The sequence below is a fragment of the Pseudonaja textilis genome, chromosome 2 (genome assembly GCF_049901715.1).
Source record: "Pseudonaja textilis isolate UNSWEBS1 chromosome 2, rPseTex1.2, whole genome shotgun sequence".
Taxonomy (NCBI): Eukaryota; Metazoa; Chordata; class Lepidosauria; order Squamata; family Elapidae; genus Pseudonaja; species Pseudonaja textilis.
The window spans coordinates 13,745,487-13,861,775 of NC_141991.1; the positions used below are offsets into that span (position 1 = coordinate 13,745,487).

Here is a 116,289-nt window from a genome sequence, read left to right on the forward strand (position 1 = left end):
TTAGTGGGGTGGGAAGGGAATGGGGATTTTGCAGTATCCTTTCCCTGCCTTGCCCACCAAGCCACGCCCACCAAACCACACTACACCCGCCAAGCCCCACCACGCTCACCAAGCCATGCCCACAGAACCAGTAAGTAATTTTTTTTTTACTACCACCGCTGGTCATAAGCCACATATTTCAAGGACATTGTAACTTTGAACGGACACTAAGCAAAGTGCTATAAGTCGAGGACTACCTCTGCTGGCATCACAATTCCTCTTGTGGTCTATCCTGCCTAGAGGGTCACCATTGGGAGAAGCCAATCTGCAAGTCAGCAGATGTCCCTTCGAGCTAAAAGCAACACTTCAACTTTGGTGGCAGAGATATTCCCAAAACAGACCAAATCTGCTTGGAAATGTCTTCCACCACCAATTCCAAAGTCATGGGATGAACCGCTTTGATGTTCCAACATGAGTGGGTGGGGAGAAGGTTTCAGGCAACAGAGAACAGCTTCACAAACCACATTTAGGCCCACAAACCAGAATCTGCCCGTCTCTTCCCTAGAATGTTGCTTGCCAAGAAAAACAACTTCATATTTGAGGAGTGGGGGGAAAATGCAGGTCTGGAAAGATATGATCCTTCATGATTCGTACAGGGTGTTGTTGTTTTTTAACACAGTTTAACATTCCTGCAAAAAGAAACAAAACTGAGACGTAAAACTCTTTGTGGCTGGCCAAATAAACATGAGTTACAGCTATACCATAAACACTGCTGCAATAAACTTGCTGCAAAACATTAGTTTAAAAAATGCAAATGAGAAAAAAAAATGTGTCTCTGAGAACGTACCTGTGCTTTTTTAACATGAATATATTATCACTCTCATTGATGTTTTCATAAAGATAGAATAGAATAACAGAGTTGGAAGGGACCTTGGAGGTCTTCTAGTCCAACCCCCTGCTTAGGCAGGAAACCCTATACCATTTCAGACAAACGGTTATGCAATTTCTTCTTAAAAACTTCCAGTATTGGAGCATTCACAACTTCTGGAGGCAAGTTGTTCCACTGATTAATTGTTCTCACTGTCAGGAAATTCCACCTTAGTTCTAGGTTGCTTCTCTCCTTGGTTAGTTTCCACCCATTGCTTCTTGTCCTGCCCTCAGGTGCTTTGGAGAATAGTTTGATTCCCTCTTCTTTGTGGCAGCCCCTGAGATATTGGAACATGGCTATCATGTCCTTCTTTTCATTAAACTAGCCATGCCCAGTTCCTGCAACCGTTCTTCATATGTTTTAGCCTCCAGTCCCCTAATCATCTTGGTTGCTCTTCTCTGCACTCTCGAAAGGAGGCTAAAACATATGAAGAACGGTTGCAGGAACTGGGGATGTCGAGTCTCAAAATCTTTTTTATACCATGGCGACCAAAACTGAATACAGTATCCCAAGTGTGGCCTTACCAAGGCATTATAAGTTTTCCTCCAAGGAAAGATTCCCCCCGCCCCCAAAGGAACAGGAATTTTGGCTGTAAGTTGTTGCAGTTACAAATCAAGGCAACTCCATTCTCCTGAATGGGGTTTGGCCCAAAACAGAACAAATAGCCACAAATTTTGGTCACGTGACGGGATGCAACAACTGGTCATAAATGCAAATAAATTGCCAAGCATCCGAAATACAATCATGTGACCATCATAATGCACCCTTTCCAGGACCATAGTAACTTCAAACGGCCATTAAACAATTGGCTGTAAGTCAAGGATTACCTGTGCTGTGCATTCATCCTATGCCTCTCTATTACATCTCATCCAAATTAGCGCACATGATCGATTCAACAATAATCCTGACCATTTTAAAAATCAGGGAAACTTACAGCTCCTATATGGCCCCCAGCAACCCACGTGCACCCCAAAATCACACTGACAATTTTGGCTGAATTCAGATGGCGCAATAATGCTGTTTTTCAAAGGTCCCAATTAAAGAGCAAAATGGGAATAATTATCCCTCAAAAGCATCCTTCCTCCATTTCTTTTCTTTAAAGAAGGAGGGGCTGAAAACTTGAGGCCTGACCACTTATCCAAGGATGTTAGATGACTGCCAATTCTCCAGATTGACAACAGACCAATAACAAAGAATATTTGTCACTTGGCGTTGAAATGAGTGGTCCTTGGTGCTCCCTGAGTGTGCTTGTTTTCCTGCAGACGTTTCATTATCCAAATTAAGTAACATCATCAGTGCTAGTAAGGACTGGGGGTTGCCTTCAGTTTATATAAATGCTAGAGAATTTCTAGAAGCCTGGTACTCTGACAAATTAGCCATCAACAGATACATAGACGTAAACAATATCTACCTACTGTGCAAAAGGGACAATCGACAAGCCAAAAAGGGAATAACAAGACCAAAATACCTCCTCACCAGCAATCAGCACCCAGGTGAGCGTAAATTGCTTCCAAGGTTAACACCTGACCAATAATCAAGAAGTAAACAATACCCCAGTCAAGGAATTGCCAAACAAACTAACAATAAACAGGCCAATCTAAGAACCTCCAAGACCACTCCCATCAACACTGACAGGACAATCCACCAGAACAGACCCGTCAAACTCAAGGCCCCCAGGCCAAATCCAGCTCACGATATGGTTAAATCTGGCCTGCGGAGCCATCCTGGAAATAGCAAAGGATCGGCCTGTGGTGCCTCGGCCCAGCCCAGCCCAGCCCAGCCCAGCCCAGCTGGGTGCTGATCTACAACTTGGTGTTGGCTATCCAAGCCAGAACGCGGTCAACTTAGATCTTTGGGGCTTCCCTGGAGCGAGCAAAGGGCTGCCTCTACTCCATCCTCTGGGAGTGTCCCCAGGAGGCAGTGAGCGTGTGGGGCCTGGCATCCCTGGGGACCATCTTGCCCTGCAGGCCGACCGTGTTCTGAGGGCTTCCCTTTCACCCAGGATGCCCGCACTCTCCACCTCAGCGGGGCAGTCTCTCGTTGGCTCCAGGGCAGCTGCACAGGTCGGATCTAAGGCAGAGGTGGTATATTCAGCAGGTTCTGACCAGTTCTGGAGAACCAGTAGCGGAAATTTTGAGTAGTTCGGAGAACCGGCAAATCCCACCTCTGACTGGAAGTTTTACAGTATCCTTCCCTTGCCACACCCACCAAGCCACCCCCACAGAACCGGTAGTAAAAAAAATTGAACCCCACCACTGATCTAAGACCACACCAAGTTATACAGGGGTGGGCTGCTGGGGGTTCGCAGGGGTTCAGGAGAGCCCCTAGCTAAGAACCCCCAAATCCCACTCCTGGCTGGCCCTGCCCACCCCTCCCCTCCCAGGAGTCCCCACATGGCCTGTTTTGGAGGCAGGTAAGTTCAAGGTGTGCACGGAGTCTCGGGGAGGGCAAAAAACGGCCCTCACGGAAGTTCAGGGATGCCGGAAATGGGCCCATTTCTGGCTTCCAGAGAGCCTCCAGAGCACGGGGAGGCTGTTGCCGTGGTGCAGGAGGCCGACTAGACCACATCCAACGTGGCCATGCCCACCCAGCAACCGGGCAGAGAACCCATTGCTAAAATTTTTGAAGCCCACCCCTGAAGTTGTAGAATAAAACAGCACCACACTTGCACCAGAATCTCCATGCCCTCATCACCGGCTTGGCCTCATAGCATGCGAGGCAGTGACGGGATTCAAAATGTTTTATTACTGGTTCCATGGGTGTGGCTTGGTGGGCATGGCAAGGAAAGGTTACTGCAAAATCCCCATTCCCTCCCCACCCCACTAACCTGCTTTCCAGCTCCGTTCTCCTGTGCAGGGCAACAAAAGAAGACCCAGCCAATCAGCTGGGACTCAATGGGAGGCGGAGAATAGATGGGGGGTGGAGCCAGTCAGAGGTGGTATTTGCTGGTTCTCTGAAGTACTCAAAATGTCCGCTACCTGGTTCCCCAGAACTGGTCAGAACCTGCTGAATACCACCTCTGATGCAAGGCTTCCTTTTCGCCAGAACCAACCCATCCCCGCCCCTGCGTGGTAATGGAATGGGACCTTTGGGCCAATCGGGTGGCAGGCAGAAGCCATATAAACTGAGAGAAAAGCCCCATTCCCCTCTAGCACTGATACTGTTATCTAGTTTGGGTAGTGCAACATCTGCAAGAAAGCAACCAAGCTCAGCCCAGGAACCTTCATTGAGAAGAGAATTGACGGTCCAACTTCTCCAACATCCACCCATTCAGTTTTAAGCTATTTTTATATCCATATTTAAAAAAAAACAAAAACGGATTACTTTAAGCTAAAAGGAGCTTTCATTTATCCAGACATTATTCTGCAATTATTTTCATTACTTCTGCCCCTGTTACAGAGCACTTGCAGGTAAACATCAGGTTTAATATCTATGCCACATTGGCAGCTGAGAAGAAACAGGGCCGGTTGGGTTAATCAGTTTCAAAAACGATCATTATCATGCTCTATCAGTCACTCAGTTGAGGGCTGCAGCACATACACAGACACAAAAAAAAACCATTTCCCAGTATTTTCAGAATGTAGCCAAATACAAATTTTGGAACTAATTAAAAGATGTTGGCTTAAGAACACGGAGGAAAGAGTCCTTCTCTTCCAGAAAGATAATAGTCTGATGATAGGGTTGCTTGCCAATGTTACTGCAGACATGTTGAAACCACGTCTCTAGTAAAACGACAGAGGCGTATTCCTAAAGTAATTACGCTAATCCATTCTGCTTTTTTTTAAAAAAAAAAATATGGATTTTCTACAGAAAAACAAGGTAAAAGACATAGGAGAAGAACCTATTGCAGATATCTAAAAGATTAACTCGTGTCAACTGGATCAAAATTTGTTAATCTGAGGGGTTTCGTTGCTCATCCAAGCAACTTCATCGGTCAAAATTTAAAAATTATTTAGGCAGAGAATTTAGAGAGTTGCTGGAATGTACCAACTCTTGCCACACCAACTGCACCAACCCCAAAATGTATTGCAATATGTCAGTGAAGACCCAATAATCTAGGCCAAAAGTATTTAAAAGGTTAAATGATGGCAGCTGGACCAAAATTTGTTAATCCGAGACGTTTTGTTGCTCATCCAAGCAACCTCATCTGTCAAAAATAAATAAATACCGTTATAGATCATCTCACTCTAGATGATGATGGAAAGAATGTGTGGAAAGAAAAATACTTGTAAAAAAGTATTATTGAGGCTGGTGCTTGTAGAAAAAAACAAAGATACCCCTTAGGAAAAAGCCTAACTCAAGTCTATTGACAGATAAGCTTAGCTGAGCCGGTGAAAGTTAGCAGAGAAAGGGGATTGAATCAAAGGAGAAAGTAAGTACTGAACACCCAGGATTTTCAATCTAACCAAGAGAACACCTACAAAAAACACCAAATCAGTCTTTGAGACAAAGAAGCTAAAAGCGTAGAATCCCTCCACTGCCTGGGTCTTTATCTGTTGCTCCTAGGGGTTTATTGTCACTCACTTGGATCCCTGCTAATCTTTTCTGCATCCTTCCAATTTTAATATGTGTGCTGATGAGCAAGCACAGTCAATAGGCTTATAGGTGCAGAAAGCTGGTGTGGGGAAAGATGAAGGTTGAGGAGGAGGAGGAGGAGGAGGAGGAGGTGGAGGAGGAGGGAGGAGGAGGAAGAGGAAGGGGAGGAAGGAAGGAAGGAATGAAAAAAAGAGAAAGAAGAAAGAAAGAAAAGAAAGAAAGAAAGAAAGAAAGAAGAAAGAAAGAAAGAAAGAAAGAAAGAAAGAAAGAAAGAGAAAGGAAGGAAGGAAGGAAGGAAGGAAGGAAGAAAGGAAGGAGGAACCCAAGTTAAGGGTTGGGACCAGGGGTGCAGTGCACAACTGGTTCGATGATCGCGCACTTTGCGCGCGTGTGAACAGCAGTGCAAAAATCCTTACCTGCTATGTTACTTTGAGGAAGTAACACAGCTGAGGAGCAGCAATCCACTCTTCCACACTGATCAGCTGGGATGATAAAGATCAGTACAGTGCAGGGATGGGTGGGCGGGCCCACACGATTGTCATAGTGAACCAGTACACTCCCAGTTGATCTTCGGAGCTAGAGGTTTGCCCGAACTGGTCCGAACCGGCAGAATCCCACTCCTGGTTGGGACCAAGAAGCACTCTGAAGGCCGCTATTGCAGGTTTCTCCTCAAATGGCTGCTACATGCTATCCGAAAGCATTCTAGTGCCTTCCTGTGCTTCACAGCATTTGTTTAAGACCAGCGGAGATCCTAGTCTACCACAAGGTACTCATGATACAAGGTTGTGATGTCTGTCTAGGAAGCTTGTCTCTGAAGAAGAGGATGGAGGGACGAGCATCAGGGTTCAACCCTTGAACATCTAAACGCTATGGTGCCTTCAGAGAATGGGCGCCATTTTGAACAGCTCAGAGTGAGAATTGAAAGGGCCCAGAGCCTGGGAGAAGAAGACATCCTCTCCCATAGTGTTGGAGAAATGTCGTTTAGATGAGTGAGACTGAGTCGTATACCTGACTTTAGGAGACGCTAAGGAGAAAACCTTTTGCTGCAATGTAAATGTCCAACTTCCAATGTCACATTGTTTCTTGTGAAGAAAAGCTTTTCGCAGAAGAAACAGCCCAACCCCCCCCCCCACGCTGTCTTTTCCTTTTTTTAATCTCTCTTTGCCTTCCCCTCCCCCTTTCAGCTGAAACCCACTAAAAGCTGCTTTGTGCAATCTGGCTTTACCACAGTCATCTCTTGTGGGAAGAGAAATAGTTCCAAACAAGCTCTGGAAAATACAGCAACGAAGAGAGACGCCATCACTGGGCGAAGAATAGAGGATTCCTCCTCGATACGGCTTAGATAAAAACAATTTTGCTTCCTCCTCCAAACCGCTTTTGCCTTTCACCCTCTTCTGTCTTTCTCCCCGTGGATCCCCGGGCTACCAGCTCCATCACCAATTGTTTTCTTGGCTGCAATGTTCATAAGCTTTTTCGAAACCTAGATTGTGCCCCAAACTCTCAATGTGGTCAGGAGAGACTTCCAAAAAGGGGGGAGGGGGAGGCATGATCTTTTGATAGCTATGTACAGCCCAGTGGTGGGATTCAAAAATTGGTGGGCGTGGCATGGCTTGGTGGGCATGGCAGGGGAAGGATACTGCAAAATCCCATTCCCTCCCGACCCCACTAACCTGCTTTCCAGCTCCATTCTCCTGTGCAGGGCAACCGAAGAAGACCCAGCTGATCAGCTGGGACTCAGGAGGCAGAGAATAGATGGGGGCGGGGCCAGTCAGAGTTGGTATTTGTTGGTTCTCCGAACTACTCACAATTTCCACTACCGGTTCTCCAGAACTGGTCAGAACCTGCTGAATACCATTTCTGGTACAGCCTCTATCTGCAAAGTATACTTGATAGGTAGGTAGCTAGAAAGACACAGAGAATAATAGAACAGAACAGAACTCAATTCTTTATTGGCCATGTGTGATTGGACACACAAAGAATTTCTCTTGGTGCATATGCTCTCAGTATACATAAAAGAAAAGATACATTCATCAAGAGTCAAGAATCATAAGATACAATACTTAATGATAGTCATAGGGTACAATAAGCAATCAAATCATACTAGGAAACAGTCAATATAAATCGTACGGATACAAGCGACAAAGTTAAAATCATACAGTCACAAGTGGGAGGGGAGAGGTGATAAGGAGTGATGAGAAGATCAATAGTAATAGTAGTGCAGACTTTGTAAATAGTTGAACAGTGTTGAGGGAATTATTTGTTTAGCAGAGTGATGGCATTCGGGAAAAAAACTGTTCTTGTGTCTAGTTGTTCTGGTGTGCAGTGCTCTATAGTGTCATTTTGAGGGAAGGAGTTGAAACAGTTTATGTTTCAACAGGGATGTGAGGGGTTGTTAAGGTAATTTCCTGTTAGGAGAATAAGTGCACACAGGGAGACGTAATGAGAGTGGTGAGGAATAACACACAACCAGCACACAGATACACTGTATAGTAAAATGTAGGTTTTTACTTCCAGTAAACGGTGAAGCAAAGTCCATCAATGAAACTACACCATCACTTTCCTTTTTAAATAAACAATCTCCATTTCTAAGAATTGAAAAACGAAGCCAAAAGAACCCTTCCCTTCTTGTGCATCTTCTTTGTACTTTTTAAGTTCCATTTTCAATTCATCCAGAAGTGGTGCCATTGTATAAACTTTTAAACAACCACCTGACTGATTTTAGTCATTCAAATATAATAACCAAGAATCCAAAGATTACCAAATAATCCAAATACACGCAAGCTGTTTCTTTTTTGCTCTTTTTTTTCACTTTCTCTTACTGCGGTTACTATTTAGTTGCAAAGTTTCAGTTAAAATGTATCTTTTAGAAGTCTTGTTGAAGTTTTACTGTAGATTCTTTTTAATTCCAGGCAGTCTCCTCCCTCTTCCAGATCCTGCCCTTATTCTTTTTCTCTCCCTTCCTGCTTATGAAAAAGAAAATTTTTAATGTCCAGAAATCTTTATTATCCCTTTGGCATTTTGTTTTATTTTCAGCTTAATTGCCTATTGATGTCAAAGCGGATTTTTCCGATTTCTTATTTAAGTCTCTTAGTTGTCAGTATAGGGAAGGAGAGAAGAAAAAAAAAGAGCCAAACCTTTCCCTTTTCACTTTCCTTCGCTGCTTCCGACTCTTCTTTGGGAGCGATGTTATTTTTTGTAAGTTTAAATTCCAGGGTACCTTAGTTGTTGCTTTTACCAAAACAAGTCTGCTAAAACTTTCACTTCTTATCTTCCTCCTGCACATTCTTTTCCGGTCGAGTTCTCCTTTGTGGTGGCCATTTCTGACCACCGCTGCATCTGCCTTCGGGAAAGGGAGTAATGGCCAGCTGAGGAGGAGAGATGCGGCTCTCCTCAACCCTGCTGGTGGTCTCCCCCCTCTTCACCACCTCTATGGGGTGGCTCAGCCCCAAAACCAGCCAGCTCGGGGCGCTCCAGCAGCGAGCCCAGACAGAAACCGCGCACGATCGCGGATTTCTGTCTGTCGCTGAAGCCCTTCAAACCCTTCTTTTCCAATAGTGAAATTATCTCAGTAGCTTCTTGTTCAGTTTTGGTGATTAATGCTATATCATCAGTAAACAATAGCAACAATGAAATCATACCATTACTTTCTCTTTTAAACAAACATGGATCAGCCATGCCAGCTACAAAACCTATCTTAGTTAATTCTTTAACTATACATTGGTTCCACTCATATCCTGATTGCTTCAAACCATAAAGACTCTTTTTCAATCTCCAGCAATCCGTTGTATTATCATTTTTGAGACCTAAAGGTTTCTTTAAATAAATAGTGTGTTGCAACAGTGCATGCAGATATGCTGTCTCAACATCCAAATGATTTACAATGTATTTCTGCCCACACTAATGCTGCTCGTAATGTAGTAGCCTTCAGATTAGGAGCAAGCCCCTCATCGTAGTCTTTCGCTGTCTGATTGAACCCTTGTGCTACTAACCTGGCTTTATGAATAACAGTCCCATCCACATCTATGGCATGTTTACCTGGTGGTAACCTGACATTTTCATATATCTCCAGTCTTTTTAAAGATTTCAGTTCCTTATCCATAGCTTCCTGCCAAGCAGCCTGATCCTTAGCAGAATACAGTTTCAGTTCATTAGAGTTACCAGGAACTGTATTCACTTGACATACAACACTAGCCTGATATCTATTGGGTGGTCGTGTTACTCGGGTTGGACTCACCTGTGCCACCTGCTCCTGTTCTTCTACCTCATCCTGTGCCTGTTCTTCCTCTTTAGTGGCTATTGATGGTTTAACTATTTCATCTTTAGGGACTACTTGGGTGTCAATTACAACATCATTGTTGTATTCCTGTTCCAGTTTATTCCACCCAACGTGCTCAAGAAATTTAGCACTAGCACTACAATAAACATGAGCTGTGCCTGGATCCCAAAATCAAAACGATCTATGGTTGGCCTTGTAACCTACAAAAAATAATTTCCTAGCTCTATGTTGCCCTTTCAATCTTACTTGTGAGGGAATATGCACCCATGCTGGAGCTCCAAATGTGTGTAAATAACTTAAATTTGGTTTTCTGCCATGCCAACAAGTGAATGGCAATTCTCCAGTTGCTGTGTTAACCACATTGTTTAACACATGGTTGCTACACATTATGGCTTCACCCCACAGTGTTTCAGGCAAACCTGAATCAGATAACATAGTGAGAGCCATGGCTTGTAATGTTTGCCCTCTTCATTCTACAAATGAGTTATGTTGTGGCCAGTAAGGTGCAGAATGCTTATGCTCGACACCAGCCAATTTTAACATACAGTAGTTTGGAATCTATTGTTAATAAATTCAGTCCCATTATTAGTAACTAATTACTCTATGTTTCATTTTTCTCTCTGCAAATCTTAGCCAATTAAAGAAATGTTGGAATGTTTCTGTTTTGTTTTTCATGAGATAGCAGAAACCGTACCATGAGTAATGGTCCATTATACTCAAAACATAGCAGGCACCTCCCAAACTGGGTTTCTTAGGACCAATTATGTCAGCAAACACAACCTCTAAAGGTTCTTTGGTCTTAAACCCATTCAGTCTGTTTGCTGGAGTAACCTTGCTTTTCTTCTGGTTACAGGCATTAAGGTTTTAATTTTACTCCCTCTGACAATTCAACAGTTTGTTTGAGCATTTTGAAATTAATGTGCACCAGACATCTATGTAGTAAATGTATAAATTCGTCATGTGGCTTAACATTGTTATAAATTGAGTTAGCCATCTGCAACTGGTCATCATGTATCACATATAAATCATTCTCTAAAGTAGCAGTAACACTTTTACCCTCTTTCTCTATTATACATACTACATAACTTATATTAACTAAAGCCCTTATTGATAACAAATTAAATTTCAGTTTAGGTACATATAACATAGTTAGATGCTCATTTATACATGAACAATATGCAGTACCTTCACCAGACGCTTTCATCTTCCATCCTTTTGCCAATGATACATGTTGCTTACTCGTAGACATCTCTACAAACCTCTCTCTATTTCTAGTAATGCACTGTAATGCTCCACTATCAACAATCCACAAATCATGGTTTACAGTTGAATTGCTAGACATGGCTAAATTAACATTCTTCTTAGCCTTCTGGTGATTACCAGCATTCTGTCATTTTCCCTTCTTACACAATTTAGCTATATGTCCCCTCGCCCCACAAGAAAAACATTTCCTAACAGTATAGGCAATTGAAGACAAATCCTCTTCTTGTGGTTGGTCCTTTCTCAGTTGGTCCCTATCTAGCTGTCTTCTTGCCTCTTCTAACAACCTTCCGGCTATGTCAGTCAATGTCAGTTTATCTCTGGGCAGGGCTTCCAGTGAAGATACGTAATCATCATAACTTTCATCCAGTGAGGAAAGAATGATGTAAACTTGATGCAGCTCTGAAAATATCAGTTCCTTTTCGTGTAGCTCTTGAAAAGTTATTTTCATAAAGTTCAAATGAGCTACCATATCTCCACCTTTCAGAAGACGTGCTCTAAACAGTCTATGTGTAAGATATATGTGTGCACCTACACTGTCATGAATGTAAATCCTCTTCAAATTCTCCCAACACCTAGCAGCAGACTCTTCTTCACGAATATGGATTAGCTGCTGGTCACTCAGTGTTAGTCCAATTATACAAAGAGCTCCATTTAAAGTCAGCAAGCTTATTGGCATCATCCTCATCATCTGTATCCCAAGCATTTACATCCGGTGGATTTTGAACTGCATTCCATAACCCTTCTCTATGCAGAAGTAGACTGTACTTCATAGACCAGGAAACATAGTTTGTTCCATCCAACCAGGTTAGCAGTGATAGACTTGTTAAAGTGTCTTGTGCTATCTTTACCAGGACAGTAAACCACAATTAAACAGTAAACAGCTGTCTGTATACAGTACTGTGCTTTCACACCAACTCTCAGTTATCTGAGCCTGGTATGGCCTGGGCCCATAACCAGTGTTGAGGTAATTCCCCGTTAGGAGAATGAGCGCATACAGGGAGACGTATTGAGAGTGGTGAAGCGAAGTCCAACAAGCAGTCCAAGTCATACACGGTTAAAGCAGTCAGTTTTTCAGTCCAGGGATAATCCAAATAACGAAGTCCAGTATCATAAACAGTTCAGTAAATAGACTCCCATCAAATCCAAGAAGAAGAACGACGATCAACAACAGTCAACAGGGAAAATGCAGGAACCAAAACCAGCAAACATCAGAACATCTAACAACCAGCAATTAACAACAGAACAGAATGAACAACCCAGATTTCTGGCTCCATCTTATGGCCGTTTGAGGAACCACACCCAGTTACAATTTTAGCATTCCCTTAAAGAAATAGTATTAAATGTCTATCTTGGTTTATATATTTCCAACCCAACTGTTAGGTGACTTACATTCCTAACAGGGATCTGTAAATATTTTCACAGCCCTCTTTTTGACTCATGCAGTATCCAGGTCCTTGATGGAAGGAAGGTTCAAATCTGTTGTTCAAGAAGATATCTCCTTCCAATGTTGTTCGTTTGGTTTTCTTTTGTTTGTTCAGCTCTATCCAAGAAATGTTATCTTCTCCATAAAAGAAAGCAGAAGAACTCAAAATATAAGTAGGCCCTGACTTACAACCATTCATTTAATGACTATTTCAAAGTTGCAACAGCACTTTTACAACAGCATCCCCATGGATCCTCACTCATCAAAATTTGGACTCTTGACTACTGACTCCTATTTATGACGGTTGCAGTGTCCCAGGGTCATGTGATTACCCTTTGTGACCTTCTGAGAAGCAAATTCAATGGGGAAGCCAGGTTCACTCAACAACCATGTCACTAACTTAACAACTGCAGTGAATCACTTAACAACGGTGGCAAGACAGGTTATAAAATGAGACAAAGCTCCCTAAACAACTGTCTCGTGTCAGGATTCCAGCAATCGCCCTAATGAAATCATGATTCTCAAGCCAAACTTCAAAAAACTTCAAAGGATTCATTAGAGGCGACATATTGACACTGCCCTGTATGAAGCCAAACCTGGCATACGTAATTTACAGTCCCCTGTGACCCTGTTTCCCCCCCCCCCACTCCCCTCTGGGTGTCTCAGAAATCAGATTCTCCAATTGAGCACCATAACAGGCTAGGTGTCATCATTCACATTCTCCAATTAAATATATTCCTGGGCAAAAACTCTGGTATTTTAGTTTAGTTTTTTTTAAGATAAGCATTGGAATGTACTTTCGATTTCAAACTGCTGCACTGCTCTTCCAGATTTCCTTCCTCCCCCCTTTCTTTCTTTTTATGGCAACTATTAAAACAGGCATAGGAATGTTTTATGAGTTGACATCTTGCTTAGCAACAGAAATGTTTGGACTCAGTTGTGATATTGTAAGTTGAAGACTACCTACCTGTATGCAGGTTCCTACCTGTTTGTGTCCTTCAGCCCAGTGTTTTGGTTTTCAGCGTTTAAATTCCCACTTTAAGTCCACTTGCCTTATGATTTTTAGCTCTGATTTACAGGATATTTTTAAAATCCTTCTGCAGTTTTCATTGTTAATAACACCACTTCCATATAAGAAGCAACGGGTTGAACAAGCATGTTAGCTTTCAACACATTCACACCATCATCTGGGATACAAAACATAGCAGAAGTCTCCAGACAAGCTCTCCAGCTGTATTCGTCTGATCTGCTTCTAATCCTACCCTTTTATCTAGTAGGATTTTATTTCAATCTTGAATATCTTCCCTCTCTGTTGCAATTTATAGATGGTTTAAATCTTCTTGAAAATTGAAACTGCACAAGCATATTATACCCTATATTTATCTTGTCCATTTTGAACCCAGGTGATAGATTTGGGTATTACATGGCAGAGTCAACTTGCTGGAGCAGTTCATAAACTCTGCAAATCCATCAATGTCAGTCTGTAATCTCCAAAATCTCTTCTCTGAGGCAACTGTCCCATTTTGTTTTATATTAGGATTTGCCTAACATGGTGGAGCTACTTGGCCAAGTATATGACCAGCCAAGACTGTACTCCACATCATTGCTTCATTTGTCTTCATTTGTCTATTAGCAACAGCAATAGCACTTGGGCTTAGATACCACTTCACAACGTTTAACATCCCTCTCTAAGCGATTTACAGAGTATTGCACCCAATAATCTTGGTCCTCGTTTTACCAACCTCAGAAGGATGGAAGGCTGAGTCAACCAATCTCAGCCTGGTGAGATTCGAACTGCTGACAGAATTAGCCTGCAACATTGCATTCTAACCGCTGCACCACCACGGTTCTTAATTGACCTTGTATGGGCTTTGATTCCCAGCGTTTCCCAGTTACAGTGGATTTGGGGAGCCAAAATTCATTCTTAAAGAAGATCATTTGGAGAAGGTGGCTATATCACACCCACTCGTTTCCCTACAGAGAAAAAATATTCCTTTTTCACAGTAGCTGGCGGAGGAATTCTGGGAGTTGAAGTCTACACATCTTAAAGTTAGTACGTTTGAAGAACAGTGATATAAGGGATGAGAGATCCTAACAGATTTTTATGATCTGGAACAGTGTTTCTTATCTTTGGTAACATTAAGATATGTGGACTTCAACTCCCAGAATTCCCCAGCCAGCATGCTAATTAGAGAATTCTAGGAATTCGAAGCCAACACATCTTTACAGTTGCTAAGTTTGAAATGCGCTGCACTGCACTAAAGGGATTTCGCTGGCTTGGGAACTCTGGGAGTTGACGTCCACACCAGTGGTGGGATTCCAATTTTTTTCCCTACCAGTTCTATAAGAGCACATGCGTGCAGCAATCAGAAACCTCCCTCTGTCAGTACTGGTGAGGTGAGCTGTTTTTTTTTTAGCTCAGCTGAGGCGTGGCAATCAGATAAGCTAAAAAACAACCAGGGACGGGATCCTATCGGTTCGGTCCGGTTCTATAGAACCAGTAGCTCCAAAGAGCAGCTGACACCGAACTGGCTTGCCGGGATGACGTTTTGGTCTGCTGTTTGGCCCACCCGCTTGCCAGGACTCTAGGCTGTCCTTCTGTGGCTGCATTTTCCTCCTCAGCTGTTTTGGGAAGCACAGATGAGAGCCGCTCACCAGCTGGAGAAGGTAAATGCATGCACCTGCAGCGCACATTTGACACGCATATGTACGCTCCCCGAAATGGTGGTTATGCCAGTCAGATCCCGCCCCTGAAAACAAGGGAATATAGGACAGGATAAGGTGGGGTGGGTGTGGGTGGGGCCAGCCAGAGGTGGTGTTTGCCGGTTCTCTGAACTACTCAAAATTTCCGCTACCAGTACATCAGAACCGTCCCGAACCAGCTCAATACCACCTCCAATCCACACATTTTAAGGTTGCCAAGGTTAAGAAACATTATTCTAAAACTATTGGATTATAACTCCAGTCTCATATGACCATTGCCCATTCTGGTTTGGGGCTTATGACTGTGGTAGCCTAATACCTGGAAGGCCACCTCAGGCTTCTCTCCTGTTCTTCAGAACTGAGATGAGCAACTTTTTCTAGACTCTCCAGAGTTATAGCTGGTGTCATGCCCCTGTTGGAATCTGATTCGGAGGAGGAGGCCGAACAGCTGACAGGGAGTGGGAGTGTGGCTCCGTTGGCTGTGGAAGAAACTGGGGAAGGGCAAAGTCCAGCTGGGCAGAGAGGTACAGCAAGGGAGAGGGAATTCAGAGGAAGACCCAGGCCCACCCTCTCTTCATCCTAGGGCACGCAGGGAGGAGAAAGAGAAGGGAGCAACGTGAGTTGCGTGGCTTACGGGGAGGAAAGGGCCCTGATTCCCTTCATTAGCTGCAGCTGGGAACACAGTATTTAAAAAGGGAAGCTGTGTGCAGCAAGCTGTTGGGAGCAAATTGCGAATTTATCTGGTCTTGTCATGGCTTATCTGTGTTCCTGGTGTCTTCCCAGCTATGTGAGTTTTGCCGTACTTTCAAGTCTGAAAGTCCTTCTCTTGCCCTGTCAAGTTAATTACCGCAACTTGGTTTGTTTGGATTTTTAGTTACAGTCAGTATGTACCTTGTTTTGGACTGAATTTTCTCCAGTTAAAGGCTGTTCCTGGGAGAGTTTTTCCGCAGCTGAAGGTAACCTGGACATTGGGGGCAAAGTTGGAGATAATAAAGGGATTCTTCTTGCTTATTTGACTGTGTTGCCTTTGTGCCACACCCCGGGTCATCACAGCTGGAGCTACAGCAGACTCACAGTTGACTCATCACAAGACCCTCACTTGACACAGCCACACCTGAAGCCTTTATAAACAGAAGAACACTGACACTGACATCCCCTAAATTGTGATGATGATGTTACCTAGCCTGGTAATGTGGGAAGTACACCCCCAAAAGACAGTGTCAGAAACCTCACAGCACCAGAAACCTCAGAAAACAAGAGACTCAAGACAGCCCTTCCCCTTTAAGAAAATTAAGAAGCACCAGTTGAAAGGAAAACTCAGAACAGCCTGGGCTGTTACAAAAGTAACAAAAGCTGATCACAGAAATACTTAACTAGAGCTATTAAGTTAAGGGGAATCAGGCTAAAAATAAATTCTGGAAGGTAAATGGAAACTCCCTTTTTCCTGCCTTTGACAGGATTAAATCCCAAGGATAGGAAAAACAAAAGACCCGGGACGAAGATTAACCCAGTAAAACAAAACCCAGGGCAATCAGAAACACATCAAAACCCACCAAGCTGCAAGAGCTTCAAAGCATAAAAAGGCTCAGATTCACACTTCCAAGCTGTTTGCAAGCCAGGAATGCTAGAGTTGTGTCACTTTTTGCTTCTTCCCTTCCTACATTAAAATAATTCCACTTTCTGGCAGCTGGCTTCTGCATCCATTTCTTCCCAGCATCTGTGGTATGCCCCAGGTGGGAACGAACTCAGGAAATTTCTTCCAACAATTACAAAAAGTATGGAAACCAACCCGCAAGCTTGAAGAAAGAATCTTTACCGTCATACTACATTTCTTAATTGGTCTACATTTAAATGGACTTCGAACTAAATATTGCTGACAAAATTACACCTTATCATGCTACTAAGAAATATCCCCTCCTGGGAGTATCTGGGGCTTTCCAGGGCCACGATTTTGCAACTTAATTTAGTGCTTAATCAGTGCTTTTCAAACTTGGTGGGGGAATTGAACGGAAAAACACTGATTTAGCTGGTCTCTATTGTTTCCTAAGAGCATAACACCATTCAGCTTTTGATATTTCATATAATTTCAGACAAGGAATTAGCTCTTCGTTCTGACCCATCTCCAGTTCCTTGATAATGTCAAAACATTTCCTCAGCAGATATCACAAAACACATTAAACCTTAATGGCAATAATGTGGTTTTGCCCTCACATGTTGTTCAAACCCAGCCAAGTGCATTTTATTCAATAATCTGTGATTATGGAAACAAAGACTTAGTTCAAAGCCCTGAACCAACCATGGCAGAGATGGTTGGGGTTCTGACCAGTTCTGGAGAACCGGTAGTGGAAATTTGAGTAGTTTGGAGAACCGACAAATACCACCTCTGACTGGCCCCATCCCCATCTATTTTCTGCCTCCCATTGAGTCCCAGCTGATCGGCTGGGTCTTCTTTTGTTGCTCTGCACAGGAGAACGGAGCTGGAAAGCAGGTTAGTGGGGTGGGGAGGGAATAGGGATTTTGCAGTATCTTTCCCCTGCCATGCCCACCAAGCCACACCCACAAGCCATGCCATGCCCACCAAGCCACTCCCACAGAACTGGTAGTAAAAAAATTTGAATCCCACCACTGAACCATGGGGAATGTTTGTAAACATGCTGTGACCTCAAAACAACTTTTTGTACCTATATTGGTCAGGTCTTCTCAATACCTTGCATCAAAACATGTTTGTCTGTGACTTGTCCTGATGAGCTAAATCATTCATCATGATTTCTAAGGTCTGGATTATGTCTCTGGGTAAAAACACCACTTTTATTTTATTCAATAAACCACGGTCTAACAGACAATGGCTTAAAACAATGCTTCAAAGCAGATTTGTATTTGTTGTCTCAAAGCAGCATTTATATTATAAAAACAGTTGTTAATTGTAGTTCCTAACAGCCAGGTGGTTTTCATCTTACTTTTCCTGCAAATAATTCGATTAGTTTTTCCTTGCAAACTTATCAGATCAATGAAGCTGTCAAGAAACAGCTAGTAGCATTCAGTAGGCCTGCAATCTTCCGGATCTTTTTTTTTAAAGGCATACATTTCAAAAGGTGTCATAATTCTCAGGAGATGGAATGGATCCTACCATCTTGGAAAGGAAGCAGGGTATACCATCTTAATTTTCCCTTAGTAAAACATTCCTATCCTCAGGCAGAATGGGGAAATCCAGCCAGTTGCCATTTTTTCTAACATTTTTTTTTCCTTATTTCCTATAAACTCCCTTTCACAAATACAACCCCTCCTCCACCTGTGCTCTGAAATATTCTACTCACTTCTGGATTTCTGTCACATAAATCCTTGCTGAATTTGTTTTCGAACCCGCAGGGGAAATGATTACAGTATTTTACGAGTCCTCTTAAAAAAAATACGACCCCCGATTGCAGTGACATTTGATCCTCTGTTTGCTCCCAATTTTGCTGCAGGAGAAAATATATATCTAGTAGGAACTGAGAGGCTATATAGCATTCTGGAACAGCTTCTGTTCCAGTGTTTCTCAACCTTGGCAACTTTAAGATACGTGGACTTCAGCTCCCAGAATTCCTCTGCCAGCCAGGCCAGTTGAAGAATTCTGGGAATTGAAGTCCACATATGTTAAGTTGAGAGGAGATGGGGGACAGAGAGAAGGAGAGAGGGGAGAGGGGGGAGGGAGAGAGAGGGAGAGGGAGAGAGGGGGAGGGAGGGAGGAGAGAGAGGGGAGAGAGGGGCAAACAGAGAGAGGGAGGGGGAGATAGAGAGGGGGAGAAAGAGGGACGAGAGAGAGAGGGAGGGGAGAGACAGAGAAAGGAAGATGGAGAGGGCGGAGAGAGAGAGGGAGAGAGGGGGATAGAGAGGGGGCAGACAGAGAGAGGAAGGGGAGAGAGGGAGGAGGGGAGGGAGGGAGAGAGGGGAGAGAGGGGGCAAACAGAGAGAGGGAGGGGAGATAGAGAGGGGAGAAAGAGGGACGAGAGAGAGGGAGGGGGAGAGAGACAGAGAAAGGAAGATGGAGAGGACGGAGAGAGAGAGGAGAGAGGGGATAGAGAGGGGGCAGACAGAGAGAGGGAGGGGGAGAGAGAGAGGGAAAGAGAGAGACAGAGAGAGGGGGAGAGAGAGAGGGAGGGGGAGAGAGAGATGGGGAAGGAGAGAGGGAGGGGAGAGAGAGGGAGAGAGGGGGAAGAGGGAGGGGGGTGGGGGAGAGAGAGAGGGAGGGGGGAGAGCGGAAGAGAGAGGGGGAGGGAGGAAGAGAGAGCAGGGGTGGGATTCTACCAGTTTGCACCTATTCGCTAGAACTGGTTGTTAATATTCTAAGCACTTTGGAGAACTGGTTGTTAGAAGAAATTACTGGCCTAATCCTGTAAGAAAGGCAGGAAGGAAACATTCTGGTGTTGCTTACAGAAACTGCCTCTCCGTTAACCCTTATTACATTCTTGGCAGGACTAGACTTCCTGTCTCAGGAACCTCTCTGGAGTTTTTTTCCCCTCCTTTGCTGGTACTTTGCTTGTGCGGAGTGACCATTCAAAGTTACAATGGCACTGAAAAAAGTGGCTTATGACCGTTTTTCACACTTACGAATGTTGCAGCATCCCCACAGTCATGAGAGGCCAGGTGAGGAGATGCGTGCCTCCATGTGAGTGATATTGAGTTGGCCACACCCAGCCAATAACATGATCACCAAGCCATATCCACTCAGTCACATGACCACCAAGCCATGTCCACTACTAAGCCACGCCCACAGAACTGGTTGTTAAAAATTTTGAATCCCATCCCTGAGAGAGGGGGAGAGAGAGAGACAGAGAGAGGGGGAAGGGAGGGAGAGAGGGGGAGAGAGAGGGGAGGGAGGGAGAGGGGGAGAGAGGGGAGTGAGAGAGAGAGAGGGAGAAGGAGAAAATTTGGTGTATAGCTAGTCCTCAACTTACGATCACAATTGAGCCCAAAATTCATGTTGCTAAGCAAGACATTTTAGTGCCTTTTGCCTCATTGTATAACCTTTCTTGCCACAGTTATTAAAGGAATCACTGCAGTTGTTAAATTAGTAACGTGTTTGTTTAGTGAACCTTTTTGGTCTTTGCTTGTCAGGAGGTCGCAAAAGGTAATCACATGACCCCAGAACACGGCAGTCATCATAAGTACGAGTCAGTTGCCAGCGGTCTGAATTTTGATCACCTGACATGACCATGGGGAATGCTGCAACGGTTGTAAGTGTGAACAATAGTCATAGGTCACTTTTTTCTAATTTTGAACAGTTACTAAATGAACTGTTGCAAGTCGAAGACTGCCTGTACATGTTAAAGGCACCAGGAGATGGTGAGTTTTAATCCCACCTTAGGCACAAAGCCTCTTTCTCGGCCTGAGAAAGAAAACAGCCAGGGCAAAGCATTTCTGGATCAACCAGGGACTTTGCGATATCCCCGAGATCAATACAGGATGTGCTCCTTTCAACTCACTGTTTCTCCAGGATGGTTCGGGCCCACTGGGACCACCCAGAGCTCTGAGAAAAAGCGCCTTTCCACTGCTGCTCAAGCCCCGCCCTCCTCGGCAAACAGCAAGCGTAATGATGAATGGAGAATTGACAGAAAACTTTTAACATTTAAAAAGGAACCAGGCAAGGATTGTCCCCATTATTGTTTGTATTGACTTTGGAAATTTTGAATAGAAACAATAGGAAAAATGAAGAAATAAAGGGAATGAAAATAAAGAAGGAAGAATATATACATATATATTATTTAATTAATTAATTATTTTATTTATTTGATTTGTTAATCACTTACAAGGTAATAGATATAAGTATAAACATGAGTAAGAATACAGGAAATAGATACGAATAAATGTGGACAACAGGACAGGGACAGTAGCAGAGGTGGTATATTCAGCAGGTTCTGACCAGATCTGGAGAACCGGTAACGGAAATTCTTAGTAGTTCGGAGAACCAGTGGTAACTTTCCCCCAGGACTGGGGAGGGAAAGGAGATTTTACAGTATCCTTCCCCTGCCACGTCCACCAAGCCACACCCACCAAGCCATGCCACGCCCATAGAACCGGAAGTAAAAAAAAAAATTTGAATCCCACCACTGGACAGTAGGCACGATGGTGCACTTATGCACGCCCCTTACAGACCTCTTAGGAATGGGGAGAGGTCAATAGTGGTTAGTTTGAGGTTAAAGGTGTAAAATACGATTTGGTTTTTATATTGGAGGAACTATTGGAAACAGGCCCTAAGTTGATTAGAGAAATGGGGGAGTTTGGCGAAGTAGCAGGATTGAAAATAAACAAAGAAAAAACAAAGATCTTGGCGAAAAACATGACAGAAAAACAAAATGAAAAAAAGTTAATGGACAAATTAAATATTCAAATTACAAAAAAGGGGCAAAACATTTCGGAAAATCTTGCCAAGAAAATTGCAAGTCCAGGAGTTAAAACAGGGAATGAATGAATGAATGAATGAATGAATGAATTCTTTATTGGCCAAGTGTGATTAGACACACAAGGAAACACACAACACAACATACACACACACACACACAAAGCTTTTTGCTATCTTCCTTAGGGATATTGGAAGAATCAATTTCACGCTATGGGTTTGTGCATGTATGTTAGTGGTTCAGCAGTTTTAAGAAAAGGCCTAAAAAAGCGCACCTCCTACAGCACCTTTTTGGAACTGAATCCAAAGTGCATACAACCCATTTCATTACAACAATGCTAATTTAATAACAGAATAACAGAGTTGGAAGGGACCTTGGAGGTCTTCTAGTCCAACCCCCAGCTAAAGCAGGAAGCCCTATATACCATTTCAGACAAACGGTTGCCCAATCTCTTCTTAAAAACATCCAGTGTTGGAGCATCCACAATTTCTGGAGGCAAAGCCATTGCACCAATGAATTTTACATTTCAGTGTTCAAACCCTGCTCATCACACTTCAGGTGTGAAAACTTCTTTATAAAGTGCATTACATAATTGGAAAGTGACAGTGCCACATCTCTCTGTTTTTGGAGGAAATGGGTTTTATGTGGTTTAAAAACAAAACAGGAAGTAAGAAAAGGGAGTAAATTGCAATTGTGTTAGCACAGAGTGTTTGGGGCCGAGCTTAAGCAAATGTGAACAATTATAAATACAATTCTAAAATCTTTATTGTGTTATATTTTTTAAAGCATTTAAAGAGTTTATTATATAATAACAGGTAGTCCTCAACTTACAACAGATCATTTAGTGTCCGTTCAAAGTTGCAACAGCATTGAAAAAAGTGATTTAAGACCTTTTTCACACTTATGACCGTTGCAGCATCCCCATGGTCACATGATCTAAATTCAGATGCTTACAAACTGACTCATATTTATGACCGTTGCAATGTCTTGGGGTCAAGTGATATCAAATATTATACAAACGGGAATCTGTAAAGATTCTCAGCCATCCAGGTCATGTTTTTCCCAAAGGTGCTTTTTCAGGAGGCAGCTGGACTTTCTTGTTTGTTTTTTGAAGACATTTTGCTTCTCATCCAAGAAGCTTCTTCAGCTCTGACAGGATAGCCGGGAAATGAAGGTTTTATATTCCTTGCAGGCAGCTGGTCATTTGCATCCTTTTAGAGCAGTGATGGCAAACCTTTTTGTTGTGGTGTGATGAAAGCTCACCCACATGCGTGCCGGCACCCACAATACAATGTGCCTTGTCCCCCACTTAGCATGTGTGTGCAATACCCCCGTCCTGCCCTCTTACCTGCATTGAGCATGCGTGCGCCTCCCAGATGATTTTCGGCCCGTTTGAGGCTGTTTTCGCCCTCCCGGAGACTCGAGGGAAGCTTTTGCGGCCTTGGAAGGCCGAAAAACAGGCCTTCTGGAAATACCGGAACTGCCCGTTTTCAGCCTACGGAGGGCTGCTGGAGTCCGGGGGAGGCTGTTTTTGCCCTTCCAGGAGCTCCAGGGAAGCCTCTGCAGCCTCGGGAGGCTGAAAATGGGCCCGTTTTGGCACTTCTGGTATTTCCAGAAGGCCGGTTTTTCAGCCTCCCGAGGCTGCAGAGGCTTCCCTTGAGCCTCCAGGAGGGCAAAAACAGCCTCAAATGGGCCAAAAATCAGCTGGGAGGTGCATGCATGCGCAGTGCAGGTAAGTTTGGTTGGGCCTCGTGGGCCCGCACAAATAGCTCTGCATGCCACCTGTGGCACACATGTCATAGGTTCGCCATCACAGTTTTAGAGGGTCATTGAAGCACTTGGAGGTTTATCTGTGTTTATCTGGAGCTGAAGAAGCTTCTTGGAGGAGAAGTGAAAGGTCTTCAAAGAAAAAACAAGAAAGTCCGGTTGCCTCCTGAAAAAAGCACCTCTGGGATGTACAAACAGGACTCTCGGATTGTTAACTAACTTCTTTGCTCCTGCTGGGATCCTAATGGAGATCTGATACTTTCTTCCAATTTTCCGGAGCATCTTCTCACATCTGGATCCCGTTTTTTCCAAACCATGTTCATAATTTGGACCCGATCAACCATCAAGGGGAAGGCTTTGGGTTTAGGAATAGGTGGGAGATCAAAATAATCAAGACAGCCGCTGGCATTTTTTACTTTTGAGCAGAAAGCAAGGCAACCATCCGCAACAACAACTGTAGGTTTATCAATGTCCTCAACAGAAGGACTCACCAGATTCTGAAGTAATTATGTTTCTGCCAAAAATATGGCAGTAACATAATGACTGCTACAAAGAAACAGCTTTCTGATCTGAATTGTGGCTTCGATTTAAACTCCACTGCTGAAAAAGTTACATTTTCTTCATCCTGTCCCTCAACTTGTCACTTTTCCAATAAGTAGAGATGGGTATAGTGGCTGTGGACATTATCAATGGCTAACAAATGTGTGCTAATTCATACTAAGTAATATGGAAGGGCAGCTATTGTCCTGTCTCAAATCTGCTTTTCTAAACCAGGGGTGTCAAATTCAATGGATCCAGCCCACGGGGTGCTTAGATTCGGCCCATGGGGCCACTCTGGAAACAGTGAAGGACTGGCCCACAGTGCCACTGCCCTTGAAAATGGAGCACAGGCGACCCTGACAGTAATGTCGAGCTGGCCACGCCCCCACCTCCCTGAGTTAAAATACAACCCTGATGCAGCCTTCAATGAAATCGAGTTTGACATCCCTGATCTAAACTAATACACCAGAGGTGGTATTCAACAGCTTCTGACCAGTTCCGGAGAACCGGTAGCAGAAATTTTGAGTAGTTCAGAGAATCGGCAAACACCACCCCTGACTGCCCCCTCCCCCATCTATTCTCTGCCTCCTGAGTCCCAGCTGATCGGCTGGGTCTTCTTTGGTTGCCGTGCACAGGAAAACGGAGCTGGAAAGCAGGTTAGTGGGGTGGGGAGGGAATGGGGATTTTGCAGTATTCTTCCCCTGCCATGCCCACCAAGCCAGGCCCACAGAAACAGTAGTAAAAAAAAATTGAATCTCACCACTGTAACCCACCCACTGGCTATCTACAGTTTATTGCATGAACTCAATCACAGCTTTTGAAGACAACCAAGTAGAACAGTCTTTTTTAACCACTTCCTCCACCTAGGCCCTTAAACTACAACTCCCATCGCCACAGGCCAGGATGGCAATTCTTTCTTTCTTTCTTTCTTTCTTTCTTTCTTTCTTTCTTTCTTTCTTTCTTTCTTTCTTTCTTTCTTTCTTTTCTTTCCTTCTTCCTCCCTCCCTCCCTTCTTTCTTTCTTTCTTTCTTTCCCCAAAGAAGCAGGGTGATGATTGGCAAGCAAAAAAGGTTTGGCCTGCAAGGCCTCATCATGCCCAAATGGGACAGATTCCAGTCCACATAGAGGCTGGCCCACCCACAGAATCAGCTTACATTTTGAAAGGTTTTGGTGCTGCATAAATATGCAGCAACAGGAGGAGGAGCCACACAGTGGAACAAATAGAAAAGCCAATGGAAATAAGTATCTTGGGAAAGAGATTAAATTGTCTGTAATTTATGAAAGAAAGAAAGAAAGAAAGAAAGAAAGAAAGAAAGAAAGAAGGAAGAAGGAAGGAAGGAAGGAAGGAAGGAAGGAAGGAAGGAAGGAAGGAAGGAAGGAAGGAAGGAAGGAAGGAAAGAAAGAAAGAAAGAAAGAAAGAAAGAGAAAGAAGAGAAAGAAAGAAAAAAGAAAAAAGGAAAAGAAAAAGAAAAAAAAAAGGAAAAAGAAAACAGAGAAAGACTGACTGACTGAATGACTGAATTTTGGCAATAGTACTTACTGTATTCTTCTTCGCTTTTAACTTCAATTAAATTGCCTGGGTGTTCATCTCCTCTTTGAACTTGTGGTTTTCTACCAAAAAGGCTGTAGGCCAGTATTTCTCAAACTTGGCAACTTTAAGATTTTTAACTCCCAGAATTCCCCAGCCAGCATGTGGAGTTGAAGTTCACACATCTTAAAGTTGTAAGCCTGAGAAACATTGCTCTAGGCAAAACCAGCAAGTTTGCAGGTGATTCAGAAACACAGAGAGGGGTGGGTGGGAAATACAACTATGTTGCACAAAAAGAGATAAAGACCAGAGTTATGGCAGCTTTAATTTCTGCCTTGGATGGGAACAAAATAACAGAGTTAGAAGGGACCTTGGAGGTCTTCTAGTCCAACCCCTTGCTCAAGCAGGAAATCCTATATACCACAGGTGTCAAACTCACTGCATTGCGTTGCTGTCATGTGATGTATCATGAGGTTTTTCCATTTGCGGAGCTGGGGTGGGTGTGGCCTGTGCATGATGCATCTGGCCCACCGGCTGCCAGTTTGACACCCCTGCTATATACCGTTCCAGCAAGTTGCTGTCCAGTCTCTTCTTAAAAGCCTCCAATAGATGGAGCATCACAACTTCTGGAGGCAAGTTGTTCCACTGGTTAACTGTCAGGAAATTTCTTCTTAGTTCTAGGTTGCTTCTCTCCTTGATTAGTTTCCACCCACTGCTTCTTGTCCTGCCTTCAGGTGCTTTGGAGAATAGCTTGACTCCCTCTTCTCAAATACTGGATCACTGCTATCATGTCACCCCAGTCAGGGGTGGGATTCAATTTTTTTAACAACTGGTTCTGTGGGTGTGGCTTAGTTGGTGGGGATGGCTTGGTGATCATGTGGCTGGGTGGACGTGGCTTGGTCATGTTATTGGCTGGGCGTGGCCAACTCAATTTCACTCACATCGAGGCACGCATCTCCTCACCTGGCCTCTCATTACTGTGGGGATGCTGCAACAGTCATAAGTGTGAAGAATGGTCATGTCACTTTTTTCAGTGCCATTGTAACTTTGAATGGTCACTCCACACAAGCAAAGTACCAGCAAAGGAGCGGAAAAAAAACTCCAGAGAAATTCCTGAGACAGGAAGTCTAGTCCTGCCAAGAATGTAATAAGGGTTAACGGAGAGGCAGTTTCTGTAAGCAACACCAGAATGTTTCCTTCCTGCCTTCCTTACAGGATTAGGCCAGTAATTTCTTCTAACAACGGGTTCTCCAAACTGCTTAGAATGTTAACAACCGGTTCTAGCAAATAGGTGCGAACTGGTAGAATCCGACCCCTGACCCCAATCCTTTTTACTAATCTGGACATACCCAATTTCTCGTTATATGTTTTAGGCAGAGGTAGCATTCAGCAGGTTCTGACCAGTTCTGGAAAACTGGTCGAGGAAATTTTGAGTAGTTTGGAATACCACCTCTGATTGGCCCCACCCCCATCTACTCTCTGCCTCCCATTGAGTTCCAGCTGATCGGCTGGGTCCTTTTTTGTTGCTCTGCGCAGGAGAACAGAGCTGGAAAGCAGGTTAGTGTGGTGGGGAGAGAATGGGGTTTTACAGTATCCTTTCCCTGCCATGCCCACCAAGCCACACCCACAGAACCGGTAGTACATTTTTTTGAATCCCACCACTGGTTTTAGTGTACAAACTACCCTTTGTTGCTCTTGCCTGCACAGTTTCTAGAGTCTCAACAACTTTTCTCTAATATAGTGCCCAGGTACTCCTTGACTGACGGCCACCATTGAGCCCCAAATTTCTGTTGTGGAGTTTTGCACCATTATACGACTTTTCTTGCCACCGTCGTTAATTGAATTGCTGCAGTTGAAAAATCAGTAACCTGGTTGTTAAGTGAATCTGGCTTCCCCTTGACTTTGCTTGTCACAAGGTCGCAAAAGTGGATCACAGTGGCACAGCAGTTAAGAGTGCAGTACTAACTGCTGTGCCACTGTGCAGTCCTGCAGGCCAGTGGCCCCCAACCTTTTTTGTGCCACGGCCTGGTACCGGCATCACAAAATGATCTGCGGCCCGGTACCGGCATCAGCACGCATGACAAGGCAAGGCGAGCCGAGCGACCGGCCAGCCAGCCGTCCCCCGCTTCTCTCCGCCACCTTCAACTCCTCCTTGGTACCTTTGTCGATGGGTTTCGCTTCGGGACGGTCGCTCGGCTCGCTTTGCCTTGGGTGCTGAAAGAATCCTTGTGCCTTAGTTTCGTTCGAAGCCTCCCCCACCCTTTGATGAAACTAAGGCGCGAGGATTCCTTCAGGACCCAAATGCCGCTTTCCAACCGGAAAAGCTCACCCGGAAGCACTTTCTCATCAAACAAGATGGTGGCGCCCAGCAAACCGGCGGCCCGGTAGGAAATGTTCCACGGACCGGTACCGGTCCACCACCCGGTGGTTGGGGACCCCTGCTGCAGGCTACTTCTGCTGACTGCCTTCAATTTGGCAGTTCAAATCGCACTAGGCTCAAGGCTGGCTCAGCCTTCCATCCTTCCAAGGTGGGTAAAATGAGGACCCAGATTGTTGGGGAGCAATAGGCTGGCTCTGTAAAACCGCTTAGAGAGGCCTGTAAAGCACTGTGAAGCGGTATGCAAGTCTAAGTGTTATTTCTATCACATGACCCCGGGACATAGCAAAGATCATAAATATGAACCCTCTGCCAAGTGTCTGAAGTTTGATCACATGACCATGGGGATGCTGCAATAATGGTCATAAGTCACAATTTTCAGTGCCATTGTGGCTTTGGATCAGAAGTTTCCAAAAGCTGGCAACTTTAAGACTTGTGGACTTCAACTCCCAGAATTCTCCAGCTAGCTAGAGAATTCTGGGAATTGAAGTCCACAAGTCTTGCAGTTGCCAAGTTCGGGGATCCCTGCTTTGGATGATCACTAAGTGAACTATTGTAAGTCGAGAGTTACCTGTATTTTAAATGTAGTCTTACTAAGGCTTTATTTAAAAAAAAAAAGGTATTAGTACTTCACCTGCTCTTGATTCTATCCCGTACATTAAACAGGGGCCTGGAGCACATCTTACTAAGGCTTCATAAAGAGGTACTACTAGTACTTTTACATGATCTTGATTCTATCCGGTACATTAAACACGGGGCTGAAGCACATTCGGCAGCCTGGAGGGGCCCCTCCCTGCCTAGCTAGAAGTCTATCCGGCCCCCTGCTTTGCTGTTCCCTTCTCTGCCCCAGAGCTGGGGGAGGAGTTTGCTTTGCGAACCGCAGGTGTCACTAGCGCTCCTCCTCCGTTCCTCTTGGAGGCACCTGCGAGCATAGAGTTAGGAAAACTCAAGAAGGGTGTGCGCGGCTTTCGCGGGCCCGTTACGTTAGGTTTTAAAAGGGGAGGAAATAGGAAAAAACGCAGCACGTTTGCAAGCGTTGGAGGGTGGATGCCGGCTAGTTTTTTTTTCCCTCTCTCTCAGCGTTTCCCGTTAAACTCGACGATTCCCCACGTGCCAGCGATCCCGCGAACGTTTAATAACTTCGACTGAAATACTAAAGGGGAGCAGTAGCCCACCCCCCCATAAACGCCCAGCCAAGCGGGCCTGAAGGATATATGGCATCTAATGCCAAAAGTGCAATTCCCTTGACGGATAAAGGATACTGAAGTGACACCGAAAGCAAATTTTAAGACTTGATAACCGAGAGGGAAGGCGGCATCTTCCTCCGGCATTTTGATTTGGGAGGGAATAAATAGCTCTTTTAGCCACTTAGCGGCATGAAACTGGCTGGAGAAGAAGAGGATTGAACTCAAAGAGGTCTCCAAACTTGGCAACTTTTAAGACTTGTTGGACTTCAACAAGCCTTAAAGTTGCCAAGTTTTTTGTGGGGGGGGAGGCTCTGATTTAACTTAAAACGTGAAGTTCCCCCCAGATGAGGAGCCACCGTGCACACTTGCGATCTATTTCCCCCGCAGAATCCACAGGCCGAGGTGACTTTTTTTAAAACCCCGTTGTCCTTTCCCACCCTTAATTTGGAATTAGGGGCGGGGGGGAGAAAAACTTTCTTGAAGAATTCTTGAGACTCCAAAACGTTGCCATTATTAGGACAAGGGCTCCCGAGACGCCTTTTTAAAAAAAAAAAAAAAGTCGCCAATTTTTATTTTTTCCAGCGTTCCCGCAACTCGATCCCAAACTTTTCCTTCCTTCCCGCCGGCTAATTGCATCAAATTTCCCCGGGTTCGAAGCTTCCCCGAGGCGGGGAAGCCCTCCAGATGTGTGGCACTGCAACACTGCAACTCCCCCCGGCGGGGCAGATAGATGGGGAAGAGTTAGCATCGCAACCGGAGGACGAATATGCTGAGAGAAAGACAGAGAGGAGCATCCCAATTCTTTTTGGCCATTAAAAAAGAGAGAGAGAGAGAGAGAGAGAGAGATGCCCCCCACCCACCATAGAAAATAATACAATAAAACAAAACGCGGGGCGGGGGGCGGCGTTGCTTAGGGAACGTAAATTCGCGCCTTCCCGTTCGACCCCGAGGTCTTTAGGGAGCTGTAGTTTTTTTGGTTTTGTTTTTTTTCTTCTCCCTGACCCAGAAAAACTACACTTCCCGCTCCCCTGCGTGCCCCATTCATCGCCTGGCCAATCAGCGAGGCGCCTCTCCTCGGCTCCTATTGGCTCGCGCCGAGCGTGGGGGGGGCGTGGGGGAGGAGCAGGAAGAAGAGAGTCCTCAACCTTCTCGCGAGTTGCACTTTGAGGCCTTTGCTCCCTTGTGCCGCGAGCGGGAGACCCGGCGGCGGCGGCAGCGGCGGCGGAGGACTTGGCGGGCGAAGGGCGGTGGCGGCGGCGGCGGCGGCGGGGAGAGCCGTGGTTCGGGCTCCGGCCCCGGCTGGATTAGGAGGAGGAAAGAGGGGGTGTCCGAGGCGGCAGCTTCCCGACCAAGGGAGGAGACGGGCAGGCGCTGAGACCAGCCTCCCCCCGCCACCCCCCCCGCCCGGAGCAGCTCTGGATTCCGTAGCCGCCACCGGCTTTTCCCCCGTCGACGCTTCGTAAGGGTGTTTTTCTTTGTCCAGCTTTCTCCAACCCTCCCGGAAGGGCCGGACTCCATCTCCCATGGTTCCCGCCGGGGGCGAGAGGAGGAGAGGAACACCAGCTCCGGCTGGGCATGATGGGACCTGGAGTCCAATGATTAGACTCCCGTCTCTCCTCTCTTCCTCCAACCCCCCGCTTTGGCTCACCCCCCCTTGCAAGCCCGGCGTTGCTTTTTTTTTTTTTTTTAAGGGGGTGGATGGGAATCCCAGCTCTGCTTTTGGTGTGTCTTTGCTCCGGAGTTGCATGCAGACGATCGTCGGAACCCGCGTCCTGCTCCGCCAGGAGTCGGAGGGTGGATGGGAAGAGAGAGATCCTCCTTGGAGTAAATCGGCGGTCCCCCAACTTTCTTCTTGGAAGAGAAACTTTTTTTTCCGGGGTGGTGTGTGGTGGGGTTGCAGAGGGAAGACAGAGGAAGGTCGCCTCCTTTGTCGTCTCTCTTTCTCGCTCTCGGCTGGGCCACCCACCCCCGGCTGCTCCTAGCTAGCCCGAGGGTGGCGATACACTGAATGCGTGCTTGGATGACATAAATAATTTAAAAACAGAAAAGAAAAAAAAAACAAAAGCTGCCGTGAGTGAGGATCGGTAGTCGGGGAACCCGTGTCGGGGGGAGGCTTTTTTGCAAACGTGTTGGGGTGGTGGAAAAAAGCTACTTTTTGTCCCCCCCTCTCTGAGACATCTGGTTGGCTACATGGGCAAACAGGATGCTGCATAAGGTAGGCCTTTGATTGATCCGGAAGAGGTCTTTTGCTTTTTTTATTTATTTATTGGGTTGGGTGTCTTACCTTGACTTTTAGCAGCATGGAAGCATGCTTTAAAAAAATAAAAAAAGCCACTCCACAGCTGATAATTTGACTAGTCCTTTAAAAAAAAAAAAAAATTGCACCAGCAGCCATCTCTCCTCCACCTCCTTCAATGGGAATGAGTCTCTTTGCAAGGAAAAGAAAAAAATCCCGGGACTTCATTTAGGGTGGAAATGCGCCTAATAGTGTGTTGTATGTTTGTCAGCCTGTTCCAACAACAGCTACCTAAAAGTCCCTGTTCTCCTGTCTTTAAGATAATCTCTGGACCCAGCAGGTTCAATTTCACTATTGCTCTGCCCTCTGGCTAACTTGACCCTGTACCGATTATTCATTTTTCCTGGAATGGTGCAATTTGTGATTATTGGAAGGGTACCTAGTCTAGGTAACTGGCACAGACATGCTTTTAAACCAAAAAAAAAAAAAAAGTTCAAAGGCAACTTTTTCCTGCATGGGGTGGATATCATCAAGAGGGATGGATTTTAGCAGGGAGTAACAATATTCTCTCAGAGCTGTTAGGATTTCTGTCTAAAGTCAAAGCCCTCCCATTGAATTCAATGGTCTTTAGCTGGCTGCAATCTGTTTTAAAAGCAAGCAATACTGAGCGGAGTAGGGTTTCATTAATGCTATGGTTTTCCAGCCAGTGCTGTTTTGTTTTTGTTCAACACAGAACGGTAGCTCTTTCATAAACAATGTAGGGCACTAGTTCAAAAGGCGTGTGTGTGCTGAGGTCATAGATAATAATTGTGTGTAAAGAAAGATGGATGTGTGGTAGAAAAGCCACACGTGGGGATAACCCCGGTTTCGACACACTACTATGTGTGACACCAGTGACGATGTCACTGAGCGGGGGTGATGCCCCCAAAATATGTCAGGGCATCACATTTTGACTGTGCTCTTGCTTGTAACTATAAACTGGATTGCAGATAGTCCTGGGCTTAAGACCACAATTGAGCCCTTCTGTTGAGCTTTGCCACGTTTTACAACTTTTCTTGCCACAGTGGTTAAATGCATCTCTGCAGATAACAGATAATCAGAATTGGAAGTGACCTTGTAGGTCATCTAGTCCAACCCCCTGCCCAAGCGGGAGACCCTACACCATTTCTGACAAATGGCAGTCCAATCTCTTCTTGAAAGCCTCCAGTGATGAAGCACCCAAGAAAAGCTGTTCCATTGGTTGATTGTTCTCACTGTCAGAAAGTTTCTCCTTATTTCCTGGTTGAATCTCTCCTTGTTCAGTTTCCATCCATTATTCCTTGTCTGGCCTTCGGGTGCTTTAGAAAATAGCTTGGCCCCTTCCTCCCTGTGGCAGCCCCTCAAATATTGGAAGACCGCTATCATGTCTCCCCTGGTCCTTCTCTTCACTAGACTAGCCATGCCCAGTTCCTGTAACCATTATTCACATGCCTTAGCCTCCAGTCCCCTAATCATCCTGATTGCTCTTCTCTGTACTATTTCTAGAGTCTCAACATCTTTTTTATAACGTGGTGACCAAAACTGGATGCAGTACTCTAGGTGTGATCTTACTAAGGCTTCATCGATTGGTATTAGTACCTCAGTTGTTCAATGAGAAACAAGGTGGTTAAGCACATCTGGCTTCCCCATGGACTTCGCTTGTCAGAAGGTCACAAAAGGGGATCATGTGATCTTGAGAACCGTCATAAATATGACCTAATGGCCAAGTGCCTGGATTTTGATCACATGACCATGGGGGGGGGAGAATGCTGTCACGGTCGTAACTGTGAAAAACGATCCTAAGTCACTGTTTTACTGTTGTAACTTGGAATGATCACTAAAGGAATGACTGCAAGTTGAAGATTACCGGTATTTCTTACGATGTTTTAAAAAAAAGCCTTCCCCAACTTCACTTGTTCCAAACACAATGGAACTATAACTCCCAGCCTCCCTTTCCTTATAGTTGATTCTATGAGGGGTTCCCAATCCGCAAGCCATGGAACAGGGCCAGGCCGGCAAGCGAAACCAAAGCTATCCCTTCCTCCTCCTGTCGGGGATAAAATAGTCTTCTACAAACCCGGGATGGGGACCACTGGATTAGATGATTCACACTCAGAGGATAAACCCATCTATTTTTGTCAGAGATGGTGCTGAGGCTGGGGAAGACTGGGAAAAGATACCGTTCAAGTACATTTTTCCACAGCTGCCTCTTGCTATAGGGGGAAGCCCATTTAGAAAGGCTAAAGCCCACTGCTATGATTCCCCTACTCAGATCCAACTACACCAATAGTAACAGGCCTACTAGCCCTGCTTAGTTCTGAGCCCAGACAAGGTCAGCTGGGTGTAATCGGTTAAATAAATTGCTTTCTATGTTTACAGGGTGACTTATAATTACCAATACACTTAGGAACTATTAAGAGTACATAACCACCCACATTAAATTGCAGCAGTGATCCTTAACAGTGTTTTCCAGCGTCACCAATCCTGTGATTCTAAGAAAGGCTTGAGGGATTCTTCTAATCCCTCATAGGGATCTTAGCACATCACCCTGGGTGTGAAATTTCCAAAGTCATGGCGTGCTAGCATAAGAGATACCCTTTCTTTGGGTATTCACTGATTTGTGTAGTAGTCACAGCCATTCCTTTGTAAGGGAAATGGCTGGTTAATAGCCCTAGATCAGGGGGTCTTCAAACTTGACAGTTTGAAGACTGGTGGACTTCAACTCCCAGAATTCCTCCTCCAGTCATGTTAGCTCAGGAATTCTGGGAGTTGAAGTCCACCAGTCTTAAACTCAGGAATTCTGGGAGTTGAAGTCCACAAGTCTTAAACTCAGGAATTCTGGGAGTTGAAGTCCACAAGTCTTAAACTCAGGAATTCTGGGAGTTGAAGTCCACAAGTCTTAAACTCGCCAAGTTTGGAGACCCTTGCCCTAGATGCTTAGGGGATGTTTCCTCTAGGAGCCGCAAAAGGCAGAAGACTTTCTTCTGTTTCTGAATGAAGCCCCCCACCCACCCCTTCAAAGCCCAGAGAAAGTAACCCTGCTCTAAATAAGGGGAGGGGGAGCCTAGAGAGACAGCAAGGAGGGTGGGGGAGTCTGGAGTTTTCCAATAGGAAACCCCAGAAGATTGAAATTGCTATTTTTTTCTTAGAGATCTGAGTTGTCGAAACCGCAGCCTTTGTGAATGCATGTTGATTTCTACTTATGTCCTGCTTGTGTTAGCTGGTGGAAAAAGCTTGCGTGTGGAGTCCTTAAGTGCTCTCTGATCGGTATGTTTGCTTGCAGATGTTTCATCACCCATGTAGGTAATGTCAGCTGTGCTAGTGAGTGCGGGATTTCCTCCCCTATCTACAGTAGTTTGCCCTGCCTGTGTTGGAGGGGCTGTGGTGTTTTTTTATCATCTTCTTCTTGGTAGTTAGTGTTCTCTGCTTGAAACAGAAAACTGGAGCAGAATTTTTTTTAAAAAAGAATATCCTAATCAAGGAACTGCCAAGGAGAACACCACACCTCCATCAATATAGAAAGTTTTCAACTTGTAACCAATTGCTTAGTGGCCATTTGAAGTTATGACGGAGCTCTCAGAGATATCTGTAGTCTGGTTCTGAAGTTCTAACGTCCATTCCCCACAAGGGTAGTGACCACATTTCAGGTGCTTAGCAACAGGCCTGCATTTGCGACTGTTTGCAGCATCCTATGGCTATGGGAATAGCATTTTATGAGGGTTTGGGGCACAAAACTGGCCCAAAGCCGGCCATTAATTGGCTCAGCAACTGCCACAAAAAAGGTCATAAAATTACGTGGGTCATGTCGGTGTGCTACCATTATAACCTGGGGCCATGATGGGTAGATTCCATTATGGTTGTAAGTCGAGGCCTGCTTGTATCGGCAGAGCAAGCTAGGTAGGCTACAGGTAGTCTTAGACTTACAACAATTCATTTAATGACCGTTGAAAGTTACAGCGGCACTGATAAAAAGTGATTTTATGACCCTTTTTCACACTTTACAACCATTTTAGTTTTAGTAATCCCTATGGTCACATGATCAAAATTCAGGCACTTGGCAACTGACTCATATTTTATGATGGTTATAATGTCCTGGGGTCATGTAATATTCTTTTTGTGATCCTTTGACAAGCCAAGTCCATGGGGAAGTCCGATTCGCTTAACAACCGGGCTACTAACTTATCAACACCAATGCCTCACTTAGCAACTGTGGCAAGAAAAGCCGTAAAGTGGAGTAAAACTCGCTTAACAAATGCCTCACTTAGTAACAGAAATTTTGGGCTCAATTGTGGTTGTAAGTCAAGGACTACCTGTGTAAATGGGGAGTGAACCCCACACTAGTGGAGTGATGAAATGCCTGAAATAAACAACCACGTTCAACACCGCTGTCTCCGCCGTTCAGCCCTGTGCTACAGAGATTGTTTTGTACTGAAATAACTGTGTGTAGTTTAATTGACAAAAATATATTGTATAGGATTTTGAGAAGTGTCTTAGCAGGTCTATTTGGTTTACCTGAAATGCTTAGCTCAGTATAGTTTGCCTCATGGCTGCTATGCAAAGGACAGACTAGGCCTATGTATTGATGACTCTATGATGGGTGGACTTCAACTCCCAGAGTTCCTCTGCCAGTATTCTGGGCATTGAAGTTGATGTATTTTAAGCTCTCCAAAGTATAGAAACATTGAAATTGATTCTCTTGTCGGCTTATCAAATTAAATTTTGGAGATGGTATATGAAAGTGACTCACAGGTCAAGCGGGGTGATATACCTTTTAGGTCTGTTTCTAAAAAACCTCTGAATATTGCAAGCTATGATTCCAAAGGATTGGTTGAAAAGGATAAATATGGATTATCATCCCCTGCCTGGACAGTTTCTTTTCTTTAAAACAGCTCTCCTCCAACATAGTGTTCTTCATATGTATTGGACCGCAGCTCCCATCAGCCACAGCTATCCCTTGCTTTTTTTCCAGATTTTTCCCACATCTTGGGGAAAAGAAACAGAAAGCCAGAAATCTGGTAAGGGGTTTGCATCTAGAAATGGAAGGGGAGAGTGATATTTGGAAGAGAAGACTCTTAGACACTATTCTACCCTTTTAAGCTCTAGTTTGTCAAACAGGCCATGGTGGACTGGTTGACATGGAATGCGAAGCCATGGATCACAGTTTACAGAGAACCATGGGTGACTTCACACATTGCATTGTGTGAAGCTGAGAAAGTCACAATATGGCTTGGCTTGCTATGGAAACTCGGTCCCCATCTGAAGAAACTACTTAGGCCAAGAGCCTATTGACTGGAGTTCCAGTGTTCCTCGTGCAAGATTTTACATTTTTAACTAGGCTGTGGGTGACTTCTTTTTTTCTGACACTCGATTAGTTTTTACTTGGGACAGAAATGAACAGAGCATTGTGTACTCCTTTGCCTGCTTGCAAACTCTTGTTGATTTTAATCAAACTTGAGCCGGTAGATCAACGGCTACATTTTCTTTGTCTGTTGACACTCGAGAGAAATTGGAGCTATTCCATTTATTTCTACAGAATGCAAACAAAAAAGAAATCCAAACATGAATAATAAATATTTGTGGTCTAGATTTCTAGGGATGGCCGAATGATCAGAGAGCCAGTTTGATCTAGTATTTAAAGCACCAACTGGGAGACTGGAAGTTCCAGTCCTGCCTTAGACTTGCCTTAGGCCATGGGTGTCAAACTTGCAGTGTCACGTTGTGGTCACGTGACTTATCACAACGTTTTCCCCCTTTCGTGGAGCAGGGGTGGGCATGGCCTATACGTGGTGCATCTGGCCAGTGGGCTGCCAGTTTGACATCTCTGCCTTAGACAAACCTAGCTAGGTGACTTTAGGCCAATCACCAGGAGATGGTGAGTTCTAGTCCCACCTTAGGCATGAAAGCTGGCTGGGTGACTTCGGGGCAGTCCCATTCCCCTCCAGCCAATCCACCTCACAGGATTGTTGTTGAGGGGAAAATAAGAGGGGAAGTCGTGTTAGGCATATCCGGCCCCTTGAGTTACTTATAAAGTAATAAAGGTGAGATTACAAAATTGAAGTAAATCAGAGACGGGCATGGTAGGAGAAGTAGAGTGTTGAAAAGCAGAGGTGTGGAGAAAAGGAAACCAAGGGACTATATCCCAAAAGTGCTTTTTCAAGAGGCAACTGGACTTTCTTTATTTTTCCTTGAAGACATTTCCTCCGAGAAGCTTCTTCAGTTCAGGACGGAAGCAAAACATCTTCAAGGAAAAACAAAGAAAGTCCAGTTGTCTCTTGAAAAAGCACTTTTGGGACAACCGTAACCTTGATGACTGAGAATCTCCATAGACAGAGGGACTATGGTTTGCTAAGGGCGAAGGTGAAAGGAAATTAGAATAGAGGGGGTTTTATATGCTGGGAAAAACAAGGATCTTTTTGCGTGCAGAATTCTAGTGAGTTCAGATAAACAAATCTAACTTTTTGTTCGCTTCTTTTAATTTTAGGGATATCAGCGGACTTACGGGATCGGCGCAGCCTGTTCCTGAAGGCGTCTCCTTGGACCTAAACCCTGGTGTGGGCCTGCTTCCATATCGGCACCTCAACCCCTATGTCCCTCAAAAGGGCAGATTTCTAAGTAAGCTTGCATTAAAAGAACACTTGGTGTGGCTTGATTGCTTTAAAGCAGAGGCCTCCAAACTCGGCAACTTTGAAGACTTGTGGACTTCAACTCCCAGAAGTCCACAAGTCTTAAAGTTGCCACGGTTGGGGACCCCTGGCTTAAGCTTTGCTGGTTTTGAGCAGAGAGTTGTTTATTTTATGAAACAGTGATGTCATAAACCCCCCAGGCCATTGGATTACCTTTATCTGTAGTGACCCTCACGTCTTCCCACCATAAGAGGGTCCAATGGGGTTGTCTTCCCTCTCCCCTATTTATGCAAACGTGAGAACCTTGAGGGATAGAATGGGTCACATGGCGTTGAAGACACCTATTTCATCCCTTAAAACTCCTGGGCTACCATTGTAAACCAGATGGTTGCCTGCTGTGGGATATCCTGTAAAACCTAATTCATTGATCAGATTGACTGGATGTTCCTAGGATCAAATCCCCGCTGTTTTTATGGAAACGTTGCACCTTCCATTGTTTCTTCTGTTCCTGTATTAATGAGGTAAAATGGAGGGGGGAGGGAATTTATCTCTGCAATGAATCTGTTGAGTGGGCTAAAGCCAGTTCATTTCCCCACCTCTTTTCTAAGACATAAATCCGTACTCTGCTGGATTGATGTTTGAATGTTATCCAAATGTAACTTTTGGGTGTGCAGTGGGTTATTACTTAATCCCAGCGACCAGAAGATATGTGGACTTCGACTCCGAGAATTCCCCTAGCCAGCATGGGCTGTTTGGGGGATTCTGGGAGTTGAAGTCCACACATCTTAACATTACCAAGCTAAGGAATACTGTTATAGATGGTATATAGCCAAAGCTCTTAGCACATTCTTTCTGTTGATAGCAAAAAAAGCCTTCATGCTCACAGCAGAAGCTATTGCTTTGTGGCATTTCCTGGAATGTCCATATGACCACACAATGGTAAAAGGTCACATGGCCGCAGGGATTTTTTAAAGGAGAAATGCTCTTGAAGAACCCTGTGAGAAGTCCTGACCTACTGTGATGAGTTGGATGGTGTTTCACACTTTTGGAAAAAAAGATAGGATATCAACTTGACTTTGCTTCTCTTAGTGTTTATCCTACCGTAGTTTTCTGGAAGTGAGAAACATTTAATGGTTGGTTGGTTGGTTGGTGGCGTGATTCACGGGTCAAATCTTTTACAGCCCAATTTCACATTTCATATTATATGCACCTTTAATTTGGTCACCACACTATAAAAAGATATTGAGACTCTAGAAAAAGTACAGACAAGAGCAACTAGGATGATTAGGGGACTGGAGACTAAAACATATGAAGAACGGTTACAGGAACTGGGCATGGCTAGTCTAGTGAAGAGAAGGACCAGGGAGACATGATAGCACTCTTACAATATTTGAGGGGCTGCCACAGGGAGGAAGGGGTCAAGCTATTTTCTAAAGCACCCGAAAGCCAGACAAAGAATAATGGAAATTGAACAAGGAGAGTTTCAACCTAGAAATAAGGAGAAACTTTCGGACAGTGAGAACAATCAACCAATGAAACAGCTTGCCTTCAGAAGTTGTGGGAGAACCATCACTTGAGACTTTCAAGAAGAGATTGGACTCCCATCTGTCAGAAATGGTGTAAGGTCTCCTGCTTGGGAAGGGGGTTGGACTAGATGACCTACAAGGTCCCTTCCAACTCTGATTATCTGTTATTATTATCTGTTGTATGGCCAATTTTAAAACTGATACTCCCAGATAAATAAATGTCAGCTGATCAATTCATTAGTGAAAATAGAATCTTTCAGCTCATACCTCTTAAATAATGAAGGCTGGGAGTTCAAAAATGGCTTTGTTTGTTCTTCCAGTTGATTGTTTTGGAACAGCGTTGTGTGGACTTGGGTTCAAAGGCCTTGGGGTTGTGTGTGACTCACAGAGAATTCCCAATGTCATTACACCAGAGTGACATTTTTTTTAAAAAAAAATCTAACGTCAGAGGAAAATGAGTAAGATAGGACTAAGAAGCAATTACACTAATAATACGTTTTCTGTACGAGCTAGACGGGCAGTTCCTAAATACGGTAGATAAATAAATAAAAGATGGAATAGAAATAACCTCGATGGTGGTTCCAACCATCATCCCATCTTGCACTGATCTAGATCTTGAATTGTTCTTATTCCCTCCTCCTTCCTCCCTTCCTCCCCGCCCCCTTTTATCCTGCTCCTACTTTCTAGGGCTTTGTGTCATCCCATGATGCGGTCATATGTTTCTCAGAAGCAAAGTGAACTTTGTTGAACGGGCGCAAAGACCCCTCTCAAAAGAAGCCATGCAGGAGAGCTATCAGAATGTCATGGCACTGGGTAAGAATCCGTCGTCACCTCCCATCCAAGGACCTTTCTCGCTTGTCTCTTCCTGGCGTGAGAAATTGCCCTGTTGCTGCCAACCCTGCTATTTTTATACAGATAGTCCTCGACTTACGACTGCAAGGGAGCCCCAGATTTCTGTCCTATAGCGAGGGATGGGTTTTAGGTGAGTTTTACCACCTGCCTTTGCCCTGGTGGTGAAGTGAACCGCTGCAGTTGATAAAAGTTAGTAACTCGGTGGTTAAGGGAATCTGGCTTCCCTCCCGTGGACTTGTCTTGTGAGAAGGTCACATAAGTATGAATCCGTGGCCTGAAATTTGGATCACACTGTGGGGGGGAGCTGCAAAGATTGTAAATGTGAAAAATGGCGAAAAGTCACAAATTTTCAGTGCCGTTGTAACTTTGAACAGTCACTAAATGAACTGTTGTAAGTCGAGAGCTACCTGTACATCCCTATCTGCATGAATAATCTTAGGGCCGTGATGGCGAACCTATGGCACGCGTGCCACAGGTGGCACACACAGCTGTTTGTGTGGGCGCGCGAGACCCAGCCAAAGTTACCTGCACTGTGCATGTGTGTGCCTCCCAGCTGATTTTTGGCCCGTTTGAGGCCTTTTTCGGCCTCCCAGAGGCTCAAGGGAAGCCTCTGCAGTCTCTGGAGGCCGAAAAATGGGCCTTCCAGAAATACCGGAAGGGCCCATTTTCAGCCTCTGGAGCCCAGGGGAAGCCATTTTCACCCTCCCAGGGGCTCGAGGAAAGCCTCTGCAGGCTTTGGAGGCCGAAAAATGGGCCTGTTTCGTCCCTTCCAGTATTTCCGGAAGAGATATGGGGTTGTACTCCTAGGAGTACAAATAGGGCACTATTAAGATAAGATTAACTCCTCCTCATAGTGCTGTGTTTCTCAACCATGGCAATATTGAGTCCTCTGCAGATTTTACTCTGTTAGTCGTTGCCGACAATAAGGGCTTAGTACTTATCTCCATTTCAAGGCCATTGAGCTAATGCGGTCTGAATATGTTTCCACGGTCATGTGACCAGCGTGACATCACAGAGCTCTGCTACTTTCCCACCGAAGTGGTACCTGTTTGTCTACTCACATTTGCATGGTTTCAAACTGCTGGGTTGGCAGGAGCTAGGGTGAAAATCAGAGCTTACCCTATCACGTGGCGCTCGGGGTCTTGAACACTGGACTGCTGGCTTTCCAGCTGACAAAGCCCAGAGTCTTAATTACTGAGCCACAACCCTGCTCCAATATCACGATGGTTGGACTTCAACTCCCAGAATTCTTCAGCCCAGCACATTGGCTGGAGAATGCTGGGAGTTGAAGTCCATCCATGTTAAAGTTGCCGAGGTTGAGAAACTGTCTTAGAACATTCTGGTTTCTTCCAGAATGCTTATTAAGGAATGATGAGAACAGAACCTCCACATTCTGGAGGACCATGGCTTCTTTTAAGTCTGGATCAGAATCCCTTACACACAAACTGCATTTAAGTCTTTCCCCCAAAGGATGACTTATCTGCAGGGTCTATTTTCTTCATTTTTTTTGGCCTTCTCTCTTTCCACACAAGCCTTCCCAAGCTTTAGAGGTGAGAGTATGAGACTTTGCCCCAGATTCCTCTACTGGTGTTAGAAGACAGGAACTTCTGTGATTATTTAATGGCATTGTGGTATTTTGTAATTTATATGTTGTGTTTAATTTGAATGATTGGTTGAACCAGTTTTGGAATTGGCTTCTGAATCTTGACAGGCCTCAATTATGAATTGATGTGACTTTTTCTATTATGTTGGCTTAATCTGAGCTTGAAATGTCCTTCAGGTCATGTCCAAGTTTTGTGGCAACTCCCTAGGCTTGTTTCCTCTTGTCTGGTTTCCTCAGAACTGTCTCCTCACTCCCCATTTTCTAGACTAGCCTAGCTCTGGATTTTTTTTGCAGGTCTTCCATCCATATACTAACCAGGTCAGATCCTGCTCAGCTTCTGAGTTCAGATCAGGCCAGCCTAGTGCTGTCCTCTGTTGAGAGTTGTCAGAAGAAACACAATACTTCATGGGAAAAGTTCCACCTGTAGGCAATTTTCAGAACTTCTAATTTTGCTCATCAGTAGAGTTTCTTTCCAGGGTTTTTGATCCTCATTCATCCCTCAGTTTCCTGGGAAACAATTAGAAAAATGTCTCACAGTGTATAGCAATGTTTCTCAATTTTAGCCAATGTTAAGATGTGTGGACTTCAACTCTCACAATTCCCTAGGTAGCTTGCTGGCTGTGGAATTCTGGGAATTGAAGTCCACACATCTTAATAGGGCTAAAATTGAGAAAGGGTGATGTATGGACTTTTGGGGGAATAGAATATTGGTGTTCTGGATGTTACCTTGAGGGTCTTGGAGGAAAGGTAGCTTTTTAGATGTGATACAAAAAAGAAAAATCAACCTTGCCCTAGACCAAGGGTCTTCAAACTTGGCAAGTTTAAGACTTATGGACTTCAACTCCCAGAATTCCTGAGCTAACATGACTGGAGGAGGAATTCTGGGAGTTGAAGTCCACAAGTCTTAAAACTGTCAAGTTTTAAGACAATTTATCCCAAATGAGACAGTATTCCACATACAACAAAATATTGATTTAACAGATACTGGGGGGTGCTGTTCATTAAATCCAAATGTCCGTTAACTCCAAATGTATGTCATTTACATCGTTTATAAATCTCACCATTTGTAATATGAAAAAAAATCTCATTGTAACAAAAGAGCTTTTGTTTAAATGCGAGTTGGCATCCAAACTTTAAAAAAAAAGGGGGGGGGGTTGAGTGCATTCAGAGTCCACTTAATGCTTCTGAAACTTTACGATAATAATAGTAATAACAACAACAAAACCGTCTGCATTTGTGTTCCTGTGGCAGGCCGGACGCCCCTGTTGCCGAATTACCCTGCTGTTGCAAAAGATACTCAGGAGTCCCAGCGACAAAGAGCCAAATTTTGGAGCAAAGAAGAGATCGGCCTTTTTGTCGACCTCTGGATTAGCCCGGAAGTCCAGAACGAACTCCAGAACACTTATCACAACGAGGTGGTTTTCAACTGGCTCTCCAACGAAATGGGCTTGCGGGGTTTCAACCGCTCTGCTCGCCAGTGCCGCGAGAAGATGAACGCCCTGAAGAAGAAGTTTAAAGAGGTCACCACTCACAACAAATGCCCCGGTGCTGGCGAAGTGCGAACCATGCCGTTCTACGACAAGCTAGCCACCATCCTCCTCAGCCGGAGGGATGCCAAGCACTCTTCGAACAGCGGCGAGAAGGGCCAGTGGTCCAGGCAAGCTTCCTCGCCAGCTCCGGGAACATCCGGGCAGGCGTCTTTACTTGGGAGGCCCTCTTTAATTAGTCCGCCGGGGCTGAGGTCCTCTGGGACAGCCAGCCAAAGCAAATCCCACCTGCAGCAGCCACCTCAAAAGCAACCTCGCCTTCTCCAGGCTGGGACGGTGTCTCCCACTCACTGCCACCGGCCTCTTTTGCAACCCAACCGGAGCCTGTCTATGCAAAAGCACCGGGGACATTCCTCTCCTTGGCCTACCACCAACCAACTGGCCGTGGTCACTCCAAAAATCGAGGAACAGTCGCCGGAGGGAGAAGACCCGCCCAACTCGATGTGCTCCGTGCTCCAAGGAAGCCACCTCCCCATGGAGGTGCGGGTGATCGACGAGAACGGCATCACCGTCACCTCGGCCATGTGCGAGGAGGTCAAGCAGGAACAGGACGAGGACAACGCGGCGCACGATCCCGAGTTAGAGTTCGATGCCAAGTTTGAAAGAGAAATTGTGGATGATAGCGATCCCCCCGAGGCCACTGGCACCCGCCTTGACCCCGATGTGCTTTCGGAGTATTCGGAAGAACCGTATGATGAGACTGAAGGGGTCGATGACTTGCCTGTGGATTTGCTACAATGTTTTGGAGACCGGTTCTCCTCCTTCGGCGGCGTGGAAGAGAGCAACCATGAGCAGGAAAGACCGAAACACGAACACCCATTATCCAGGGCTTTATCTACAGGTAAGAACACCTTGACTTGGCCAACAGTGCTGGGATTATTGTGTTCTGCCTTAACCTGTCTCTTCTAGGTATGTACAGGTAGGCCTTGACTTCCAACAGTTCCGTTCGAAGTTACAACAGCACTGAAAAAAAGGGACTTATGACCGTTTTTCACCCTTTAGGACCATCACAGCCTCCCCTTGGTCACGTGATTTATATTCAGACACCTGGCAAACTGACTCACATTTATGACGGTAGCCGCATCCTGGGATCACACGATCCCCCTTTTGCAACCTTCCGACAAGCAGTCAATGGGGACACCAGATTTGCTTAACAACCATGCTACTAATTTAACAACTGCCAGGGATTCAGAAAAGTCGTAAAGTGGGGCAAAACTCAAATCAATTTTTCACCTAACAACACAAAGTTTGAGCTCAGTTGTGGTTATAAGTTGAAAACTTACCTGTATTCTTTGAATGGAGTGCCCTCTTAAGCACTAGACAACACTGCACAGTTGGCTTTTAGAGTCTGTAATTATTTTCCCCTGGAGTTGTCAGTCTTTTTTTCTGTTTTTTTCCAGCTGTAAAAAACCAGTGCCACATTAAAAGATTGCATTTTAAATTTGAACATTTGAGCTTTCTCTTTCCGAAAGCAGGGAAACTTGTGTCTTCTTTCTTACTCCCAGAAATTTCAGGAGAATTCTTGATGCGAAGCTAAAATTCCACAGATTGCTCCCACTCTGTAGTTGTTTCTTTGTTTTGAAGGCCCTTGAAACAGTCTTTTGTCTAATTAATCTTGGCAATAGCAATAACACTTAGATTTGTATACCACTTCACAGTGTTTTACATTCCTTCTCTCAGTGGTTTACCCAGTTAGCATATTGCCTCACAACAATCTGGGTCCTCATTTTAACGGACCTCGGGAGGATGGAAGTCTTGAGTCAACCTTGAGCCGGTCAAGTTCGAACTGCTGGCAGTGGGCAGAGTTTAGCCTGCAATATTGCATTCTAACCACTGTGCCACCACGGCTCCTTTCTGCCTGTGCAACTGCCTACACAAGTCCCTTCAGCTCTCTCGGTGACAGTTTCAGAAGTGGTTTGCCGTTGGCGCTTTTTTCCTAGGGCTGAGAGAGAGGTGCTGGCCCAAAGGTGCCCAATGCAGGATCAGAATTCATGGTACCCTGTTGCCTCACCCTCTCGTGCAAACATGGCTTCAACGCCAGCCACAGGTTTCCCAACCCAGGTTTATACCGTTACTGGATGTTTAGCCATCTTTTCTGGTTTGAAGAGACTTAAGAATTCCAGCCATTACACATGCAGCTCTTTGTGCAAAATTGAGGCGGTGCAGTGGTTAGAACGCAGTATTGCAGGCTAATTCTGCCGACTGCCAGCAGTTCAGTCCTCACTGGTTCAGGGTTGACTCAGCCTTCCAAGGTTGGTAAAATGAGAATCCAGATTGTTGGGAAGGCAAATATATAGTTTAGTTTAGTTTAGTTTAGTTTAGTTTAGTTTATTGTCATTTCACCTGATACAACGAAATCAAACACCATCTTCAGTGCACATCATGACCATGAAAATAAACGCAAACACACTTCCTTCACACTCCACATATTGAATTGAAAACCCCCCCGACACCACACCAGCACTGCACTATGCAGTAGAATTGGACAGAGCTACTGCCCTGGGATAGAAACTGTTTTTCAGCCTATTTGTCCTTGTTTTTATTATTCTGTACCGTCTGCCAGATGGTAATAATAAATAGTTCTGACTCTGTAAACAGCTTAAGGGAGAACTGTAGAGCACTATGAAGCAGTATGTAAGTCTTAAGTGCTAAGTGCTAAATGCCAGTTTTGGCAAAACTATTGTAAAATGCACTCATGTGATCGCAGGACACTGCAAATGGCCATAAATGCGTGCCTCTCTTTCTTTTTAAGAGCCGCGATGGCAGCAGTAGTCAGAATGCAGTACTGCAGGCTAACTCACTGCCCAAAAGCCAGGAGTTCAATCCTGACCGGCTAAAGGTTGACTCAGCCTTCCACCCTTCTGGGGTCGGTAAAATAAGGACCCAGATTGTTGAGGGAGCAATAGGCTGACTCTATAGAATTGCTTAGAGTAGACCGTAAAGAACTATGTAGCAGTACCCAGGTAATCCTCCGACTTACAACAGTTCGTTTAGTGACCAATTTATAATGGCACTACAAAAAGTTGGCTTAATGGCCGTTTTTCACGTTACGACCTTTCCAGCATCCCCATGATCATGTGATCAAAATTCAGACGTTTGGTGACTGGTTCACACTTACGACTGTTGATGTGTCCCAGAGTCAGGGGATCTCCTCTTGCAACCTTTTGACAAGCAAAGTCAATGGAGAAGCCCAATGCACTTGACAACTGAGGTACCAACTTATCTATGGCCGTGATTCGCTTAACAACTGAGGCAAAAAAGGTCGTAAAATGGGGCAAAATTCACTTAACATCTCACTTAACAGTAGTAATTTTGGGCTCAATTGTGATCGTAAGTTGAGGAGTACCTGTAGAAGGGCCATTGTTATTGCTAAGTGCTATCATTGGGCTAAAACAGGGGTGTCAAACTGAAGGCCCGGAGCTGGCCCAGGGGGGTACTTAGATCTGGCCCGCAGGGCCTCCCTGGAAACAGCAAAGGACAGGCCTGCGGTGACTCTGCCAGTGAAAACAGAGCTCGGGAGGGCCACACATGGCCTGCCCGGGTTCTGTTTTCGCTGGCAGAGGGTTGCAGGAGGCCGTCGTACTGAAAATGGAGCTCGGGAGCCGTTTTCGCTGTCAAGAGTGCTTGGGCCACCACAGGCGTCCCAGACACCGGTGACACCTAGCTGGCCATCCCCCCACCCCAGCGCCCCAGAAGTCAAACACAACCCTGATGTGGCCCTCAATGAAATTGAGTTTGACACCCCTGAGGTAAAGAATGCCTTGTATTCACGTGGGCCTCCTTTCCGACTCCTGACGGTCTCTTCTCTCTCCTCTTCCTCAGCTGAAAGTCTCATTCAGGAGCAGGAGGGGGAAGTTCTGGAGAACTCCGACATCATCTGTGCTCCTTTGGGCAACCTTGGACGGAAGGATCTGAACGCCAGCTTTGAGGGTGTCGTAGGGCCGCCAATCGACCGCGTTCCACCCACTAGAGGCCTGGGGGACGACCCTCCGCTGACCAGCGCGCAGAGAACCGCCCGGTTCAGGAACAAGAGAAAAATTGAGAGAGTCCAGCTGGCGAAAGAGCTAATTAACGCCACCCGAGAAACCGGGGAGAACATCCGCGAGGCTCTTTACGAGCTCGACAGCAAGGAGTCGCAGAGGCGGGTTGACGACCGCAAGGTTGCCGTGTGGTGCGCCAAGCACATCGCAAAAAGCATCCGAGTCTCGAGCCAAACCATGGCCGCCGCCATGCGTGATTCGGACGCCGCCTTCCAGAGGTGCATGGAGAGCTACACGGTGGCCCTGGAGAGGCAGACGACTCTGTTGGAGAACATTGCCGATTCGCTAAATGCCCGCGTCTCGGCTCCCCAGCCTTCCCTCCCCACTTCCACTCCCGCCCACGGGACACGCGAGACCTCCGTGTGCGCGAGTCCCATACCAGCACCTTCGCCCCCCATCCCCATGGAGTCGGAGAAGACTCCGCCCTCGTTGAGAAACCAGCCCGGAAACGAGGAAGAGTCCCCTGGGGGGGCAGACTCCAATAGCAGTAGCCGATAATAGTCCGAAGCACCCTTCCCCAATTTGGTGCTCCCTCTCCACGGTGTTGGGACCACAACTCCCAAAATTCTCTGCCGGAGGGCACCACGCTGAAGAAGGTTGGTCTTCACAGAACACTTGAGTTGCTGCATTGTTCCTCTTGTCAACACAACAGATCACCAGGCCTTCTCGAACGTTGACAAGGTTACCTCAGTACTTCCATTTACTCCTATACAATCGTTCTTCTGTTACGTTACTTGAGAGAAAGGAAAAAAAAACGGTGCTATTTTCTGCACCTTATTCTTGTTTACAAAGCTCTGTTAAACCTGCTTTTTTTTTTTCTAGCACTGTATACAAGGCCCAATATTTACTAGACGGCACAGCCAGCTTATGCCATAATAAATTTGTTAGTTTTTAAGATGCCACAAGACTGCTTGTTGTTTTTGCTGCCAGAGGCTCACTCGCTGCCATCCCTGTGGAGCACGGGCCATCAAAACTTGATCGCGTCACGTGACGTATTGTGACGCATCGCAATGTTTTCTTGCCTTTGTGGAGCCAGGGTGGGCGTGGCCTGCGCATGACGCATCCAGCCCGCGGGCTGCCAGTTTGACAGGCCTGCCGTAGAGAATGTCGGTACAGGCGATCCTTGGCTTACAATCCATCATTTCGTGACCATTTAAAGGAGTCGTGGTTCACAGTTGATGAGAATGCAGCATTGCAGACTTAACTCTGCCCATTGCAGGAGTTCGATCCTGACCGGCTCACGGTGGACTCAGCCTTCTGTCCTTCCAAGGTCGGTAAAATGAGGACCCAGATTGTTGGGGGACAGTATGCTGACTCTGTAAACCGCTTAGAGAGGGCTGGAAAGCACTATGGAAGCGATATTAAGTACTAGGGCTATTTTAGAGAGGTGGCTGTCTTAACCACTGTTAACAACCAAAGTTTTGGCAGCTGGGCCCACACAACCACATTTCTGGCCCTTGACAACCGGCCCTCATTTAAAGCCATTTGCAACATCTGGCAGTCACATAACATCAATTTGTGTTTATTTTGCTGAAAATAATTCTGTTTTTTTGGCAAAGACCCTTCTTAGTGAACAATGGCCTCATTTAACGACCATAGCATCTGTTTACCAACCGCGGTGATTCACTTTAACAACCACCATAAAAGTAGTAAAATGGGGTCAGCCATGTGTTGTCCCACTTTACGACCATCACAACTTACATCCATAACGGGCAGGCTCCATTATGACGATAAATTCAAGGAATACCTGTATGATCTTTTAAATATTGAAGCAAGTGAAAAAAAAAAACATATTTCCTATTTCAACAAATGCAGTTTTATATACTGCTTCAAATAGTCCTCGACTTACGACCACAATTGACAACCCCCCCCATTTCTGTTAAGTGAAACATCTGTTAAATGAGTTTTGCTCCATTTTACGACCTCTGTTCCCACTGTTATTAAGTGAATCACTGCAGTTAAGTTAGTAACTTAAGTTGTTAAGTGAAGCTGGTTTCCCCATTGTTTAGAAAGTTGCAAAAGGTGAACACATGACCTTGGGAACTCGGGAAATAGGAACCAGTTGCCAATTGTCTGAATGTTGATCACAGGATCACGGGGATGTTACAAAGGCTGTAATGTAAAAACAGTCATAAGTCACTTTTTTCAGTGCTAATTGTAACTTTGAACGGTCACTAAATGAACTCTTGTAAGTCAAGGACTACCTGGAATTGCAACTCGTGCCCTTGTAGACATCAGCATTGTTCACTCTTCGTGTACAAATAGTCTTTATTGGATAGCATCTTCTCTAGAGATGGCTAGAAGCACCCTAACCAGTCTAGATCTTACTACATTTTCAAAACAGTTAGCCTAAAATGATTTTTTTTTATCCCTGGCCCAACCAACCAGGGTCTATTAATCATGCCCAGTGGTGGGATTCAATTATTTTTACTACCGGTTCTGTGGGGATGGCTTGGTAGGCGTGGCAGGGGAAGGATACATGCAAAATTCTCATTCCCTCCCCACCCCACTAACCTGCTTTGCAGCTCCGTTCTCCTGTGCAGGGCAACCAAAGGAGACCCAGCCGATCAGCTGGGACTGGGGAGGCAGAGAATAGATGGGGGGGCGGGGCCAGTCAGAGGTGGTATTTGCCGGTTCTCTGAACTATTCAAAATTTCCACTACCGGTTTCTCCAGAACTGGTCAGAACCTGGTGAATACCACCTCTTGATCATGCCCCTTCCTATGTGCAATGCCACAAAGGGTGTTGAAAAGTGTTGACCATTTAACCATTTGCTGCTGTTCCAAACCCTGTTTTTTTAAAATGCATTAACAATCCGTTCATTTGAGTCCATTGGTAGAGGTCACTGCTAATTCTCCTGTTACGTTCCTTTATAAGTTTCCCGTTGGAGAAGAATGAGATTCCTGCCCAAGGAATTGTGTTTCTTTCGGTGCAATTTTAAATCATTTCTCCTTCCAACATTTTGGATTGGAAAATGGCTGAATGCGTCCGTTCCCAGCAGTTTTCTATGTGCTAGAAACGCCTTGGGTTTGTTTTTTTTCCGACTCCATGGAAGTGTTCTCCAAAGGCTGAACTTCAATCTCCATCATTAACAGCCAGTAAGGGGAATTGGAATAAACTTAAATTATCTGGACTGAATAACTCCCAAGTTGTGCCTTCTTCAATTTGGGAACACCACTGTGCTTCATTTGAATATTCATTAGCAGGGTAGGGGTTTTTTTTTGTGTGTACTTTGAGCCTGAAAAATATTTAGTGTATGGCATAACATACATGGACTTGCAGTGTATGTTAACATTTCACCTAAATTAAGACATGGTAAAATAAGACGCAGTGGCTCAGTGGCTAAGATGCTGAGCTTGTCAATCCGAAAGGTCGGCAGTTCAGCCGTTCGAATCCCTAGGGCCGTGTAACCGAGTGAGCTCCCTTTACTTGTCCCAGCTTCTGCCAACCTAGCAGTTCCAAAGCATGTAAAAATGCAAGTAGATGTGTGAGGGGCGAAGCTTTACGTTAAAATAAGAGTATTAAAAAGAGCTATATTCAAATAGAAATGGCTGCTCTAGGTCATCTAACCATGAGGAGTCCTTGATGCTGTCTGAGCTTGCTTGTTTCCTTGCAGATGTTTCATGACCCAACTAGGTAACATTATCAGTGCTAATGATTGCGATCGGTGTTGGTGAGCACTGATGATGTTACCTAGTTGGGTCATGAAACGTCTGCAAAAAAAAAACAAGCAAGCTCAGAGAGCACCAAGGACCCCCTCATGTCAAACCTGAGCTACAAATATTCTTCATTAGTACCATCTAACCGTAGAAGTGCAGCATTGTTTATCTGAAAGAAATCAGAAAATGGGTCTTTAGCTTACAGCCGGTCACGATGTGTTCTACACTATGATGTTGGACCCTGCAGCCAGACCAAAGGAAGGATTGTTATATCCCAAGAGTCCCCAAACTTGGCAACTTTTAAAACCTGGGGACTTCAACTCCCAGAATTCCCCAGGCAGCGTTTTAATTGGACATGGCTGGCTGAGGAATTCTGGGAGTTGAAGTCCCCAAGTCTTAAAAATTGCCAAGTTTGGAGACCCCTCTTATATCCCATTTATGCAGTGAATCAGGGCAGACACCACGTGAGGTACAAATCCTATTCAACTAAAACTTCATATCTACCTATCTATACACACACACACACACACACAAAATAGCTGTATAAAAATGAACAGAGTCCTAGAAATTTCAGGTTAATAAGTTGCCTAATCAACATGCACTGGAAGGCTGAATTTTAATCTGTTTTCTATGTCTTCAGCCTCAGGTGAGAAAGTGGCTGGCCAATTATGACACATTTAAGAAAGAAGTGAGCAGCGTTCCTTTTGGCTTGGCGTGTTGTAGGAAATCCATTATGTTTGTGTGGGTCATGGAAATCCAGAATCCAGAAAATAGAGTTAACAGAAGGATCTATAGGAAAGTTAGATGCATCTGAAATATGTGAAAACAGCCAAGTTCATTCTTTCTTTCCTTTCTCTTTCTTTTTCTTTCTTTCTCTCTCTCTCCTTCCTTCCTTCCTTCCTTCCTTCCTTCCTTCCTTCCTTCCTTCCTTCTTTCCTTTTCTTCCTTCCCTTTCCTTTCCTCTCTCTCTCTCTCTCTCCCTCCCTCCTTCCCTCTCTCCCTCTTTCTTTCCGTCCATGATGTGAATGACTAGCGGCAAAATAAATGATAAAGTCTTGGTGTTTAGTGAAATCAGATACGAGTAGTCCTCGACTTACAACAGTTCATTTAATGACCATTTGAAGTTATAACAGCACTGAAAAAAATGACTTATGATTGTTTTACACACAACCTTTGCAGCATCATGACCAAAATTCAGATAGTTGGGGCAACTGACTCATATTTACAATGGTTCCAGTGTTCCAGTGATCCCTTTTTGTGACCTCATGAAGGGCAAAGTCAATGGGAAAACCAGATTCACTTAATTGCAGTGATTCACTTAACAACTGTGGCAGGAAAGGTCATACAGTGGGGCAAAACTCACTTCACAAGTGTTAAAATAAATTTTGGGCTCAAGTGTCGCAAGTCGAAGACTACGTGCATTATACTTTGACCAGATAAGGTGCTTTCAACCAAAGTGGACCAAATCGGGTATTATGAGTTGAATTGAGCCAAACCAAGTATTGCCCCATCATCAGACTGGACTACCCTCTGCCAGAAATGGTGTAGGGTCTCCTTTGGTGGGGTTGGACTAGATGACCTAACAAGGTCCCTTTCAACTCTTACTATGTATCAGGAAGCCTTCGTGCCTCGTTCAGCTCAGGCTGCGGAAGAATCTTGTTTCTGGCGCCCGCCCGCTTTAAATAACTCCGCATCCTCTGCTTTTCGTCAATCGGGCTATCTAAGAGACAGGCGGGCCGGCGGTGGGCGGAGCCTGTCACTGCTTCCCTCGACGGATGGAACCTGCCGGGCGCGCCGCCCCCACCCTTTCCATTTTTCCAGGCCTTTGTCTCGGCGTCAGTCACGTGACGGGAAGCGGAAAACCCGAGGGAAACCCGTCCACAAAAACAGCCGGAAGAGTCCGGGAGATGCGCGTCCCGTAGTTCCACCCCACCCCGCCTTCCTCCCGTTCCCTGCCCTTCCTTTCAGCTGGAGCCTGACCCGGATCTTTTCCTTTTTAAGGTGGTCTGCCAGTCTCTCCACCCCCCTCCACTCCCCTCCTCTCCCCCCAAAGCAGCCCTCGGAGCTCTGGGTTGAGGGGCCGGGCTTCCTCCCGGCTGATCTTCGCGCCGAGGCAACTGCAGCCTTCATGCTGGCGGTGGGAAGGGAAGCGAGGCGTCTCGGGGTCTTCGTCCCTGCCTGCCCGACGCTGAGTTGGACGGGGGTGCGAGGCGTCTTTTTTTTGCACGGAAACGACAAGCGTTCCAAGGCTTCGAGCCTGGAAGCTCCGTGGGAAAGAAGCGGGAGAAGAGAAATTGCAGCAGCGGCAGCGGATCTTCCGAGCGGGGAGCGATCCGGTGGCTAAACGGGTGAGAGCAACAAACATACAACACACACACGCACACACACGCCCATTTCTGAAGCCTGCACCCCGATCCACCTCCCCTTTGTTTGTTTGGGATGGCAAGAGGTGGTGGCTAAACGGGTGAGAGTCACACACACAACACATACAACACACCCTCCCCCCTCATTTCTGAAGCCTGCACCCTGATCCACCTCCCCTTTATTTATTTGTTTAGGGCAGGGGTGTCCAACCTTTCACCTTCCCTGGGCCGCATTAGAAGATGAAAATTTGGTTTGGGCCGCACATAAAATAAAATAACAGTAACAATACCTGATCATCCAAAAAAACCATAGAAAACATAGTTAACATATTAAATTTATTTGGAAATGAAGTTAGTGAGATGTTTTTATTATTAATTATTTATTAAAAATTATTTATTTTTTATCACAGTTTTTTTATCACGTTTTTTTTATCATGGTTTATTTTCCGGCCAAATTTTGCGGGGGGGGGGGGGAAAGCTCGCCCGCCTCGCGCCTACCTCTCCTCCTGCAAATGGCCCGGCTGGATGAGGCAGGACTGGAAGGCAGAAGCAGCAGCAGCGGCGGGGGCAGAAGCAGCGGCGGGGGCAGAAGCAGCAGTGGTGGCGGGGGCAGAAGCGGAGGCGGCGGGGGCAGAAGCGGCAGCGACGGCAGGGGCAGAAGTGGCAGCGGGGACAGAAGCGGTGGCGATGGCGGTGGTGGCAACAGCAGGAGGTGGCGCTCTGACGGCGCCTGCTTTTTCTGTTGCTCCTTGGCCTGGCGCTCGCCTCGCCCTGCCTCGCACCTGCTTCTCCTCCTCCTCCTCACTGGCTCTGGCACAAAGGTTGGGGTGGGCACTGGGCCGCATTACAAGGTGACCTGGGCCGCATGCGGCCCTTGGGCCGCAGGTTGGACAAGCCTGGTTTAGGGTGACAAGAAGTGATGGCTAAACGGGTGAGCGTAACACAAACACACGCATCTACCTGTTTCCAAAGCCAGTACCCGGATGCATCTCCCCCCTCCCCCATTGCTACAGCCTTTGCTAACTATCCTTTATTTGCTTGTCTGGGATGGCAGGATAGCTCTATTTGCTTGTGTAGAGGATACACACACACACCTGTTTCTGAAGCCAGCACCCAGATCCACCTCCTCCCCCCATTTGCTACATCCTCTGCTAACCCTACCTTTTATTTGCTTGTCCGGGATGGCAGGGTGGCTCTATTTGTTTGTCTAGGAGAACACACACACACACACACACACAAACACACACACACAAACACACACACACATGCCTGTTTCCAAAGCCAGCACCCAGATCCACCTCCCCTCCCCATTTGCTACATACTCTGCTGATCCTACCTTTTATTTTCTTGTCCAGGAGGGCAGGAGGTGTTCACCAGATGTTACATGTCTGTTTGGGTTCTCCTGGGATGCTGCTTAGAAACGTTGCATGCATTTGGCTGGGATGTACAGTTTTGGGCTGAATGTGTCATGCTGTCTTAAACCATTTGGACAGTACAGAAAATCATAGTTTTCATGAGCAGGAATTAATGTGTTGTGTGAACCCAGCCACTTGCCAGACTTCCTCAAGTGGTGTCTTCCTAATGACAGTACTGTCAGAGCTGTCATCCAATAGGATGCTATGCTCTTCTAAGGCTGACCTTAGGCTGTAATATGATGGTTCACAGTCCTTATTGATATGTGTACCATCATCAAAACTTTGGAGGATCGCCATAACAATCAACTATCAGTGGTGAGGTGGATACCGTACAAATACTATCATACATCTTATGTCCTGAATGGTTCATCCAAAATCCAAACCTCAAAAAAAAAAAAGACTTTAAACTCTTCTTTTTACAATTTATAAAGGCTGAGATTTTGTGAAGGCAACAGCTCCCACTGTTTGTTAGTGTTATTGCCTGAAGCCAGCAAGATTCATGGTGAGGCAGTCAGAATCATGTGAAATGTAATGATTCTTGAATTTGGTGTCATTTTCTAGTAATTATTTTTATAGACAATTCCTAGTGGAAACTCCCTCCAGTATCCACATGGAGGATCGGGGGTTCCTGGGTTGACAGGTTGACAGGTTGGAAATACTGTAATCTAGTGTGTTCAAAGTTGAGACAATTAGAAGCTCAAAGTTGAGACAACTAGAAGCTGATAGAGTGCTGCTTGACTAGTGAAAGATCTCTTGATCATTCCAGTTTAGAAAAAGATCAAATTGCTGGGTGTGGGGAAAAATATTTAAGGGCCATTAGTGGACCAACCGTTCCCTCAACTTTCCTCTTGTTCCTTACATATCAAAATAAAATTTGGGGGGGTTATTTTTGGCATTTGTTGCAAATCTTATCTCATTCTGAGCCTTAACTTTCTCTGTCCTTGCAGATTTGGGCTATTTGTTGATTATTCTGCTCTAGTTACAAGCTGCTGTATCCATTTTTAATACTGGTCCTTTTTGTCCCTCAGCTAGTCAGAACAGTTTGTACAACTATGGTTTTTAAACCTTGATTTTTTTTTTTAATCAGTATGCCTTAGGTTAGGCTATGAAGCATGGCTTATTAAAAAAAAGGCTGGATTCATTGCCCAAGCCAAAACACATAAATTTGCTTCTAGTGCAGAATTAACCTGCTGCCCCAATAATTTTTCATATTATGAACTCCTCCTCCTCCTCCTCCTCCTCCTCCTCCTCCTCCTCCTCCTCCTCCTCCTCCTCCTCCTCCTCCTCCTCCTCCTCCTCCTCCTCTCCTCCTCCTTCTTTTTGGGGGAATGGGCACAACTCTTCATCTTTTCATTTTGATGCTCTTTGCTCACCCATTTCTATCTGGAAAAACTATAACAGGAGTATTAGATTTTAAAAGTATGCCAGTTTTATACCAACTTTATAGAGTCCTTGGTGCTCTCCGAGATAGTTGCTTGCTTGAAGATGTTTCATTACCCAACTAGGTAATATCATCAGTGTGAGTGTGTTCGTTAGAAACTCGGGCATACAAAGTTTGCATGGAGCTGAAGAAGTGCTCCCTGAATTTGGACGAAAAACACTTTTATCTGTGATTGCACAGTTCATTGCTATATGAATTATCACTGGAGACAGGTGGAGATGGCAGCCATTGGTCCCTGTAATCACAATGGCCAAGCCCAATTCAATGGCACCTACCTAAGTATCAGCATCATTGACAGAAATTTGAATCCCGAGCTGGAGAAGATTTCCCTAATGTGGGTGCCTTCCAGATAGCTGATTTCTACTGTGGTCAATAAGAGCCAAAATGTGCAAGGAATTGTGGGAAATGTGATCCATGCATCTTAGGATACTTTGGTTGAAGAAGGCTGCTCTGGGTTTTCACTAGCATTTCCTCTATAATCATCTGTAATTATCACTGTACGGTTCTTGGCAGGCTAGTAGACATTCTGAACTGACTTACATGCCTGGATTCAACCTTTAAACATTTCAATCCCTAGAATGGCACCTATTGGTAGGGTACACATTACTGGGTTGCCATGGGGTCGGATGCATAATAGAAAGCCTTTTGCAAATTCTGACAAATCTTTATGCTAAAAACAGGTGCTGTTTTTGTTTTAAGCACATCAGGCAACTTCTGAAGATGCGGCCCTGTGCTTCTTGTGAAGGAAGAACCACAGACTTCTGAACCCAAATCCATGAAACTGATTCTGGGCAGATATACAAGAGAATTCCAGGAAAATGTCTTCGTTGGGTAAGGATTTCATTCTCCTTTTACGGATCTGAAGGATATTGTTTATGTTGTTTTGTAGGCCCATACTGATCAAGGGACATCCCTTCCTGAAATCACATTTTTGTTTTTACCTGAAGACAAGTTTAAACACTCTTGGAGTAAAATTAACTAATTCTAATCAAGGAGATAAGCAGCCTAGAACTAAGGTGAAATTTCCTGACAGTTAGAACAATTAATCAGTAGAGCAACTTGCCTCCAGAGGTTGTAAATGCTGCAACACTGAAAGTTTTTAAGAAAAGGTTGGACAACCATTTGTCTGAAATGCTATAGGGCCGTGATGGCAAACCTATGGCACGAGTGCCACAGGTGGCACGCAGAGCCATTTGTGGAGGCATGTGAGCCCTAGCCAAACTTACCTCACCGCGCAAGCGCACACCTCCCAGGTAATTTTTGGCCTGTTTGAGGTCTTTTCTAGCCTCCCAGAGGCTCAAGAGAAGCCTCTGCAGCCTTTGGAGGCTGAAAAACAGGCCCGTTTCATCACTTCCTGTATTTCCGGAAATACCAAAAATGACAAAACGGGCCCAGTGCAGGTATGGCAGCAGTGGTGGTGGTAGGGGAATCATGTGTGGGGGCGTGGGGAGCCCACGTGCAATGTCTTCTGGGTGCTGGCACATGAGCATGTGCACGCGAGCGTGAGTGCAATTTTCAGCACAGGAGCCCCAAAAGGTCAGCCATCACTGCGCATGCATCTCCCACACACCCTGCCCCTGCACATGCGCGCCAGATACCCGACACATTAGCTGTCGGGAGGCGTGCGTGCACATGTGCACTGGTGCTCTTCCAGGCAACCTCTCGTGTGCTGGCAGAAATGGCTCTGCGTGCCACTTTCGGCATGCGTGCCATAGGTTCGCCAAAACGGTTCTATTCTATTCTAATTAACCAAATGCGTGCTTCCTGGAAAAAGATGGATTGTTCTTCCCCCTAAAAGCAGGGGTGGGATTCAAATTTTTTAACAACCGGTTCTGTGGGCATGGTTTAGTTGGTGGGCGTGGCTTGGTGGTTATGTTATTGGCTGGGCGTGGCCAACTCAATATCACTCACATCGAGGCACACATCTCCTGGCCTGGCCTCTCATGACTGTGGGGATGCTGCAACAATCATAAGTGTGAAAAATGGTCATGAGTCACTTTTTTCAGTGTCACTGTAATTTTGAACAGTCACTCCACACAAGCAAAGTACCAGCAAAGGAGAGGAAAACACTCCAGAGAAGTTCCAGAGACAGGAAGTCTATTCCTGCCAAGAATGAAATAAGGGTTAACGGAGAGGCAGTTTCTGTAAGCAACACCAGAATGTTTCCTTCCTGCCTTCCTTACAAGGATTGGGCCAGTAATTTCTTCTAACAACCAGTTCTCCGAACTGCTTAGAATGTTAACAACTGGTTCTAGTGAATAGGTGCGAACTGGTAGAATCCCACCCCTGCCTAAAAGTTACTTGAAGTTGGAGCTACTTCAGACAAAAGTCTCTGCAGGCCAATGGCAGCAGCTCTGTGCTTCTGATAGAGGAGAGAGAAGCTTTTTGTTCAAAGATTTAGCATACAGGTGGTCTTCGACTTGTAATGATTCGTTTATTGACCGCTTACAACAGCACTGGAAAAAAGTGACTTATGACCTGTTTTCAAACTCATGACCATTGCAGCATCCCCATAGTCAGGTGATCAGTATTCAGGCGCCTGACAAGCTAGCATGTATTGATGATAGTTGCAGTCTCCTGGGGTCAAGTTTTGCAACCTTCTGACAAGCAAACTCAGTAGGGAAGCCAGATTCATTTAAGGGCCATGTGACTAACTTAACAACGGCAGTGACTCCTTTAACTACTGTGGGAAGAAAAGTTGTACAAGGGGGCAAAACTCACTTAACAACTGTCTCAATTAGCCCCAGAAATTTTGGGCTCAATTGTGGTCGTAAGTTGAGGACTATCCATACTTCACAAGGTTGACGAAAGTTTGAAAATACGTTCCATTGCTTCTTCAAGCTAAGTTGCCTCTTATCTGACCATTGTCTAGTCTGCAGCTCTTCTCCCTGTCTCTCAGGTGGGGATATTTGCAACTCTTATATTGGCCTCAAAGGCTGTTAGGATGTTATTTGTCAATGGTGAACAACAACATATACTGTCCTGTATCCCCCCACCAACGTAAGAGTCAGCAACGTTTCCTTTTTCAATATCTTTTCCCTCTCTTCATTAGAATTCCCTAAGGTGACAATAAAGTTAGAAGACAAAGAAGATGTTTCATGGCTTCCAAACCACCAGGTGGCAGAAGGAAGTCGGAGCTTCTCAGTTGATCATTCAGGTACAAAAAAAGAGGGTCCTAGATTTGTGCCCAGTGCTTTTTAAGGTCCACAGGTTGGAGCTAGACAAATTCAGGAATTAAATTCCTTAAATGAAGTGTAGTGGAGCATTGTGGAGCATAGTGGAGCATTAAAGGATTGTGTGATGACCCAGAGCGTAACACAAACGTAACAAAATCCAAAACGTAAACAAATGTCCTTTAATGCCTCCAGTTTGGCCCCGCTGTTCAATCATTCTCAGTTGGAGATAAAACTTATTCAAAAATAGTCTTCAAAAGAAAGCAATACAGTCCAGACTTAATGAGCAGATAGAGGTGAAATAAAAAATTAAAACAAACTACAGTGAAGGAATTTCCACAACGGACCAGGATAAGTAATTACCAACTCCAAGAAGATAACAAGGCACGGTCTGTTGGAAGGACACCAACCAAGATAACTTCAGCCCAAAATAAAACACGCTTTGCTTCTGGCAACTTTGTGTGGTAATCGTCTCTCTTATATACTATTCTCCCCAGCTAAAACCAATGAGGGGGATCATGGCCGCTTTCTCTCTCGTAAGCCAAGTTGTTTCCTTCTCCGTTCCTCCCTGCGTGTCCTAGGATGAAGAGGGGATGGGCCTGATTCTTCCTCTGTCTCCCCAGCCTCCGCCGCAACCTCCACTCCCTGTCGGCTGTTCCTCCTCTCCCTCAGAGTCCGACTCTAACAAGGGCATGACAGATTGAACCATGAGCTAGGTTGTGTACAGCTTATATTTATTACCTTAGCCTTGGCAACCTATCATATTCCAGCTTCAATGCTCTTCTCTGATGTTTGAGATAAGTTTTATTTCTAGAATGATCACTGTAAGTTTCACTGCACCAAGACCATGCCCATCAACACTTGCAGAGCAAACTACTTATATATAAAGAGGAACCAAACCTCACTCCACTTCAGCACTGATGTTGCTACCTAGTTGGGTAATGTAACATCTGTAAGAAAATAACGAAGCGCAGAGAGCACCGAGAACCTCACCGTTCAACCTTGAGCTGCACATAATTCTCTTCTATTTGTACAAGGCATCTGTTTGTTTTCTTCCTACATAGGATTTCCTGTTCCTAAGTCTGAAGTCATCCATGGAGGAGATCCATGGACTCCAGAGGCTGTTTCACAAGAAAAAGAAATCCCAGTAGATTATGGCTCCGGTAAGACTATTGAATGAATTATTGTGATTAATCTTGATTTTCCACACCACGAGTTCCTTAGTTGGGGCACCACTGAAAAGACCAGATTATGGAGGAAGTTTTTCCATGCGATTACTAAGAGTTGACACTAAGTTGATGGCACATAATCAATTAGTCCATCTAGCTTTCCCACATTAGAAGTTCTCTAATTCTGCTCCAATTATACTTTTAACAACTACTACACTGTAGCATTGATCTAGAGTTTGGGAAACAAAGATCAGTTTTTAATTCCGCCGCTGGATCGTCTTGATTTGAGGATAAAACAATTGGAGAAATACCACGATTGTATTTTGAAGTACGTTAAGACAAAATTACCCTTCCTTCCCTCCATATACGCCTTTAATGTTGAGCTTAATAAAATGTGCCCATTCTGAAATGGCTGTGTATTTTTTGTGGGAAGGAAGCTATCATTCAGAGTCTGGCTCTAAGGCAGCCTATTGTCTTCCAGAACTGTTGGTATTGCAGTTCCTATCATTCCAAGGCATCAGGGCAAAGATAATTTTGGGAGTTGAAGTCCTAATATACCCAGAAAATGCCTAGTTGGGAACGGTTGTTCTGAATTCTTGCATAAAGTTCCGGGATTTGCCCAGAAAATTGTACATCTCCTCCGCTGCCGGTTATCAAAATAGCATTTCTATCATACCTCATTTCTTTTTATCAGAGCTTCCAGATGTAATAATAAAGCTGGAACAGGAAGAGATTTCGTATGTTCCCTGCCCGCATGTTTCAGAAACAAGCGTGACATTCAAAACAGTCCAATCAGGTAAGTGAGATCAATTTACTCCATTACGTTTCATCACTAAGAAGAAAGGACTGTGCTGACCTTACCTCATATTCAGTGGTGGGATTGGAATAACTTCACAACTGGTTCTCTGGCTAGGTAGGTGTGGCCGGTTGGTCATGTGACTGGGTGGGTGACGTCACTCATTACACCTAGCCCTGCCTCCTGGTCAATCACCTCAAAGGCAGAGGTAGGATTCAACCGGTTGGTGCTGGCTGGCCCCGCCCCTGCTCATTTTTTGGCCTTTTGGGGGACCGATTTAGGGCCATTTTTCGGGTTAGGGTCCGGAAAACAGGCTGGAAAACAGGCCGGAAAGCAAGCCGGGGCGGGGCCAGCCGGTGATGGGATTTGCCAGTTCGCCGAACTGCCCAGAATCTTAACTACCGGTTCACCTCAACCGGCAGCAGCCCACCTCTCCTCAGATTCCTTCTAAGAGCCAGTTTTGTCTAGTACCGCAAGCTAAAAACCAGGCGACAGTGAATTTTAGTCCTACCTTAGGAATGAAAGCCATTTGGGTGTCTTTGGATTAATCACCAGGAATCTGTGAGTTCTAATCCCTTCATAGGAATGTAAACTGACTGAGTAACTTTGGGTCAGCCACTCCTACCTCACAGGGTTGTTGTTATTGTGAGGGAAAAGAGAAGGAGAAAGGAGGATTAGGTATCTTTGCTGCCTTGAATTATTTATAAAAATATTAAAGAAGGAAGGAAGGAAGGAAGGAAGGAGAAAGAGAAAGAGAAAGAAAGTGTAATGTTCTAGAAGTTTCCCCGAGCCACTGAGATGCCAAAGAGAGTGAGACTTGAGACGAAGCATGCAAAAAAACACCAACCAACAACAGCTTTTTAGTTTGGCCAAAGCAAAAAGTCTGGGTGAATACTATGTCCAAAACATACAGACAAAATGCATGTAAGGAATAGTCACAGCTAGGTAAAGTTTTGTCTAGGATCTTATACATTTGTTTAGCCAATCAGAGACAAAAGTTCGTTATTCAATGTGCGCAATGTCTTGCCCATGCCCTCCCTCCCTTATCCATGGAGCGTTCTTTGTCCGTACTGTCTCCATACTTCGTTATCTTACACAGCATCCCTTGTGTTCATGGTCCTAGGCAGCCCTTCCCCCGCCCCCTTATTTATGGAGCAGGATGTTCCTGGGAACTGTCTCCAAGGATGTGCCTCGCTCTGAAGCAAATTGCAGAAGCAAGAAAACCAGATAGAAAAGGATACAATTCTTTTACAGAATGAATTCCTAACGAATGATTCCTAACCATAGCAAAATAGTACAAGCAACTTCTTTAACAGAAGCAAGGAGCAAAGGTTAGATTGATTTGTGTCAATATGTCCTTTATAAAGAAAAAAGAAGAGAGAGAGAGAGAAAGGAAGGGAGGAAAGAAAGAAAGAAAGAAAAAGAAAGAAAGGAAAGGAAAGGAAGGAAGGAAGGAAGGAAGGAAGGAAGGAAGGAAGGAAAGAAAGAAAGAAAGAAAGAAAGAAAGAAAGAAAGAAAGAAAGAAAGAAAGAAAGAAAGAAAGAAAGAAAGAAAGAAAGAAAGAAAGATAGATTTCCTCTCAGACAAATGCTTGTTTTCCTACTAAATCTCTTTCCAGTATGTATTAGGCAAGATGTTGCTTCTGAACCGACATTCTCAACCTGGATATAAAACATGACACAAATTGTGTGTGTGTGTGTGTGTGTGTGATCCAGCAGGTTCCATAGTCGTTCTGCTTTTAGAGGACCTGAAATGCCAAGCTGGAGAAAGACCTTGATCTGGAACACAATTACATTATGGTTTAACACAGAGGTCCCCAACCTTGGCAAGTTTAAGACTTGTAGACTTCAACTCCCAGAATGCCTGAGCTAACATTAGTGGAGGAGGAACTCTGGGAGTTGAAGTCCACAAGTCTTAAAGCTATCAAGTTTGAAGACCCCCTAGCTTAACACAATCTATGTAAACTGGAGCGCCATGGGGAGATCTTAACGGTCTTATTTCCATGAATTAGTCGAGATATAGACTGTGGTGGTCTTCCAAGAGATGTCTGAGGACAACGAAGAGGACAAAATCCTGTCATAACTCCTCCAAACATTTTTATTCCCTTTTCCCACCCACCCCCCACAGATGTCCCTGCTGAAAACCTAAATCCTGGCTTGATTAAAAATGAACATTTCTTTGTTTATCCCGATAGGAGGTGGCCATGACAAAATGTTTCAGAGAGAAGTACCATTTTACTCCGGCTGTGTGAGGCATTTCCCTGACAAACCCAAATGTATCAAACAAGAGAACCAAAACATGGCAGAGAAACCCCACAAGTGCTCTTGCTGCACCAAAAGCTTCATGAAGAGGTCCAACCTTCGCACCCACGAGAGAATCCACACAGGGGAAAAGCCATTCCGCTGCTCCGAATGCGGCAACAGCTTCAGCGATGGTTCCAGCCTCATCAGGCACAAGCGGAAGCACACCGGGGAGAAGCCGTACAGCTGCTCGGCGTGTGGGAAGCGGTTCAACCAGAGCTCCAGCCTCATCAGGCACGAGCGGAGTCACACGGAGCAGAGACCTTACAAGTGCTTGGAATGTGGGAAAAGGTTCAACCAGAGCTCCACCCTCGTGCGGCACGAAAGGATCCACCGAGAACAGAGGCTGTACAAATGCTCGGACTGCGAGAAGAGATTTATTCAGAGCTCCAGCCTCCTTGCTCACGAGAGGATCCACCGGGGAGAGAAACCTTACAGCTGCACAGCTTGCGGGAAAGGCTTCGTCCAGAAATCTAACCTTCTGATTCACGAGATGAAACACACCGGTTTGAAGCCGTTCAAGTGTCAGGACTGCGGGAAAGGTTTCATTCAGAATTCAAGCCTCGTCATACATCGGAGAATCCACACGGGGGAGAAACCGTACAGTTGCTCGCACTGCCGGAGACCTTTCAGCGACAAGTCGAGCCTTAACAAGCACGAGCGGGCCCACCGAGGGGACAAACCGTACAAGTGTTCCAGCTGCGGGAAAAGCTTCGTGCGGAGGTCTCACCTCTTGACTCACGAAAGGATCCACACAGGCGTGAAGCCGTTCAAGTGCTCGGACTGCGGGAAGAGCTTCAGTAGCAGGTCACATTTGATCAGGCACGAAGGGACGCACACGGGGGAGAAGCCCTACGATTGCTCATTCTGCGGGAAGAGCTTCAACCGGAAGTCCAACCTGACCAACCACGAGAGGACCCACACGGGGGAGAAGCCTTACAAGTGCTCCGATTGCGGGAAAAGCTTCAGCGACAGGTCCAGCCTGATTAAGCACGAGCGGATCCACACCGGGGAGAAGCCGTACAGTTGCGGGTCCTGCGAGAAGAGCTTCAGCGACAAATCGAGCCTTATCAGGCACGAGCGGATCCATACAGAGGAGAAGCCATACAAATGTGCTGATTGCGGGAAAGGATTCAACCAGAGCTCGAGTCTCATTGTGCACGAGAGAACCCACACGGGCGAGAAACCCTTCAAATGCTCTGACTGCGGGAAAGGCTTCATTCGCAGGACGATTCTTAATAAACATGAGAGGACCCATGCTGGGGAGAAACAATAAAAAAAACAAATAAACCCTCAGTTAGTGGAAAAGGCCCAGATTCCATTATGAACTCCTAGGTCTTCTGATCTGATAGTACACCTGTTTGAAGGAAGCTGTTGGAACGAACGTAGGCTAGTCATAGAGCTGTGCCCTGAGAAATCCTTTTATTTCTGTGATTTTAGATCGCCTTAGAGCATAAATGGACAATTATGGCAACTTTGGGACCTGTGGACTTCAACTCCCAGAATACCTGAGCCAGTCATTTTTTTGCTGGCTCAAGAATTCTGGGAGTTGAAGCTGTGGTGGTATTCTACCGGTTCAGCCCGGTTTGGGTGAACTGGTAGTAAAAAAAAAAAAAAAAACAGCTACCGGTTTAGCTGAACTGGTATTTCTTTTTTTTTCCTCCCGACGATTAGCTGTTCTGACAATCAGCTGTGTTGGGATCCCCCTCGCTGTCTTACTGCTTCGCCCAGGAGGATTCCGAGGCAAACAAATGGAGAGCGTGTGTGTGTGCTGTGCAACCCCCTCCCCCCATTGCTCCGTTTTTGGCCTCCTGGGCCTCAGGGAAACCTCCTGGGAGCAAAAATGGCTTCCCAGGAGGTTTCCCTGAGGCCCAGGAAGCCAAAAACGGAGCGCCAGGGGAGGGTGCTGAAAAAAAAAAAAAGAAGAAGCCATGCCCACCCAGTCACATGGCCACACCCACCTCGCCACACCCACAGAACTGGTAGTAAAAACATTTGAACCCCACCCCTGAGTTGAAGTCCATAGATGGTGACTTTCCCATGGTTGCCCGTGCCTGCCTTAGAGAGATGTTTCTCCTTGCCTTCCAAGCCCTTTCACATCATCATCATGGGACATGGGGATTTGCGCACAGGCCACGGATCACACAGAATTCCCTGTTTTAGAGGCATTACTTCAGGCAAATTGCAGACATGCTCACTTCTGCGCCTGGAATGCGATTCTGTTCTTATTCCTCCATAGAGATCTGTCAGCATATGGCATAGAGAAGGGATGCGACAAAATAGTCTATAACAGTGGTCGTCAACCAGTGGGCCGGGGACCACTGGTGGTCTGTGAGAATATGTTGGTGGTCTGCAGAGAAATGTCCCGTTCCCCTCAAAGCAGTTCAATCCAGGCTGCGGGGGAAGACAAGGCCTGCCCACATGCTGTCCTCCACACTTCGACCAAGCACACGTGAGCTGGAACTGGAAGATAAGACTAAAGGCGGGGGAGGGAAATCCGCCCCAGGGTGTCTTGTTGATGCTGGTGGGAAAGTCGGTCCATATTCCAGAGCTGCAGTAGTCACAAGACTGGCCCTTTGGTCATCCCGGAGCAGCTCCTCCAGTCCATGGCAGGCCGGTGCACCCAGGTGGAGGAGCAGCTGCTCCAGGGTGACCAGAGGGCCAGTCCTGTGACTACTGCAACTCTGGAATATGGGACTGACTTTCCCACCAATGTCAGCAAGCCACCGTCAGTCAAAATTCATATTAGTGGTCCGTAGGATTTAAAATTATGAGTTTAGTGGTCCCTGTGGTCCAAAAGGTTGGCGACCCCTGGTTTATAATGGATAGACTGGAGGATTCTGGGATTGATACGTCAACTGTATGAAATTGTTCTTTCCCCAGAAAATAAAATGAGAGTGTGTGTGATAGAAAAAATAAAACATGGATCGTAAAGAATTACGAACCTAGATTAGAAAAGAACCGGCTGCATTAATAACCATAAAAAGTACTTTTTTAATATTTAAGTGTTATTATCTATGTCATAATCCTTAGTGGAAGGGCAGATATCTTACTTCTGTTTTAAATGGGTGACTGAGTCATTCTGGCTTTCCAAAATTAGATTAGAAGCCGTTTGGGTATAGGGAGTTTCACACCTGAAATTAGATTTCTTTTTCCCTCCACACCCCTTGCACTCCATGTCTTCGCTGTATGTCTTCCTTAAGTCTAAGGGGAAATACGGTAACAATCTACAGACAGCGGTAATGCTTGTCTTACAACTACAGTTAGCATCAGAATTTCCACGGCTAAGCAAAGCGATTGTTAAGTGACGCAGCAACGGCTGTAAGTATGAACCAGTTGCCAAGCATCTGAATTGAGATCACATAATCATGGGGTTGCTACAAAGGTCGTAACTGTGAAAAATGGTCAGAAGTCCACTGTTGTAAGTCGAGGACTACCTGTACATTAAATTTTCCAGTAGTTGTATTGTGCGGACCGGAACTGAACATGGTATTTCAAGAGGTGTTAAGAGCAGATGCCCTGTAGACAGGAGCTGTCCTTTCTAGGCTCTTGATAAAATTATCTTAGTTGATGATCAGCCCATCCTTGCACTAGCTCCCTGATGGCGAACCTATGGCACGGGTGCCACAAGTGGCACGCAGAGCCATTTGTGCTGGCACGCGAGCCGCAGGCAAACTTACTTCACTGCGCATGCCTCACAGCTGATTTTTGGGGTGGTGGTGGTGGTTTGAGATCTTTTTCGGCCTCCCAGAGGCTTGGAAAAAGCCTCTGCAAGGCTTCTTAGGCCGAATTATAGGCCTGTTTTCGCCCTAAGAAGCCTTGCAGAGGCTTTTTCCAAGCCTCTGGGAGGCTGAAAAAGGCCTCAAACCAGCCGAAAAATCAGCTGTGAGGCGCGGTGCAGGTAAGGGGGTGGGGATTGCGCACGCATGTGCAGGGGCCGTGAGGAGGGGTGCGCGCATTGCATTCTTGGTGCTGGCATGTGAGTATGGGCGTGCTCACAATTTTTGGCACAGGAGCCCAAAAAGGTTAGCCACCACTGCACTAGCCCTTATGGCAGCAGCAGCTAGAATTAGATACAAAATCTCTCTCTCCCTCTGTGTGTGTGTGAGAGGAGGAGAGAGAGAAAGAGAGAGAGAGAGAGAAAACCAGTGACTTTGGCCTCCCATGGCTATGCATGTAGATCAGGGGTGTCAAACTCAATTTCGTTGAAGGCAACATCAAGGCTATGGTAGACCTGGGTAGGTGTGGCCAAATGAATGGGCGTGGCCAGCTTGACACCACTCCTCAAATTGCTGGCATGTTTCCTCTTCGCATTGGGTAGACCGGGCCAAAGCGATGCGGACCGGCCCCTTACATTTTCCAGGACGGCCCCATGGGCTGGATCCAACCACATTGCGGGACGGATGCGGCCCGCGGGCCTTGCGCTTGGCACCTGATGTAGGTCGTGTGTGTCCCAATCTTGGCAAATTTCCAAGTCTGCAGAATTCATTTCCAAGAGTTCCTCAGTAAACGTGCTCATTATTGAGGAGGATTCTGAGAGTTGAAGTTCACCAATATAGAAATGTTGAAAATACTGAGGGAATATTGGGTGAGCTCAATTTGCATATAACAACTTTACTGTTGGAAGTTTTAGTTTACAGAATTCAGTGAATATTCACTATGGATCTTAAACATTATGCATTTATACACTGAACCTGTCACAAATGGTGGCTTGCAACTTTGCTGTCTGAAATGAAAATTGCCTTCATCTTAAATGAGCGAGTCTACATTGGTTTTGTTGATTTCTGCACACAGCAGCCTTTGTTCTTTTTAATTCACTGATCATCTTCCAGTGGTTCTTTTTTGAGATCCAAAGAGTTTGGGGAACAATTGTGCTAGAAGTTTTCTAATCAAAGAGAAAATTTTAAAAAAATCTTGCTGCAGATAGACCTTTTGAATCCTGGTTTGTGTATGCATGCATACCTACTGTACATACATATACAAACAGACAAACCAGGATATACGAAGCTTATCAACTATTGGGTTTTTTTTATTTTATCAAGGAGATCACATGATGCAAAGATCCAGCAGCCTGGAAAAGGCTCTGATGCTGGGAAAGGAGGAAGGAAAGAGAAGAAAAAGAGGAACAGCAGCAAGATGGATGAACTCAGATCCTGTCCCAATGGGGCCACCATTGGAAGACCTGAAGTTAGGGCAATATCGCCATCGGGAAAAAATCCATCTTTGTGGTCCTTAAAAATCAGCAACTCAATGGCACATAATCATGTTTATGATAGACATGTGAACCAGTAAGACTCATTGAAATAGACATAAACATTTTGGGCAGTGCTTACAACACACTCTCAAATTTGGAATTCTTATATTTAGAACTGTGCCAGATGAAATAGGCACCAACACAATTTCTTAGTAGGCTTGGAATTGTAGAATTCTAAGGCTGGTGAATTCTGGAAAGCTAAACACGACACACCTTAAAATGGCTTGGGTTCCAGTTCCAAATCTGGAATTAAAAGAACTACCCTGGAATCTGATAAGTAATACTTAGTATTTCCAAAAGTGCCACTGCTCCCTCTCCCAAATTGCAACCATTCCTTTAAAAAAATATAGTTTGCCACACAGAAATTTTGGACTAATATACCCAAAATATATCTGAGGGGAAACTATCCTTCAGCATTCGCAAGAAATATGTTTTTTTAATGATGCTAAATATGTTGTTTATTCATCAACAATATGACTCCTAATAATAAGAGCCTTGGTGCAGCATACAGTGACAAAAAAATAAGAAAAACAACCTACTAATTTTAGAATAAAATCGTTGTAACAACAAAGATTCTAGCAACCCATCGAACATGAGAGCTGAAAGTATGGAATGAATAGAATGATATACTCCACTTCTACTTCATTCCTAAAATGGTAGCACTGACTGGTCCCTAAATATGGGATTAAAGCAATGTTTCTCACCCTCGGTGGCTTTAAGACTTCAACTCCCAGAATTCTCCCAGCCAACATGCTGGCTGGGGGAATTCTGGGAGTTGAAGTCCACATATATTAAAGTTGCTAAGGTTAGATTAAATGTCAAGTTGAGATTGTGTGTCTTCTTCAAGGCAAAGCTGATCTACATCAAGAAAAGGAGTATCTCAAAGAAGGCTTTGCCGATTCCTACCCTTTTCTCAATATAGATTGGATCCTCTTCAACAAAAGGATTTGGAGGATGAATTCAATCAGACTGTTTTTTACAGGTTCTCCACTGCTCTGGAACCAAAATACTGAATGTGGCATTGTCCAGTAACCAGTGTCTGAAAGTGGCTAATAATTTTATTTCGTTAATTTAATAGTTGGAACCCTATTACAAATGACAGGAATCCCTCCATTTCCCAAAATTCTCTTTGTTCCCTTTGTTTCTCCATCAGCTGTCTCAATGTCTGGAGTCCCCCAAAACAAATATTATCATGTGCAAATTTTTTCTAACAACCCATGTGGATAACTGAACTTCTAGCAGCCCTGATGTTTTTTTTCTGAGAAATTAATTAAATAAAAGGAATAGCCAAAATAAAGGTAACCCAATGCAGATGTTAAGATTGTGTCCCAAATTCAGAATTAAGCATAAGCTCTGTGATGGATCCAGAAATTACACAAAGCATCAGTACAGTACTTCATGCTGTTGGAGAATATTTTTTTCCTCCATATATGAATGCCCTGGAAGTAGAAAATACGTACAGGAAGTCCTCGAATTACGATCCCAATGTCTGTTGCTAAGCAAGAAAGTTGATAAGTGAATTTTGCCCCATTTCATTCCATAGTTGTTAAGTGAATCACTGCAGTTGTTAAGTTAGTAACATGGTTGTTAAGTGAAACTGGCTTCCTCATTGTCGTTGCTTGCCGGAAGGTTGCAAAAGTTGATCACATGACCCCAGGACATGGCAGCCATTGTAAAATATTGAACCAGTTGCCAAGCATCTGAATTTTGATCATGTGATTCTAGTGGTCCTAAGTGGGAAAAGCGGTCATAGATCACTTTTTTCAGTGCTCTTGTGACTTCAGACACTAAATGAACGGTTGTAAGTCAAGGATGGCCTATATATTAGGGATTTCTTTTCCCTGGCTGCGTTAAATTCTCTTCACGAGGGATATGGTGTTTCTTCATATTTCCATGAACTAAGAAGACTCTTCAGACGAGAATGTTTACACCAGTGCTTCTCAACCTAGGTGACTTTAAGATACTGGACTTCAACTCCCAGAATTCCCCAGCAGCCATGCTGGCTGGAGAATTCTGGGAGTTGAAGTCCACACATCTTAAACTCACCAAGGTTGATAAACCCTGACCTAGTCCAGGAATGGTTTCTCCACACAACGGAAGATGCAGATGGCAGTATTACCAACTAGGCATTTCCTATGATATCTAGTGAAAATCAAACTCCCATTTTTTTTCTTGCATCATCAAAAAATAAACCTGTCTTAGAGCTCAGCATGTCATTTCTAGTGTCTGGTAAGGTTTATTCAGTCGCTAATTTTTTTCCCACAATGTGAGCATTGATCATAGAATCATAGGGCTGGAAGGGACCTCTCAGGTCATCGAGACCAACCCCGCTCAAGGTAGGATACCTTATATATCAAGGGTGTCAAACTCAAGGATTGCAGGCCGAATTTGGCCCACGGGTTGATTAGATCTGGCCCATGGGGCTGGCCTGGATATACCAAAGGACTGGCTCATGGTGCTTCTGCTAGCAAAAATGGGGTGCGGGGGGAACGCGCACACACACACACACACCGCCCCATTTTCGGCCTGGTCAGCCTCCTAACAGCACTCTGCTGGCCAAAATGGGGCATGGGGGGCAGCTGCCCATGGCTCCTATGTCTCGCTTTGGCTGGCTGGATGCTGCAGGAGGCATCCATCCCGTCTGCCCCATCTCCCCACCCCACCCCCACCAGCCCATGGATGACAACTACAATGCTGATGTGGTCCTGGAAGAAATCTAGTTTGCCACTCCTGTTATGTACCATTCTGGTCAAATGGTTGTCCAGAACAGTAGTGGTATTCAGCCGGTTCGCACTGGATCGGGTGATCCGGTAGCAAGGATTTGGCATGGGTCGCCGAACCGGTAGTAAGTTCTGGCTGGCCACACCCCCAACCCGGTTGCCCTCCCGCCCGATGCGCGCTCACCCCTCCCTCCTGACGTTCGCTTAAGGTATTTCTTTCTTTCTTTCCCTCCTGACAATCAGCTGTACATATGATCAGCTGTGCCAGGATTCCCCTTGCTGAGGCACAGGAAGGCAAAAAATGGCTCAGCCCCATACCTCCATTTTTTGCCTTCCTGAGCCTCAGAGGAGACTTAGGAGAGCAAAAAACGCCCCCCTGGCTCTACTGAGGCCAGGAAGCTCCCAAAATGGAGCGTGGAGGGGTGCTGCACGCCGCTCCCATGCTCTGTTTTTTATTCCTGAGCCTCAGAGGAACTTTAGGGGAGCAAAAATGCCCCCCAGAGTGTGATGACCCATAGTCTCTCAAAACCCAAAACATACATTAAAGCCCGGTAATGCCTTCAACTTAACTTCAGTGTTTTATTAGGCACAGTTTAAAGTCACAATAGTAAATAATGAGGCAAAAAGAAAACCAAAACAATCTGCATTGATGAGAGTTCCGACGCAAGCCAAGATAATTAATCATACATTCCAGGAAGATAACCGAGGAGAGTCCATGGGAAGAACGCCAGCAAAGATAAACCTCTTTCAAAGTAAACACTAAACTTTGACTCCAGCAAATTCTGACTATGCAGTTACAAACTTATATACATAGCTCCCAGCTGCAAGCCACGAGAAGGATCATGGTAATCTCCTCCTGAGTAGACCTCGCTTTTCCCTGATCTTTTCCCTGCGTGCCCTAGGATGGATAGGGGATGGGCCTGGATCCTCTTCCGATTACTCAGCTGGCCTCTGCCCTTCCTCAGCCTCCTCCACCTCTGGAGCCACACTCACACTCCCTGTTGGCTGTTCCTCCTCTTCCTCAGAGTCAGTCTCCACCAGGGGCATGACACAGAGGCTCCTCTGAGGCCCAGAAGGCCCCCAAAACAGGTGGGGGGAGTGGCTGCAAAAAGAAATGCCACACCCACCCAGTCACATGGCCACACCCACCAAGCCATGCCCACAGAACCGGTAGTAAAAAAAATTTGAATCCCACCACTGGTCCAGTCTACTTTTGAAAACTTCCATTGATGGACCACTCACAACTCCAGATATCAAGCCCTTTGTGGATGCTCTTGTGTGCAAGCAAACTGGTTGAATCTCATATTTAAATGTCTTTTTTATTATCCTGCGTGAACTCTCTTGTGTTTCGTCAGGCTAGATTTGTACGAAAAGCTTTTCCCGCAACCCAAACACGAGTACAGTTTCTCCCCTCTGTGGGTTTTCTTATGGACCACGAGAAACCTTTCCCTACAGGGGATGCATCGGCTTGGTGTCTCTTTTGTATGGATCCCTGACTTTCTCGTCCGGTTCATGTGCAACCTGGAACTTTCCCCACAATCCGGTTTTCCTTCGTGGGTTTTTTCGTGCTGGAGAAGGTTTGATTTCTGGATGAAGCTTTTCCCACATTCTGAATAGATATGGGGTTTCTCCCCCATGTGGATCCTCTCGTGTTTGGTCAAGCTGGATTTGCTGGTGAAGCCTTTAACACAGCTGATGCACTGGTATAGCTTTTCACCGGTGTGAGTCCTCTGGTGTACGAGAGTTGATTTATTCCTGAAGTTCTTCCCACACTTCGCACAGTTGTAAGGCTTTTTCTCCTGTGTGGGACTTTTGGTTTTTTAAGAGGTTCCACCAGTTGTTGAAGAATTTCCCATAGTCAGCACACTTGTGTGGCTTTTCACCCACATGTGCAATAATATTGGACCTCTGGCTGAAACTTCTTCCACAAGCTAGTTTATGTGGTTTTTTTTCTGAGATGGACTCTCTCTCATGTATGATGATCTTGCATTTCAGCCTGTACCCTCTTCCACAGTGGGAGCAGGTGTGCAAATTTGGTCCATTTTGGGTCCCCTTGAAGGCTGCAAGAAGCTTTAATTTTGGAACGATGCTTTTTCCACAGGGAGAGACCCAATATGGCTTCCTTCCCACTTGAGATGTTTTGTGTCTGAGGAGAGCTAACCTAGAACTGAAGTGTTTCCCACCGCTGGAGCACGAAAACAACTTACCCTGTTGCTGTACGCTTTTGTGTCTGCTAAAACTCATTTTATCAACCAAGTTTTTCCCATGAAGTGTTTTCTTTCTTGTGTGGGTTCTTTGGTGGATCCCAAGGCTTAAGCTGTGATGGAATCTCTTCCCACTCTTCGAACACTCATAGGGTTTCTCTTCCTTATGCGTCGTCTCATGGATGAGAAGGTGTGACCTTTGAAGGAACTGCTTCCCACAGTCTGGGCAGTGATAGGGTTTCTCGCACGTATGGATCCTCTCATGTATCAGGAAGTTTGACTGCTGAATGAAACCTTTTCTGCAGTGTTCACACCAGTAAGGCCTTTCTCCCGCTTCCATCTTTTCGTGCCTGAGGAGCACCGATTTGTGACGGAAACTCTCCCACATTCAGAGCACGTGTATGACTTCTCTCCTGTGTGAGTCCTCTCATGCCTAGTCAAGATGGACCTCTGGTTGAAACTTCTCCCACATTCCATGCATTTATACGGCTTCTCTCCCGTGTGAGTTTTCTCGTGCCGAACAAGGCTGGATTTCTGCGTGAAGTTTTTCCTGCAATCGGAGCACTGATGAATTTTTCTCCCCCGTGTGGCTTCTTTCGTGGATGAAAAGGCTTAACCTGTGGTTGAATTTCTTCCTGCATGTTGAACATTCATGAGATGCTTCCTGCTTATGGATCATCTCGTGGATAAGGAGATGCCACCGCTGGACAAAACTTTTCCCACAAACTGAGCACAAGTACAGTTTCTCACCAGTGTGGATTCTCTCGTGTAAACATTCATAAGGCCTCTCCCCAGCCTCCATCTTCTCGTGCTTGAGGAGTGCTGATTTGTGGCAAAAGTTTTTCCCACACTGAGAGCATTTGTATGGTTTCTCTCCTATATGGGTCCTCTCGTGCCGAGTCAAGATTGATCTCTGACTGAATCTCCTTCCACACTCCAAACACTGATATGGCTTCTCTCCCATATGGTTCTTCTCATGTCTGACAAGGCTGGACCTCTGTGTGAAGCTTTTCCCACAATTGGCACATTTATTCTCCTTGCTTCCTGTGTAGCTCTGTGCCAGCTCCCCTTCTGTGGGATAAACAGAAAATCACAATGTGAAAATAAGCAAAGGAAGTCGCTGCAAAGAAATTCAGGATAGGGTATATCACATGCTTTCTATGTCAACTCTGAAGCGAACCTGGTGGAAGCCATCTTGTGCTGCCTTAGAGTTGCCATGAAGCTTGAGAAGGGGAAGGGAGAGGGGAAGTAGATAGCCTGGCTAACAGTCAAAACAAAAAGTTTTCCTGTGGGAACCAAACAGGGGTGGGATTCAAATTTCTTAACAACCGGTTCTGTGGGTGTGGCCTAATTTGTGGATGTGGCTTGGTGGTCATGTGACTGGTTGGGCATGACTTGCTGACTGGGCATGAATTGGTGGTCATGTGACTGGGTGGGAATGGCTTGTATGTAAATATTATAAATATTAATGTAAATATTGATTTTTTTTAATTAAAAAAGAGCAACTTTTCCCCAAAACCGGGCAAAGCAGGCAGGCAGATTGAATTGCTCACAGAATCACAGATTAACTTAGAGATCTATCTATCTTCAATCGGCTATCTGAGTCTGTCACATAAAATTTGCTTGCAAGCAAACTCATAAAATTTGCTAGCAAGCAAACACAAAATGAACTCACACCATGTATGTAAATATTGGATTTTTTATTTTAAAAAAGAGCAACTTTTACCCTAAAGCAGGCAAAGCAGGCAGGCAGATTGAGTTGCTCACAGAATCACAGATTAACTTGGAGATCTATCTATCTGCAGTCGACTACCCGAGTCTGCACTGAAAAGCTTCAGTCCTAAGGAAGGTTCGACTTTGCTTTTAGATTAGCTAGAAAGCAAGAAATCCAAGGATTTCCTGCTTTCTAGCTAATCTAAATCTCCTGGCAGAGCAGAACAGCTGATGGTTGGGGGAAAAAAAAGGAAAATAGCAAGTTACCCAACCAGGCAAGTTGAATGGCTCGCATTCCAGGGAAGCAGTGAGTGGATGGGGAGGGGTGGGGCCAGCCAGTGAAGCGATCTTTCGGTTCTTCGAACTGCAGACAATTGTGCGTGCAGCGTTTGCAAAAAATCATCAGATGTGCTGCTGACAAGCGCTGCGCTCGGGTGCGCAGCGTTTGAAAATCCTCGTTTCATGCTTTTTCAACCTCAACTGTGCCACACAAAGCAGTGAGGAGGGAAAAACAGGGAATAAAGGACAGCCTAGACCCCAGGGTTAGGTGAAAACTGTCAGAGGAACTGTCAGAGTTGGTTTTCACTGGCTGTGCTGATATGATGTATCCAATAAACATGTTCTTTGGGGAATCTACCTGCCTCAGAGTTCTGCTTTCAATTTCAATGGTATCTGTTACTTGGAACACTGACATTCTACTCTCTAAAGTGCGAAGAAGAGAAAATTGTGGTTATAGCTACTCCTCAACTTACAACCACAACTGTGACCAGGCTTTCCAGCTGCTGTATTGTGAGGACCAGAACTAAACATGGTATTTCCAAGAGGTGTTGAGATCAGGTGCACTGTACATAGGAGCTGTCCTTTCCAGGCTCTTGATAAAATATCTTGGTTGATGGTCAGCTGTTTCAGGCTGCAGGGATTGCCATCACCTATTGCTGCCTCCTCTCGCCCCATTTTTGGCCCGTTCTGATCCCCACTGCCTGGTACAAGTAAAAAATGGGGCGTGTGAAGGCCATAAACAGGGCGTGCAGAGTCGGCAATAGGCGATCCCTGCAACCTGAAACAGCTGATCATTGAGAGACTGATCCAACCGACAATCAGCTGCTTGTGCTAATCAGGCTGTGCTGAAGCTGAAACAGGCTGTTTGCTGCAAGGAGGCAAATTGCTGGGAAGCAGAGGCAGATTGGTTTTTTTTTTCATGTTTTTCTCCCCAAAAGCTAGATATGGAGCTAGGTCTGGAGCATCTTAAAGTCCGAAAAATATGGTAATCACTTTTTTTGCTGATGTTATAACTTTCAACAGTTAAATGAATGATTGTAAATTGAGGACTACCTGTATATTCTTTTATGCTCTACAGTTTGGTGTTTCTGTTTTCCAAGTCCACATCACTGAGTAGAAAACTTCAGGCGTCCTCCTCAAGTATGAAGTATGCCTGTGTATTTATTTAATTAAACCAATTTATATATACACAGTGACTCACGCAGTTAAAAATCCACAATGTAATCCTGCGGTAGCAATCATAGAATTATTATGTTTGTTAACTAATTGCAGAAGTCAAAAATTAGGCTGTTCAGTCTTATACTTCTTCTTTGAGGGTGAAATGTTTAATACTACTTGCATGTAGTCTTCATGTTTGACAAAACACAAATAATGTACTTGGGGCACAAAAACTAAGAATATAGCTAAATCAGGCACATGGGAAACTTGCGACAAAGCAAATAGAAAACACGAAAACAATACCATTTGTGAATATCTTGGATGTAAAATAGATAGAATAATAACTTTATAATAACATGTTAAAACTTGCTGGTTCTAACAGCTGTTACAAGCAGCCATTGCTAGAAAGCGTTCCTTTAATCTTGACCTCAGTTCACAGTGACAATAAGATGGGCAGTAATAAAAGCAATTTTTACTCCCAAGTGTCAGCTTTGGAATCATTATTAAAAGCTGCCACACAGCTGCGGAGGATTGGAGGGGGCTGATGTTGTTTGAATAGCTCTCAGTAGACAAAATAGATTCTGTAGTAATTCAAGGTCATTGTGAATGGTGATACAAGAATTGGGGCTGAAAGGGAATTGGTTCACGCGATGTATGATGTGGGAAAAAGGAGACGATGGTTTGTAGGTTGGGTCCTTGTGGGAAGTCTGGGGGGAAATTTAGTTTCAGAATTCCACAGAGGTACCAAGTTCTATTCTAATAAAATTACTTTGAGATTATGGTTGTCTTGGAGTTACTGGCTGGAACGGATAATCTCTGGAACGCTGACACCAAGTACTGGAAATCCGGTAAAAACCATTGAATTGCTTCTCTACATAAGATTTGCTACTGCAATCCTGGAAGCTGATGTTTCTTCACCTTCCTTCTGATGACATAATGACACATTAGTTCAATATCTAGTCATCTTGTGAAATAAAAATTCTTACTTGAATGAGCAGATGGGAAGGCCCCATTTCCTTCAGAAGCCTGGAGATATAGCACCCACCGATCTTCCTGTACTTCCTTATTATCTCAGCAGGAAACTCTGCTTAGAGAAACAAGACAATTTTGCAGTGATCAGACATTTTCCAAAGTCAAAAGAGTGTCTCCTTGGATTTCCTTATTGTCAACCTTATGACATTTTTTTTCCTGACATCTTGTTACGTACAGGTAGTCCTAGATCTATGACCATTCATTCAATGACTGTTTGAAATTATGATGCTGCTGAAGGAATAGGGGTTACGTCTGGTCCTTGGGGAGTTCTGGATGTCCAAGCACCCCCACAGTCAACAGGATCACAATCTGGGTGCTTGGTAAGCAGTTCACCCTTATGATCGGCTGCGGTGCCCTGCGATCACACGATCAGCTTTTGCAACCTTCCCCAATGGTTTCCCCAGAAAGTCAATGGGAAAGCCAGCAGGAAAGGTCGGGGCCTGGAGATGGGTAGGCAGATGGGGGAAACTTATCTCAGCAACTTCTGACCTTTCCTGCTGGCTTTCCTGCGCCTGCCACTGGTGCACAACCACGCTCCCTTCCTGACCTGCGTTCTCATGTACACTCTGTGCCTCTTATATACCCTTGTGTACCCCCACACTCTCTCTCCCTGGTTTGCACCTCTTACATAGCTTCTTCCCAACCCATACCTCTTACGCATCCTCCCTGATCTGTGCCACACCTCTTACACATACCCTTGCACCCTCCATGATCACACACCTCATGTGGCCTCAGGGGTGCGGCAATAACAGTAACCTCAGTGGTTACAGAGGTTGCAGGCTAACTCACTGCTCACTGCCAGGAGTTTGATTCTGACAGACTCAAGGTGTCATGCCCTTGTTGGAGTCTGATTCTGGGGAGGAGATTGAGCAGCTGACAGGGAGTGGGAGTGTGGATCCGGTGGCTGTGGAAGACATGGGAGAAGGCACAGTCTGGCTGGGCATTCAAAGGAAGACCCAGGACCATCCCCTCTTCATCCACCCAGGGCATATAGGGAGGAACAGAGAAGGGAGCAACGTGGCTTATGGGAGAGGAAAGGGCCCTGATCCCTTTCACTAGTCACAGCTGGGAGAACAGGATATAAGTGGTGAGTTTTACACAGCTTCTTGCTGGAAGCAAAGCGTGCATTATCTTCGTAGAGGCTTACCTGGGTTTTGGCATCCTCCCAATTGTGGGTGCTGTGTTATCCTTTGAAAGTCTGCAATTTATCATCCTGGCCTGTCGTGTTACTTACTTCAGCGTGGTTTGTGTTGGTTTTTTTATTTCTAATTATCTTTACTTTGAGTTCGGACTGCATTTCTTCCCTTCGTAGAATGTTTTTGGAAGAGTTTGATCTCCAGCCGAGGATAACTGGACATTGAGGAGGCATTAAAGGGAGCCGAGGATAACTGGACAAGTTGGAGGCATTAAAGGGAAGACCAGGATGGGAAGGAGGGAGGAAGTGAGGTTGTATAACTGGGTATCACCGCAGCTTCCAGCACCGCACGAATAGGTAAAGAGTATCTCTCCTCCATTCCCCCCGGGATCTCAATTTGGTGAAAATGTATTTATTAAATTTGTTTGCCATCCATCTCAGCTGGAGATAACTCTGGGTGGTTTATCATATTAAAAAAAAGAATAATTAAAAAAATACAACTTGTATTCAATAATAATAATAATGATTGCGACCAATCTGTCTTCCATTGAGGACCTGTATACTGCCGGAGTCAAAAAAAGGGGGCTGCGAAAATATCTACAGACATCCTGGACATAAATTGTTTCCACTTCTACCCTCAACACGATGCTACAGGACACGGCATACCAGACCAACTAGATACAGGGACAGTCCCCCCCGCCCGTGCCATCACTCTGCTAAACAACTAATTCCCACGACACTAGGAATAAGGATGTATTGCTATTATTCTTCCCATCTTTCCTATTGCCTATCTCCCTTTCTACTTATAACTATAACTTTGTTGCTTGTATCTTTACTATTTATGTTGTTTTATTTCGTTTCCTAGTATGGTTTATGTTGATTGCTTACTTAATATGCTATGACTATCATGAAGTGTTGTACCCTATGATTTATGATGAATGTATTTTATGACTATGATAATGATTTATCACTTATACCATAGGTTTTATGCACCAAAGACAAATTCCTTGTGTGTCCAATCACACTTGGCCAATAAAGAATTCCCTTCTATTCCTCTTCTATTTCTATTCTATTCCATTCTATGTCCTGTTCTTAGAATTTGGGTGGAGGAGAATGTAAATTTTTTAATCCCATCACTGGAGGTGGGATTATCATTTATACCATAGCTTTTATGCACCAAAGACAAATTCCTTGTGTGTCCAATCACACTCGGCCAATAAAGAATTCTCTTCTATTCCTATTCTATTTCTATTCTATTCCATTCTATTCCATTCCATGTCCTGTTCTTAGAATTTGGGTGGAGGAGAATGTAAATTTTTTAATCCCATCACTGGAGGTGACGGTCTTTTGTTTCTGAATAGGCTGGCCCAATCTTTCTTAATGGGCACAAAATGTCTTCTGGCTTGGGGGCTATTAAGAAAGACTGAGTCTGCTTTCTGTCTTGAAGAGCATGTTTCTCCAATTTTCCTTTAGGAAAATATAATGTCCTGCCTTTTTAATAATCCCCAAAATATTTAATTCTTGGGGGGCTTCCATAGATTAGATAGATGGATGGATATAGATAAATGATAGATAGATAGAGTAGATGATAGAGATAGAGATAGATAATAGAAAGAAAAAGGAAAGAAAAGGAAAGAAAAGGAAGGCCTATACGTGATTGATTGATTGATAGATAGATAAGGTAGATGATAGAGATAGATAATAGAAAGAAAAACGAAAGAAAAGGAAAGAAAAGGAAGGCCTATGCAAGAAAGATAGGTAGGTAGGTAGGTAGGTAGATAGATAGATAGATAGATAGATAGATAGATAGATAGATATTCATGCATTGGATAACCTGTTAAAAGAAACCACACTTAGTAAAAGCAACGAAGCAGAAACAGATATCCATAGTAAAAATGCTCTAAAAAGGAACGCGCGATCAAAGGTTGTATAATATATATTTCCCATTCATTTCCCCCCTTCCCCGCCCGCCCCCCCACTCCCCGTACGGTGGGGGAGGAGGAACCCGGGAGGAGGAGAAAAGAGGCACGTGATCAAAACAACAACAAAGGGCCAACTTTGGGCAAAGGAAGGGCACGCGAGCTTCGGTGGAGGCGCGCGAGCATGCTCAGGGGGGCGGGGCTCGAAGAGGTGGCGCCGGGCCGCCCTATCATAATAAGAGCACCCTCCCTTTCTTCCCTCCCCTCCTCTTCCCTTTCTTCTTCTTCCCCAGGTCTGCTTATTCGCCCAGCCCGGCCCGTCTCCCGCCTGGCGGAGCGCTGCGAAGTGGGAATCCCCGCGAGCGAGGTACGGTACGGACTTTTCCCCTTTTCCAACCCCCCCACCCCAAAAAAACCAAACCTCCCTTGCAAAAGGGTCGGAATGCCACGAAACGAAGCGGGTGGGTGGGGGGTTTTCCTCCGCTTCTTCTTGCCCAGAGTCAGTTTTCTCCCCCCTCCCCCCTTCCAGTTTTTAAAATTGCAACGCAACGAGCCGCCCCGTTGCCGTTCTGCAAACAAACAAACAAACAAACAAAAAACTACTTCGCGTTTCCTAGGCGGACGATGGAGAATCGGGGTTCGGTTCTCGAGTTTGTTTATTGTTTTGTTGTGTCCCGGGGTTCGATCCTGTTTCCCACACACGTGGATTTGGGCCAGAAGAAACCAAGTTCCTTCTTCCCTCCCCCACCCCGGATCTGCACACCTGGAGGTGCGCTTTCTCCTCCTTTTCCTCCTTGGAGAATGGGCAGTGTAGTCTCTGGGGAGGTGGGTCTCGGCGCTTAACGAGGAGAGGACTTCATATCCCATCATCAGCCCTCCCCTCCTTCTCTTGCAATTCCTTCTCTTGCAATTCATTGCCCTCTTGAGGATTTGGGTTCAGAAGCTCAAATTCGCTTTTATTACAGTATGTCCCAACTCCCCCCCACCCCAGGCAACTGGACTTTAAGGTTTTTCTTTGGAGACGTTTCGCTTCTCATCCGAGAAGCTTCTTCAGCTCAGACTGGATGTTAGGGCTGAAGAGCTGAAGAAGCTTCTCGGATGAGAAGCGAAAGGTCTTCAAAGAAAAATCAGAAAGTCCAGCTGCTTCTTGAAAAAAAGCACCTTTGGGACAGCCATAATCTGGAGAATCTCCATAGATATTTTATTACGGTAATTTGATAGCAAGAACAGGATCAGCTTTGTTCTGGAATTTGGCAACCTCTTGTGAAATCCCAGGATGTTTGCATGTCTGCAACAAGCGGCATTAAAAATCATCCAGATGTTGGCCAGTTGGGTAGATTAATCTGCAATGTTGAATTAATTAGGGTAGTTGCATGGTTTGCTGTGGGATGCTCTTTATTTAGAGAAACTTCCCTTTGAGCCAAATTTTCTCATGCAAAAAAAATACAGGTAGCGTTCAACTTACAACCACAAATCTGGGTGGTTTGCAAAGTCCAAAAGTGGTGTTCTTTTTTTTTTTTCTTCAAGAAGCAACTGGACTTTCTGGTTTTTCTTTGAAAGCCCAGTAACCTCTTGAAAAAAAATAAAGCACCTTTGGGACAACCATGACCTGGATGACTGAGAATCTCCATGGACAAATCTGAACCAGCATTTCCATCATAACTTAAGATGGTCGTAAGCTGAGTATCCCCAGCTTTATGACTATTTTTTACCATGGTCATAAATTGGATCACTGCAGTTAAGCAAATTATTTCATCGTTAAGTGAATCCAGCTTTGGATGAAAATAACTAAAAAGTTGCAAATTTGTAACCTCTGGGCTGCAGCCCATTGCAGTCAGTCATAAATACAAGCTTGATGCCAATTGCTTGAATTGTGATCACATGACCCACCGGGGTGTTACAATGGTCATAAATATGAGTGCAACTTTTGGTAGATTACAGTTTGGTTTACTTTATTGTCATTGCACCTCGTACAACAAAATCAAACACCATCTTCAGTGCACATCATGACCATGAAAATAAACACACACATCCTCACACATTGAACTGAAAACCCACCAACACTGCACCAATACTGCACAATACAGTAGAATTCAAAAGAGAGTGTGGTTTTTGTCAGTCAAAAGTGTGTTTCCAAGCTAAATTTTTAGGCAAATAGTCAGGCACCTACCTCAATATTTCAGGTTTTTTTTTTCTGTAAACCTCTGAGCAATGCTACTGAATACAGGAAGAAGCCGCTTGGATGAGAAGCGAAACGTCTTCAAATAAAAACAAGAAAGTCCAGTTGCCTCTTGGAAAAAAAAGACACCTGTGGGGCACTAATTGAACTGTTGTAAGTCGAGGATTATCCGTATTCCATAGCTATTTTTGGGAACTGAACCCAATTGCACATAGACTTTAAAGGAATGAAGATGGAATAGTTTAAGAGATTCCTGTTATGGTTCGCCAGCAGCCTGTGCAGACGGCAGTGGAATCGGACAGTGGGGAAGAACGGGGACCAGTCTAGGAGTCTGGAGAAGACTTGGACGAGGGACCTGCGCCCAATGCAGAGATGGGGCCAGGGCCATCTGGGAGTGGGGTGCTACCTCCAGAGCCTCCGGAGTCTGGCAGCAGCGAGACAGAGGACCCAGGGGAGCCTGTTCCTAGTGCACATGTGAGCAGAGCTGCGAGAAGGCAAGAGCAACTGAAACAAAAGGGGCGGCTTGGGATTAAGGCTGGGAGGTGATTGTCCCATAAGGGATAAAGGACAGGCAAAGGTGATGAAACCTTTGCAGGAAGCAAAGTCGTTCCTTCTGTTTGGATTAATCCTTGAAGCTCTGTGTGGACTTTGTACTTCGGTTGGTTTTTTTGTATAATTCATTTGCACTTTAGTTGTTGGCAGCAATTCAAAGGGCAGAAAGGTGTGTTGCTTATCTCGAAGGGACTGTTTGGGACTCATTACGGGCTGGGAATGAAAATAATTCCCAGCGTTGAAATAAAACAAGGTTTGTTTTAACTAAGCACGTGCTTAATTACGGTCTCAGGAATCCTTGGTGAGAACAATTTCATTCTTGCTGAGATAGGAGGTTTCCTTCTCTTATTTTTGTTTATTTTGATAGATTGCTATCTATAGCACTATCCTAAGTACCAGGACTGTTGCATTGCTCACTCAGTCTCTAAATGTAGATCTTTATGCAGCCAAAAGGACATCATCCACTTACAGAAAGGAGCATCTTGAGGCTTTGAAAAAAGCAAAAAATTGGAGGGATGGAGCGGGGAAATTGAGCAGTCTGAGCTATATTTAATAGATTAAAAGATTGTGCTCATTTTCTATTAAAATTACATGGGTTTTTCCTTTTACGTTTATTTTAAAAACTTTGTACTGTAGATACATTTTATTATATTATGATTGCTGTATTGTTACTTCAGTTGATTACATTTCACTAAAATACTTAAAAAGAAAAAGTGTGCAGTGGAATACTTCTATGAGGGATGATGAGGATGATTTTTTTATTTATTCATATTTCACCTTTATTATTTTGATCAATAACCAAAGGTGTCAAACACGGAACTAGAATTCATTGTCTCCTAGTGGTTGGCCCAAACCCAGCCTGCCTTCAGGCCTAAGGCAGGATTAGAACTCACAGTCTCCTGGCTTCTAACCTGGTGCCTGACTCATAGACCAAACTGGCTCTCTGACGATGATTTATAGCAGTGCTTCCCAAATGTGGGTAAATTACTCAAAGTAAAAGTGGTTTTTCTCTGGATGACAGCGACCCCATCCCAATAGGGATATTCAAATTGATTTAAAGTGTAGTAAACTTTATTCTAAAATTTCCCAGAGTATTTCAGTTAGGATGAAAATCAATGAATTGCCTGTGGTAATCCCAAAGGTGCTTTTTCCAAACCTATTGAAATGATATATAGATCATTCAGTGATACTGTTTTCATTACACAGGTAGTCCTTGAGTTATGACCATGCGTTCAATGACCACTGAAAGTTTTGACGGTGCTGAAGGAAGGATCTTAAATTGGTCCTCTAGTTTGATAAGACTGATAAAGAGTTTTTGGGGAATGAAGGCAAAGTTTAGGAAGCATTGATTTACAGCTGCCCCACTCCAAGAAACTCTATTGATCTTCAAAGTCCAAAATACAGTTTAATGCCAGACCAGTGATCAGAGCAAGATTTATGAAGCAACTACAGCTTTCTGAGAATTCATGTTTCTGTAACCATGGCCTGAATCTTAAAGGCAAGTGGAACTCAACATGGTGCAAAGATTGAATGGATGCTGACTTTTGTCTTTCAGATGCCAGTGAATTTCAAAGAAGTTGCTATGTATTTCCCAGATGCTCAAGGACTATTGTCGGATGTAGATCAAAGGAGTCTCTATGAAAGTGGCATGCAGGAGAATGGTAGGTGGTACTAACTAGGAATATTTTATTTTAAACTTTGGCCACTTTAAGTTGTGTGGACTTCAGTTCCCAGAATTAGCTAGCTTATGCTGGACGGAGAACTCTGGGAGTTGAAGTCGACCTATGTTAACACAATGGAATTTGAGAAACATGGAACTACAGGATTGCACATCATCTGCTCCTAATTTAAGCTTTTGACCAATCTATTATGGAACCAACAAGCCAAATTTCCGTGGAGTTAAAAAAACAGGATGAACGTTACTAGTGGCAATACCTATAAAAGATAGAATGAAAAAATGCTGATGTTATGTAGTTTGAGTAATGAAACATCTGCAAGAAAAACAACTACGGTAAACTCAGAGAGCACCAAGGGCCCTTCAGTGAAAAAAAAACCTAGGATATCCAATCTTGGAAAATCAGTGTGACTGTTCTAAAAAAGGTGACCCACACGGTAAATGCCCTGGGGACCAAGGACACATCCTGAAATACAACATTGGTAGAAACAGATTAGCAAAAATTAATTCCTCTTGAAGTATTGTATTTTCCAGCCTGCTGAGATTATCTTCATGTACCAATTGTTTGTTCGTTTGTTTGTTTTTATCTAGCAGGGGACGGGCAGATCCATGAGAGGAAGGAAGGTGTTCTAGGGCAAAACTATCAGCAAAATCAACAAATTGGAACATCTCCAGACATGGTGGGTGACGTGGTTCCCTTGTTTTTTGAAGGAGGAGAACCAGCCGTGAAGCATCTCAACGCAGAGAGGCAGCGGCAGTACCATTTAGCAAAGAGGAGAGAGAGTTCTGTGGCTTATACCCAGGTCCCCCAGCCTCCGGGTCAAGGTGCATCTGGAAAGACCAGGCACAGATCCAAGATCCCAAGAACCTGTAACGAATGTGGGAAGACGTTCGCTCAGGCTTCCAACCTCCTGGCCCATAAGCGGATCCACACGGGCGAGAAGCCCTATAGGTGTGTCCACTGTGGGAAAAGCTTCACCGAAAGGTCGAATCGTAACCGGCACCAGAGGACTCATTCGGGAGAAAAGCCCTACCATTGTCTCGACTGCGGAAAGAGCTTCAGCTTTAGGTCCGACCTCATCCGACACGGGATCACCCATACGGGAGAAAGGCCGTACAAATGCTCGGACTGTGGGAAAACCTTCAGCCATGCCTCGACGCTCATTCGGCATGAGAACATCCACACGGGGGAGAAACCCTACTCCTGCGTGGACTGCGGGAAATGCTTCACCCAAAGTTCATCTCTTCTGGCGCATAAGCGGCTGCATACCGGAGAGACGCCATTCATCTGCCCCGTCTGTGGAGAAAGCTTCAACTGGAAGTCGCATCTGGTGACGCACAAGCGAACCCACACAGGGGAAAGGCCGTATAAATGCACCAAGTGTGAGAAGAGCTTCATCGAGAAATCCAAACTGAACAGGCACCAGAGGACCCACGCGGAGAAGGAACTGTATGGGTGTGGGGAGTGCGGGAGGATCTTCAGCATCCGATCCAACCTGCTTCGGCACGAGACCACACACCGAGGGGTGAAATCCTACCCCTGCCTGAGCTGTGGGAAAAGTTTCAACCAGTCGTCGAAACTGATGCGGCACGAAAAGGTCCACACCGGAGAGAAGCCCTACTCCTGTTCAGACTGCGGGAAAAGTTTCAGCCAGACCTCCGAACTCCTGCGGCACGAAAGGATCCACACCGGAGAGAAGCCGTACAAATGCTCGTCCTGCGGGAAGTGCTTCAATCGCAAATCACACCTCAGCACCCACGAGGCAACCCACGTAGCTGACCTGCCAGCTGGAGGGCTCCATAGCAGGACAGTCTATGACAGCAGCTCACTCTTTATTGCAGGGCTGAGTTCCCACCAGCAGACCTACGCAGAGGGCCAGGCCTATCCGGGCTCAGAAAATGAAAAAGACTACAGCCATAGTTCGATTTTTATCGCAGGGCTGAATCCCAGCAGGCCTACACACGTAGATGACCAGCTCTATGAATGGCCCAGCAGCAAGACAAGCTACGGCCATTGTTCACTCCTCATCACTGGAGTCAATCCACAAGAAGGCGCCCAAGCAGAAGAAGCCCTGTTTCCATGTTTGGATAGAGAGACCAGCTACACTTGTAGCCCGTTGTTTAAAAGCATCATGAACACACGGCAGGTCGTCCTTTCAGGAGGCCGACCTATTGCCTGCCTGGACCGCGAGAAAAACTACAGCGACCCTTCGCTTTTCCAGAAGGAGGAGAAACTGTTTAAATGTCTCGAATGTGGAAAGAGTTTCAACTGGCAGTCTCACTTCACTCGGCACAAAAGAATTCACACGGGAGAAAAGCCATACTGTTGCACGGACTGTGGGAAAAGTTTCAACCGCAGGTCACACCTTGTTCGACATAGCAGGACTCACAACGGACTGAGCCTGTACTCTCAGACTGTTGAAGAATCCTCAGTTCAGGACCTTATTTTCTTAAACCCAAGCGAATCAATGCAGGAGAAAACTGTGATTAACACACAGGCTGTGGGGGCTTCCTTTATGGCTCGCACGAGGTTACCGCCTGGAAACGTCACAATCCTGCCTGCTGAAACCACTCAGGAATAAATCTTGTGAAGGTTCAGTGCAGGATGTATTACTCAGCCCAGGGAAATGCTTTGTATTGGGCAATTTAGTAGTAGAACATCAATTCTCACTAGGCCCAAATGCCCTCTGGCAAGGGAACAGTGGCCTTAGCCTTTACGAATAATAGATTGTAAAACTGATCCTAGCAGGAGAGGTCACACGGAGGTTTTTCCATAAAATAATTCTAAATCTCCATGCTCACTGAAAAGTAGCATGTCAAGGAGCTAAATTAGCAATCTCCCTGAGGGGCTTCTTCTATACCAAGGATCTTCAAACTTGGCAAGTTTAGGACTTGTGGACTTCAACTCCCAGAATTTCTGAGCTAACGACTGGAGGAGGAATTCTGGGAGTTGAAGTCCACAGGTCTTAAAAGCTGTCAAGTTTTGAAGACCTCTGTTCTATACACTTAAGGGCTTTTTTAAAAAAAATACAATCCCATGTCTGATCTCTCATTCATGTTCAAAAGAAGGCTAGTAAAATTTTCAACCCGATGCCAAACCGAATGGAAGAATTCATGCCAAGGATGTTTTCTCTTTTCCCGCCTTTGCAAATTCTTCCAGTAGAGCTGAGATGGGGAAACCTGGCCTCTCCAGTTGTTGCTGTGTTTTCACTATCATTCGCCTCAGTGAACATCAAGCATGATGGGTAATAGAGTCCAGCAGGGTCTGGAGTGGTACAGGTACTCAGTCCCAACTGTCAGGGAAATGGCTGGATCACTCAAGATAATAATGGGATTGTAGAACTGAATAGAGCTCTCAATATTAGAAAACTCCTTCATTAAATTAAATTATTCCAGTATTTGAGGGGCTGCCACAAAGAAGATGCGGGGGGTCAACTTATTTTCCAAAGCACCAGAGGGGCAAGACAAGAAACAATGGATGGAAACTAATGAAGGAGAGAGAAGCAACCTGGAATGAAGGAGAAACTTCCTAACGGGGAGGACAATTAACCAGTGGAACAGCTTTGCCTTCAGAAGTTGTGGGAGCTTCATCGCTGGAAGTTGTTAAGAAGAGACGGGACAGTCACCTATCTGAAATAGTATAGCATCTATTGTTTGAGCTGGTGAGGCCAAACTAGAAGACTTCCAAGCTCTATTCTGATTGATTGAAATTAAATTTTAAAAAACCCAACTTCCTCACCTGTGTTTTGAGAGGCAAGTTCCACTTAGGCTAGTAACAGCTATTTCCCTGCTTTCTGAAAACTAGATCTTCAAGCCATTTCCATATGTCTATATAGATAGAAAAGGTAGCCTAAAGGAAATTGCATGAATTGGTAAGTTTAGATGAGAACATATTAGAATGACAGTTGCAGGCAGTCTTTGACTTAATTGAGCCCAGAATTACCATTGTAAATCAGGTCTTTAAGCAGGATGTCAGGTAACCACACCTGACTCCACAACCTTTTCTGCTGAGGTTGTTAAATGAAATCTGCTGCTATAAAACAAATCCATTGACTGTAATGGGTGTTGTTATTTTTGCTGGAAACCAGAAGTAGAAGCTGGTTTCTGATTTTAAAAAAAAATTCTAGTTATGTGACCTCTGGGACACTGCAAACAATGAAAAATGTGTTGCCAAGTGCCCAAAATGGGATCATGTTAATTGGGGGGTGATTTGTTAGAACAAGGATCTCCAAACTTGGCCAGTTTAAGATTTGTGGACCTCAACTCCCAGAATTCCTGAGCTAACGACTAGAGGAGGAATTCTGGGAGTTGAAGTCCACAAGTCTTAAAGCTGTCAAGTTTGAAGAGCCCTCTGTTAGAACTTTGAATCTGGATCATAAGTCGTCTTGCGGAGATCCATCTGAACTTTGAATGGTTGCTAAGCAATCAGTCATAAATTAAGTACTATCAGTAGTTACAGTACAGGTAGTCCTCAACTTACGATCACAATTGAGCCCAGAACTTTTTGTTGCTAAGTGAGAAATTTAAGTGGAGTTTTGCCCCATTTTACGACTTTCATTGTCCCACTTAAGTGATTCACTGCAGTTGTTAAATTAGTAACACGGTTGTTAAGTGAACCAGGGTTTGAGAGCCGCAAAGAGATTAGAATACAAGTTAGGACAGGCTACTTCTGCTGACTGCCGGCTGCCAGCAGTTTGGCAGTTCAGGTCTCACTGGCTCAAAGTTGACTCAACCTTCCATCCTTCCGAGGTTGGTAAAATGAGGATCCAGATTGTTGGAGGCAATTTGCTGACTCCTTAAACTGCTTAGAGAGGGCAGTGGAGCACTGTGAAGAGGTACATAACTCTAAGTGTTATTGCTATCTGAATTTTGATCACTTCACCATGGGGATGCTGCAACAGTCATAACCGTGAAAAATGGTCATAACTCACTTTTTCAGTGTTGTAACTTCAAACAGTCACTACAGGAAGTGTTGTAAGTCAAGGGCTACCTGTATATGCTAGGAAAACATGGGATAACTCCTTGTAGGATTTTTTTTAATACTAGACCATATTAAAAATAGAAAGGAAGAACCTTCTTCCTAAAGGGAGATGGAGAGAAAATTGGGACTGGATTTGAAGATGCTAAAAGCTCTGGAATAACGTCTGCAGTCAATAGTTTGCAACAACTACTTCTTGAATTAAAATAAAGATGTTAAATGAATTCTCCTTGACCCAAAATCTTTTTTTCTCCCCCTGGGTCCATATCTCAGCTCTTCAAGAAGACCAGGATTGTATTATATTTCTTACGTACTACTCCGTCTTTTGCTGTTTAACTTTCCTCCTAATGTTCTTCCAGATTTAACTCAAAGGATGGCACCTCCGGAGATGCCAACAGTAATTTAGACACGCCCAACGTTGTGTAGATTTTGTGGGCTGGTGTTGGAAGTTAAAACCCACTCCTCTACTAGAAAAATGAAATATTTTAGGATATACTAAAAAAAAGGGCAGAATATTTCCCCTGAAACAGAAGTAGAAACTCAGCCCTCCCACACCTTTGTTAATGGGTGATTAAGGCCTGGGCCAGTCTATTTTACATAACAAAGATCTACCTCCTTCAGGTAGAGCCATTTAATTGCCCTTCATTGTACCCACCTACCAAGTTTCAACCAAATTTAGTATACAGACAACCTACAAAGCTAGCTATTACCTCTGACAGCAACCAGTCAGGATACTCTTCCTGTGCCCCAGGATGTTCAAAGTCCAGAGAGGGCATAAAACCCAGGAATTCTCAGCATCTCTTCCCTTTTCACCCAGGATCTCCAAGTCATGTGGTCCTGGTCATCAATAAACCATCTTTCCAAGCGGCTTCCATGTTTCCAGTGTTTTTTTCCCCACTTGGAACTGAACCCAGAAGGATATTTCTTCCAACACTGGTCAGTAATAGAAGACATGGATTTTTACTTTTGTGAGTTTTCCCCTCCTTGACAATTTCATTAGACCTAGTTTAGATCAATTGCACTAAAAATTGGTTCTGTGTGTCATTCCAATAATTCTAAAGTGGTGGTGACTCTCGGTGATGGGAGTTGTACTCCTGCAAATTCAAACTGGGGAAACTTTCTTGACCTTTGCAGTGCACTTTGCATATATTGGTTATTTATTCATTTATTTGATTTCTATAGCCTCCCATCTCAACAAACGACTCTTAGGTTAGATTCGTATATCCAACTATAGACAAGGTTTAGAGGCAGATCGTTGTGGAGAAAAATCTATCGATGTGATCGGTGGGGATGGAAAACAATTGGCTAGCACATTAAAAACAAAAAACCCTTTCAAACTGAGCCCCGGGGCGGGGGGGGGGAAAGAGATCGGACGAACGTGTTTTTCGGCCACCTGTCCCTAGATGGCGCTGTACAAATGATCAACGCGCGCGCCTAGATAGATGTCAATCCAGCGCAGCAGCCCAACGATAACTTGAGTTAAACGGAATTGAAACCATCAAGTATTAAATTACTAGAGCGGATGCCGGAGTAGAGAAGATCAGAGGAACTTCCTGTTCCTGCTCATCCCTGGGAGAAGGATGGTATGCGAGGTGGCACTCTTGTTCTTCCCAGGGTCGCAACAGCAGCTGGAAGGTGAGTTGAGGATAGGTCGGAGGAGCAAGCCGGTTTGCTCCTTGGTGTAAAAGCAGAAAAGCTGCTACAATATTCCTCTCCGCCCCAGATTTTATTCCACTGATGCTGCAGGCTTTAAAATTGGTGCCTGCAATTTTCTGTAGGTTGGGAGATTTAAAAAGTCTCCTTCAAGGTAGAATTGAGTTCTTGTGATTTTATTGACATGTTTTCTTGGCAACAATATGGGACCAATCTGCCACTACTGGCTTCTGGGTTGTTTTTTTGTTAACTTCTGGGTTCAAACATAGGATTTCCTGGTGGTGCCCCATCCATGTATTAATTCAGCTCTGCTTAACCCTTAACCTAGGATTTGGGGAGCCTAGTTCCCTGTTTTTAAAAATAGTTATTGGGGATTATTTGGGATGTTCAGTTGTATTGGTAGTCCTCGTTTACCACTTGTTAATGGCTGTTATGACTCTGAAAAAAGGAGGTTTATAGCTGGTCCTTGAGGGTGTGGTTCAGGGTTGGGTTTCTACCGGTTCTGTCCACCCTCTGTAGAACCGGTAGCTCTGAAGAGCAGCAGACATAGAACTGGTTCTATGTCTGCTGATGTTTTTGCCCACCCGTCCCCTCCTCCGGGCTCTTACCTGATCTTTATTTCGTGATTTTTCAACTTCAGCTGCTGAACAAGGCACAGCTGCAGTTAAAAAAACAAGAAAAGAGGGCTGTTTCAAAGGCTGCTTCTCTGCTGGCAGCGTGCTAATGAAAATTAACAGGTGTAAGTGGCTCACAGCCGGCAGGGAAGCTCGTAAATCCCAAACCGGTAGTTAACCCTGTGGTTGCCGCAGTGATTTGGGTGTGACAACAGGTGCACAATGATAATGGTCACAGTATTCTGCAGTCGGTGATCACTATTTGCAGACAGTTGGCCTTGAAACTCAGGCACTTTCAAGTTTGGTGTGTGGACGACTGGTACCTGAATTTGAGAGAGATACTTTTACCTTTGCAAAGGGGCTTTTGAAAATACAAATCACCAAGTAATTCAGGCAAAGCAAAAGCATTTAAGGGGGGGGATTTTTATAGGGTGCAGAAACATAATACATTTATTTGGCATAGGTGATGCATCATAAAATAAGCGATCAAATTAAAAGATACCATTTACAAGTAACACATGAACAACAGGAAACTTTGACTAGATAAAATTCCACAAGTGGCAAATTTGTGGCTTAAAATACTTCCTTTCCTGGCCTGGCTTGCACTTTTTAGACTTGCAAGTGTACAGGTAATCCTTGACTTGCGTCACTGGGCAACCCAGGCCTTCCTCCATCCCTTGACACCCCTTCTCCACATAATGACGGTAATGTGGAGAGCCAAGATTGCATGGGTGCCTTGCTTAATGACAGAAACAAGGACCACAATTCTGGACTAAATTGTTATTTAGGTCATCATTTAGGAGCTGTGTACAAAGAAAGACTTTCACAAACTTTTAGCACCCAGCACATGGCTAATCTTGTGCAGCTGAGTTGGTTCTAACTGGACGGTTCAAGGTACGTTTTGAGGAGTGATCCTGCACCCCCACAAGACAATAACTGAAGAACAGTGTTCCTTGATTCCCCAAGGGAGGTGTGGTTTGTTGTTCCCTTTTTGCACACAATGCCCCCCTACCCCCAAGAATACTTTCCCTTGGTTTAGTTCTCACTTCTTGCATATGAAGATTCTAGTTCAGATTTATTTATTATTTACTAGCTCGATACTGGTGCTTTGTTACGAAACTATGTGGTCGGGCTTAGTTTTGAGGGAGGAAAATAAGAGGGAAAAATTCTTCCTCTCCCAACAAGCATCCATCAGTATTTATCTGGCTAGTGTGTGTCAGTGTGTGAGAGTTGAGGGTTGTTTGGAAACGGAAATACAGTATTTGCTGTGTTAGCAAGGAGACAGCAAGGAGCCTAGGCGTGGCTTAGCTCAACTATTCTGTTTACAGCTTGTTGCTGTGAAACTAAAACTGAAAATCCTCTCCTCTGCTTGTGTTTTGCATTTGGAACAGATTTCTTTTCAGGTGGGGAGGGGAAGTAGAACTCCTAATAATAATAATAAACTAAAGCTTTGATGGTCATTTAAAAAAAACCCTTTCTTAGTGAGCACCTTGAAGCCAAACTTCAAGTTTGTAGGCTTTACGGTTCTGAAGATTTTGTGATGATGCCTTAGTGATATTTCGCTTTTATAGAGAGAGATTTATGAATGAATGAGAATACACAACGTTCCCACTCCTCAAGACTGCTTTCCCTTGGTTTAGTTCTCGCTTCTTGCATACAAAGATTCTAGTTCAGATTGATTGATTGATTGAATGAATGGAACACCCGCGCTTAGAAAGCCATCCACGCAGCAGCGACCGCGGCGGCTGTTCAGCATCCACATCCAACGGCAGCGACTGAGGTGGTGAAACCACCGAGTATTGAATTGCTAGAGAGACCATAGAGGAGACGAGAAGGTTTAAGAGGAGCTTCCTCTTCCGGCTCACCCGTGGGGCGGGGAGGGGTGTGGAGGTATAGTGGCGGCTCTCCAGTTCTTCCCAGGATCCAAGCGGGAGCAGCAGCAGCTGAACGGCAAGTTCAGGACACGTCGGAGGAGAGGCCGGGAGCAAGTAGGTTTCCTCCACTGTGTAAAAGCAGAGAAGCAACTACTAACTAGGCTTGAAATATATCGGCTGCGGCTTATTCCTCCCCCTCCGCAAATTTTATTCCAGTGCCTTCGACCTTCCGCTGGTTGGGAGATTTAAAAAGATTGGAAAAAGTCTTATTCACTGTCGCAATGTATTCCTTCCCTCCTCCAATTTTATTTCACTCTTCCTGCATGCTTTGTTTGAAACGGGTCCCTTCATTTTTCTTCTGATTTAATAGCCGCATTCAGATTCCACTGGTGCCTGTCATTTTCTGTTGGTTGGGAGATTTAAAAAGTCTCCTTCACTTTAGGGTTGGCTCCTTGTGCTTTGTATGCATGTGATGTTTTCTTGGCAAAGGAGGAGCTTCCTTGGCAAAACCCATGATTATGTATCAGAGGTCTCCAAACTTAGCAACTTTAAGACTCGTGGCTGAGGAATTCTGGGAATTGAATTGAAATCTTGCGGAGACTTTGGGCACCATTTCCTCTAAATTAAGAGGAAAAGTTTGAACATACCTATTTCTGGGACTTTTTTCAGGCTGAAATACAAATGTATTTTCTACATACATACAATATATATGCAATATGTCTGTATTTCCTGTTCAAAAATATTCAAAAATAACGATTTGTAAGGCTCAGACTTTGTGATTTATTCAAGTCCACAAGAGAATGTCATGATTGTGTGGATATTTGGAATTAGATCTTGCTAGTCTTTTATGGGACAAATAAATCATAATTGATCTTTATGGTTAATCTTGCATTTTCACGTGTTTCTTTTTTTCATGCTTCTTGTTTTCACATTTTATATCCAATCATTAAACCAAGCCTTTTATGTGATTGTTATAGACGAAAGAGAAGTGCCAAGAAGATGCCGAGTGAGATCAGAAAGGAAAGTCAATCCATCCTGCAATTAAAATCCTTCCGATTCCTCCAGAAAACAACAAAACACTTCTCCGTCCCAGCACCTGATTGGCAAGAGAGAGAGTAACTGAAGAGAGTATTAAGCTGGAAAAAATTGAGTATGTGGAACTCCATGAAGCATTCCACTAAAAGGCCAACAGTCATTTGCAAATTCAGAAAAAGATGGAAGTATCTGGAAACCAATGGAGAGGACAGTTGGATAACCAAGTATGGCAAGCAGTCATGCAAGACTCGCTCTGTGAAGAAAGAAAGAGTAGCTTGAATGAAAACATCATCCAAGAAGGGATCCAAAATATTTCTGATCTCCTCAATAAACCAAGAATATCAGTGGTGGAAAAGGGCCATGGATCTTCATGTTGTGAGGATAGCATGGGTTGCCAATCGCAACTGATGGTGCATGAAAGGATCCACAACAAAGAAAAGCCAAATAAATGTTCCAAATGTGGGAAATTGTTTTGCTACAGCCCACGTAGTTTTGAGGATAAAACGACTCTCCCAAGAGAGAACCCATACCAATGCTCGCAATGTGACAGCAGCTCTTGCAAGGACGCCACCGTAACGATACACCGGAAGACTAACACAGAGAAGAAACAGTATACATGTCTAGATTGTGGGAAATCTTTCGGTCAGAATTCCAACCTATTGATACACCAAAGGACTCACACAGGGGAGAAATCCCATGAGTGCCTGTATTGTGGGAAAACTTTCAGTCGGAATTCCTACCTGGTGATGCACCAGAGGACTCACACAGGAGAGAAACCGTATGGGTGTCCAGATTGTGGGAAAAGTTTCAGTCGGAATTCCAACTTGTTGATACACCAGAGAATTCACACGGGAGAGAAACCATATGGGTGCCAGGATTGTGGGAAAAGTTTCAGTCGGAATTCTAACCTGGTGATACACGAGAGGACTCACACAGGAGAGAAACCATATGAGTGTCAGTATTGTGGTAAAAGATTCAGCCGGAATTCTCACCTCGTGATACACCAGAAGATCCACACAGGAGAGAAACCATATGAGTGTCCGGAATGTGGGAAAAGTTTCAGTTGGAATTCCCACCTAGTAATACACCAAAGAACACATACTGGTGAGAAACCATATGGGTGTCCTGTTTGTGGGAAAAATTTCAGCCAGAAATCGGATTTGATGATGCACCAGAGGACTCACACTGGGGAGAAACCATATAAATGTCCTGTTTGTGAGAAAACTTTCAATCGGAATTCCCACCTGGTGATACACCAGAATACACACACCGGGGTGAAACCGTATGAGTGTCTAGAATGTGGGAAAACATTCAGTCAGAGTTCCCACCTGTTGATACACCGGAGGACTCACACAGGAGAGAAACCATATGAGTGTTCTGAGTGTGGGAAAGGTTTCAGTACTAGTTCTAACCTTATAAATCATTTAGGTTTACACACAGGGGAGAAACCTTTCAAATGTCCAGAGTGTGGACGGTGCTTTACGCAATATTCCTGCCTTGCTGCACACAAAAAAATCCACATGAGGCAGAAGGCAACGAGTGTAGAAATGTCTTGAATGTAATTTCTAATTTTCCACTGGAAAAGCAATTGAGAAATTTAAGTATTATGTGTCTAGCATCATTCACTATAGTCAAATGTATCTCAGTATTAGACATGACAAGAGAGAATTGGAAAATATCGGATTGGTAAAAGGTAACTATTTGTATCTGAATATCAGCCAACTTACTGGATATTCCCTTCTGCAGAAATCATGCAATTCTACAAAAAGGCTTTGGGTGTGTTTTTTTGCACACCGATCATCATAAGCCATAGAAATGTTACATGGAGAGTTTCAGGTCTCTTCATTTTAAGCCCCAGAAATTGTTAGCCAGCAGACCTGTTGCGCAAAGTATCTTGAAGTTGTAGTCAATATTTGTGGTAGGTTTCATAACCGGCCCACATCTACTAAAATGTACATTACAATTGCACACTCAGGTTTATTTAGTGATGGTTGACTTCTCCAACATAACAAAAGTGTGAGGAGATAAGGAGGATTTGAAGTTCAGCTTTTTCAAATATTTCCATCAAGTCAGTGCTAGGAGAATGAGTTATTTCAGACTGTGGCCTAGGATAAGCACAAATATCAAAGAAACCATCAGTGTGGAGACGACAGGGAGGCCTCAAGTTACGACCACAATTGAGCCCCGAAATTTACATTGCTGAGTGAAACATTTGTGAAGCGAATTTGCCACCAACTTTACGACTTTTCTTGCCACCGTTGTTAACGGAATCGTTGCATTTGTTAAGTTGGTAGCAGAGTTGGTTAAGTGAATCTGGATTCCTCATCGACTTTGCTTGTTGGGTGGTCACAAAAACAGATCACGTGATCCCAGGACGCTGCAGCCGTCATAAATATGAACTATGCACCAAGTGTGACGGTTGTCAGTGGGAGAAAGGGTCATAAGTCACTTTTCCCAGGGCCGCTGTAACTTTGAATGGTCACGAAATGAAGTGGAGGACTACCTGAATAAGGTGGGAGTTTGTAGCCATGAAATAATTGTACATTTTCCCATGTAGAAGCTATTGAACATCATGTGCAAGTGTCAGGATTCCAGCAATCGCCCTAATTAAATCATGATTCTTGAGTCAAACTTCAAAAAACTTCAAAGGATTTATTAGAGGCGACATACTGGCACTGCTGTCTATGAAGCCAACTCTGGCATACGTAATTCACAGTCAACTGTGACCCTGTGTCATCCCCCCAGCTGTCTCATAAACCAGATTCTCCAATTGAGCACCATAACAGGCTGGATGTCATCATTCACGTTCTCCAATTAAATATATTCAGGGGCAAAAACTTTGGTATTTTAGTTACAATCTTTTGAAGATAAGAGTTGGAATGTACTTTCTCTTTCAGACTGCTCTTCCAGATTTCCTTCCTCCCTGCCCTTCCCTATGGCAAATACTAAAACAGGCACAGGAATGTTTTATGAGTTGGACAGCAAGTGCTGTTGGAAAATTATAGACAAAAGGTGGTTCTGGTTTTGAGAGTAGGATCTTCAACCGCTTCTGTGATACTCCTTTGCTTGGAGGTGCCTCTTCTTAGTCTTTGATAGCTGTTGGGTGACTCGGAGCCAGTTTTGTTAACGGCTTTGTTGCATTCCCCCACAATGGTGGTGATCTGAAAAAAAAAAATGTGTCAGCCTTCGAAGCCATGTTACTTGGAAGCTTCGAGGCTGCCACATTTAGTGTCCGGGAATTTGGGTGCCAGCTTTGGAAGCCATATTGAGACCAGATGCTCTCCCACGCTGCCACATTTTGAGCCTGGGAAAATGGGAGGGGGGAATTCCTTGCAGTGTATGTAGTTAGACATAATAGCATTCTTTTTCTAAGTCAAGGTCATGTTATTTGGCGCATAAGTGAGGGGAAGTCTCAAGTTGGGACGGATGGTGTTTGGGATATGTGTTGTAGTTTGCTGGTAGCAGGTGCAGACAGCTGAGGTCTCCAAGAGTGAGGACTCAGATGAAGGCCCTGGATGTGATGCAAGGATGGGGCCAGGACCGTCAGGAGTGGAATTCTGCCTTTGGAGATTGTGGAGGTTGGCAGCAGTGATGAAGAGGCCCCCGAGGAGCCTGTCCCAAGTGAGTGTGCATACAGGGCTGCTCGAAGGAAAGAGCAGCTGCAGCAGCACGGGCGACTTGGGAGTAAGGCTGCAAGGTAATAGCCCCTCCCTTAAGAGATAAAGGCCAGCTGAGAAACTGGAGCTCTTTGCAGGAAGCAAAGAAGTTTTTGCACTCAAGCCTTGTGGACGTTCGGAATATCTTGGTTGGTGTTTGGAGACTCTTTGTGTTTGAAATATTTCTTAGTAACTTTATCTAGTGTTCTTGGCAGCCTTGCACAACCTTGGCAAGGCTCTTTCTTATCAGAGACAATTAGTTTAAAGCAGCCTTTTAACCGTGAAAGAACGGAATTCGTAAAGAATAACTAAAACGTTTTGCTGTTACCTCTGTTTCGTGTTTGTTTCCTTGGAACAAGGTTTGGGTCAGAACAGCATGTGATGGGATGATGGGTGCAGGGGGTGGATTTGTAGGTTTTATTGCAAGGAAGCCCGGAGCTTTCAGATTTGGGATTCCCCAATTGTGCCAGTTTACTATCCAGTTAAAACAGAACTTTTGAGAAGATGTCCGTCTCGGAGTTATTGGTTGGAGTGGAGGTTTTCTGGAACGCTGACATTGGGAGGGGGGATTTCATAGAGGGGTGGAAGATTTGACTCAACCACGTTCTTTCACAGAAAGTCAAGGCCATTGTACCCTGCACCTGGAGAGGTGTGTCTGGAGGAGTGTCCATTTGGGACTGATGGGTGCAGGGGAGGGATCTTTGAATTTCTATTAGGGAGGGAAAACCGGAACTCTCAAATTTGGGTTTTTCTCAGATGTGCCGATATGACAACTCTTAATAAAATTGAGGAAAAAAATGCTTGTCTCAAGAGTTTATTGGTTTGGAGTTGGTTATTTGGAATGCTGACAAATTGTATGGTCATAAAAACAGTTTCATTTCTAGAAATGCATTGTGTAAAGCAGGGGTCTCCAACCTTGGCAACTTTAAGCCTTGGCAGACTTCAACCAGGGGTGGGATCCTACTGGTTCTACCCGGCTCTATAGAACCAGTAGCTCTGAAGAGCAGCAAACACAGAACCGGTTCAGTGTCTGCTGCTGTTTGGCCCACCCGCTCTTACCTGTCCTTTATTTCCTGCTTTTTCAACCGCAGCTGCCTTGCACGGCACAGCTGAGGTTGAAAAAGCAGGGGGAAAAGTGGTTTTTCAAACGCGGTGCACCCACGCACAGCGCTTATCAGCTGTCCGGGTGGCACAGCTTAAGGTCTAGTACATGCGCATACAGCAAAGTGCACACAAAACGTAATCACCGAACTGGTAGTAACACCAGTCGAATCCCACCCGTGACTTCAACTCTCAGAATTCTGGGAGGTTGAAGTCCGCCGAGGCTTAAAGTTGCCAAGGTTGGAGACCCCTGGTGTAAAGAACCACGAGTAGCTTTCGGCGAGGAAGAAACATGGGCAGTGTCTGTACAGGTAGCCCTTGACGCGCAACCACAATTGAGCCCCAAATTTCTGTTGTTAAGTGAGTTTTGCCCCATTGTACGACCTTTCTCGTCTCAGTGGGTTAAGTGAATCGCTGCAGTTGATAAGTGAGTAACACGGTTGTTAAGTGAATCTGGCTTCCTTCTGCTGGTCAGAAGGTCGCAAAAGGGGATCACATGACTCCCCTGGGATGCAGCAACCGTCGTGTGAGCCAGTTTGCCAAGCATCCGGATTTTGATCAAATGACACTGGGAGTGTTGCAATGGTCGTACCTGTGAAAAACGGTCGTAAGCCTCATTTTTTGTGTGTGTGCCATTGTAACTTTGAACGGTTGCTAAATGAACCCTTGTGAGTCAAGGACTACCTGTATTACTGTGAAAATTGGGGAAAGGGGATCAGGCAAAGCTCTCCTCTCCCAACGCATGAGAGATTTTTCCAACCCTTTCATTCTACCCTCAGGACTTCTTTTTCAACATGCCCCTCCACCCCTGCAAGCCAAGAAGAAAATTACAGGTAGTCCTCAACTTATGACCACAATTGAATATGAAGAATGAACCAATTGCCAAGCACCTGAGTTTTGATCCCCAGGATCATGGGAATGCTTGTAAATGTCGTAACTGTGAAAAACAGTCACAAATCACTTTTTCCAGTGCCGTAACTTTGAATGGTCACTAAATGAACTGCTGTAAGTCGTATTTGGGACAACTAAGTGACATATGACTACGCAGAGGAATGATGTGAGTATTTTCTGACATTAGAAGATACCAAAGAATTCAATTTTGTTCCTTTCCAGTTCCGAGATCAGTTTATAATACAATACCATTCTGGCTCTGGACTCAAAAGAAACAACAGAGCACATCGGTGGTGGGATTCAAAATTTTTACTACTGGTTCTGTGCCCGTGGCTTGGCTTGGTGGGTGTGGCTTGGCTTGGTGGGTGTGGCTTGGCTTGGTGGGTGTGGCTTGGCTTGGTGGGTGTAGCAGGGAAAGGACACTGTAAAATCCCCATTCCCTCCCCAGCCCACTAATTTGCTTTCCAGCTCCATTCTCCTGTGCAGGGCAACCAAAGAAGACCCAGCCAATCAGCTGGGACTCGGGAGGCAGAGAATAGATGGGGGCGGGGCCAGTCAGAGGTAGGATTTGCCAGTTTTCCGAACGACTCACGATTTCCGCTACCGATTCTGCAGAACTGGTCAGAACCTGCTGAATACCCACCTCTGGACCACATGCTCCCCTGCTGGCTGTATTAATGGGAGGCTCTTCTCTCCTGGACTCAGGGTGCACCTGACAATTCTGTACCTCTCCGGCTTTCTGATAGTCGCCCTGCCACTAGCTATGATGTTGACAGGTTCTGTGGAGCAGCACTTAAAATTTCATCCCACGACGGATGACCTGTGCCATAAACTAGTGTAGGACGAGCTTGTCATCCTAGTCCCGTGATGGCGAACCTATGGCATGACAGCCATAGGTTGACAGAGCCATTTCTGTCAGCACGCGAGCCATCGGTCGGAAGAGATCGACTGTGCATACGCGTGCACCTCCTGCCAGCCAGCTGATTATCAGGTATCTGCCACGTATGCGCAGGGGGGCGGGGGGAGCACAAGAGATGCGTGTGCGTGCACAGGGGGGCGTGGGGCGCATGGGGAGGTCTCACCATGTGCAGAGGCACGTGGCATGTGGAGGGGTCAACATGCATGCACAGGGGGCAGTGTGTCTCGTGCACGTTGCATTATGGCCAAGGGTGGGATTCTACCGGTTCACTCCTATTCGCTAGAACCAGTTGTTAACATTCTAAGCAATTCGGAGAACCGGTTGTTAGAAGAAATTACTGGCCTAATCCTGTAAGGAAGGCAGGAAGGAAACATTCTGGTGTTGCTAACAGAAACTGCCTCTCTGTTAACCTTATTACATTTTTGGTAGGACTAGACTTCCTGTCTCAGGAACGTCTCTGGAGTTTTTTTCCCCTCCTTTGCTGGTACTTTGCTTGTGTGGAGTGACCATTCAAAGTTACAATGGCACTGAAAAAAGTGACTTAGGACCCTTTTTCACACTTACGACTGTTGCAGCATCCCCAGTCATGAGAGGGCAGGCGAGGAGATGCGTGCCTCAATGTGAGTGATGTTGAGTTGGCCACGCCCAGCCAATAACATGACCATCAAGCCACACCCGTCAATTAAGCCACCCCCACAGAACCGGTTGTTAAAAAATTTGAATCCCACTTCTGATTATGGGCACAGGCATGTGTGAGCCCATGACAACGAAAAGGTTAGCAGTCACTGTCCTAGACTTTCGATGCAGTGATAGGTTTAATCTGCCACATACATTAATCTTTATGTTCCCAATCCCATGCCAGCTCTCCTTTTAGATTCCATTTAGATGTTTGTTTTTTATACACAGGTAGTCCTCGTCGTACGACCACAATGGAGCCCCAAATTTCTATCATTAAGTGAGACATTTGTTAAGTGAGTTTTGAACCCATTTTACGACCTTTCTTGCCTCAGTGGTTAAGCAGAATCGCTGCAGTTGTTTAAGTGCATAACCCAGTTGTTGAGTGAATCTGGCTTGCACACGGACTTCGCTTGTTGCTAAAGGAGATCCCTGGGACACTGCAACTGTCGTAACTATGAACCAATGGCCAAGCCTCTGCAAACGTCATAACTCTAGAAAATGGTCATAAATCACCTTTTTTCAATGCCGTTGTAACATTGAACAGTCACTAAAACAAACGGTTGTAAGTCAACGACTACCTGTAGGCACTCTTTTTACATCTTTTGCCTGTTTATAATAATCATTATTGTTAGACTTCCATTGTTTACTAGGCCTTTTTTTAAACTAAATGTACCCCACAATCCTTATGCTGGTCTTTCACCGTAATAAACATTTGATTTGATCTTATCGGGTGATACCCTATTTTCCTTTCCATAGCTGGTCACATTGCATAGGATTCCTTTGCAGAAGGGACAGCCAAGATTCAGAACCAGGCCAGGGGTGAGGAGGAACCAAGAGGCTCTTTGGGCTCCATCCTAGGTGGCTTCAAATGTAAACAAATGGGCAGTTTTTAAACTTTGAAATAATCAGATTATACCGTATTTAATTCTGTCTTTTTCTTTTTTGTGTGTGTGCCATGTTTTATGCCACGTTGTGGCCCTAATTCAAGGACTACTATACAGATAGTCCTTGACTTGGGACCACAATTGAGCCCAAAATTTCTGCCGCTAAGTGAGACATTTTTTTACAGGGGTGGGATTCAAAACTACCGGTTCTGTGGGCGTGGCTTGGTGGGCGTGGCAGGGGAAGGTTACTGCAAAATCCCATTCCCTCCGCACCCCACTAACCTGCTTTTCAGCTCCGTTCTCCTGTGCAGGGCAACCAAAGAAGACTCAACCAATCAGCTGGGACTCGGGGGGCAGAGAATAGATGGAGGTGGGGCCAGTCAAAGGTGGGATTTGCCGCTTCTCCAAACTGGTCAAACTTTCCGCTACCGGTTCTACAGAACCTGCTGAATCCCACCTCTGATTTGTTAAGTGAATTTCCTTGGCACATTTGTTAAGTGGATCACTGCAGTTGTTAAGTTCGTAACACTATCGTTAAGTGGATCTAATTTCCCCATTGACTTTGCTTGTCAGATGGTCTCAGACGGTAATCAGACGACTGCGGAACATGGCAGCCATCATAAATCGGAGTTGGGTGATCAGACAGGATGATCCCAGGTGTCTCCTGTCTAGATGAGCTTCAGACAGAATGCTGGTGGATTTTTCCAGGTTTGACCCATGTCTGTTTATTAATAGGATAAAGCTGGCAAAATAATGGAAAGGCACCAGGCCCAGATGGATTTCCGGCAGAATTTTATAAAACATTACAAGAATCATTGAACCTTCCATTGCTAGAACTTATGAATGAAGTTATGTTAAAGAACAAGATACCCAAATCATGGTCAGAAGCTTATATTATACTTGTCCCAAAAGAGGAGGCCGATCCATTACAAATCAAGAATTATAAACCTATCTCCTTACGAAACGCAGATTATAACATTTTTGCTTCAATATTGGCAGAAAGACTTAAAAAATACTTAAACAATTTTATCCATCCTGATCAAAATGGATTTCTGCCAAAGAGAAAATTAAAGATAATATGAGAGTAATCTTGGATACTTTGGAATACTACGAGGCACACCCTGAAAAACGAATAGCTTTGATATTTCTAGATGCACAGAAGGCATTTGATAATGCGAATTGGCGATTCATGTTATTACAGTTGGAACAAATGGGCTTTGCTAAAAAATTTATTCAAGCTATAGAATCTATATATCATAAGCAAACGGCAAAGGTAATTATAGAGGGAGAACTGACAGACTCTATTGATATAAGAAAAGGAACAAGACAAGGGTGCCCACTATGACTTCTGTTGTTTGTGTTACCCTTGGAAGCGTTAAACAGAAATACTAGTGAAGAAAAGGATATAAAAGGGATGAAAATTAAAAAGGAAGAATTTAAGTTGCAAGCATTTGCAGATGGTTTTCATTTTAGAAGACCCACTAGAAACAGCATCAAAATTGATAGAAGAGAGAGAGGCATATGGAAAGGTGGCTGGTTTGAAAATAAATAAAGATAAGACAAAGATTTTGACAAAGAATATGCTATCAAGACAAAAGGAAGAACTGGCAGATCTATTAAAAATTCAGGTCATGAATAAGATCAAGTACTTGGGGATACATCTGACAGCAAGATGCAGTACACTAAAAGAGAATAATTTTATCAAACTTAAGCAGCAGATAGCGCTAGATTTGGTGAAATGGGAAAATTTACAACTGTCATTAATAGGGAGAATATCAACAATCAAGATGAATATATTACCCAGAATTTTATATTTTTTCCAAACAATTCCAATTAGGCTTGGAAAAGATTACTTTGAAGATTTAAATAAAATTGTGTTGAAATATATATGGCAAGGTAAGAAAGCGAGAATAAAGTTAAAACTTTTGCAAGATGCCAGAATAAGAGGAGGATTTGGTTTACCTAATTGGGAGTTGTATTACCAAGCTACAAATCTGATGTGGGTTAAGGAATGGATAATTAAGAAATACTAGATTGTTGACATTAGAAGGACATGATCTGTTGTTGGGGTGGCATGCCTTCTGATGGTACAAAGAAACTAAAACACAGGGGTATTTCAGAAGACATTATATATGGGAGTCTCTGTGGTTAAACTGGGAGAAGGTTAAAAGACAATGTTATTTGAAAATTCCAGTATGGCTATCGACTATTGAAGCATTTTCTTATCCTATAATATATAAAAAGGAACAAACAGTTAGATATGGTGAAATATTGAATGAAAAGGGTGAACTTAAATCTATACAAAAATTAGAGGAACAAGGTATAAAGTTGAATTGGTTTTCATATGTGCAAATACATTCAAGGTATGATAAAGACTCTAAAACAGAAGGTTTCTACGATAAACTGACTGATTTAGATAAGATTTTGACAGGTACTAAGGAAAAGGTAATTAAAAAATTGTATGGATACTTATTAGAAATTAAACTAGAAGAAGAACAAGTTAAAGAAACAACAATTGCTTGGGGGAAGAATTTTGGATATGGGATTGATTTAGAGAAATGGCAAAAATTGTGGTTTCAAAATTATAAAATGACAATGTCAACAGCATATAAAGAAAATTTGTATAAGATATTTTACAGGTGGCATTTCCCCCCAACAAGAATAGCAAGAATGTTCAAGAACAAATCTGAAAAATGTTGGAAATGTCATCAGACACCTGGCTCATATTACCATATGTGGTGGTCATGTACGGATGCTAAAAAATATTGGACTAAAATCCACACATGGTTGAAAAAAATGACAAAAAAGCATATAGATTTGAAACCTGAGATATTTTTATTGGGAATTTTACCTGAAATATATAGTAAAGAATTGAAATACCTGATTGTAAATGTATTAACAGCGGCTAGGATTGTATTTGCTAAAAATTGGAAAAATGAGAAAATACCATCACAGGAGGAAATCATTAAGAAAATATTGGAATGTGCTGAAATGAATAGATTGACATTTGAAATCAGAGAACAAGATGATAAACAATTTTATAAAATTTGGGATGTATTCTATCAATGGTTAGACAATAAAACATGGTAATAAAATATGTAGATTCTTAGAAAATAATAAATATATAAAGATGTATTCTTTTCTTATCTACAAAATGATTGTAGGATAGATTTGAGATGATAATATGAACTGTCATAAAACAAATTAAGTAAAATATGATTATTTCGTAAACCTGAATGAATAAAAGTATGGTCAAATGATTGATTAACAATGATATTAATGTATTTAATACTTGATTGAAAATATGAGAATATATACAATGTAATTGTAATTGAAGACTACGAGATGGAAGCACAAAACAATTTGTAAACCAACCGGCACATTGTATGTATATATATGGAAGATAGCTTGATGTTTTTATGTTTTGTTTGTCTATGTTCGTCTTAAAAACCAATAAAAAATTTATTTAAAAAAAATGCAGTAAAAAAGCTGGAACACACTTCCTCACTAGTCCAACACATGAAAGCAACAGGTCATAGCATCGACTTCAATGGCACCAAAACCCTAGTCACTATAGAAAACCCCAGCCACAGAATTATCAGAGAAGCCATAGAGATTGAAAAAAGACCTGAAAGCATGAATAGATGATTCCACCAGACTGTCAATTATTTGGAAGCCTGCACTCACAAACAAAAAAATCTCCACTCCACAAGCCAGGCAAACACCTGGGCACAAACAGACTCCCCCTGATACCTCCAGCTCAAACACACCCCAACCAGGCACCTAGATGAAACCTATCTTCCTAATAAATGATAGCCATCCATTTACTCGGAGCCAAGCCACACTAAAAGCCTCCAATACAGGAAACACAATGTTGCCAGCCAATCAAGACAAAAAAAAGCCACAAAACAGAAGATATTAGAAACACCAATCAAGCAGAACACAGCAAACTCCAAGACCAATAAACACAGACCAAGACTCCCAACCAATCAGGATGAAGAAAAAACCATTCTGGCACAGCAGTAGGCTAGCCCCAAATTTAAAACAGAAACAGCTGTGAAAGTCTGACCCACAGAAGAAAATAATACAGAAGCCTGATGATGGCAGATGAGATTCTGCCGAAACGTTGCTACAACTTTAAAAGCACAACTACAATGACGTGGAAAAATACCCAAACAAAGCTGAATACCATACATGTAAGTACCCGCGAAAACTTAAGAAAACATACACACACACACACACGTGTGTGTGTGTGTGTGTGTGTATCTATCTATCTATCTATCTATTCATCTATCTTTCTATCTATCTATCTATCTATCTATCTATCTATCTATCATCTATCTATCCATCCATCCATCCATCCATCCATCCATCTATCTATCTATATGAATGAATGGTATTCAGCTTTTGTTCGGTATTTTCCCACATCATTATAGTTGTGCTTTTAAAGTTGTAGCAACGTTTTGGCAGAATCTCATCTGCCATCATCAGGCTTCTGTATTGTGTTCATCTGGAAAATACCTGAACAAAGCTGAATACCATACATGTAAGTACCCACGAAAACTTAAGAATAGATAGATAGATAGATAGATAGAGATATATAACTATTTTTATAACTATATCTACTATCTATGATAATCTTTCTGCCTGTCTGTCTGTCTACTATCTCTGTTCTGTCTACCTACCAACCAACCTACCTACCTACATACCTACTCACTCATCCATCCCTCCCTCCTCCTCCTCCCTCCCTCACACACACACACAGCTCTGTATCTAACAGTATCTGTCTTTCCAAAGCTCAGACAAGTGTGTTTTTCAGCCATATGTCGCTAGATGGCGCTCTAAAGATCAGCAGTACCGGGGCGCCTGGAAAGCCGCCGATTTAGCGGCAGCTTCAGAGGAAGAGCCCGATGGAAGTATTGGATTGCTAGAGAGGATTTGGAAGAGGGCACGAGCGCTTCCTCTTCCGGTTCCCCCCGTCCATGGGTGGGTGGTATCGTGGACGACCTGTTTTTGTTCCCACCGTCTGAAACAGCAGCTGGGCGGTGAGTGGCGGGCAGGTGGGAGGAGAGGTCGGGCCCTTTGGGTTCCTCCACGGCCTGGAAGCAGCGAAGGGAGAGAAGGCTGAAACATATTCAGCTGATATTCCTCCCTTCCCCAAATTTTGTCCCAGTAGTACCGCATGATTTAAAATAGGTTGCTGTTCAATTGCTAAGTCGTGTCTGACTCTTCGCGACCCCCTGGACCATGATGGCATGCTAGCCCCCTCCTGTCTTCCCGTGTCTCCTGGAGTCTGCCCAGATTCATGTTCGTTGCATCATTGACACCATCCAACCATCTGATCCTCTGCTGTCCTCTTCTCCTTTTGCTTTCCATCTTTCCCCAACATCAGGGTCTTTCTCTCTACTCACTAGGTAACCAACAACATTCCCTCAACACTGTCCAACTATTTACAAAGTCTGCACTACTATTACTATTAACCTTCTCCTCACTCCTTATCAACCATCCCTTCCCACTTGGGACAGTATGCAATATGTTGCTTGTATCCAATATATAAATATATTGACTGTTTCCTAGTATAATTTGATTGCTTATTTGTACCCTATGACTATATTAAGTGTTGTACCTGATGATTCTTGGCGAATATATATTTTCTTTTATGTGTACATTGAGAGCATATGCACCAAGACAAATTCCTTGTGTGTCCAATCACACTTGGCCAATAAAGAATTCATTCATTCAAAGTATTTTTGCACTTCACTGTCTGTCCTTCCAGAAGACAGTCAAGGTTGATTTTCTTTAGGATTAACTGATTGGATCTCCATGCAGTCCAAGGGCCTCTCAGATAAAATCTCAGATAATCAGAGTTGGAAGGGACCTTATAGGTCATCTAGTAGTCCTGCCCCTCTCAACAGCACCACAATTTGAAAGCATCATATTTGGCACTCAGGCTTCCTTAGGACATTTAAAATGGCTGTCTTCGATTTTCTGCTGGTTGGGAGATTTAAATTTATGTTTCAGGGTTGACTCCTCATGCTTTTGAACAGCGTGCTGTTTTTAGGGCAAGTGAGTTTACGGGCAAAACGGGGGCTTTCAATCTTGCAGCGACTTTGGGCACTATTTCCTCAGTTAAAAGTCCTCCCCTCATGAGACCAAAAAGTTTCAGCATACCCATATTTGTCAGGCTGAAATACACATGGACTTTTGACATGGATATATACATACATTCCTTCATAGGTTTATCTACATTTCTCCTTGTGTGAATATATCTGTATCTGTCTAACCTATGCTCAGCATTTCCAGGTTTATTTCATAATAACAGTTTTTAATGCTAAGTGCTTGTGAAGTCCAAAAGAGAATGTCATTATTGAGTGGATATTTGAATTTGGATCTTGCTAGTCTTCTATGTGTCAAATGTCTATGAAGATTCTCAGTCATGCAGATCATGGTTTGTCCCAAAGGTGCTTTTTTCAAGAGGCAACCCTACTTTCTTGTGTTTTCTTTGAAGACGTTTTACTTCTCATCCAAGAAGCTTCTCTGACTGGATGGTGGGGAATGAAAGGATTTATATTTATATATGTGTCAAATGAATCACAATTAATGTTAGAGATGAGTGTCAGGATTCCAGCAGTTGCCCTAATTAAATCATGAGCCTTGAGCCAAACTTCAAAACCTATAATGAATTTATTAGGAGCAAACATATCAGTAGGACCTGTTTGAAGCCGATTCTGAGACACGTAATTCACTGTCACCCTTGACCCTGGTTTCCCCCTCCACCCCCTTGAGTGCATCATAATTTATGTTCTCCAACAAAACAGTCCATAGCCAAGAGTCATCAATCATGTTCTCCAATTAGAGATTTGCACGGCAGAAACTTGGGTCACCTAGCTATAATCTCTGCAAGTTATGAATGGAATGCACTTTCAATTCCAAACTGCTGCACTACTCTTTCAAACTCCTTTCCTCTCCCCCTTTCTGCTGGCAACTATATTACGGGCGTAGAAATGTTTTAATGAGTTGACAATGAGATTGGTATGTTTGGTTTTTCATTGTAATATATGCTTTTTTCTTGTTTTCATATATTGTGCACCTATTATATATACACCCATTAAACTAAGTCTTTTATGTCAATCTTGCAGACAAAGAAGATGCCAAGAATGGCATTCTGAAAAAATGAGAATCACAAACAGCATTAAAAAACAAAGCAAATCTATCCAGCAATCAAAAATGCATTCCGTTTCCTCCAGAAAACCTTTCTGCTTCCACAGCAGATGACAGACAAAAAAGAGAGAATAACAAGAAGGCAGTTTTTGTGCTGGAAATAATCAAGTATGTGAAAATCAGACTCTCCACAAAAGATGAGAGTGGATCGTTTCTAAATTCAGAAAAATATCTAGAAATCAGTGGGAAGGAAGGAGTCACTTGGATATCCATGTAGGCTAGATAATCATGCAAGCCTCACCCTGTGAAGAAAGAAAGAGCAGCTTCATTCAAAGCAGCACCGAAAAAGGGATCCAAAATATTTTTGACCTCCAGAATCCAGGAGTATCATTAGTGGAAAAGCACCACAGATGCGGGTATTGTGGGCAAAGGACAGATTGCAGATCAGAGTTGATTATGCATGGGAGGACCCACACTGGAGAAAATCTCTCCCAGTGTCCTCAATGTGGCAAAAACTTTATCAAGCATGCTACTCTAGTGATACACAACAGGAATCAAATGACAGAGAAAACGTACGAGTGTCTGGACTGTGAGAAAAATTACAGCAGTAATTCAAGCCTGCTGATAAACCAGAGGACTCACACCGGAGAGAAGCTGTATTTTTGTCCAGATTGTGGGAAAAGCTTCACTCGGAATTCCCACTTGGTGATACACCAAAGGACTCACACAGGAGAAAGACCATATGAGTGTCCGGATTGTGGGAAAAGTTTCAGTCAGTATTGCCACTTGGTGATACACCAGAGGACTCACACAGGAGAGAAACCATATAAGTGTCTTGATTGTGGGAAAAGTTTCATTCAGAATTCTGACCTGATGATACATAAGAGGACTCACACTGGGGAGAAACCGTATGTGTGTCTGGATTGTGGGAAATGTTTTAGTCGGAATTCCTACTTGGTGGTACACCATAGGACTCACACAGGGGAGAAGCCATATGAGTGCCTGGAATGTGGGAAGGCTTTTGGTCGAAATTCCGAGCTGATGATACATAAGAGGACTCACACAGGGGAGAAACCATATGAATGTCCGGATTGTGGGAAAAGTTTCAGTCAGAATTCCCACCTGGTGGTACATCATAGGACTCACACAGGGGAGAAACCATATGAGTGTCCGGATTGTGGGAAAGGTTTCACAACTAGGTGCAAACTTATAAATCATGTAGGTTTACATACGGGGGAGAAACCTTTTAAATGCTCAGAGTGTGGACGGTGCTTCACGCATCATTCTTGCCTTACTGCACACAAAAAAATTCACATGAGACAGAAGTTGATGTGTGTAGAGAAGACCTGAATTTCATTTCTGATCTTCTATTGGAAATGCAGCTCAGAAATTAACTCTTTAATTTCTGTCCTGATTCGTTTTATTCAAAGATGTCTCAGTATTAGATATAAGTGAGAAAAAAGAATTGGAAAATGTTAGTTTGATAAAGACTAGTTACCTGTCTATGGCTATGAATAGATATTAAATATTTACTTTTCAAGAGATATTTACTTTTCAGGAGATATTTACTTTTCAAGAAATATTTACTTTTGAAGGAATAGTGCAATTGCTGCAATAGAGGTTTTGGATGTTTTTTTGATTTATATTGATCATAGATTGTCACATGCAACGTTTCAGCTTTCTACCTCATTGTCTTCCAGATTTCAAGCCCCCAAATTCTCCAGCCAGGATTACCTTTTGAATAAAATATCTTGAAGTGATAGTCAATGTTTCTGGTTGGTCTCTGAAATTTGGGCTAACAATACTTTACAGAAAAGATTGCAGCGCTCATATTTACATATTTACTATAAATCCTCAAATATGACAAAATGGGCTAAGAGAGGCAAAGTGAGTTCAAAGAAACTCAGCGGAAGGAGAATCCCCGTTCAGATTGCGGCTGGGAGGAAGCGTAGAATATAGAAGATCTGAGGGAAGACAATGACAAAAAGATTGCACAATTTGATATGTGATGGCTGTTAAATAGGACGGATAAGAGCTGTAGGCAGTGGTGGGGTTCTACCAGTTTGGCCTGGTTCAGCTGAACCAGTAGTAAAAAATTGCTACCGTTTGACCAAACCGGTATTTATTTTATTTTTCCTCCCGACTATCAGCTATTCCAACGATCAGCTGTGCTGGGATCCCCCTCGCTGTCTTACTGCTTTGCCCAGGAGGCTTCCCTGAGGCCCAGGAGGCAAAAAAAACCCAGAACGGGGTGGGGTGGGGGGGAGACGCTGCACAAAAAAGCCACGCCCACCCAGTCACGTGGCCCTGTCCACCTAGCCACGCCCACAGAACCGGCAGTAAAAATATTTGCATCCCACCCCTGGCTGTAGGTACATTGAGTTGTGGAGAAAAGGGGTTGTGGTTTGGAGCTTCAGGTTCTTATTAGCAACTCCTGTAAATATTGTTTGCTTGGAGGTGCTTGCTTGTTAGCCTTTGGTGTGTGGATACAATGCCAATTCGCTGACATTTTTGCTAATTCCCCCTTTAGTGGTGGGGATCTGAGAAAAAAAGTGTAGAGCGGTAAATGTTTAACACATACATAAATAGATATTGACGAGAAAAAAATGGGTAGTTATCAGCGTTGCTGTGAATATTGGGGCAAGGTAATGCAAAAAAAAAAACCCACCTCTGTTCCCAACACATGGGAGATTTTTCCATTTCATTCACTGCACTGTGTGTGCTCCATATTCCGCCTTATCCTAACATTTTATCAACGCTTTCTCCCACTGTTAACGAAAGATCAATTACAGTTGTGGAAAATACGGCTTAAACCTCTTGGTCAGGTCTAATAGCAGAAGAACTTACATACGGTTTCACGGTGCTTTACAGCTCTGTAAGTGGTTCACAGAGTCAGCCTATTGCCTCCCAACCATCTGGATCCCCATTTCATCGACCTCGGAAGGATAGAAAGCTGAGTCGATCTTGACGTAGTCAGGATCGAACTCCTAGCAGTGAGCAAAGTCGGCCTGCATTAGTAATCTCTCACCATTGCACCACCAGTGTATAATATACAAAAAGGAATTCTAAAGGCAAAAATTGAGAAAAGAAAAGCAATCCTGTTTCCTTAAACCAGGGGTCCAGAATGCCCCCCAGCCCCGGGGCCTTGGCCCAGTACCAGGCCATGCAAGCGGCAGGCTGGCTGGCATGCACAGGTGCAGCTCCACTCGTGTGAGTGGCAGACAAGCACACGCAGCTCCACTCACGAGTGGCGGGTTGGCACATATGCAGCTCTATTTGCAGTTGAGCTGCGTGCTCATGCATGTTTGTGCTGCGTGCACATGCATGTTTGTGCTGCCCTGCTGCTTGCAGAAGGGGAGCTGCATGTATGCATGTCGACCTGCTGCTCTTTCTCCCCGCACCGGGCAACTAAGCAGCAAAGGTTGGGGACCGCTGCCTTAAACAAAAATCCTGACGCTATCTTCATTCCCCCCTCAAATCAGATCATGGATAAAGGCAGCAACCTTGGGAGGAAGTTTTGAGTTGAAGGGTTTGAAGCGTGTGAAACTCAATGAGACAGTAAGACTCCAAAGACCCTTTGAGGATCTGATTATTACTTACTACCTGTGCATAGAGAAAATCTCCCTGTTCTTCTGCACAGATGAGCAATGTGGAAAGGAAATGCTGGTATGGATTTCTCCGAGGAATGGACTTTAGGCCAGGCTACCGTTTCCCAGGAGAGTTTTATTCTGGTTAGTTGAACAGACATAATTCCCAAATAGGAATGGGTGATGACAACTAGAACAGAATAGAATAGAATTCTTTACTGGCCAAGTGTGACTGGACACACAAGGAATTTGTCTTGGTGCAAATGTCTCGGTGTACATAAAAGAAAAGATAACATTTGTCAAGAGTCAAGAATCATCAGGCACAACACTTAATAATAAAGCTACTCAATAAGAAAGAAGGGAGGCTCAACTGTATGGTTGCTCTTTTTGCAATTCCTTTCCCGCTTATATTTCCTACATTTGATTTGTATGTTTTTTATATTTAACTCCAGGAACAATTTCTAATAAAAATGATGCCAGGCAATGTATGGCCAGACGTTTCTACACTTTTGTGTGTAAGTGCACAGTACTAGCCTTCTTACAATGAAATATTTCTTTTAAATGTTTACCAGTTTCTTTTACCATATATATATATAAAAATCATTTCAGTGCCTCCCCCTTCGCATTTAGAAAAGGGATGTCAAATTCACAGCAGCATGTTGTCACATGACCTATCGTGATTTTTTTCCCCCTCCCTTTTGCTAAACCAGGGGTGGGCGTGGGCAGCGACTGACGCATCTGGCCCCGCGGGCCGCAAGTTTGACACCCCTGTTCTAGGCCCTCCTTTTGATGTCTGTCACTCTCTTCCCTTGGCTCGATGGAGATTTCTGTGTGAGCAAATTTACAGAGTCACATGGTGTCTAGCATTTAATTTAAAATGTGAAACAAAAGGTGGCTTGAGAGGCACAGCAGCTGGAATATGCAGGTAGTCCTTGACTTACCAAAGTTTGCTTAGTGACCATTCGGTGTTTACAATGGCACAGTGGCTTCTGACTGTTTTTCACACCCACCACTGCAGTATTCCCCTTGGTCGCGTGATTTACATTCGGATGCTTAACAACTCTCACATTTCTGACAGTTGCAGTGTCTCTGGTTGACGTGAACTCCTTTTGCAACCTCCCGTGACAAGCTTAGTGAATGGGGGAAGCCAGACGCACTTAACAAAAGTGTGACTAATTCAACAACTGCAGTGAGTCACTTAACAACCGCAAGACAAGTCGTAAAATGGGAAAGACTCGCTTAACCAATTTCTTCACTTAGCAACATAAATTTGGGGGTCAATTGTGGTCGTAAGTTGAAGATCACCAGTAGTCTGCACTTGGAAACAGCTTGGCTAGCTTGAGTGAGGCTAGTTCCCTCGGAGCTTCTGGCCTGCTGGTGCTTCCATGTCCTAAATCCGTAATAGCGAACCTATGGCACACGTACCAGAAGTGGTACACAGTGCCATCTTTGCTGGCATGCGAGCTGTCGCCCCAGCTCGATTCACTGTGCATGCACGGACGCCTCCCACCAGTCAGCTGATTGTCGGGTATCTGCCGTGCATGCGCAGGGGGCAGGGCGCATACGGGAGGGTTTGGGAATAGTAAGGCCCATGGGCTGTGAGTTTGACACTAGGGGTGGGATTCTACCAGTTCGCACCTATTCGCTAGAACCGGTTGTTAATATTCTAAGCAGTTTGGAGAACCGGTTGTTAGAAGAAATTACTGGTCTAATCCTGTAAGGAAGGCAGGAAGGAAGCATTCTGGTGTTGCTTACAGAAACTGCCTCTCTATTAACCCTTATTACATTCTTGG

At 44.4% G+C, this 116,289-nt stretch overlaps 5 protein-coding genes across 7 annotated transcripts; 4 read left to right on the forward strand and 1 right to left on the reverse strand.

Moving 5' to 3' along the window:
• Positions 1–29,991: 29,991 nt before the first annotated feature.
• LOC113450093 (uncharacterized) lies at positions 29,992–48,228 on the forward strand. The gene is made up of 5 exons (XM_026721239.2): positions 29,992–30,343; positions 37,620–37,750; positions 39,975–40,100; positions 42,994–44,130; positions 47,112–48,228. The coding sequence occupies exons 3-5, from the start codon at positions 40,004–40,006 to the stop codon at positions 47,825–47,827; spliced, it is 1,950 nt and encodes a 649-aa protein (XP_026577024.2). The 5' UTR covers positions 29,992–30,343; positions 37,620–37,750; positions 39,975–40,003; the 3' UTR covers positions 47,828–48,228.
• A 4,630-nt stretch (positions 48,229–52,858) lies between these two features.
• LOC113450097 (uncharacterized) lies at positions 52,859–66,641 on the forward strand. 2 transcript variants are annotated; one of them, XM_087928508.1, is made up of 6 exons: positions 52,859–53,336; positions 56,907–57,038; positions 59,260–59,364; positions 60,445–60,543; positions 61,244–61,345; positions 63,540–66,641. In XM_087928508.1, exons 2-6 carry the CDS (start codon positions 57,026–57,028, stop codon positions 64,919–64,921), a joined length of 1,701 nt encoding a protein of 566 aa, XP_087784634.1. In that variant the 5' UTR covers positions 52,859–53,336; positions 56,907–57,025; the 3' UTR covers positions 64,922–66,641. The 2 variants fall into 2 exon arrangements, with proteins under 2 accessions (XP_087784634.1, XP_026577033.1); XM_026721248.2 differs by having other exon boundaries at positions 52,873–53,336; positions 56,888–57,038.
• Positions 66,642–72,941: 6,300 nt separating this feature from the next.
• Positions 72,942–78,564, reverse strand: LOC148126745 (uncharacterized). Its single transcript, XM_087923132.1, is given in 6 exon segments — positions 72,942–73,412; positions 73,414–74,201; positions 74,204–74,399; positions 74,401–74,894; positions 77,960–78,035; positions 78,553–78,564. Coding segments are annotated over 6 exon segments (2,037 nt in total).
• A 2,723-nt stretch (positions 78,565–81,287) lies between these two features.
• LOC148126746 (uncharacterized) lies at positions 81,288–90,667 on the forward strand. 2 transcript variants are annotated; one of them, XM_087928502.1, is made up of 3 exons: positions 81,288–81,426; positions 85,346–85,451; positions 86,057–90,667. In XM_087928502.1, the coding sequence occupies exons 2-3, from the start codon at positions 85,346–85,348 to the stop codon at positions 88,045–88,047; spliced, it is 2,097 nt and encodes a 698-aa protein (XP_087784628.1). In that variant the 5' UTR covers positions 81,288–81,426; the 3' UTR covers positions 88,048–90,667. The 2 variants fall into 2 exon arrangements, with proteins under 2 accessions (XP_087784628.1, XP_087784627.1); XM_087928501.1 differs by having other exon boundaries at positions 86,060–90,667.
• A 1,327-nt stretch (positions 90,668–91,994) lies between these two features.
• LOC148126747 (uncharacterized) lies at positions 91,995–112,671 on the forward strand. Its single transcript, XM_026721243.2, has 3 exons — positions 91,995–92,078; positions 95,562–97,102; positions 111,515–112,671. Exons 2-3 carry the CDS (start codon positions 95,799–95,801, stop codon positions 112,257–112,259), a joined length of 2,049 nt encoding a protein of 682 aa, XP_026577028.2. The 5' UTR covers positions 91,995–92,078; positions 95,562–95,798; the 3' UTR covers positions 112,260–112,671.
• Positions 112,672–116,289: the final 3,618 nt, after the last annotated feature.

What these genes read in the sequence shown, in the direction of transcription:
- LOC113450093 (XM_026721239.2), top strand. Translation starts at nt 40,004, where the DNA reads ATGTTTCTCAGAAGCAAAGTGAACTTTGTTGAACGGGCGCAAAGACCC. An exon ending in TCAGAATGTCATGGCACTGG is followed by an intron (nt 40,101 to 42,993) that starts GTAAGAATCCGT and finishes TTCCTGTGGCAG; the next exon opens with GCCGGACGCCCCTGTTGCCG. An exon ending in ATCCAGGGCTTTATCTACAG is followed by an intron (nt 44,131 to 47,111) that starts GTAAGAACACCT and finishes CCTCTTCCTCAG; the next exon opens with CTGAAAGTCTCATTCAGGAG.
- LOC148126746 (XM_087928502.1), top strand. Translation starts at nt 85,346, where the DNA reads ATGCCAGTGAATTTCAAAGAAGTTGCTATGTATTTCCCAGATGCTCAA. An exon ending in AAGTGGCATGCAGGAGAATG is followed by an intron (nt 85,452 to 86,056) that starts GTAGGTGGTACT and finishes GTTTTTATCTAG; the next exon opens with CAGGGGACGGGCAGATCCAT.
- LOC148126747 (XM_026721243.2), top strand. Translation starts at nt 95,799, where the DNA reads ATGGAAGTATCTGGAAACCAATGGAGAGGACAGTTGGATAACCAAGTA. An exon ending in GAGTGTGGACGGTGCTTTAC is followed by an intron (nt 97,103 to 111,514) that starts GCAATATTCCTG and finishes GAAAAATTACAG; the next exon opens with CAGTAATTCAAGCCTGCTGA.
- LOC113450097 (XM_087928508.1), top strand. An exon ending in CTTCTCAGTTGATCATTCAG is followed by an intron (nt 59,365 to 60,444) that starts GTACAAAAAAAG and finishes CTTCCTACATAG; the next exon opens with GATTTCCTGTTCCTAAGTCT. An exon ending in CCCAGTAGATTATGGCTCCG is followed by an intron (nt 60,544 to 61,243) that starts GTAAGACTATTG and finishes TCTTTTTATCAG; the next exon opens with AGCTTCCAGATGTAATAATA.